Source organism: Diplotaxodon limnothrissa, linkage group LG1 (genome assembly GCF_057381915.1).
Source record: "Diplotaxodon limnothrissa isolate DT_005_m linkage group LG1, D_limnothrissa_male_GT1.1, whole genome shotgun sequence".
NCBI lineage: Eukaryota > Metazoa > Chordata > Actinopteri > Cichliformes > Cichlidae > Diplotaxodon > Diplotaxodon limnothrissa.
The window spans coordinates 41,550,167-41,660,007 of record NC_140596.1 but is presented as its reverse complement, the minus strand read 5'-3'; the positions used below and the strand labels follow the sequence as shown (position 1 = coordinate 41,660,007).

The window sequence follows — 109,841 nt, the reverse complement described above, 5'->3', positions numbered from 1 at the left end:
CAAAAGCCATATTAAACGCAGACTACTTTAGGCCCGGAAGTAGGATTCGTCACGTCATCACTGAACAACCGGATTGTTCATGTAGTGGGTTTTTTTTCTTTAAGGTCTTCTCACTAGAAGTTTGGACGTTTTTCTGCCATCTTGTAGTCCATACACGCGTTCTTGAATTCTACTGAAACATGCGGTATAAAGTCTGTTCATTTTTCCTTTTTCACAAACACCAACAAGATTTTTTTTTCTGTGATCCAGAAGAATCAGATTACGTTGCGTCTACCTAGTCTTCAGATTCTGCACTCCTACAGCCAGAGCTTGTAAACTGACACCACAGCAAAAACAAAAATGATAGCACTTTTCATCTTCGGGCTCAGGGTTCTCTGTGTTAGAATCTTGTAAGTATTTGAACTTGTGGAGTCAATCTGTTAACAAATGTGGAGAACACCTCTCGAACAGAGCAGGACAGCTGCACTGTACCTTGGACTGATTCTGTCACACGTGGGTGGAGGAGGTAGGTTTAACCACACAGCCACAAACAAATATCACTTAACTTGAAAAACATGATCAGATAAAAGGAAGGTTTGAGATTGGCCTATAATTAGCTAAGACTAATTAATAGAGATAGGCTGATCATATTTAGGATTAGTGCATTAACCCTGTAAGACCCAGCCCAATCAAACAATTCAGACTTTTTGGAGCTGTGATGTTTAATAACCGTTATAACAAAATCCACACATTTTTTTTTGCTATGTCATGTTGTGTATTATTTTAATTATATATTTGTTATATTTTTTTTGTATCACATTTGATACAAAATGCAACTTTCTGTTAACAACAATGTTAATTTTAGACAAAAAAGAGTTTTGTCCATAACATTTTGATATTATGGTAAGTATTGATCATGTTGATGAGACTGAGGTCTCAGAAACTCATGTATGATACAAAGGGCATTATAGGGGTCATAGATGTTAGGAGCAGACTTGTAGAAATCGGGTCTAAAAGACACATTGATGGTAAATGGACTGGTTAAGGTTTAACCTTAACCAGTCCATTTACCATGGTTGGCTCAACAAAGCTATGTCTTTTGGTCAGTCTGCCTACAGTGTTGAACTTATTTTCCTCAATCAGTTTTGAATAGTAAGACGTTCTAGTTTTACAGAGGGCTTTTTAATAAAGCAGCAAACTATTTTTCCAGGCTAAATGACGATTTTCTAATTTAGTGAGACGCCCTTTCCTCTCCAACTTATAAGTTATCTGCTGTAAGATGAGCATTGAGAGTTCTAATTTGAGGCTCTCTTTTTCAGAGGAGCTACAGTATCCAGTCATACACAGTGAAGATGTAAATATTCATATTAATATTATTAATTACAAGGTAATCAGCCTCTGTCAGAGTAGCATCCAAGTAGCTGCTCTGCACTGTGCTGGCACATGGCATTGAAGAAGATAACAGACTTAGTAACAGCACTTTCAGAATGACATCTACTGTGTTCAGATCTATTCACCACTGCTGTGCAATCCATTAAACCAAATCAAATCCCTTTTATTGTCACATCACATTACTGGCACACTGGTACAGCACATGTGAGTGAAATTGTTGTGTGCGAGCTTCACAAGCAACAGTGATACAAGAAGCATAAGATACAAGCCAAATATAAGAACAGGAATATCAGAATTATAAGAATAAATATATGTACAAATATAAGAATGTATCCACATTAATGAATATGTATTCCAAATATGGATATACATATATATAAAACATGCAGAGGTCAGCAGTATGAATATTGTGCAAAAGAAATGGTATATATGTGCAATATGGAGTGCATAAGTGTCAAAGTTCCAGGAAGTGAAAGTGAGGTTTCTATGAAGTGTTCAGCAGTCTGGTGGCCTGATGGAAAAAGCTGTCCCTCAGTCTGCTGGTTTGGGACCGGGTACTGCAGCCCCTCCTGTCTGATGGAAGTGGTTTGAACACGTATGGCTGGGGTGACTGGAATCTTCGATGGTCCTCCCCGCTTTCCTCAGGCACCGCTTCTTGTAGATGTCCTGGATGGAGGGAAGCTCACCTCCAATTATCCTTTCGTCACACCGCACCCCTCTGGAGAGCTTTGCGGTTGTAGGCGGTGCTGTTGCCATACCAGGTAGTGATGCTCTCAATGGCACAGTAGTAGAAGGTCCTGAGGACGCGGGGGCTCATGCCGAATTTCTTCAGTCTCCTGAGAAAGAAGAGGCGCTGCTGCGCCTTCTTCACTGTTCTGTTCATGTGAACAGACCATGTGAGATCACCCACCAGATGTAAACCTAGGAAACAGAAGCTGCTCACTCTCTCCACAGCAGCGCCGTTGATGGTAATGGAGTGTGCTTCTCTTCAACTCTGGAAGTCCATAAGTCCACCATCAACTCCTTTGTCTTTGTGACGTTGAGGGTGAGATGGTTGTCTTGGCACCAGTGTGTCAGGGCGCTGACCTCCTCCCTGTAAGGGAACATTATGTTATTGTAATGTTACAATAATTTACATTATTGCAAATGTTATTAAGAAATGATCAAATTTATTTATATAGCACATTTCCAGACAGACGATTCTGCACAAAGTGCTTAACAATATAAAAATGCCATTAAAAAGAAACAATGTGCAACAATAATAACAACATAAAACAATGATAGACAATAAAAGAATTAAAACAATAACTAAGACTATCAAATAAGACCAAAATGCTTGGGTCATAGTGTGTTAAAAGCCAGGGCATAAAAATGTCTCTTTAGTAGTGATTTAAATTGCAAATGTTTGTGCAGATCTAATATTTAGGGCAAGACTATTCCAAAGTCTGGGACAGACAAAGCTCTATCGGCACGAGATTTAAGATTAGTCCGTGGGATGGACAGCATTCATTTTGAGCTAAACCTCATAGTTTTTATTGGAGCATAAACAGAGAGGAGCTCAGACAGGTATGAAGGGGCTCGAGCGTTAAGTGACTTAGAAACAAATTTAAATTGGATCCTGTAGGAGACAGGAAGCCAGTGTAGAGAAGCTAAAACTGGGGTTATATGCTTTCTCCGTTTGGTACCAGTTAGCAGGTGAGCAGCTGCATTTTGGACCATGTGAAGATGATGAATGGAGGCCTGATCGAGACCAAAACACAATGAATTGCAGTAGTCCAACCTGCAAGTAAGGAAAAGGTGAATAACACGTTCAAAGATGTTAGGAGGTTTGGCTTTACCTTAGCTAGCTGTCTTAACTGAAAGAAGCAGGATTGGACTACTGCACTCACCTGCTTATTCAATTTAAAAGAACCATCAAGGCAGAGACCGAGGTTTTTTACATGTGTTTGACAGTAGCAGGAAAGGAGGCCCAGAGTGCTGTCGATGGGATTATTGACAAAGTTGCTGAAAATGACAGCTTCAGTTTTATTTTCATTTAGCTTTAGAAAATTTAAGGACATCCACTGTTTGATGTCATCAAGGCAGCATAATAAGAGCTGGGGATGGTCTGAGCCTGCTTTTAAAGGTAGGTCAGCTTTCTGGTTTCAACTCTGAATAGTGACGTTTTGGTGGGTTAAATAAATTTGGCCAGATTTCTAGAAATGAGAGCTGCGCCATTCAAAGTGGGATGGACGGTCTCCCAACAACACCAGTTTTTTTCCAGTTTGTTGGTGTTCTAGCTTCACATGTCTCAAAACAGAATCACCAGTTACTGGAGTTTGTTCCTTAGCAAGTGGGAAAAATTAATTGGGAGATGGATGGGTTGGTAGTGAACTGCGGCCTTCTATTTAGAGTACACGTCCTCCTCGTTGTCACCCAGCCATCCTGTTTTCCTGGCTCTGCCTGCAGAGCCAACAGAGAGTGTACTTTGGATAAAACACGTGAAGATTATACAGAACATCTTATTTCACTGAGTAAGTTTTAGTTAAACACAGATAAGCTGCACAAAAACACCACTGTGCATTGTAACAGGAAGTGATCAGGATCCGAAAATCTTTATTGTCATTGTAACAAGTACAACAAAATGTAGTCCCTGTGGTGTCACAAAGTAGAGGTAGAATATGATTACAAAAGGATACTATAAAAACAAAGGTAGTATTATAAAACCTTATTGCACATGTAACACTATTGCATAGGATGTGATCCATTGCACTGCACTTGTCAGGTTAAATTGGAGGTGATTACATGTCATTTAGCGCCCTGACAGTTACACAGTAGAAACTGCTATTCAGTCTATTTGTCTTTGTTTTGATGCGTCTCTATCTTTGCCTGATGGCGACAGTTACAGATTATGAGCGATGTCTTTTATAATATTTCCTGCTTTTCATGAGGCAGCGAGGGTGTTCAGTTCTTTGCCATCTCCGTCGTGTTCACACCCCAGTACAGGTCCTCCATGATGTGAACTCTCAGGAAGAGGAGCTCCGACACCATCTCCACCCCATCCCCATTGATGTAAAGTGGTTTAATGTGGTCTTAATCGTCTTGGCCTTAAATGTGTTCAGGATTAGGTTGTTGTCCCTGCACCACATTGTCAGCCACTCCAGTTCATCCCTTTAGGCGGACTCATGCTCCCCAGAGATGACCCACACCAAAGGGGAGTCGTCTGTAGATTTGACTATGGTGTTACTTTGGTGAGCGGGGGCACAGTCATGTGTGTATAGCGTGAAGAGCAGGGGGCTCAGCACACAGGAGAGCTAGTGCTGATGGCCGAGGAGATGTGGGGGTCCACCCTTACCCTTTGTGTTTGTCAGAAAGTCCTTAATCCAAAGCAGCTGGACTTTGGGAATCCTAGGGTTAACAGTAGGCCAGCTCTAATAGTAATTTGGTTTGGCTTCGCGGGCCAAATGTAATTAGGCTGCGGGCCAAATTTGGCCCGCGGGCCAGAGTTTGACACCTATGTACTAGAGTTTTTGTTTTTTGTGTGATTACAGATAAATTGTGTTAATGCAATTGTGTGACGCAAAAATTTCCCCGTTGTGGGATCAATAAACTCTTATCTTATCTTATCTTATCTTAATAGAGTGTGTTCAATTCAATTTTATTTATACAGCGCCAAATCACAACAACAGTCGCCGCAAGGCGCTTTATATTTACAGTAGATCGTACAATAATAGATACAGAGAAAAACCCAACAATCATATGACCCCCTATGAGCAGCACTTTGGCAACAGTGGGAAGGAAAAACTCCCTTTTAACAGGAAGAAACCAGTCATTGATAAAAAAAAAAAAAAACCAAAACACCAAATTTCAACAAAAATGGCCAATTATATCCTGGAGCCCAAAGGGTTAACCCAACAAATCATGAAAAATTTGGTTTTCAATTTTTGGTGAAAAACACATTCGTGACAGTGCAGATTTCTGACATTTTGTCTAAATGTAAGCATGTAACAATTTGATTATTTCTAATTAAAAACACGTAAGTTAGACTTGTGTTTGTAAATGAACCACCACAGTATGTGTATAAAATTAAAAAATGCTGATTTGAGCATCTTCAAAAACATTAACCCTGAGTTCTTGTGTCTCAAGGTAGCACTGGGAAACTGCTCTGCCTGCCGGGCCAGCGTGCCACTTTGCCTTGCTCATACCACTATGAGGACCAGATGCATATCTTCCAGCTATCCATACAGTGGAGGAGTCCTCTCAATGAGCTGCTGTGTCACTATATCAAACACAAAGCCTTTCAGAACTGCACGGCTGGCTACACCATCAGCTACAGCCCAGGCAACATCACGCTCACCGTCCTGCAGGCCAGACTGGAGGACTTTGGGACTCACGTTTGCTCGGTGAGCAAACGGCATGAGTTCTCTGACTACAGCATTGAGCTGGCCAGAATGTCAGGTGAGTTTGACAGGTGAGATGTGTAGCTTGTGTCACAAAGTGATTGCTCAAAGGGGTCATTTGATTGTTGAAGTTTTAACATATTATTGTAGGGTCTTTACCTCACAATATAAGGTTTATTGTAAGGTATATTGAGGGGAATAATGTTGTGATTGGTGGTTTGGTGGTTTTATAAATAAAATTGAATTGAACTGAATTGCTGCAGTAAACATGGGCAATAGAGTATCTCGCTGGTCCTATCCTTATTTCTTAAGGATATAACTTTCAGATATTGTCTATCAACTGTAGTTAGACTTTTTCGGCCTGCCAGGTCTTTTTGTTTTTGTCCTCCACTTGTCCAGGTTCCTCATTTTTTAAAGGAAACATTGCACACCATGCTGAGATATGAAACTTTGTTTTAGGATATTTTTATTAGAAAATGCTGCTCTCAGCCTGTTTTGGCATCATTGTGATGTCATAGTGCGGTCAGCTTCTTCAGCCAGTAGGCGTGAACCATGTCTGGGCCTGGTGCTGTCCAACTCTCCATACTGGAGATGCTTTCTTGGATGTCTGCCACTGTGAAGGTTATTGGATCCTGTTCAGGGAGGTTGCTGTGGTCTGCTCTTAGATCCACTAGAAACTGAGTTGCATCCTTCTCCCATATGCTCTTCCAGTATCGCTCCATCTCCAGCCTCGGTGGTTCTGTGCTCATATTGTTCCCCTGCCACTGAGAGTAAACCGTGGCTGGTTCTGTGGAGAACAGCTGGTTTATTCTCCTGCCTTCTATCTCTCTGGTGTACGTCTTCAAGCAGCTGGCCGAGGCTGTGAGTCTTTGCTTGGCTGTTTGGACGGCCTACTGTACTTTTTAGGCACCTTCTTCATTGCACCAAGCCTGCCAGCTGACACCAAACCTTTCTAGCAAGGAACATTAAATGTAACTTATTATATTACACAACCTAATGTAATAACTAATTAATTAATACATGTAAACCTCACACATCAAATTGATGGGGCCAGTGTTGCCACTGCAGTCTCTAGCATTTCAAATCACAAGCGGCAGTGGTGGTGGTACTCTAAACTGTAAGCTAAGTTTTAAAATAACCTGTTTGTGTGTCACCACCTGCACTGTTTAAATATTTTTTAGCCGAGAATGTAGTGAAGTAATTTTCAAAACAAAACGTCTGCACCAGCATGTTGATGCTGTTTGTGGAAGACTCCAACCTGCACCAGATATAATTAAATGATCAGTTTTATATGGGGAAAGTCTGCTCTTCAGGAGCGCTCACATTTAGTATACCACTTCCCAAACGTATCACTAGATGGAACTCCAACACAAGGGATGGAAATATGTATAATGAGGCAGTTAGCCAGTGGGTAACACACCTACAGTAGACTGTTCCAAGTCACATTGGAACGTAGATGTGACAAATAAAGATGAAGCAGGACCGGAAACTGATTTAATCGGGTCACCATGGTTCTCACTAACTAGCACGTGCCCCAACGGTAGCTAGAACAAATATTTTGAAAAGGTCAAAATAGAAGCATCCTAAACATGACCCACATAATCTCACATTTATGCGACAGACACCAGTCATAACAAACAAAGGACGGGTTATTGCCTTTGTTCCCAACAGCTCTTTCCTGCATCGTCAGCCCAGGAGCTGAGTCAGACCAGCTAGAACAAGGGCTAATCAATCCTGTGATGCTAGGCAAGGGGTTCTGGGTAATGTAGTCCATACCAACAGGGACATATATACAGCCACCCCTGTATTTACACTGCAAATGCACATCATAGCAAAAAATGTCTATAAGGTTTTCCCATCTTGCATCTGAGGCAGGGTAACTAGCTTGGTCGTGTGTAAGTGTGATCTTTTACTTGCCCTTCCACTGACCACACTATACCATCCACCCAAAGAAACAATTTTGAGATTTTCCCCAACTAGCCACATGGCCCTGGGCAGCTGAGAGTCCACTATCATGACGACTTCATCTACAGCAAGGTCAGGTGGCATCACACCACTTCTGTCTGAGCTGAACGCCATGGAGGCATCTCGAAATGAAATGGGTCCAGAAGTGTTCAGCGATGATCTGGCTTTGTTTCCATCTTTAACTGGCGATAAAGTTAACCTGGTCCATATGCCACCTGTGGGAACGAGGCATCCTGGTGCCCCATGACCATGAAAATGGGTACAATTGGGTCAGGATCAGCAATATCAGATGATATTTAGCCAAGAGGTTTAGCATTAAGGATCCCTTCCATTTTAGTGAGTGCTGTGAAGAAGACTTCTTCAGGCACTATTTGATTTGATCCTTTAGGATGACCTGGAGCGTGGACTTAACCGACCTTATTTCCCTCTTCCAGTCGCCTCCAAAATGTGGTGATAGAACCAACATCAACATGCTGTTTGATGAGCGCCGGCTTCTTTGCTGGATTTCAGATGTGACCTCAGACACTGAGCATCACGTGTTACATGAAAGATGAATCCCGACACTTCTGAAGTTAATTGAACGTATTATCATTAGTTTTAAAGTATTTTTTCAAGTTGTAGTTATTGTATTGCATCTTACTTAGTTGTAATGGTTAATGAGCTCATCCAGCATTATGACACTTGTCCATCTTATTAAAACCTCAAATCCCCTGTTACAGTTTGAAACAAGGACCTGAGGCACATACAGGCAGCACCCCCCAAAATACACATTCAAAGCACCACAATGGCAGCCCAATATTAGATTGCTATTAGCTGTTAGCTCTGTAGAGTGGGCAATCATAATGAAGCAGTTCATTTTAATTTGTAGATTCAAGCTGCTCTTCATAGTTTTGCCCACCAGGTGGCACCAAAAGCTATTGGGAAGCTTTGAGTGATGAACCTTTTTTAAATACAAGCTTCAGTAAGCTTCATTTGCTCGCCGCTAGTTTAGGGTCATGTTGAATGAAATGAATCATGTGTATTTTGAAAATCTGTCATATTATTTTTCTATGCTCCTCACTGACTAATTACTTGTGACTGGCACCTCATTAGCAAATGAAGAAGCAGTGTTTCACAGTCAGACCCACTCGTCATTTTTCTTGATCTCAAACAGGACTTTGTGAACATCACAGTAACTATTCTCATTTATATAATTGTGACAGTTTTTTTTTTTTGTTTGTTTGTTTGTTTGTTTTTTGGGAGGGGGGGGGGGGGTTGCCACAAGGGAGGCATTCCCTGATGTTCATTAGAAAAAATGTTGCACTGTTTATTATTTTCATTTAATTTTTACATTAAAATACATTTACTTTAAATGGCTATATAAACTACAGGGTGGGCCATTTATATGGATACACCGTAATAACATGGGAATGGTTGGTGATATTAAAGTCCTGTTTGTGGCACATTAGTATATGTGAGGGGCAAACTCCTCAAGATGGGTGGTGACCATGGTGGCCATTTAGAAGTCGGCCATCTTGGAAACAACTTTTGTTTTTTCAATAGGACGAGGGCCATGTGACACATCAAACTTATTGGTAATGTCACAAGTTTGCCCCCTCACATATACTAATGTGCCACAAACAGGACTTTAATATCACCAACCATTCCCATGTTATTACCGTGTATCCATACAAATGGCCAACCCTGTATATAATATTTTAAGTATTAAGTATTAGGGTAGGATGTATTCATTTTAATTTCCATCCTGTTTATTGTAAAGGAAAACTTGTTTATTTTTTTATTCATACCTGAGAATTAGTCATTTCTTTTTGGGATCATGGCACAAACTGAGGCCTGAAAGAAAGGGAGTCAACTGTGTTAGTGTTAACAGCTCTAATGCTAACCAGGCGCATTTGTTTTCCTCTAGACTCTGTTACTTCAGCACCAACAGGTGGAATGAATCAGTCAGGTAAGAAGCATTACATTTTCAGTGTTTTTCTGAGGCACTGTTCTCTTCTTATCACTTTGAAAGTCAGAGAAGTCTAACCAGCCTAACCATCAACAAAAGAGTGAACTGCAGCTATTTCTCTGTAAACCCCCGAGGTGATCATGTGGGAAAATTCCAGTAGATCAGCATTTTGTGAAATAATCAGACCAGCCTATATGGCACTAAAAGCCACTATCAAAATCACTTAAATTACGATCAGTTTGAACTTGAGGGTTTTTTGACATGCCTACATGTCACTGAGTTGCTGCCATGTCACTGGCTGATTAAATATTTGATTTCATGTGCAGTTGAGGAAGCTTATCTAATAAAGTGTCTGGTTAGTGAATACAAACAGTTGGACATAGCAAAGTCTCCAGATCCAACATTATATATCAGCTTTACTTTTCATTGGATATAAATAGTGTGAATAACACATTATGGTTAATGTTTCCTTGTCTTTTCAGGCCTGACCTGGAGACTAATTATTCTTCATGCTTTGGCGTGCTTATTGGTTTGCACATAGAAGAGGAAATTTATATATTTATATACATTAACAGACACAAGCCTGTAAATTTACATAGAATCTAAATCCCACCTGTCCAGCAGAGACCTAAATAAAAGCTTTGCAAAAGGATGCGTGTTTGCTCATTCTTTTTCCAGAGGATGTGAGATGTTACTGTCATTCCTTTTAATTAGGTCGATACCTTTGTAAGGTAGTGGAGACAATCACAACCAAACACAGCATATCTTTTCATACAGCAGGTAAAACTAAGTGCAAGTATTGAATACGTCACCAGTTTTCTTAGTAAATATATTTCTAAAGGCGCTATTGACATGAAATCATCACCTCATCTCAGTAACAACCCATCCAATCCACACATGCAAAGAAATCAAATCATAGATGTCGGGTTCAATTTGCTTGTTTGGGATTTTTTTGCCCCTCCGCTGATCGCTACCTTATGTTGGTTGAGGGGTTTGTGTGTCCCAGGGATCCCAGGGGCTATGTTGTGTGGGGGCATTTGCCCCCTGGTAGGGTCTCCCATGGCAAATTGGTCCTGACAAAGAGCAATTCAGAAGACCCCTATGAAAAGACCATCGGGAACAGTTTACCCTGCCCGGGTTAGGTTTACTGGGGCCCCGCCCTGGAGCCAGGCCCGGGGTGGGTGCCCGAGGGTGAGCATCTGGTGGCCGGGCCTTAGTCGGCCACAGCCCGAAAAAGGGACATGAGCCCATCTTCCTGCAGGCCCACCACCCGCAGGAGGCACCGTGGGGGTTGGGTGCAATGTGAGTCGGGCAGCAGACAGGAGCGGAGGCCCTGGCGGACCAATCCCCGGCTACCAAGACTGGCAACTGGGACATGGAATGTCACCTCTCTAGTGGGGAAGGAGCCTGAGCTAGTGCGTGAGGTTGAGAGGTACCAGCTAGATATAGTTGGGCTCACCTCAACGCTTGCCCTGGGCTCTGGAACCAGTCTCCTAGAGAGGGGCTGGACTCTGTCTCAGTCTGGAGTTGCCCCTGGTGAGAGGCGGCGGGCTGGGGTGGGTATCTTGGTACCCCCTCGGCTTGCTACTGGTATGTTGGGGTTTTTCCCAGTGGACGAGACGGTTTGTTCCCTTCGCCTTTGGGTCAGGAAACGGGTCCTGGCTGTCATCTGTGCTTATGCTCCGAGCGGCAGTTCAGAGTACCCAGCCTTCTTGGAGTCCCTGAGTGGGGCACTGGAGGGTGCTCCTCCTAGGGACTCTGTTGTCCTACTGGGAGACTTCAATGCTCATGTGGGCAATGACAGTGAGACCTGGAAGGGCGTTATTGGGAGGAACGGCCTCCCGGATCTGAACCCGAGCGGTGTTTTGTTATTGGACTTCTGTGCAAACCACAGTTTGGCCATAACGAACACCATGTTCAAACATAAGTGCACGTGGCACCAGGACACTCTAGGCCGCAGGTCGATGATCGATTTTGTAATCGTATCACCAGACCTGAGGCCATATGTTTTGGACACTCGGGCAAAGAGAGCGGCTGAGCTGTCAACTGATCACCACCTGGTGGTGAGTTGGATCAGGACCCAAATGTACAGTGAGGGTGTGCTGGGAACGTCTAGCAGAGGCCCCAGTCCGCGACATCTTCAACGCACACCTCCGGCAGAGCTTCAACAGCATTCCGAGGGAGACTGGGGACATTGAGTCCGAATGGACCACGTTCGGCAGCTCCATTGCCGAAGCTGCTGCACGGAGCCGCAAAGTGGTTGGTGCCTGTCGTGGTGGTAACCAGCCTACCGGGCTTGGTTAGCCTGTGGGACTCTGGAGGCAGCCGATAGGTACCGACAGGCCACCATCAGAGCCAGCGCCTAAACTGGATGCACAGGTTGGGGCTCCAGCATAACGTCCAGGATTTGGCACCACTGGAAAGACCTGGTACTGTGTGTGATGTTCATGATTAACATGAACAACAGAATTCTGGAGAATATGGAAATTTGTTTTTGTAAAGTTCTGCTGTAAAAAGTGACTGTAAAATGTGTTGGGTTCATTTTATGGTAAATGGCCTGTAGTTGTATAGCAATGTCAAGTAAAAAATAAAACACAAATATGTGATTCTAATTATGAGATATGAGCCTTAGAGAAATGAATCCCAACAAATGTAAAAACTGATGGGATCAGTACTATGATTTAAACAAGTTGTCTAGTCAAAGTCTGATTTAAGAATGAGGGTTGCGGACTACTCATTTCACTAAACTTCTAATTTTATCTTTTGGGAACCTGGACAGGAAAGAAAATCAGAGCGAACAATACTACAGCTCTAAATGCTTTTGTCAATACAATTCAGGTGCATGTATTTCTGACAAGAGTACGACGTGAAGAAGATCGAAGCCGATCTGACCGACGCCCTTGACCGACCCAAGTGGAGACGACTTTGCAGAAAAGCGGACCCTACAACCGAGCGGGAAAAACGCTAGGAGGAAGAAGTATTTCTGACAAGATTTGTTCCTAACACAAATACACCAACACACACATCTTACCTTGAACTGACCCCTGACCTCCTAACAGCACCTCAAAACTGTTTCTGGGTTCTGATCTTCCTCACTGTCATCATCAGTTTGCCTGCCCTCAGTGAGTGCATGGTCCTCACTGGATAATATGTGCATGTTTATATTATTAACTTTCTAATCTGACATCCCATCCTGTACTCAGCTGACCTGTCAAATGTACAAATATATTGTGGTATTTGTATAAAATATTCTTATATGTGCTTTATGTATTTAATTTTCTTTATGCAAAGTTTCATCAAGATCGGTCATGTTTGCCTACTGGTGGTGGTCAGAGGGCCCGGTGGCGCCAGTGTCCGGCAGCCTCGCCTCTGTCAGTGCGCCCCAGGGTGGCTGTGGCTACAATGTAGCTGCCATCACCAGTGTGTGGATGTGTGGATGAATGTAGTGTAAAGTGCTTTGGGGTCCTTAGGGAGTAAGTAAAACGCTATACAAATGCAGGCCATTTACCACTTACCCTTAGAAAAGTGATCCAAAGGCATAATGTTGCATGATGATATTTCAGTTTAAACATGGATAGAAAGGATATTAATCTCACAGATTTGGTTGTTGAACTAGAGACTAGCTCCGTGTATACCTGTGCTGTTAGACCAGCAGAAGATGATCTCAAGAATAAAACTAGGTCTGGTTTCAATTCAATTTCGGGGAAACCTGCAGTCAGCGGAGACCAAAGCAGTCACCTGGATGAGTGATGAAACGTTTCTCCCACTGAAAACGCTGCGTCCACATGAACACAATCAACCTTTTGGGATTTCCTTACCTGGATTATTGAGCATGCATCAAGACCTTTCTGAGTTCTAGCATATTTTTCATCATCAAAACATTTTACTATTACATAAAAATAACTCCAGTAAAAACTCTGCATTTTTAAAGTGAAGATTTCATTTTAGATTGAGTAAGTTAACCATTTGTCACGGATGTTTCGTGTAATGAATGGACTCAACTAAAAACTGCATGTTGTATTTACTAGGGACATCTATGTTCGACATTAACATTTGTTTGATCGAAATAATGAAAATATGACAAATGTGCAAAAAAATAAGGAAATGGGAAGGAGGGACTTCCCAAAGCGCCGCGTCACGAGAATCTGTTTCACCTGCTCGGGTCGTTATTTTTTTCCAGTTTATTTCTTCCTGTCACACAGTGGCATTTGTGATATTTTGTACTTCTCACATAAATTAATCCATTTATGATGAAGGGTTTTTCTTTTTACCATGGAAATAGCCAACTCCAGCAACAGAACAAATCAATTATGCAGCATTTATTGTCAGGTCTTTTATATGGTTTGGGAAACTTGGCATAGGCAATGAAAACAATAAATATGACATTTTCCCTAATGTAGCATTTTACACAATGTACAATGTGTTTCTTTCTCCACAGCTTGCTTGATAAGGTTCTATACACATTTCCAAACAAATAAACATATCTCCATTCAGAAGCCCTGAAAATGGGATGTGCACAAAAAAAGATAATAAAACACTAAATGCATTTCTCGTATGAATTTGTGTCAATAAAAACTGCTAATAAACCACAAAGAGAAATGAAAAGTTGTGCTGTTTAATCGACATAAAACAGATTAGAAAATAGCCCATCTGCTTAAGAGTTTCCTACGATGGTGCGGTTTGGATAATACTGGCTGTTCCTGCTCATTTCTGCCGAGTTTATTTGTGTGCGTGTGAAGAACTGCTTGGATCAGTAGTCAGTGTCAGAGCCCTCGGCATTGTCCACGTTTCGGGAGAGCATGTAGTTGTCCATGTCAATGGAGCGGCAGTTATTGATGGCGTAGCGCAGCCTCTCAGCCATGACAGCCTGGCTTGAGTACGGAGGCAAGCGCAGCTGGAAGAAACATGTCTGAGAGGTGGGCAAGCTGTCGTAGGGCTGTGGAGGACACACAACAAATTCCAAATTACTTAAACCTCACACAGTGTCGTTCTGTGGCAGGCCAAACGCTGCTCTCCTAAATTCAATTCAGTTGGTACCAAATCACAACAACAGTCGCCTCAAGGCACTTTATATAATAAGGTAAAGAACAAACAACAGTACACTAATGATTTAATGGAAAGTGAGTGAATGTGAGTGAAGAAGAAACATGCAAGTGGTCATGCATCATGAGAAGCCCCAGCAGGTCCGGCCTACTGCAGCATAACGAAGGAAGGGTTCACGGTCATCCCAGCTATACGCTTTATCAAAAATGAAAGTCGGATCTTAAAAATACAGACGGTCTCCGTCTGGCAAATCCACACTGGGTGGTGATGACACAGAAGACGGACGTGGAAGCTCAAGGCTCTGCCCCCCAGTCTGCGCTACTTTTAAATACCCTGGTGGAAGTGATGGTTTTTGGTGGCGCTTCTGAGGCCACTACTATAGATCTTGGTTCGCTGGCACAGTATGTTAAACCAGTCATCACTAATCTGGGAGTTAAAATAGAGGCAAATCTTAAACTTGAAAGCCAGGTCAGAGCTGTTGTCAGATCTAGCTTTGTTCATTTGAGGGAATTAGCCAAAATAAAGCCGTTCTTATTGAAACAGCATTTTGAGACAGTAATCCATGCCTTTGTTACTTCTAGGCTGGATTATTGTAACGCACTTTATTGTGGGGTTAGTGATGCAGCTCGTCTTTTAACTGGAACAAAAAAGTCTGAGCACATTACCCCAATTTTAATTTCACTCCACTGGCTACCTGTACGTTTCAGGATTGTTTTTAAAATTCTCTTATTTGCCTTTAAATCTCTTGATGGCCTGGCCCCCCCCCCCTACCTCTCCGAGCTACTACAACCATATACACCTGCCCGTTCCCTTAGGTCCGCCAATCAGCAGCTGCTTAAGGTACTGAAAACTAAGTATAAATCTAAAGGTGATCGTGCTTCTGCTGTAGCTGCTCCGAAGCTGTGGAACGATCTGCCCTTGCATGTTAGGCCTCTTCTCTCTCTGAATCTAAAAGTCTTCTTAGAACATATTCATTCGCTGAAGCCTTTGGCATTGATTAGAGGGGTTGACTCAATTTGTTTTAACATGTTTCAATTTATTTTAGGTTTTTAGTTATTTATTTTATCTTATCTCATTTTAATTTTCTTTACTTATGCTATTAGCATGTACAGCACTTTGTGAACTCTGGTTTTATGTTAAGATGTTTAATGGACAAATGAAACTTCATTACTCGAAGCTTTTCAGCACGAAACTCTGGTGGCCAAAAATATGAAGCGCAGCTTGAATCTAAAAGTTAAATGAACTGCTCTACAGAACCTGTGACGTCTTGATATTTTTTATTCATAAAAAAAGACTATATATAATAATGTGCAACACACTCTTATAATAGGCTGGGACTACGCCTGTGCTGTGAGGTCCCTGCCTCTGCCTGATTATGTATTTCACCAGTGACCAAAGCTTATATAATACCACACCAACATAAAACCAGGGTTCACAAAGTGCTGTACATATACAAAAAGCATAAACACATAAAATAAAATTGTATCTAATTTAATAAAAGCTACAGCCCCTTTGGAGCCTCCTCAAAAGCACCTCTAAATGTATACTTAGTTTTTGGTGCCTTAAGGAGCTGCTGATTGGTGGACGTAAGGTAGCAGGCAGGTGTATATGGCTGTAGTAGCCCCGAGAGGTAAGGGCCAATTAGAGATTTAAAAATAAAAGAACTAAAAGGTACAGGTAGCTGGTGGAGTGAAATTAGAATGGAGGTAATGTGCCCAGACTTTTTTGTTCCAGTTAAAAGGCGCACTGCATCACAATAAAGTGCGTTACAATAATCCAGCCTAGAAGTAACAAAGGCGTAGATTACTGTCTCAAAAAGCTGCTTTGATAAGACGGGCTTAAATTTAAAAAAGCTCTGACCAAGTTTAAGATCTGCCTTCATGTTAACTCCCAGATTAGTGATGGTTATAATTCTATCACTATATATGTACGGTGCATTTCTTATGTACAGTTTAGACCTGTGGGTAGAACTCCTTATTAAAGTGGTTTTTATTCAGGAATAGGCAGAACATCTTCTTTTTGTTGCTGACTCCATATCTCAATGTCGCACAGCAGTTCACTATGTCTCGCACAAAAGACCGCAAATCCTGCCAGTGGTTCACTTCCTTATAAACCAAAGAATCAGGTACTGAAGGAGTGATGTGCTGATGAACAAAGCCTCGGCACAGTGTTTCTGAAGCACTGTGTTGTTTTTTTGACACCTGCATCTTAATTAATTCACTAATTAAGATGCAGGCCAGGGCTACTATGAGCCCGAGCCTGAAGGCAGAGTCGGTTTGTGAGGCTGAGGACAAACCGCCCTACGTTTTAAGATGAAGATAATGGCTGGAGAGTAAAAACTGATATAATTTGAGATGGATCTTGGCTGGGTGAGAGAGCGCCCATCAGGATGCAGGTGTGAGGACCGGTTGCTATAGTGACTCTTGTCAGGTGACCCAGACTTCTGTCAGCTTCAGGTTGAAATAGACAGAAATTTGTCTCTGAAATGCTTCCTAAGAGAAAACTGTTGTATAAGGAAACTTCTTTCACCGTGAGCGCCAACAACTCCTAGTCTACAAATTCTTAAATTTTCCTATCTGTAGAGTTTAGTATGTGGATGTCGTGACAGTGTGGAAACAGCCTGCGATTCGGATTTTCACATGAAATTTAGACGGTTTTCACATTGTTCCCTGTGGAAGAGTTGGACGGAGGAGGCAGCGCTTTGGGGACATTTATGAGAGACAAATATCTATCACAATAACCGGGGATGAAAGCGGACACCCGTGGCTATTATTTTAGAGTAAAATGATGGACTTTTTGGTTTTATTTAGCCCATTTTTCAATTTTGTGCTTCTACTTTTTACACTAAAGCTGGCTGATAATTTGGTAATCTAATTAAATTAAGCTCATTCAGGAAGTTCAGCTTTGACTATTTCAAATATTTTTAAACACTTCAGGCAAAATCTTTAAATTTCCAGCATTCACACTGCCAGGAAATGCAAAAATATGTTATTGTACACTCATAACGATAGTTAATAGTGTCCTGAGTTACGCAGCGGTCCATTGAAGATGGGAGAACAAAAGAACCAAAATGCCCCCAGATAAACGTAGACTGAGGTCCTCTGTCTCTGAACTGCCTCATCCAGAGAAAAGTTATTTTCCCTGCTCAGCTCATTGCCAATAAACCATCCTAAATATCACTTAGATTCCCCAGGGATTTAAGGAAAATAATTGGGCATTTTTTCATGATGACGGGGCGATTGTGGCTCAAGAGTTGGGAGTTCGCCTTGTAATCGGAAGGTTGCCGGTTCGAGCCCCGGCTCGGACAGTCTCGGTCGTTGTGTCCTTGGGCAAGACACTTCACCCGTTGCCTACTGGTGGTGGTCAGAGGGCCCGGTGGTGCCAGTGTCCGGCAGCCTCGCCTCTGTCAGTGCGCCCCAGGGTGGCTGTGGCTACAATGTAGCTGCCATCACCAGTGTGTGAATGTGTGTGTGAATGGGTGGATGACAGGTTGTGTAAAGCGCTTTGGGGTCCTTAGGGACTAGTAAAGCACTATATAAATACAGGCCATTTACCATTTACCATGACAATGCACCGCTCTACTTACCCTGTCCACCTTCATGATCTGAAACCTCTGGGAGATATCAGCTGTGTTAGCAGGGAGCCTCGAGCGACCTGAGACAAAGCGCATGAAGAGGACACGCTCCTCGTTGGAGAACTCCTCCAGGGTCTGCCAAAACCACTGCACCAAGGAGTGCTGTTCATCCACCTCTCTGTAGCGCACCACCTTCTTGAGCACATCGCAGCAGATCTCCGGCATGCCACAAACCATCTGCTCCAGCTGCTTGGCAGTGAGCAGGGACAGTAGCGGCACCGGCACGATCCACGACATGCCCTCACGCACTGCTGCCACCTGGGAGAGATGAGCCCACAGGAGAAGACTTATGTCCGTGTTAAGGCCAAAGTCACGTTTTATCTAACGGTCAGTTCAGCTAAAGAGACGTTCTTGTTTGTTTCCAGTCCTGCACACAGCTTGCTGTTATTAGGGTTTCCATGTTGAAACAGCAGACAAACACTGTGTTCCTGTATCTGGATCATCTGTTCATTCCCCTGTGAATGCTCAGTGGCTAACAACTGGTGACTGAGAAGTCCTTAGCCAACGAAGTTTTGAAACAGTATGACCAAGACGTACAAGTTCAGTTCAATTTCATATGACCCAAATAAACTCCAAAGGAAAGTCAAGTCAAAATGCTTCCCAGACGTCTATCCGAAGTCTTTAGTTACAACCACAGCTATGGCCAATAAGTGGGTCTTTGACCCAACACAGGTTTAAAACACTTCCACACTTTTTTATGACTTTGAAGTTAATCCATGTTTTTAATAAACACATATTTATTTATTTTTTTAAAAAAAGAAAAAAAAACACACTGTGAAAAGAGTCAACATCGACGAGCTCGTCCTGATGTCTCTAAACAGGAAACTTAAAACACTGAGAATCTGACTCCATCCAATCTGAGGTAAAATAGTAACATTTTACTATTTCCATATCATTGCATGATTTGACTTACAATCGCATTTGTTGCCCAAGGCAGTGATCTGATTGGTCAGATCTGTTTATTCAGATCCAGAAAACTGGAAAAATGGAGTTTGTGCTGTTGTACTGAAGAGGTGAGTCCGAAAAATATTTTTAATACACAAAATATTCGCATGGATTTGACATGTCTGGTGTGTAAAGGCCTTTTCTGTACCTGACGGTCGATTTCATGCAGTCTGTACTCAATAGCTCTTTCCACATATTCCTTCCTGTTGGAGAAAGTGAGAGGGATGCTGTTCCCTCCTGGGATAATGGGGACCATTTTACCATCTGCACTCTGCCCGACAAAGGAATCCAGAGGAATCATCTGCAAAACAAACACAAAAACTGTGAGTACTGGCAAAGAGCTCACTGAGGTTAGAGAACTTCACTTCATAAAGAAAGGACCTGTGATGGAATTACATTAATGATTTAAAAATATACCTAAAATCTCCACATCTCTAAGTCCTAAATAATAAACCTTGGGCCCTGTGGATCAGTGACAATTAATCTTTGTCCCCAGATCTGAGTTTGATAAGACAAACTGCTGTTTTTCTATTTGAACACGTAGTTAAAAAGCAGTTATGTCCATGGCCTAAAAGAAGCAGATCAAAATGAGGCTTTGTACTAGAATATGACAATTATATTATCAAAGAGAACGCATTAGAAAGACAAGCAAAGCATAGAATACAAGTCAATAACGTCTGCAGTCATGGTAAATAAAGGCCACTGTATGGTTTTCTATAAAAGCTTTCCACTAAATCTAACAACCGTTCATTGTTCTGTTCATTTATTCATTTCATCCAACGCATGAAAGCTCATGTGGCAGAAATGAGCTCTCATCTGCAGCGTCTTTTCTTCAGTATTCCTCTCCTCACCCCCATCTGGCTCCTCCTCCCTGAGCCTGCTGGAGGTTTCTTCCTGTTAAAAGGGAGTTTTTCCTTCCCACTTTCGCCAAGTGCTTGCTCATAGGGGGTCTTTCGATTGTTGGGCTTTCTCTGTATTACTGTAGGGTCTTTACCTTTCACCCTATAAAGCCTAAAAGCGCAAATCAGTCTGTGCATAACTATATATTGCTCTGCCCATGTCGAATGTCGGTTGGAAAGATTTTAGATATTGCCCAACGTTAGACGATACCCAGCCCGCTTTGCCAATGTAGCCGCTCCCCCGGCCTAATTCCAGGTTGGACCCAGGTAAGCCTGTCTCAAGCAAAGTAACATTACACAGGTTTTCTTTCATATTTCAACTGTTCTTAAATGTAGACATCTGCTTTTTCTCTGTTGCACTAAAAATGAACCAAACATTGAATTTAATGTTCTATTAAACAACCCCAGTTAACGCTGCTCAATGGATGTGTTTGTGGCTGCTGGCTTGCTTTAGTGTGGTTTCAATATTTAAATGTCTAAGTATAATCCTCACACGAACATACAATCAAAATGCTTTTCTAACCTCATGGAAATTATCCTCCGTGATGCCGCTGTCTTCAATGTGAAGAATGCTTTTGAGTGTCTGCACATAGAGCAGGTCCACTTCCTCCAGGTCCTCCAGCAACAAGGGGATGCAGCACAACTGCTTCCAAACCAAAGAAGCCAAGTGCAGATCCAGGGGCTTCTTGGTGCGGATGGCTACCCCCATAAGAATACCTAAGAATTTAAACTGGAGCATGTGCTCATCCAGGCATGCTGACGGGTTGAGGAGGAATCTATCAAAATCAGAATCAGAATACTTTAATAATCCAGAAGGAAACTATGTGGGTTTCAGTTGCTCCAAGGCAATAACAGTAACAGACTAGACTATTACAAAGTTTACACATTTAAGAAATAGCACAATATACACGCATACAAATCGCTCACTTATACATATGAAGAATATTATAGAGGTGAAATGTATATGATTGACATTTGACTCTAACCTGTGAAACTTTGTCATTCGTTATTTTACTGTAGAGCGTGTGCAAAGGGTGTAATTGTTGCAGTGTGTACGGCGTATTAGATGGAGGAGTTCCACAGGCAGGAATGATTTCCTGTGTCTCAGTCCATGCTCCTGTGACTGGCTAGCAAGTCATGCAGTGTGTGGGAGGTGCTGTCCATCACTGTCCTTATCTTGGACAACAGCCACCTGTCAGAAACACCCTAAGAGAGTCCAGCTCCATCCCCACAACATTACTGGCCTTGCCGAGCAGTTGATTGAGTCTGTTGGCATGCTGTCCCAGAATGCAACAGCATAGAGGATGGCACTGGCCACAATGGACTCGTAAACAATCCTGAGGGAGTGGTGCAGCTCTGGATACGGCTGTAGGTGGCTGAGCATTCACTGCAGTGTCGTAAACAGCCACCAACATTACAAGGGTAAATTCCCTGATCAAATAATACGGCCCGAGTCTTTGATTGTTATGTTTGTTTGTTAACAAGAACAGCAAGCCCTCTTCCTTTCTGCTTACCGCTCGTGGCGCTGTCCCTGTCCGCCCGAACAGTGTGGAAGACACACTGTCCACTGGAATACCCCGGTGCATCCATGATTCGGTGAAACACATCAAGCTACACTCACGATATTCCCTCTGACTCCGTGTCAGCGCTGTTAGCTCGTCCATCTCGTTTGCTAGCAACCGAACGTTCCCCAATATAATAGACAGCAGACACGGTTTGAAGCCTCCGCTGAAAAATGTGGAACGCTTCACGAATTTACGTGTCATCCTTGCACAGAGACCATGCTAATCTTCCCTGTATCATATCCAGTTTAGCGCATGCCATCAAAGAAATGTCTTTCTTTTATTTCAAACAAAGGATTAGTTACTCTCTTAAAGTCCTACAACTTCCAACACATTAACTGACCTACATGTTTCATTAAGGTCTTCTCACCTGTCTCTGTTGTAGCCAACCTCTGCTGTGGCATTGGGAGATGGGATGAGCAGGTCCACAACTCCTGTCTCCAACTCCTATGGATAGATATACATGACAGTGAAGAAGTAGTAGCTCTATCAGACATCCAGTAAACAGCTGGAATAAAATTTGTTCTAACAAGTCCAGATGTTTACATACCTGACACATCTCTGTGATGGTGTCATCAAAGACCCCTCCTGCATCGTCAGCACCTTCTCCAACTAGTTTGACCTTCCAGGCTCTTGAGGGAAGTCGGAGATCTGAAGCATTCAACTTTACAACTTGCCGAGCAATCTGTACAAAGATTGGTTTACACTTCCGACCTCTGCAGAGTTCAAATGTGATGGAAAACCAAAGTGAAAAGGAAGAAGGGGATTTTAAGTTTACCTTTAAGCACAAAATTATATTTATAACATCAGTAGCTGATGAAGTAGTTATGCATCTATTTTTTTATGCAGTACAACAATTCCACCCTGGAACAGTTTAAAACAACCATTAAAACCTTCATACCAGTGGTGAGTGTATGGAAACCTCTGACTGCAGGCTAAAAACAGTTACCAGTACTGACCGTGTGGAGATGCGTTTGACAGTGATCTGGGGACCGTAGTTCTTGCCCTGCACCATGGTCTTGCCTATCGACCGCACCATAGGCAGCGTATACACTCTGGGAGCCAAAAGGGGCCTTAACTGGCCCTGGACGATTCCCCAGGTACCGGCGTTGTAATGGGAGGTACAGCTCTGCAGAATTAAAATGACATTTAGTATTTACTAATTAAGAGGAGCCCCAAATCTTTTCCCTACATTTGTGCAACGTCTAAACTATAGGGAAGAAAAAATCTTTCCAATTAAGATGTAACATAGTAGTCCCCTTTCAGTCCATACAACACATATAGTTTGGGATATCACGCCCCTGCATGTTGTGGCTTAAGGCACCTCTATTCGTGCCCTGTGATGACACATATAGACTTCTGTGATCACATTGATCCTGCAGTTCTCACACTTCACCTGAGCGTAAAAACTGAGGGGATGCCGAGTTGGGCTAGCTACTGATAGTTAGAGCTGCTGTCTGCTGGCATGAAGTCAGTTTAACTGCCTCGTTGGTGTTAGCCTCCACTGTTCAGTTGGTGTGTGGGCTTCCCACAGAGTGGAAATTTCAAGTGTCCTTGTGCAGCACTGTTGCTTTGCATTTTGGCATGAGTACCAAACCAAAGCAAGCAAAGCAGAAATCTTCTGTTTCTCCCGTCCTAATGGGTGCTGTTTGCATGACCAGCATGAGGTTGCCCTGTCTGACTGGGGACTTACCACGCCAGGAAAAGTAAGCCTGTGTATGTTGTTGCCAGCTCCAGGGCTCGACCCTGGAAAGACGGAGAAAGTGCTAGAACGGCTGTTGCATTGCAATACCCTCGCTAGGGTTCCAGCTTTTCCAAATCTGAAGATGAGGAGTATCTGGTCGATGTCTCTGCAAATATCTGGACTGACTGAGGATGAACCACGCGGGAGCACTGGCTAGCCTCAGCGGACGCTCACCAACATGATGACGTGCTGGACATCAGCTTGGGCATTCATCGACATTCTCATGGATGAACAGCAGAGCCTGTTGTCGGCTCAGTGTGCCGCCGCTGCTCCGCTTGCAGGCCAAAACAACATCTCTGTTTTTTCCACGTTTCATCACACAGTGGAGAAGCTCAGAGTGGAAAGGCCATCTACAAATCTCTGGCAGTGTGTGGAGTTTTTCCTTCCAGCGAAGCTGACAACAGAGTATAACTGCCTTCCAGTATTCCCAGACTTTGTCTCCGAGCTAACCACTTCACATGTGTCAAGCCACCGTCTTGGGTTAGGGAATCCCCAGCTATGGACAGTATTTAGAGCTGGACAGCACAAAGAAGGCTGGCTTAGCCAACCCGCCTCCTACGGAATGGCTGTAGCTGGTAAATTTACCGTTTACATTTCTGGAGGCATCCCCATTCCACATATATGGTGTAGCTGATCCCACATCTCTTCCATCCAAGCACTGTACATGCTCTGCATCTCAGCCCGACAAGATTTATAATTCTCAGGCGGGCGCTGCCCATGCCGTGAGCTCAGTCACTGTGATACAGTCGCACCAGGCGATGTACCCGGTGCAACTTGGGTCCATTGGTTTCCCCAGACAACTACTTCTACCTTAATAAGAACCAAGTAAAAATGGAATACATTCTCCGTGCCCTTTGTGGTGTGCTCCCTAACAGAGAGATGGCTTCAATAATAGTAGCACATCTGACCTCAGATAGGGACAGTGCTATCTACTTGGATGAGCCAGTATCTGTTGTCAGGTCATTTGAATCTGAACTGAGGAAGAAGCAGACGGCAGCTTTGCGTGATATCATTCCCAGACATGACACAGGCTAGCTGTTCCTCTTCCCACCGCCGAGAGCGGACCGACTGCTGCTAATGTGGGTGTACCACCAGCAAGAGCCCAGCCTCTGGGGTAACTTCCACGCCAGTCAGCCTGGAGCTAAGGTCCACCTTTGGGCCCCAACGCCCAGGAGAAAGACGTCTCAGTCCTCCTAGCTATGGGATTGAGTTAAGAACTGCAGGGAGATGCCAGTTCCCCTATCTGGTGCTGCCCAAGAGGCACTCCTTAAGTCACAAACCCCCCTGCACACAAAAATATATTTTTGCTGTTTCAGGTTGTAATTCCTAGTTCGGACTTGTCAGATGTTCAGGTGACCACAACAGGTAATCCCACGTTTCTCACCCTCATCAGAGTCTGAATTTCAGTGCAGCACAGGCTGCACACCAATCAGTGAGAGCTCCCAGCCGTGTTTCAAGCTCTCAACTTTCTTTGTCCAGTTCAACAGTGGTCTGTTACACAAACGCCCAGACAGGGGCACGTACCCCTTCACTGTTAAACCTATCTCAGTCTCTGCTTTCATGATTTAGTGTTCATTTTCTGTCTCCGAGAGCCACACATGCTGGGGCTGGACTTTCTCTCCAGGCAGGAACCCCAGAGGGGGGAATGAATATTACACCCTTTACTAGTGGCCAGTTGTGGGATCTGTTTGTCGAGGCAAAAGTAGACCTTTTTGCCTCCAGGGTGAAGACTTACTGCCCTCATTCTTCTCTGCAATTGACCACGACGCAACCATTTCCATCGGAGGACTCTGGACAAGGGGCCACCAACCTACTGAGAGGTCAATTTCACCAACTGCCTCCAGGACAGAGTGCTGACTTTTGGCTTGTGTCTGACACACAGTGTTTCTACAGTGTGCTGAGGAAGTCACAAAGCGTGACTGAGACAGGGGGTGTTCATTTAGCTGTATATTTAGGTGACTGGCTCCTTCTAGTGCAGTCAACGCAGGAAGTGACAACACAAATGTCAGATTTTAAGATGCAATCCGAGCTTCATAATAAACACCGAAAAGTGTGTACAACATGCACCTTTTCTGGGTTTATGCCTGAACTCAATCACCTTTACAGCCTTTCAGTTATGAGAGTGAAGGTGTTCAGAGCCTGGACTGTGCCTTCAGTCACTGAGGCTGGAGATGCAAACCAAAGGAAAGACAAATCTAAGTTTAGTCATTTTCTTCTTCTCATTCTGTTCACATCTATGGGAGAGTTTTCAGCTTGTTACAGTCAATGTGTTAGAGGCACTAAACTAACAGTATTTTTCCAGAAGCTGTTTCTGTAGTAGATAAAATACACAGTAAGACATAACTAACACTTAGCATCACTGCCAGGTCAAATATCAAAGGCTGCTAAAGCCTATCATTCAGAACAATATAACTGGTATCACATTACAAAAAATTCTAACAACACATTTTTTACCAAATTTCTAAACATTTTCTGTACAAGTGTCTTTTGTTTTTATTGTAGTCGTTGCCCACCTGGTTGTTAGGGCTGAGGTTGAGTAGTCTCCATGACGAGTACATGAGGTCAGAGAAGTGGTAGAGGAGCCGCAAACGGGCCCTCACTGCCTCGATGCTCACTTCTTTAAGCCCACTGTACTGAGGAGGCACTGCTGCTGGCAGGCCAAGCTGAAGAGGTACAGATGAGCCTGAGGAAGATTAGAGTGAGATATGATCACCCTGAACACTGAGAAGTGTGGGAAGAAAAGTCGACTCATTCATGACAAAAGTTACATTAAAGAGATTTTCTGCTGTCACAGTTATGCTAATTATTGTTTGTTGTGGCAGCCATCCAAAGCTCTGTCTCTAATCCCTTTGACATATTTTCTATGTGATGTGGTTTATAAGGCAGGTTTCTAAGCACAATACATAAAAATAAAACCATTACACTCTGGTATTTTGTACGTTCCAGCAGCACAGCAGGAAATCTGATATCTGGGAGAAAGTATCAAAATATCAGGAGGCATTATGTGAATTTTGTGTGTCTGTGTAACCTGGTGCTCGAGGCGGCACAGAGGGAGCCGTCCACGCTGCACTATGACAGCGTCCAGCAGAGATCTGATGGATGTTCTTGCCCTGCAGCGTTGTTACCAGTGTAGGTTCTCTAACATGGTTGGTGTGTCCCAGACCCAGCTGCACAACACAGTCATAAGTCAACATTTAAGAATAAGTGTGTATAACAGCTCAAGATCAATTCTGAAAATAAATCAAACCTGACTGCCAGGAATGCAAACAATGCAATGTTAGTATTACCCTGCTGATGATGTGTTGTTGCAGTAGCAATCCTGCACAGTATGAGAGGCACAGCAGGAATTCTGCTTAGACTCAGTGATACCGTAGCACTCTGGATCTTTTGTTAGTCTAAGACAGCTGGCTGAGCGTTTTGTGACTGCTGGACGACAGGCGCCCCTCTCCAGTTGCACACTCAGATTTGTGGAGAACCTCGTGCTAAATATCTTGCAGATGACCTGATTCTGGGTCCTGTGCGAAGCAGAGCAGCTAATCGCTGCTACAACTGAAGGGGTGGCTGTAGCTCAGGTCATCTGCTGCGTTTGATCCCTGGCCGCTGTATGCCAAATATCTGTGGGCAAGATACTAATTCCAATGCTCTCCAAGACAGAAGCACTTAGATCACTAGAAAAAGTTCAAGTTCTATAAAGCGTTATATAAGAACTAGTCCATTTACCAGCCTGGTTCTGCTGAAGGTGTCGTCCTGTTAAAAGTGAGTTTTTCCTTCCCCCTGTCACTAAAGCACTTGCTTGTAGAGTTTTGTTGAGGTTTTCTCTGTTTGGATTATTGTAGGGTCTTTACCTCACTATATAAAGCACCTTGAGGCGACTGTGTTGTGATTTGGTATATAAATAAAACTGAATTCAACTGAACTGAATCTACCAGTCAGTGCAGAGGCCAAGGATGGGCCAAAGACTTCTCTTAGGAGCTTTGAAACACTGAGAGAGTCCCTGCTCATTGGGGGCAACTCATTCTTTTTCTTAGCATTTACAGACCAATCTCAAAATGATCATTTATTGCTAAGAGTTTAGAAAAGGCTATGACTAAGCAGATTACACCAGTCTTAAACAAAGACAGTGTGCTGGAGACATTTCAATCTGGGGCTCATTCTGTTCTTTGAGTGTCCAGTGTCATTTTAATGCAAAGTGACGCTGGAGAATATTCTGATGTGAAACGCTACGTTTGATACCGTCCACCACCATACTTTCCTTGACAGGCTGAAATATTGGGGTGGTGTATCTGGTTCTGCTTTGGAGTGGCTCACATCATATCTGTCTGAATGATACTTTTCTTTGGCTGCTTCTGAGTCCTCGTCCTTTTGTCTTAGCTATTGTGTGCCACAAGGCTCTCTATGTGTGTAATATAAGATAGATGACAAGGCTACATTTTCAGTAAATCCATTTACTTCAAATAAGATAAGCAGCAAACAGTCTTATTGAGACTTTGACACTTATGTTCCCACAAGCATTGTATGCATGTTACCTGTCCCTCCGAGTTGCTGCCCCAGGTGTAAACATCTCCTGTGGAGGAGAGTACCAGAGTGTGTTCAGCTCCTACAGCGACATCCTGGATGTGGATCCCTGAGAGACCTGGTACCTGTTGGGGCCGGTTGTGGTTCCTGGCTCGACCCTCTGGCAAGCCAATTAGGCGGTCTTCAACAAAAAAAGGTAAAAATATATTTGAATAATATGGCACGGAAAAAATCTCACTTTGACTTCATGGTGAAAACTCAATTGTGTAATTGTCATAATCAGTGTTAAAACCACTAATGGCCAAATCTAAATATCACACTCATTTTAATATGTTATATAATAAACTACTGTTTTCACTAGCATTCATTAATATGATTATAGATTATTGTGTTATTAATATCCCGTATAAAATAAGAAAAATGGGACTGAGGGGTTTGTGGGTTTCAGTTTTGTCTTATGGAGTTTATAGAGCACCATAATGTCACTAACAGAGGTTTCTATCTCAGGGCGTACATTATTATTTTTGCATTAATACCATCAACGTGGTTTTTGCACAAGCACATTTAGCTTTGGGTAGTGTGCAGTCACAGCTGTTTCATCTCACTGCTGCATTTTAAATGTAGAAAAAAACACGGTCATGTTGCTCTAACCCATAGGTGTCAAACTCTGGCCTGCAGCCTAATTACATTTGGCCCACGAAGCCAAACCAAATGACTATCAGAGCTGGCCTGCTGGTATTATACAGCTAATATATATATTGTTTAGTATTAAGCTTTGCTTGTTCCATATTCAGTTTTTCAGCTAAACTTGTTTGAGTCCATAAGAAAAGATTCATTCTTAAATCTGGAGGAAGGTTTGTTTTTCAATAAATATTAACGTTAGCCCGCGACTTTGTTCCAGTTTTGAATTTTGGCCCACTGTGTATTTGAGTTTGACACCCCTGCTCTAAACAATAGAAAGACAGTACTAAGAGTACTTCTATTAAACCTGTGGGCTTCTGCAAATACTTAAATACTGTGACCAATGACAATCTTTTAAGTCACATACTGACCACCTGTTAAAGAAACTGAGGCTGAAGTTGGGGTACTTTTTCACAAACAGATGATTTCTCTCCTGCTGCCACCCTCCGGGTTTAAGGTATCGTTCATCAGCCCTCCTGCTCACTCTCAGTTTATCATGAGGCATTAAGATACCTAACTGGCTGTAAACCTTTAACACATCAACATTCTTTGGCTGATTGGTATATCTATAAATCATTTTCTGGTTTTCCATTCTATTCACTGTTCCATCAGTTCGTGCAGAGCTTGGAAAAAAGGCCTTCTCATTTCCTGCCCTGTCATCATGGACCACATTACAGCGGAGCTCTCTCAGATGGCATCGCTTGCAGAGTTTAAAAGATCTATAAACGACTTTATGAATCTGTCACTGGGAATTTTTTATGTGATTTTGTAAATCTTGGACAAGTTTCACCATTTTAGTATGCTTGTCTGAAACAGATCATGTAATGAGAAAGGGAGTCTCAAATAAAAATTAAATAAAAATAAAAGCCCAGGTATTAGCTAATATGGGCGACATGGCAGTAGGGCTGCCACGATTAGTCGACTAGTCACGATTACGTCGACGACTGATTTAATAGTCGACGCGTCGTTTGAAGCTTTGTAAGATCTCAAAAGACGCAGGAATAAGTGGCAGGATTTAAGAGTGTAATAACAGACTGAAACAGAAGATGGCAGCATTGCATGTACAAGGATGCCAGCTGCCGTTAAACCCCGAAGAAGAAGAAGAAGAAGAAGCTGTGTCCCAGAATTCATAGCGCAGCCCAGCTCAGTTTCCAACAATGGCGGCAGCTAGTTAGTTTTAATATTACTCTTATTATTCTTTCTGGGTCACAAAATAAACGTTTAACATATTTTCAGGCAAGAATGTAGCTGTGTAAACCTCAAATATCGGCTCAGTTTATCAGGACACCACATATTTTCAAAAGCGCTCCGACGTTTTCGGAGACTTCTGTTACCCACTAGCTCGATAGCGAGCCGGGGGCAAGGCTAACTAGAGCCGTGAGAACACCGGACTCCCGGCAAATCGTTTTCAAACCCACCGCTGTCTTTCGCTACTCAGGTTAAACATGATATATGAGTCACTTAGATAACTTAAAATGTTATTGTTTGGCTTTTTTCAGTGTTTTATTTGTTCCTGAGTAAATCGGTTTGGCTGAGATTAAAGTTATAGTTTTTACACAGCTGAATAAACGTCAAGCAGACAGCTGATTATCAGAAGTGTGAGATGCTCGAGAATTTACTCCGGTGTCCTGTTATATTTTAGATAGCAAGGAGTTTATTAAACTTCACCGAAACAATCTGCAAATTTCATTAAAATTTAATAAACTATCATCTTGTCTTTATTGTTAGTTAGCACAGACCTTAAACACTTAAAGCTGTAAGCTAATGATAGTTATATAAGAGCAGATGCTGCTGGTGCAATAAGCTGAACGATGATGATCTGATTAGTCGACTAATCGCAAAAATAATCGTTTGTGGCAGCTAGGTCTGTCTTTAAGACCCCAACGTGGGTGAGAGAAAGGCTGAGAACTCAAACTCCTCAGCAAAATGTTTTATGAAGTCGTTGATCAAGTGAGCTATAAGAACATTTGCCTACAGACTGGCCTTTAACAAGAATGCAGATTTAAGGCAGTTATAGATTAACTTTGTTTTTAAACCTGGAATAAGCTAAGCTTACCTTGGCCAAACGTGAAAACCTTGCCATCTTTGGTTAAAGCCACGGAAAACTGAGTTCCACAGGCTACTTTTTTTATACCAATCCCACACAGCACGTCCACTTTCTAAGGATTTCAAAACAGGTCAGGGTCACAAACAGTTTCACTGTTTGATAGGCCAACAGATTAACTTCAGTTCATTGATCAGGCATCACAATGCAGCAGGTACCTGAGGTGAGGACTTGGCTGTGGAATTCCCAAGTCCCAGTTTCCCGTAGTCTCCATCGCCAAAGGCCCAAACCATCATTCCATCAGCAGAGACAACTAAAGTGTGGTTCAAACCACAAGCCACCTGAGGAGGGAGCACACGACAACACCAACTATCAATAGCTAAGATAAGGCTGGACAACTGAAAATAATCAAAACAATTAGAACTCAAAACTGCCCCAAAGTAGTTCCAGCAACCAGAAATAATCTGCCAAAATGTCACAACACCTAGAGCACAATCATATTACTGCAAAAACCTTAAAAAATTAGCTGATGGGGTTGGAAGGTTGGTAGCTTGATCGGCTCCAGTCTGTATGCCAAATATCCTTTGGGCACAACACTGTGTGTAAACGTGTGAGTGTTAAACAGAAAGCATGTGCTCGTATGAGCTCTTTGAGTGCCCAGGCAGAGTAGAAAAGCTCTATATAAGAACCACTGAAATATTTATTTCACAGTGTTTTTTGAATGTCCACAATCAGCATATAGCACCAGTGGACACATGACGACTGATGTCTTCATATTGTTCTCCAGTATAGAAAACAGTAACAGTGTAACAGTACAGAAATCCTCTGAATGTGCCGCGTATCCAAGCATTTCACAGACACCAACTGTAACAGTAATGAACGTCTTACCTGTCCTACATGGTAGCCCTCCAGAGCAGTGACCTTCTCTGGCAGCTTCTTGTTTGAGGTGTTCCCCAGCCCTAGTCTTCCATAATCACCATTACCAAAAGTGAAAAGCTTCCCATCAGCTGTGACTACGGCCGAATGTTTGAACCCGCAAGACATCTAAAGAGTGAAGAAAGCACAGAGCATTGTAACTGAAACTGCCTATCTCTATGATGTTCTTGTTAACCCCAATAAAGGTGTGCAGAATATGGAGGAGAAGCGTGACCCAGAGAAACCTTAATAGATATATGACAGAATTCTGCAACAGCAAAGATAGTGTTGGAAGTCTAACCTTCAAGAGAAAAAACTTATTTTTGGCTCAAAGTAGGCAAACATGTTTTATTGATTCCCACAGAATTACACTGTACACCGCTCAAAAAAGATTAAAAGAACACTTCTTAAGGAGACTCTAGCCAGAGTACAACATCTGGAATACTGATCAGTTAAGTAGCACAGAGGATGTTTTTGTGTTAATAAAATCAACAACAGGGTGGCTGTGGCTCAGGTGGTAGAGCAGATCAGCTACGGAGTGGAAGGTTGGTGGTTCGTGCCAAATATCCTTGGGCAAGATACTAACCCCAAGTTGCCCTCCGATGCGTTCATCGGTGTGTGAATGTTGGTTAGTTTGCACTTGAGTTTAGAAGTGCTTCTAGGAGTGGGTGTGAATGGGGAGAATGAGGCATGTTGTATACAGCGCTTTGAGAACATCCCAGCTTCATAGGTGGAAGCCACTGACAGATGAAGAGGGGACTTTTTAGTGTGGTGGGTCCTGGTTCCTCTGGGTGCATGATGATGTCAGGTCTCATGTGCAGACAGTATGAGAGAGCAGGCTGTTCCCAGAGGATGAACTGCCATTGACTGGCCCCCACGCTCGCATAACCTAAATCCAGTATTACACCTCTGAGATATTGTGTTTTAGTCTATCTGAACCTCAGGTTGTCTCTCCAAGAGCTCAGTCATGCCCTGGTACAGATCTTGGAGGACATCCCACAGCACATGGATACACAAACTATTCAATTTAACTCCATTTTGTTGATACATTTAGATACATGTGATATATACAGTATACATATTTACTTATATTTATAAGGCAGACCTTACAAACTAGTGAGTACCAATAAAATGTATACCCGGTCACATCATTGTCTGAATTCAGCCCTCTGTACATATCCTGCATGATTTTTTTGGGTACTGTGGAATTGAATAAAATTAGTGCTGTCAGCATTAATCTTGTTAAAATGACGTTAATACCATAACCGCATTAACACTGTAAATCTCTGTTAGCGAGTTAACACAGATCGCCCCGTGCGAGGGTCTGCACGGCACTAACGCATTGATTAGCTAACTGCGCTAACGTATTAATGCCGCGCATCCCCCCCCCCCATAACCGTTAATGCAGTCATGGCTTTAATGTCATTTTAACGAGATTAACGCTGACAGCACTAAATGAAATATATTTTTAAGGAGGGTGGAGACTTACCTGGACCACCTCCTCTCCTTGCAGTGCCTCAATCTGTCGGGGTCGTCGCTGGCGGTCACTGTTTCCATGTCCAAGCTTGCCGTAGTCACCGTCTCCCCAGCTGAACACCTCGCCGCTCTCTGTCAGAGCCATGGAGTGACCATCACTGCCACAAGATGTAACCAACTGGGTCACAACAAAACCTGGTAAGAACGAAAAGCACATGACAGGGTTTATGCCACCAATCCGCTGACCAAATGTTCTTTTAGCTCTATATTTCGTGCACACCAGCTACCACAAATAATTTGCCTTTTAGCCGTTAAGCGTTCTGCTACATTCAGCTGGCTTTGTGCCTGTGTGTTTGTTACTTTTGGTTGTGTACAGGTGTTGTCATGTCACCTTGAAGAGCTGAGATGACAGTAAGGACATGCAGGTCATCTGAGTTGCCTTGTCCCAGGCGGCCATAGCTCCCCTCTCCACAGGCCAATACGGTGCCGTTGGGCTGGATCACAAAGGTGCAATTCTGCCCACACACCACCTACAAGAAACGAGAATGTGAACGAGTAATCACAGGTAGAAATAAAATACAGCTCACGCTGCTGTTTTAATTATAGAAACAAAGTTCAAAAAACAATATGTCCAGTAGTTTATGTCTCTGTACCTGCTGTGCCTGAGAGAAGGAAGGGGCAATGGTTGGAACGAGGATATTTCTTCCAGCCTCTGCTAGCTGACCGTGTCGCCCTGCACCCCACAGAAACACGTCGCATTTCCCTCCGAGGTGCCAGTCCTGATCATGAACCCAAACATGAAAAATGGAAGAAAAGAATCGGGTTGAAACTAGATGTGATATTAAATCATGAGGTAAGGATTTGGTTGTTAATTTTTGAGATCAAGAAACGTGTTTGTTGTGTGGAAATATCCACCTTCTCACCTGGCCTGACATCCCTCTTACTTGCCATCACCCTTCAGTTAAGCTCACTGTTGTTAATGTTGTGATTTTGGCTGATTGAGACACTTTTTACACCATTTTACCCAAAAATGCAGAGCAAATATTCTGTGACTGTCTTACTGTTTCACAATGACCTCTTGCTCTCTTTCTGCAGTCAGAGGTATTAGCAGCAGATGAACCTGAGGTATCAATTTCAACATCCTATGTTGCCTTGTTGTCAAGTTACCAGAATTTCAGAAAACTTGACCTCTGACCTTGATCTTGAGGTTCAAGAACTTCACTGAAATTCTAATTCATCTAAGATTTTTAGTAGACACCTATGGTTTCAGTTTCAAACTCCTACATTACTACATTACTTCCACGTTGCTTCCCTGCCTGCTCGGCAGCGTGACAGCAGTACTGCATCAGCCTTTTACGCCGAGGGCTAAAAAAACAAAGCTATGATCACTTGTACCTAAATAAATAGATATTTAGAGCAGCGGTCTCCAACCTTTTTTGCACCACGGACGGGTTTATGCCCGACAATATTTTCATGGACCGGCCTTTAAGGTGTCGCGGATAAATACAACAGAATAAAACTAGTACCAGTAAGAAAATTTATTCATAACACACGTGAACAGACCCAGGAAAACCGAGTAAACGATAAAAACGATAACAAAATAACACTGAAAACCGATAAAAACCCTGAAAACCACACATTTCACACCTGAGCCTCAACTCTCGCGGCCCGGTACCAAACGACTCACGGACCGGTACCGGTCCGAGGCCCGGGGGTTGGGGTTCGATGATTTAGAGGACTGTAGTTGGATAAAAAAAGGGAGGGCTGAACGGGTCACACCAAAAAGTGATTTCAACAATTTAAACTATTGTAAATGACTTGGTCTAAAATCTGTTAAATATCTCTTGATTGCCATCAGCTCATTTTGATCATATCCCCATCGCAAGGTAAACTCTGCAATCGGTTTTGGGCAAAGTGACTTTTATATAATCTATAGCAGCAGAAACAAACATAACAGTTCTATAAAGATACTTTAGCTGTAAACAAAACCATAAGTACTGATTATAATGCAGAAGATAGAGTAGGTGCAATACTGCAATCATAAAGATACTTGCAAAACGTGTTGTACTTTATCTCCCCCTGTAACTCCTGCTGACTCCACATTATTTATCAGTATAGGTAAAGACATAAAAACTATACAGAAACATTTGAAATCACTTTTTGGAACAACAAGGCAGAGGCAGTGTGTGACTGCGGTGCGTGACTGCGGTGTGTGACTGCGGTGCGTGACTGCGGTGCGTGACTGCGGTGTGTGACTGCGGTGTGTGACTGCGGTGTGTGACTGCGGTGCGTGACTGCGGTGTGTGACTGCGGTGCGTGACTGGGTGGACTGCTGGCTGCTCTGAGTATTGGGGGAGCTGTAGCTGAACTGAGCGGAGAGTTCAGAGTGTGGAGAACAAATCTGAGACAATAGAGAGGGAAATGAATTTGGTTCAAATCTAAGGAGCAGAGTTATCGAGGTGAAGCTCAAGAGAGGCAGAGCAGTGTAAGCACTGGATGAGAAGCCAAACACATCATCCAAAATAACTTCTCATAATGTTCTTCTTCTGTACTAATTAATCCATTTACATGTGTTAGCTTTTGTGTTATATTTGTTCATTATTGTATTCTAATATGTATTTTAACCTTCTGTAATGAAACAATTTAATCTTCCTCTTAAACATTTCTAAAAATCCTACCTAAAATCAGAAAAATCATATGAAAATAAGCAGCTAAACTTGAAATGATTTCTCTGCCATTACTACATACTGCAACAGCAGTATAAAGCGTATAAAGCAGTACCCCCGGGAGGGGGGCCATTTATTTCACCTAAACTGTCAAAGTTACCTCTGGCCTGCAGGTGGCCCATGACATGATCTGTTCATCCATACTAGCTGACCATTTACTGTTGTCCTGTAGAAATAAAAGCAAAGGCTGCTGTTATGAGCTGCACAGGTTTTGATTACATTCTAAATTACAGTTTAATCAGCTTTGCTCACCAGGAGCAGAGCCATTTCATCTTTAGGCACGGGTTCCAGGTCAGGAACGGAGAAGGACTCGGGGAAGGCTGCACCTCGAGCAAGAGCCTCTGCCGCCTTTACTGTGGTGGAGAAACAGTCCAACCATGCCCACTCGCTGGCGCTCCATACAGCGATGCCAGACTCAGGTGGGCAGTGTCGAAGGTGGGGCGGCACAGGGGGACGGCACAGAAGCTGGTCCAGATGGAGACCTACAGCCAGAGAGGCAAGGCACTGCATGTACGGGCTGTGGACAAGCTGCTCCCCGCATACAACATGGGGCTGGAAGTAGAGAGCAAAAAGAGACATTATTAGTGTCAAATACTATTAATCTGTCATGAATAGTGCAAGTTTGCTTGGATTGGCTTTTATTTTTTTCTCAGAGTTCTCCAACACAAATAGAGCTGAAGAAGAAGGTTTTTTCAGCCCAAGAAAGAAACATGGTGATATAATCATCTAGTACAAACTCTGACTTCTAGTAGGGGCTATATCATATCTCCCTTTACCTTCTCATAGGCATACTGCTCCTGCAACATGACAGGCAGTCTCTCCAGGAAAGCTCTCATGCAGGGTGCCAAGTTGAGGCCGACCACACCTTGCTTCTTCAAAGCCGTGCGGCAGGTGGCCAGCACATGGTTAGATGCCATGAACTCTTTGGAGCAGTTCACAACCAACACATCCTGGAAATCAAGCCACACAAAAGGCAAATGAAACTTAACTGAGGACAAATACAATCATACAAAATGACGGAGACAATGGAGTCAAATGAGACAACTTGCCTTTGACCTGTTGGAGCAGACGGCCACGCCCACATCTGAGACCCAGACAATGTTCTGGACAGCCCCTGACCCAGCTACCACGGTCTGGAGTACTGAGCCATCCTGTTGGAAATGGACACACACACACACACACAGTGTGCCATTCAGTGTCACTATAAACAGCAGCTTCATTCACCAGTGTAATTAAGTGTCATGTGTTCTTTCCATCTACATATTTCCAGTCATCTGTGTGTGTACTTACAGTATTTACATATGAACTATGTGCCTTCATTTCCATCTGTGTGTATATGTATGTTTCTTACCCGCAGGGACCAGATGTTCATGAGGCCTCCCACTCCTCCAGATGCCAGGGCCAGACCATCAGGACTGAAAGCCAGTGTTCTTACTGGAGTGATGTGGCCCTTTAGCTGGAACACACAAACTGCTCCATCTTCTGACCATCGGGTGGACTGCTGCACATCAATGATAGCACATTGAGGTTGAACAACACATTAACTTATTGCTCAAAAATAAAGCAAAAGAAACTCAGCTGCTACTGGATGACTTTGGCTAAAGTGCTTTTACAGTAGAAGTTAAAACACACAAATACCATTAACTTGGGTTTGGCTTCATTCTCCCACCATCCTTCTGAATCAGAGGAACAGGAGTCTGTGAAGTTTGAAATGTCTTGAGGAACAGTCCAGACAGAGACCAGACCATTCTGGCAGCATCTGAAAAGCATAATGACCCATAACAACTTTTTTTCCTCAAAATAATCATTTTGTGTGGAGAAACAACAAAAACGGCAGAAGTGAAATCACAAAACCCAAAACAGAGGGCGCATTCAAGGTCAACGTACACGGCGAACATGCTGAGGGGCTTCGGACTGCATCCAGGCAAGCTGCACCAGGCCACACCATTAACCAAGGAGGGGTGTCTAAGGCTCTGTAGGCAGTGCCAGCCAGAGCCCGTGTCAGAGCAGGAGTCTGGATTGGCCCACAGTTTCACAGTCTCCTCTTTAGCACACGTCAGCAGGATCTGACCCGTTGGACTCCACTTCATGCTGCTGATCGACTCCTGACAAAAAGATTTGGAATCACTGTCAGCTATAAATGTCCATCTAATCCATCTAGCTGACAGTAAAACAGCTCGCTCTTTTTGAAATTTAAATGAAAGAATCACAACATAAACAGAATGATAAAATTACTCCACCTTGTGCGCATCAATGACAACAATGGCTCCTTTATCCAAAGGTTCTTTGGATCCAATCAGCAGCTTTCCATCTGCGTAGCCAACGGCAAAAGGCTTGTCTTCACTGTACCAGGCAATGTGCATTATTGCCACTAAAGGAGAAAAAAACCTTCGGTTTTTCTTTCAGTTACACAAGTAAATATCAAAGATGTGGTTGAACCTGAAATAAAACTCTCATACCGTCTTTCCTGTAGCAGTGTTCCAGCTCTGTGCGGTGCATACCAGAAGAGTCCAGCACCTCGATGAGGCCCAGTGATCCATCCATTCGACCCACCAGCAGCATGTCTTTGGGCTCCCCACACCACAAGGACTCTGCTTCCTCTTCAGGCCAAGTTAGTGCAGACACCCAGTGAGGCTGCACATCCAAAAGCCCTTTACCACCTTGGAGACAATGAAAGCAGATCCATGATGACATTTTGTATAAGATATATCATACTTATATTGACAAATGCCCAAGTATACTTGGTTTTAATGTTCCTTTTAGGTATTTTATATAGTGGTTCTGATGTCTTTCAGCTGTCTGTGAAGGAACATGAGAGCTTCCTGCTTATACAGTTGGACAAACTCCAACACTGCAGTCTTGGAGTGAGCTGTCGTTTCTGTTCTTCCCTGCAGATTCACTGTGAGATGGATGATGACTTTGTTGCCACAATGTATCAACTTCTTTAATGCTGGGCTTACACTGTGCGATTTTTGGCCCATTTTGAGCCGATTTTTGAGTCGTGCGACCGTTTTGGCGATCGGCCCGATTTTGGCCTTCATCGTGCGTCGTGTAGTATACGTGGGGTAACGAGAAGCGATTAACACCTCAGGGTGTCACCGCAGCTTCTCACACTGCTCACGCGCAAACACATAAACGTCGGTGATAAAGATGGAGCAGCACGGCTGTGCAGCGTGTGATCTGGACACAAGCGATGGAGGCACAACTTGTAGAACTTTGGAAAGCTCATCTGAGCCTTTTCGATGTGGCCTCACAAAATTATCACGACCACAACAACCGTGAAAATAGTTGGATTTACACTGCTGCTCATTCACAGCTGCCTGATCATGTTTTTCATTAGCAATTTAGCAAAGTTGATGGTGGTGGTGTGTCTGTGTGAGTGAGAGACAGAGAGAGCGAGCGACAGATTTTCTGTTATAACCTTCATGTTATGGAGGCACAGGGTGAGCACTCGGGTCGCATCAGAGCATCGGGCGGTATAGTGTGAGACCTGCATCGTGACCTACCAACTTCTAACCCCTGCGAGTCAATCGTGCAGTTTGAGCAGGAGCTGAATCGCGCGACTGAAAAAAAAATCGCACAGTGTCTGCCCAGCATAAGAAAGCATGAACTGCTTCTTTTTATGCAAATGCAAAATTATGTTAAAAAAAAAACAGTCAAAAAAGACGAGGAGGTTAAAATTTCAGTGGCCCCCACCTGTAAAACCATTCCTTTTTTCGGGGGTTTGTCTCATTGTTGCCCTTCTAGTGTACCTGCTGATAATTCATTAACACCAAACCAGGTGAAAGTGATTACACCTTCTATTAACCCCAGTAACAGCTCTGGACAGATGGTTCACAAAGCCAGGTGTATGGTGAGGGGCAGAAAATGATGCCTGGAACACATCCGGTGACCATTCAGTTTTATTTTTAATAGAAGACCTCTCATTCATATGCTGCAGGCCTCCGTCACCAGTGATACGAGGTGAGCCACAGATTATAGTGAAACAAGTCCTGCAAAACTCAGTGAAGCTCATCATTAACATATTCAATAACCCCCAGAGAAGACTGGACAAAATGAACTCTTTACCATTAACTTGCCAGATGTTGACCATTTTCTCCATGGCAGAGGCGAGATACTTTCCAGTGACACTCCATGCAAGAGGTGACAGGCAAGGATCGCTGGGAGACCCCAAACCAGACATTCCCTCCTCCAAAGAGTCGTCACTAGTGAAAGATAAGATAAAAAAACAAAGTTAGAACTGTATTGAAGTATCTGACACCTTTGGGAGCACTCAAACTTATTTAAAGTCTCATCTAAAAGAACTTTATACAATGATGAAAACTATTTTTTTCTTTTGTAAGGAATGATGTGTGATTCTGTGAAAGAGGCTCATGGGACAGGAGCCTTCAGGACCTGCCTCAGCAAACTGCCAAAGGTCAGGTTGGTTCGATTCCTTGAGAAACGAACCAAAAACATTTGTCCCACAGGGATCGTTAAAAGGCATCTTAATTCTCAAACTGGTAACTGAGTTTCTGATGGAGAAAAAAGATTTATTGGGGGGAAATAAATACAAACTGGACCAATTACAGCAAGATGTCTCTGTTTAGCTGTGTGGGATCCTTAAAAAAAAACCTTACTCCTTATTGAAGACGCAGGTCTGCTGGAGGGTGTACTGGCTCTTGGTTACGTTCCATACTCTGACCGTCCCGTCATTGCCACTGGTAGCCAAAAGGCCTTTCTTACTGCACCAACCACATGTGATGACCTGAAGCAACAAGAGGAGGATTATTTTAACTACCAATCAGAAATGGTGCAAACAACCTCACTGTATAATACAGAGAAAGACCAAACTACCGACCCTGCTCTGGTGAGCCTCTAGTTTGATAAAGGAGCACTTTCGCAGGTCCCCTGCCATGTCAGCAAAAGTCTGCGGACGGTTCTGGTTGTTGTCGCGGTCGTGGGCGGCCAGAGTGCGAACTAATTGCTGAGCACCCCACTGGCGATGCTGCGAGGAAAGCCGTGAGGACAGGCAACAAGCTGCCAGAGCGTTGGCCAGCTCCAGAGGGCCTACAGCGGAAGGATTATGGGAAGGATGGGCATACAAATGCGCAATTAGACCTGCTCGACACGGAACACAAAGTGACAAGAATGCCCGGTGAGTGAAAGAAGGAGCAACGATGAAAAGACACAAAAAGCACAAAAAATGTGAATATACAGAAGAAACTGGCACAAGCAGATGAGTTATGTCACTACTACATGAATTAAACGAATACGTGTATGACTGGTATCAGCACCAGGAAGAACATTTTAGAATAAGCAGAAGAACATAAGAGCATCACAGAATCACTGTTCTTCTGAGTATAAAGTATATTTATGTGAACACAAACCACATTGAAATGACTTTTCTTTAAATATTAAGAAAAAGTAACATCATAATATACCAATATGAGATATAACTTCAAGGTAATCAAGATCAATTCCATGAAGTAAGAGAGAAACAATGACAGACGAAATGACATGGAACGGCCTTTTCCTCAGAGTCTACAAACCTCTTTTCTCCATATCAGCCTTGTCATAAGCAGGTCTCAGTCTGGCCCCTTTATCTGCCAGGAGGGCCACAAGGGCCTGAGTCACCACAAAGTTAGGCGACGTGACCAGCTTGTTCTCCTCGGCCACACCACGCAGAAAGCTGGGCAAGAACTTTCTCTGGATGGGGTCGTCCACCGTTGTCAGATTCATGCCTGTAGCCGCAGAGATCAGGTTCTGGATAAGAAAAGGGGGGAAAAGCATCACATCAATCAACATTTTTAAAGTGCAAGAAAGCTGAAAGGGGAGACGTGGATAATCTGTCTGATGAAATCTGTGCAAAAGTCACAGCTGCACCCCACACCTGCTGCTCAACCTACAAATGCATTTCCTTACTAATGTTGCACCTTTTAATGAGACATAAACAGGCTTTCCAATAGTATAAGATTTATTCATTGTCAAAAAGCATTGTTAAAATAAATAAGTAATCAACCCAACATACATTTCTTTACTTTCTGTGGACTTTATCACACCACCTCTGTATAAACTGATAATGACCAAAAATGTGGATTCATAAGACCTGTTGCTCTAGATTTTCAGACCAGTTCTCATATGAATTAGCAAACCTTAACCTTTTCTCCCAGTTTCCCTTCTTTGGCGATCAAGGATGGCTTCCTGACAGCCACCTTTGCACTGAGACCATTTCTGATGAGGCACTGGCAAACAGCAGATGGATCAACTGAACACCACACCATCTCTTTCTTTGTAGGTCTTTACTGGACTTTTCCTATTTCTTAAGGCTGTGACTTCCCGGTACAGTTCAGTTTACTCCAATTTTTGAAGGACACACTGCACACCACACCAAGACTTTAACTGAACAAACACACACATCCACACATGTGCAATAACACTAAGTGCAATAATCTTTTCTGGCATCGTTGTATTTTTACTCAGTTGTATATAGCATTCGTATTCTATTTTTATCTTATTGTATATTTTTATTCTATTTTATTCTACTGTATATAGTATATTATTTTATTCTATTCTGTACAGCTGTGTACTGTATTTATTCTTATTGTATTCTAATTTTTGCGTCATAACTTTTGCACTGTCCACTTCCTGCTGTGACAAAACAAATTTCCCACGTGTGGGACTAATAAAGGTTATCTTATCTTATCTTATATGCTATATATATATATATATATATATATATATATATATATATATATATATATATATATATATATATATATATATATGTAGCATATATATGGCATATATATATATATATATATATATATGTATATATATATATATATATATATATATATATATATATATATATATATATATATATATATATATATAAAAAAAACACCCAGCACGCCCCTGCGGGCGGTTTATCCTTCAAGCTCGGGTCCTCTACCAGAGGCCTGGGAGCTTGAGGGTCCTGCGCAGTATCTTAGCTGTTCCCAGGACTGCGCTCTTCTGGACAGAGATCTCCGATGTTTTTCCCGGGATCTGCTGGAGCCACTCGCCTAGCTTGGGAGTCACCGCACCTAGTGCTCCGATTACCACGGGGACCACCGTTACCTTCACCCTCCACATCCTCTCGAGCTCTTCTCTGAGCCCTTGGTATTTCTCCAGCTTCTCGTGTTCCTTCTTCCTGATATTGCTGTCATTGGGAACCGCTACATCGATCACTACGGCTGTCTTCTTCTGTTTGTCTACCACCACTATGTCCGGTTGGTTAGCCACCACCATTTTGTCCGTCTGTATCTGGAAGTCCCACAGGATCTTAGCTCGGTCATTCTCCACCACCCTTGGGGGCATCTCCCATTTTGACCTCGGGACTTCCAGGTTATACTCGGCACAGATGTTCCTGTACACTATGCCGGCCACTTGGTTATGGCGTTCCATGTATGCCTTGCCTGCTAGCATCTTGCACCCTGCTGTTATGTGCTGGATAGTCTCTGGGGCATCTTTACACAGCCTGCACCTGGGGTCTTGCCTGGTGTGATAGACCCCAGCCTCTATGGATCTTGTGCTCAGAGCTTGTTCTTGTGCTGCCATGATTAGTGCCTCTGTATATTATATATATATATATATATATATATATTATATATATATATATATATATATATATTATATATATATATATATATATATATATAGCATAAAAAAAAAAGACTTTTTTATCCATGTCAAACTATGTCATCTTTGGCATTTTTTGCAGACTCGTATAAAAGAAATCACATTAAATTAGGTGCTACAGGCTGCTGGTAGCAAAGTACCTAAAGATAAAAAGGGGTTCTGTTCAAGTTGTCAGTTACTGCATGTGTAGATTTCCACATACGGTATTTGAGAGAATAAAACTTCGATGTAATGGTATGTTTGACAAGGAATCTTTTCCTTTTGGACTGAACAAATTTGGGGAATCTCATCACCCAGTGACTGTGTTTTCAATATCTAAGCTGAAAATCAAATCAGTCATCAGGGAGATACTGGGGTGATGATACTTTACCTGAGTGCACAACTGAACTAGCAGCTTGGCAGCATTGGGACTGTTGGAGGCAAGACAGCCCACTGCTGTGCTGAGGTAAGCCAGGCAGGAGATGGGTTTGCTCGTCTTGGTGGCCCCACGGGGCCTTTCAGCATGGCCTGGGCCTGTGGACGAACTGGTGGAAAGACCAGCTCGGCCCGCTGCCGCCAGGCACATCAGCCTGACTAGAGTCCTAATGTCAGTCAAACCAAGGGACTCTAGACCTGCTGCGAGGCTGCAGCTTGATCCGCTGAATGTGTGGAAGGAGAGAAGAGAGAAAAACTAACTTATTGTTCTGGTTTCTGTTTACCTGTCAAACACAATTCATAAATATTTAAATTAATATTTTATCTATGAATACACAACCTCATCCAAAGGGTTGAAATAGATGTACTGTTGTTATTATGAATACTCTCACGGCATGATTATTCACATAATATCATATTTATTGACAATCCCACCCAGGAACATAATGAATTTCTGAATTCTAAAAAAAGCTTGTGTACCTTATTTAGGCTAAAAAAGTATTTCCAGCAGATACAAAAGGCTACCTGACGGATAGCAGGGACAAGGCTCTCATCACCATTGTCCTGGCCAGCAGCACCTGAGCTGCAGCGGTCACCCTCCTCAGTGCCATCACTCGGTCATGGGGGTTCTGTAGGGCTGCTGCCTGCTCACCGAGGGTCACCCTACCAGAAGAACTCTTGTCCACTGAGGTCTGACAGCCTGAACACACAAACACACACTCAGTTTACTGCCACTACAGTCACAAACACCCAACTTATAAAGATAAGGGGCCACGTTTGCTTGACTGTACCAGGGCGAAACGCTCTAATGGCATTAAAACGACTTTCATGTGAAGACTGAAATTAAAAGGTGTGGACACAGTTATTTTTGTGACCTCACATCTGATCTGATGGTGAATTCGTGTGTTTTTTTTCTTCGTATCTCAGGTTAGATCCCTGCAAAGTATTTTGTGTTTAACGGCAGACCTGTCTGTAATAAAATCCTGCACTTCACCCTAGCATCATCCACATAGTCACCACACAGTTTTTAAGGAAAGAGTTTGGCCTTATATCAGGACATGTTGGTTCTATTTTAGCTGGTTCATTGATCTGAACTGCTTTGCTGCCCAGGAGAGGAACACATCCCCTACACGGTAATTACTGATGTTTTCTAACCTATCTGTAGTAAAGTCTCCTCCATGCTGTTGGTTGCCGTCACCATGGCAATAGAGGCTCCCAACGGGTCACTATCTAGAAACTGGACAGCCTCGGGGACAATCCTGCGCTCGCTCAGACCCAAAGGGCCAGCCAAAAGCTCAAACTCCTCCTCCCCTGTCAACTTCTCATCTTCATCGACGTCCAGCATGTCCCAATCCTCTGCAAGACCGAAAGACAACAGAGTTTAAAATTGAAGGAAAATTCTAAATCTGTTGTGTCAGTTCAACGCATCACATCCACAGTCACCGTGCGTTACCTTCATAAACACTGTCTTGCTTTCCCAGAAGGTCGGGAGCCTGTCCCTTGTATCTGAAGTCACACCACAAAATAAAATCACACAAAGATTCTAATATAATATAAATAAGTGCAGAAATATTTTTTATTATCGTGCTTTTCAATAGATTTTTCCCCTAATTTAAAACATCATTTCATTGCAGAAGTGTAAAAATCTAATCAACTTCCTGTTGCTTTGTCGGCTGTCACACACAGGAGTGCACACCTTTCCACAATGGGGACTTTGGCTTTGCTTTTGATTGCCAAGTACTTCTCTCTGCAGCCGCCACACAGCAGATAGTAGGGGTTTCCACTCCCACACTCCCCACCGAACCAGCCATCCACGTAGGAGCCGTTGCTGCGGTAGCCTTGCCGGTTGGCGCTGCGCCCACAGCCCGGGTGGCTCTTCTTCATGTGCTGATTGAAATTGGCCACGTTGGCCTCACACAGCTCGCACACTACCACTTCATCTCGATCGTCTGTCTCACACACGTGCTGTGAGTTGATGTACAACAGACACGAAGATGTTTTAGAGAAACAATACACATTCATGCAATCTAATCTGAACCTCTGACAGATATGAATGAGCAGCCAGTTATCAGTACTGAGAATAAAGATCGAGTTATCCAAAACATGAATTTCATTAGTTGCATGATTTAAAGTTTCAGGGGCAAAGTCCTAATGCAGGAAGATTTCATGGGTAATGTTTAACCAAACAAATGGGTTTATTTCAACGTGCATGTAAGTTTACTCGACGCAATAAGTGATGAAGCGAAACCGCAGAACCGTGATGGCAGCTCTAAAGTCACACACCCATGTTGGCCAATCCAGTACCTCCGGGATCCACATTCCCAGAATGTCAGTGTCACTAGCGAGGTCTTGGCCAAACATGGCCTCCATGGTCTCCTCATCAAGGTCCATCTCCAGCTCTTCATCCAGGTTGAAGTCATAGAGTGCACCTGGGTCTTGTTGCTGCTGTAAGGACGAGACCTCCCGACGTGACTGGCTGTGGTGGGCCTGCACTGAGCGGTACAGTCCAGCTACAAAAGAATCAACGTTTCCCATGAGCTTCTGAGCGGAAGATAAACGTTCACTGTCTTGTAAAGAAAGGTAGGATATACACTTGTGAAATATTCTCACCAGCACGAGCCAGCAGTGTGCGTGCAGCCAGGTCAAAGCGGTGTTTCCTGCCCGCAGCAGAGCGGCCTCTGAGTGGGGCACTGCTGGATGCAGATGCATTGTCCTGCTCCAGACCTTCAGGACTAGAAGACAAAGTATACACACTTTAGAGTATTCATAGTCGCAGAGTAGCTGACATTTTGCAGAAAAAGAAACACACTCAATAAACACGTCATCTCATCTCGTGTCAGGGAAGTAGGCTGGGCACCTCTGTTCTGTGTTGGGGTGACTCTCAGTACTTTCCATTTCTCAATGGGGAGGGTTGTAAAAGCACCACAGACCTACATTCTCTAACTTCAGACACAGCAGAATTTTTTGTCGTCAGTTGAATTAAACAGTGAGTTTAAGTTTCAAACAAGAGAAAATGCATCTATGTGAGCGAGCTCTAAATACTTAGAGCAGCTTGGCCATAAATATCACGCTAAGTTTTAATGATTAAAAAAAAAACAACAACACTTGGGTGCAAAAATGTGAAATTACTTTGGATTTTCTCTCATCTACACAGGTTTAAAAGGAAACGTACTCCCTCAAATATATACATACACATTACTAATATTGGTTAGATGAGCCTTAGCAAGACCAGATGCTTTTGGTGACCATAGACAACTTTCTGACACGATTATAACTAGGGCTGCTCGATATAACGATATATATCGGATGATGATATGAAAACGTCTGTCGTGGTGTCTCAAAATAAACTGTTTACGGTAATATTTTGTCATCGTTCTGATGGACACTGTAGTGGCTGTATTCATTTCTTAAAGTTCTCTCTTTCTCTTCTATTTAATATAACCACACTACGGACGGACAAGCGCCTGTTTTTATGCGTTGTCATTAGCAACAACGACGGTAACAGCATCGCATGGCTCCGCCGTCCGTTTGATTATTTTCCGCATAAACCTTTCAAAATAAAGCTGAAGATTCTGTCGAGATTTTTCAAAATAAACTGAATTATGTGAAATAGCATGCAGAGTGTTTACGGACGAGAAGCTAAAAAGAGCCGTCAGGTGCTAAAAAATAAACCTTAGAACAGGCCGTGTATAAGTACTCACAAAGAAAATTGCGGCCGTTTCAACTTATGTAACACTCGACTCCAGCTACACGACGCCCAGCTGGAAACACTTCACGCAAGTTGAGTTGCTCGAGATTCACAGAATTTACAGAAAATGTAAAATTTTGTGATACATGTCGCTGTCGGGACATGAGACAATAAATGAGATTTTGGTCATATCGCACAGCCCTAATTATAATTGGATATTTGACGCTGTTCTTCACAGAACAGTTCATTTAATTGAATCGATTTCTCAGCCTCGCCCGTCGGGCTGTATGATAACCCGACGGGCGGGGCTGAGATAGATTTTGGTCGCCCGACCGGAGATATCACTAGCTCCGGGACATCGGGCTAGCGATTTTGCGAGCCCTGTTTTGTGTTTTTTCACTTTAAATTGGTTTAAAAGGAAAAAGCTGAAAATTTAAATAGTTAAAAGTTGAAATGTGAATAGTTGGTTTTTTTATTATATGATTTATTTATTACATTTTATGTGGCGTGAATAAATAAAAGTATAGTTACGGTGGCCCCTACAGACAAAACACGTACAAACTCCAAAACACATACAAAACACAACAGAAGTGCTCCAGGATGCTAGGGGGCAGTGTTGAGCTTTTGTTACTTAGTGGCTACACAAGCCAGCAAGTACCAACGACCGGATTTGGTGTGTGGTAGTAACAGGTAAATGAATTTTAAATTATTTGACTATATATGAATGCTTGTGTATAAATACACAAACAATACACATATGCTTTCAATTGTGTAATTTAAGTGATCTAGTAGCTCTGCTTTGGAAGTTCAGTTCATGCTAGAAATGTGTTTTGGAGTTTGTACGTGCTTTGTCTCTAGGGGTCACCACATTTATTTATATATAAACATATATAAATAAAACCACTTTCTTTTTTTACATTAGTAATTCCTTTTGTGCGTAATTTTATATTATTGTTAATAATAAATTAATTAAAGCAACAAAATAACCCGAAGAGCCGGTTGGGAGCCGAAAGAGCCGGTTCTCCAAAAAGAGCCAGAAATCCCATCAGTATTTCTTAGATCTTCACGGAGTTCCTTGGACTTTTCCATTTTTATATCGAAAGGGCGAAGCTATCAGTTGTCAATCATGATCAATAATAAGGAATGAATAGGCTACTAGTTAAAAGACTCAGTTGAATGTATGTTTGATCCTGTGTGGATTGGAGAAAATCCCAAATAAATTCAAATTTGTGGACCCAGTTTTTTTTAATTCATTAAAGACGCCTGGAATAAGAGCAGTTACTGTGACATACATGTCCATGATGAGTGTATGTAAACTTCTAACCACAACTTTTAAACATTACTTATCCTACTACTACTCTACTTAATTACTGTTGTAATTAAAATGCAACACGCTGCGAGCAATGAGCATCCTGTTGTACCTTTCGCTGAAACCTTCCTCCACTTCGGAAGTGTCTGCGCTGGCTATGACCCCGGGAGAGCACAGATATGAGTTTTTATCCAGAGACTTGGCTCCAGTGATTGCTGTGGCACCAGGACAGGACGAGTCGGGGGCTTCACCGCTGACACCGCCGCCTCTGGCGTGGGGCTCATCGTGCTCATCCTCCGTTCCTGGATGTTCGATCATCCACATGGCTAGCACGGTGATGTTCTGAGCATCTACCTCTCCTCGAGCACCTGGGATAAAAACATATAACAGGTCGACTATTTGTAGGGGAAATCTTGTTATGTCACGTCACAGACACGTAATGACGCACAGAAGCTTTGTTACACAGGATGAATTGGTAGGGAGCATTCTGAGAACATTCAAGATTTTAGGTAGAAAAAATAAGTCAACATCTTGATTATTCCTGGAATATAATCTTTTTACCCTGACTTCATGTATTTGTAAATGGACAACAATGGGCCGGTTACTGCAGATAGACTGACCAGTGGCTTCCAGAGCTTTAGTGATCTGGCGCAGGGAGAAGCCCATCTCCAACAGAGGCACAGCAATCGCAGGTGGAGGGGGAGACGTGGACAGTCTGCTGCTGGGGTCCGACAGGGCTGAAGGAAACAACAATGACATCATCATCATCGGGGTCAGGCGGCTGAATACAGTATCAAAAGATGAAAAAAGTAAAACGGAATTATATTAAAATATCTGTTTGTGTTTTCTATTTTTTCAACTTTTCCATAATGGATAAGGTCCAAGCTTTCCACAGGCCAACCAAAGAATACTCCTTGCAGTTTGGCATACTTACAGGTACCTGTTCTGTTCTGTGGTCTGGAGGGCTGGGAGTCCGGAGAGGTGAGGCTCTGTCTGCGGCCAACCTCGTCTGACGGAGAGGTCGGTAGGGATGACACTGGAGGAGTCTGGGCTCGACGTGTCGGAACAAGAGTGGTGGTGGGGTAACTGGAGAACATTTGCCTGCAGGTGGATTCAAATAATCATCTGGCTTTAATCCCACACGGAAACAAGGCTACTCGTTAGCACTAGCTAAATAACAATATGTGCCATCTGACCTCAGGAGGCTGAGAGGCATGACTCCTGGAGACTCCGAGGCAGGGACGGTCTCTGTATCAGTGACAGGTGTGGTAGCCGTGGTAGTGTCCTCCAGTGAGGAGCTCATAAAGGAGGTGGTGCTGGAAGCTGACGGACTGGTGGTGACGGGGGTTTGTGCCAACTGTTCCCCCTCTGTAACTTCCCCCTCACCTTCAGGTTCACTTCTCACACCTGTGAAAGAGATAAAAAAATGATCATTTGTAGCTTTATTCTATGTGGCTTGATTATAAACTGGACTCTGAACTGAAACTATCTGCATGTTCTCACCAGCCTTTGCTTTCCCACCACTAGGCTCCTCCAACAACCCATTTACAACCAGCTTGTAGATCATAGCCTGCGCCCTCTCCAGGTCTGCCAGTCCCAGGGCTCGCTTGATGGGGGAGCGCATTACTGCCCGCTTCACCATGTGACGCATGAGGAACTGCAGAGCTGCCCGCATCTCCACCTCGTCCTGGTATACTGGTGAGGTGGCAGCTGGGTTTCCACTGGTGCAGGTGTTCAGATCAGCGTTGTGCCCACTGGGGGTTGCTTCTGGTAACACCTGGAGGTCAGGACAGAACTGGTGGTTAGAAATCTCGTAATATTTAACTGAGATCTGTTTTTGATTTCACCAACTTCAGACAATGTATTTACATATGTACTTAACATACTTTACACATGGTGCAAACAACCAGAAACGTTCACATTTCTGTAGAAGTCAAAGATTTCCTGTAAGAATTCCTATGAACTGCACAGCACGCCAAGTGCATGGACTGCTACAGCTTAAGTAAACGTACTCGGCAGGCTTCTTTACCTTTGGTATGAGGAGCAGCTCAGCATACTTGCTGCAGCTCAGCAGCGCGCTGAGGGTCTTCATAGCTCCCAGGTAGAGGTAGGACAGCTGCACAGCATGGATCTCTGACTGAGTGGTGATGGAGGAAGGAGAGGGCTCGTGACTGCGGCAGCCATGATCATGGCCTTTCTTCCTGTTCCCATCAGCAGGAGCAGGAGCAGTGAAAAGGGTTTCATTCGCACCTACCCCGCCCCCAGCCACAGAGGAGATCTCACTCTCTGACTTTGAGTTGGGCGCCACGTGTGCTTTCACCTCATCGAGGCTGTGGGACACTCGTAGGTCAGAGGTTGTGGCAGCCGAAGGGGCTCCAACGTTATCTTTTGAGTCGTTACGGTTGTGCCCTTCGCCGTCGGTTTTCTCCTCGCCGCCGGTCGGCTCGTGCCCAGTAGAGGGTGTGTTGCGGTGCTTCTTCTCGTGGCGTCGGGCGCTGAGCTTTGTTGTAGTATCCTCGTGAATGCTGGTAAGGTAGGTGAGGTCCAACAACAAGGAGGCAGTGAGGCCACGGAAACGGGCCACATCAAAGGGCAAAGGCTCGCACGGGTCCAGGTTGTACAATGGAGTGTCACTAGGTGACCAGAAAGTTGGGAAGCTTTAATAGAAGGGAGTGGAGAGTGAAAAGAGACAAGGGAAGGAAACACAAAGTGAGGGAAAGGGTAGGAGAGAAAAGGCACAGCATGCGAGACAAATAAAAAGGTGCATTATGTGGGTATCACACGTGACCATCCCAGAAGAATGTATGGACGATGAGTCAAAAGCCGAAGTCAAGATGTGAAAGAGTAAAACGGAGCAAAGGAAAACAGAGGGTGACATGATGATTTCAAAGGAGGACACGGCAGAAAACATGAAGACACATCCAGAAATCACATCCAGCTCCATCTGTGATGTCGACACGTTCCAGTAGACACGTGTTCTTCAGCAACACGAACACGTGTCTAGAGGACAGCTCGTTTCACATGCCGTGCAAAGTGATGTTACTCTTTTTTAACCCTGAAGTCATTATTCCAGAGAAACAGAACAACGGTTGCAGTCTAAGCCTTAACCTCCTAAGACCCGAACTCTTTCATGGCATACATTCTTAACTTCTTCTGCTATTTGGGCTGTTTGGGACCTGATGAATGTAAAATCTTGCTCTCTAAGCGCCTGATATCCACATATGAGGGCATTCGTTTTGCATTTCGATAGAACGGTGGCAGTGTAACGTCCTCGTAAGTGGATATCAGGCCCTTGTAGAGCAATATTTAGTATTGTGGTCTAGACAACCCAAAATGTGATGTCCACATATGTGGACGCAGGTCCTAGGGGGTAGAAGTCACTCAGCACTTTGTCTTACGTCTTTAGTATGTCCTAAACATATATGCTTTACATTTAATAAGAATAAGCCAGTAAACAGCAGAAAACTTTTCATTCGATACCTGATAGTGACCTCGGCTTCATCCCACTGCACCTTAGCTGAGGTACTGCCTTCCTTCGTCACACCCAGCAGAGTAGCATGCCTCCCGGTCTGTTTGTGCACACATCTGCCTCCGACCCGAAGTCCTGCGTCCGCCCCCCCGATCACTGCCAGGACAGGCCACACCTCTGTGCAGAGGGTTCTCAAGTGGTGCTCCGACAGTTCCCCCAAGCCGTGCTGCCGTCCGTGGCGACCTTTCTCCTCATCTGTCCGTGTGGGCGTCTCCTGGCTTTCTCTCTGAGTGTCGTGCTCCTCGCGGCTCTGCACCGAGCGGCTCTTTTTCAGCCTCTGTCCTAGGCCGCCGCCAGAAGCGCCAGCTGACTCTCTAAAGCACAGTTTGATTTTGTGAAGTCGTTCAATCATAGTCTTGTTTATGCGAGGGGTCCAGTGGTCAGTGCGATGTAGGATGCGGATCAGCTGTATGGTGGCTTCAGCCAGCACTGTGGCCACAGGGCTGCAGACAGGATCCCCAGGTAAGAGGTCTCGCGGTGTTCCCCTCATTTGCATGTCACATATCTTAACCTAGAGACCGAAGATAAAGACAAAACATATACAGTAACTAACATATACTCAGAAACAGATTCTTTGAGGTGATTTCAGGTGTTTTAAGTGTTTAATCAACGGTTGTTAGATGAATGTAGATACAAACAAGTGTCTGAGTAGTCAAAAATCCATAATGTAAATTTGACTATTCGCAAATCAACAATTCTCTTTTTGGGTCTCTCACAAAGATCCAAAGCTGACAGACCTCATCAATAAAAGATTTCATTTCATGTCGATGACATGTGCTAATTACTTGTGATTGGTGGATAATATTAGCCTACATGCAGGCACATGAAACAGCGTCATGTGTCACATTAGTTTTGCACTGCACGATAAAAAGATCTAACGACTTTAAAACTGTTTATTTACTGTTTAATTACTTTTTATAGTGAAGATGAAAACACACATTACAACATGTGAAATGACTTCACAGATATCTTAAATGAATATTTCCATTAATTAATTCAACACTCAGCCTCAAAGAGTGAATGTTCAAAAGGACGGACTCAGTCCAGCCACCTACCTTCTCTCCTGGATTACTGCTGTAGAACATCACACAGGGATAGAGCTCCGTGGCATCCACGTCCTCAAAGGCCAACTTGGGCTCCTTTGGAATCAAACGTTGATAGTTAGAGAAAGAACTATTGATTTCTAACAGGAGTCTAACTAAAGTCTTTTCACTTGCACGAATAACTGACTGCTCTCCTTTTTCACCCCTCACCTCTCCGTTCTTGCCAAAGGAGACCGTTCTTGCTTCCATATCCAGAACGCAGGTGATGAAATCTCCCTGAGTAAAGCTGCTAAGCGTCAGCGTTTGCTCCCCGTTATGATAGAGGTTTCCGCTATACGCTCGGTACAGCCACATATCCGATGTGGTGCGATGGTTGAAGTCGTGCACGGGCCATCGTGACACACCCACGCATGTCCCCTCGTTGCCTCGATTCTCCTTCACAATGTAGAACTACGGGTGACAACAAACAAACTCTGAAACACGTAGGGAGCAAAATAAAAACAAAGGCCACCTCTCCCACCTCTGTGTTACTGATATTTAAAAACAAAACTATGCTTTATTATTATATAAGGAAATCGAGCAGAAAAATTGACTAAAAACAATATTAATCTTCTTTTTTGAGTGTTCTCCAACCAGTGTTGGGGAGTGTTGGGTCTGCGCCTCAGCAGAGGATCTAATTCCTGTGTCTCGATCTCACTGCCCATGTCACCTCTACTTGCGGCCGCATAATGACGTGAAGAAATGTTTTTAAAAATTATTGTTCAATAAATGATTAAATATGAAGGCAATAAGAGTGTGTTACAGGCATCGCCCTAAAGCATGCAGCCTGATGGGCAGTGTAGTCCGTGCTGCAGGGAGAATGGACGGCCATACCTGTGATGTGTCTGTGAGCGAGGAGGGAGAAAAAGGAAAAGTACGAGCTGTCACCGAGCAGAAACGGGAGCTGGAAGCATGTAAATATAATAATAACCACTGCAGCCTGACGAGCCCAGCTGTGAGTAAGCTGTTAAGACTCGACTGTACACTGTGTTCGTGTTTTCCTCCGAAACAATAAGCTCTGTTGCAGCAGCCTTTCAACGCCTCTCTCTGTCTCCCACTAGCAAAGTAAAGCTAGTTTTCAGCTACGAGCCCGACATGAACCCGACGTATCAGCCAGAGGTCCCTTTACTACGGTTCGGAGCCGCGGACCTGTTTTATATACGCGAGGAATAGTTTTCTATATGAGATCGCTGCAAAAAGTGCAGCCTTACCTAATGTCCACCTACTGTTACTCATTTATATTAAGATTTAAACATCTAGTTGGTGTTGGTGTGGAGAGTAGCCTTCAGTAATAGTAATAAATCACACAGCAGTAGTGCATTCATGTAGTTGTAAAAAGCATGATAATATATTAAGTAATCCAAAGTATTCAGAATACATTACTCTCATTGAGTAACGTAATGGAATACGTTACAAAATACATTTTGGGGCATGTAATCTGTAATCTGTAGTGGAATACATTTTAAAAGTAACCTTCCCAACACTGCCTCCAAGTAATAATGAGCCAATGAGAAAAATACTGTACCTTCCACTGGTAGCATCCAGAGGAGATGCCAGTCGAGGCCAGGCCGTAGCCTTTACCCCCGCTGCCGTGTGTCAGCCCCTGACTGTTTTCCACTACACAACACTGAGCCTTTTCTGGGTCAAAGGAAATTTCCTGAATGGGAAGGTTCTCATCTTCCTCCTCTGTATCTCCCTGTGAATTCAAGCAGCTGTCAGCTACATAAACAAATAAAGATAAAGATACATCCACAGCTAGGTGATCCTGCACACCTGTAGTTTAAGCTCCTGAACTTTTTCTTTAATCTGGATCGAGTGTTTGGTTTGAGCAATGGGACCTTCCCACATGCAGTCAGACAGCAGGGAGAAGAGCCGTTCAATGACCTAGAGGACAAGAAAATATTAAAGCTGGCGGACTGACGACAGTCATGTAGGGCAAACTGAGGACTTGCACAGAGAAACTATTAGCACCTGTGTCATTTGGTCATCTTCCATGCTAGCCTCGCAGGCAGGCAGGACAGCCTCCAAAACATGAAGAGCCAGGAGCCGAGTTCTCAAGTTTCCCACCAGAGGAACACCTACATTTAATAACCAGAGGAAATGTCATTTTCACTTATGTTTATATTTGAGAAAGCACCATACACGATAGTAGCTTCTCGTACCTGAGCAGCACTTCTGCGCTGCAATGTTCAGCAGCACCTCAGTCCATTTGGGGGATGCCATCTTGGACTGGATGGCCTTGGAGGACACCACCCTCCTTAGGAAGACCAAGAAGTCACCGAGGTGCAGTTCGGCTGTATGCTGTTTGCGCAGCAACGCTGAAAATCAACAAAATTGCAATAAGTATAATAACAGGTTGCACTTATACAAACACAAAAACGGACTTTCTTTGAAGCAAATACTGTTCACACCACATCATCTAAACCTCATGCAAAAGTGCATCACTCATGTGAGTGTTGCTAAGTCAATGACTTATACATCTCAAGATTTAAAGAAAATAAACAAGCTTTAACCAACACAGAGATGTAATGACAACAAACGCGAGTTTCACCTCTGAAGTCTTTCCTTTCAGAGTCGGCGCTGTCCTCATGTTTGCCATCTTCCTGCTCTTTTCCAGCATGAAGGAGACTAACTCCTGCCTGAGATAACAGGTTTTTCAGCTGACTGCAAAGCAGGTCCAGCAGTGACTGGACAACCTTGGGACTCAATTTGTCTGCATATGTTCTGCAAACACAAGGAAAGACACTGGTGTTGCACTGCTTCTGATTTACCAATTCCTCTACTGCACCTTGTTGAGCGCTTACCCCGTGCTGATGGCGAGTATTTGCAGCAGCCGTGTGGAGGCCACCTTCAGGGCAGTGCTGAGCTGAGACACGCCAGGTTTTTGCAGGAGCTGGAGGGGCTGCCCCAGCATGGTCTCCGTCCCGCAGAGCTGGGACAGCACATTGAGCAGCCCACTGGAGATGGCCAGAGACACATCCACTGGCTGGTAGCGAACGCTCAATGCAAACACAGTCACCAGCAGGAGGCGCTGCTGAGCTTCTACGGTGACAAATGAAAAGATCAAAGAAAGGGGTCAAATAGAAGCTCACAGGCTGGGCCTTGTGTTTTAGAGGTTTAGAGTAAGGCCGTTAAGTTCTCTTTTCAAAACACGATTGGAGACATAACTTCACATCTACCTGCAGGTGAAGCTATCGCCTGAAAGTTCTAATAAGCTTTCATAAATGTAAGCAGTACAGCTGTGAACACGCCTCAGTTCTATACAGCAGCACTCTGGATTACCTATGTGGTGCTTGTTTGCCTGAAGTGCTCTTTCCAGTGTGACAGACAGTTGCTGGTAAATCTTATGGACAGCCGTCTGGATTTCCATTTGGAGGCTCCTCTTTGCTGCTTTTACACCATCCTGTCAAAAACAAACGCACAGCCACACAAAGACAGAGTTCAAAACAACAAATCAGTCAGTCCTTTACACATACACTGAAGGTGAAAATACTGATGCACCTCTTCCTGTCAAACAAATACAGAGATCCTATATTGAGGATACAGCGCATCACAATGAACCGGTAAACTCCTTTTGTACTGCAGGCAGCCCACTCTGAGTTTATGTGCCAGTGTACAGAACTTAATCCCTGAAATATTTTATATAAAAAAAATAAGAACAGAAGGAAATCTCACCACTACCACTCACCCGTCAATATGTGTCTTATATGAGTGGACGAGTCAATGAATTCACTTCTATCCAATGACAGCATTACTAAAGTGAGTTTAGGATATCCTAAACCTTTCTGCTGGTAACCGCTGCTGTTTTTACCACTGTTAGCTGCTGTTAACTGATGGTATTGAAACTGAATTTGAAGGTGATTTAGCATTGTTGGACTCAAACGCTCGGTAAATAAATCCTCATACAATGTGAGAATACAATCAGACTCTTCATCAGAAACAAAATGTGACTTTTAGGCCTTGAGCCTAACGTTAGCTGGCATACTGTTAGCGTAGAGGCATGCTAATTGTCAGCTGTCCAGAGGCAAGATGGTTGCATGTCTAATCAGCAGACAAAGAGCAACTGCAACAATGTTGTGAATAAATAAGTGAGTTTATGGAGTTTCGTGTGTTAGAGCCCTGACCTCAGCTCAGCAGATGATGAAGTATCCATGTACAAATATTAAATGGTCATATATAGTTTAAAAGTATTAGTGATCTTTAAATGAAAAGTATGTGGCTGGTCTCTTGAGACAGACACCCTCTCTATTTTTGATCAAACTTGTAGGCATGGCTGGATCAGGTCACCCTAAATCAGTCCTTAGATATGGTGCTATAGAAAGGCTCAGGCTGCTATTTCTCCACGTCCTTCAGTTTATGTGTTTATGTGCCACAACTGAATGCTAGATTTTGTCTGGTCACTTTTGGAGTTGCATTGCTGTGGAGGTAATTAATATCAACTCCAGAAGAGTCAATTCTTCAATTTGGGCTTAATTAATAATATTTTAATAATTAATATATTAGTATAATATTGACTGACATACTGGTCAATATTAGGTTTTTGTCAATACATTGGTATCTGCATTTATACTGGCCAGTAAATGAAAATGTAAAAACGTAAATAAGACACACGACAGAGGCAACTTGTTATGAAGAGAAAACAAGATTAAAAAACGTCATTGTCACGTTTGTTTTAGTAAGAACTCATAAATAGCTTCATATAACAAATTTTAGTGAAATCAGTTTGTCAATGATGTCAGCTGATACATTGTGTTTTTAAAACACCAGAAATCCACACAGTGCCTGGAGGAACGCAGAGCAAACAAAGGGACAAACTCAAACCCCGAACAGATAACCCTGCAGATCAGAACCACATTCTGAGCATTAGCAGAGCGAGCGGGACTTCCTGGTGGTTCCAACACCCAAATGAACCAGTGATGTATTTTGATGATGATCGTTATTAACAATAATTACTTTTGCAAACCTGGATCTATGTTGCCATCAAGAAAGGACAGCAAAGTTGAATCATTTCATTGGCTGGCCCGCTACGTTACTACTGTGACACCTATTACGTACTTGAATTTTTTAACACGCCAAATATCCTGTAAAGACATTAAGATGCAAATCTATGAGATAACAGATAATGCCTATCATCTCACAAATTGTCCAGACACTCGCAATTCGAGGTATTCTTCATCCTGTGATGAGAGCCATACCTGGTAATGATGCAGCTGCACGTTCTCTCTCTTCAGCACTCCAGTTCCCACAGTGCCAAGGCCAAAACAGCCAGCCAGGAACTGCAACCTGACAGAGGTGAGCAGTGAAGAGGACTGGAAGACTGCGCTGGATCGATCTGCATTGTTCAGTTGGCTGCCCTTCTCTTCCATGCCTGAGATCAACACCACGATCTGGTGGAGTGCTTCCAAACGCAGCTGGACACAGAACACATCCAACACTCAAATGAATATTCTGAATACTGACTGATAAGATAGACGTAATTAGCATCAGTAACACTGGTTTGTGAAGCCCTGTTACTAGGCCTGGAGCTGTAGATGTTTTTAGCCAATAAGTATAGCCTAAATAAGTCTTTACAAGGAAGCTGTGTTTGAGTGGGTACGGCAAGCCAGGAGGTAGAGCAACTGGGAGGTCGGTGGATCAATTCCCGGCTACTCTAGAGCAGCGTTTCCCAACCACTGTGCTGCGGCACATAGGTGTGCCGTTCCACCTGATTATTACTCGAAGCGATCGGTGTGAGTAACGGCCAGAACAATTACATTGTCTTCCACTAGAGGAGAGTACAACTACCTGCTCTAATTAAATGGGTTGCCAAATGCCAGTAAAACAGGAGAAGACGAAGAAGAAATTACATAATAGTCACGTAATAGCAATAGATAAATATCTGAAGAGAAAAAGTAGTCAGCCTGATCTGGTTCCTGGAGAAAATGCTGACCCAGATGAAGGCCTTAGGATGAGCAGTGGTCAGAAGAAAGCACAAAAGGTCTACTGGGGACAAACCGAGCCAGTTTCGCTACGCATGGTGCTCAGGGGAAAATGATCAATATGCTTTTTGTGACATTGTTGTTTAATGGTGTGCCGTGTGATTTTTTTAATGTGAAATATGTGCCGTGGCTCCAAATGGTTGGGAAACACTGCTCTAGCATGTTAGGCAAGAGACTGAATCCACAATGGATCCATTGAGCACAAATGTTAAACAACGTGCTTGTTCATAGCATAGTGTTTACTGAGGTCATGGCCGAGGGCTGTTTCCTCATAGAATTCTATAAGCCCAATAAGTCCTTTCAAAACCAGGTTTTATCTACTAAAAACATGCAAACCACTCTTCAAACCTGGAAGGCACCAAACCACTACTGCACATGCTCTATATGACTTGCACAAATTCCCCCTTTCGCTACAAATAGATTCCAAATTTGTGAGAAACACAGATTTGTCCAAACAATGTCTGAAGACCAACTCCTGAGACGTGTGGTGCAGAACTATAGTTTTAATATTTCTTAAGTGCAAAAATCATGGTATTGTAGATGTCAATTTTTCAAGGTACATGGATGGAGTCTTCCTTCAAGCTGCAGTTTGACTGTTTACTGGGTAAAATGTTTTCACTGGAAGCCCGTTTCCGCCACTAAATAAAAACAAAACAGCTAGTATCCATAACTCGAAATTTCGAGTTAGCTCTGCCAATCAAAAATATACGTGAATGAGGTCGCTTTCTTGTTACCCGGAAGCTTATGGCGCAGAGGAACGCGCACTCAAAAACGGATCCCAACAAATTGGCGCTTTTGCGAGTACGTTTGCTGATAGTAACACCATGTGATTCAGCTAATAACAGGGATTTCATCATTTGTGAAGCCAGGCTGAAAACACTCAGCAATCTGTGGATTCACGACTGGATGTAATACCGGTAGCTTAGCTGTAGCATTTGTAGCTGAGGCTTCAGCTTCTGGGTAACAAGGAAATGACGTCATTCACGTAGATTACTGATTGGCAGCACTAACTCGAAATTTCAAGTTATTAACTCAAAATTTTGAGTTATGGATCTTTTTTTTTTTAGTGGCGGAAACGGGCTTCCATAATGTTTTCCTGTATCCAGTGTGTGTGCTCTGTTCTGCCCAGCTCAGTCTTTTCTTTTTGTCGGCCCGTCTCAGACCATGAAGTCACCCCTCCACTGTGATGCTGACACTGGTGTTTGACAGGTACTATTTAATGCAGCTGCCAGTTTACAACCCGTGAGGTGTCTCCGTTTTAAACGACACATTCTCAGATGTTTGTCTTCTTGCACAGTTGTGCATCGGGCCTCCCACTCCTTTTTCTGCCTATTTTAGACTCAGTGTTTGCTGCTCCCTAAAGGGATATGGATAAGAGATTTTAAGTTTCTGCACAATTACTCACAATAGCCTTCCTTTCTCAGAAGAACAACTGATGACTGGAGAACAATAAAATGACTGATGCTTCGGACACTAAACTAACCTAAATAATGCTGTGCCATGGTTTCCAGCTGTGCAACACAACTGCAAAAGGTTTTTCTACTAATTTATTAGCCTTTTAAATGTATTGATTTGGATTAGCAGCCATACCAGGAAACTGATCCAGAGGACTGACAGCTGTTGATGATAGGCCTCTAAGCAAAACTGTAGAGACATTTTTAAAATATCATCTGACTAATTTGAATTGTTTTTAAATTTGATAACGTGTTCTTCTTTAGAAAATAAAAACCCAAACTTTTGACGAAGTCTTTATATCGTCAGTAGGAATCAGTCAGTTTTAGACTGAGTGAAATGAGAGACAGGCATTACAGATTTCGGTCTTCAACTGATTTGTTGAGAAGACAAAGAAAACGTATAAAATACTGTCATCTCTGTTCTGAAAAGGTATAACCGTACAAAAAATAAAAATCCTCCACAAATGAATTAAAAACGTTTCATAGAAGAAAAGAACAAAATCAACTATGCTGACTTTGATTAACCATCATTTGGTTCGACTTCTCGCTGAGGAATCGCTCACCTCTGCTCTGCTCTGCTGCTGTTCCATAGCCAGGATAATGGCCTGTGGGCTGGTGGACATACTTTCTTCTGGCTCCTTAAAAGCTGGAGCCAAGCCCACGTCACCACTGATGAAGCTGACCATGTTGTCGATGAGAGCGTGGATGCCCAGCGATCGGCTCAAGTCCAGGTCTGACTCTTCATACGTTGAACTGTAACTCTGCTGACGGCTCAGCTTGGCCCGAAACCAGGACTCAGCCAGGGAGTCTGGTGAGCTGTGAAGGAGGCCTGAGAAGGAGAAGAAGATCCCGTTTGTTGTATTTGTGCACACAGGGGATCTATTGAGGGATGTGCCGAGTAGCTTTGAAGCACTTAAAAGGAGCGCATTACATTACTCGACCGGAGTTCATCAAATGGCCAAATGCCGAGTCTACATGCAGGCGCAAGCCTCCATTATGAGTTTGCCTGTGATGGATGCACCGAGTATCCAACACACACTGAGGAAGAATTCTGCGGCTGAGAAGTGGAATGGGAAACAGGCTAGCGCGTCCACACAACAACTCAGTCAAAGTATCAGCACTGATGACTTCTTCAAAAGTGCAACCCAGAAAGTTCCATGAAAATTCTTCAAAGTAACAGATTACACTCTTCACGAGGAATGAGCCATCATAGTGCAAAGTAACAGTGCAAGCAGAAGAATGGCCTGAATGGAGACGTTTATGTGATCCTGATTTCTTTATCTTTCTTTTATTCTTTACAAAATGAAAAGTTGAGGCTCAAAGAGGGCAGGGTGTGGGTATGGCATTACAGTCATGGAGTTATGAGTTAACAAGAGGAAGAAACATGCCATCGTTTACTTGCTTGAAGTTCCTCTTGTGTTTGGGGCTCAACTGCCCCAAAAGAAGCAAATAAACTATCCGTACAGGAATCAGAAGACAGAGAGACAAGAGTAACATATGAACGATAACAACCATTGTCCTCTCTCCAAACATTAGCGGAGCAAATTAGCGGTCGGTCGTTACCTCTCTTTTTGTGGGAGAATGCCAAGTCTAGGTCAACATTTCTTCTTCCATTCTGAAAGAAAAAACAGAACAGTTCACAGATTTGCACATTATGTTAACCTGTGATTGTAAACTGGAGATTCAGGCGGCTGAGGTGGAGGACAAACAGACTCAAGGACAAGTTATGTGTGTGGGCTTTGCAGTTGTTGTGTGAAGGAAGGCAAACATTAAAGGTGGAATTCTAATGTCAACTGCGTGATTATTGGACTAACAGATGCCAGTACTGCAGCCACAGTCTGTGAATCAATCTGCCTGTGTGTGTGTGTGTGTGTGTGTGTGTGTGTGTGTGTGTGTGTGTGTGTGTGTGTGTGTGTGGGGGGGGGGGGGGCAAAGTGTTTCTGCGCAGTGTACCAGGGGCACGAAGAAAAGTCGTCGTACGGCACGAGGAGAGTTTGTGTGTGTGTGTGTGTGTGTGTGTGTGTGTGTGTGGGGGGGGGGGGGGGGGGGGGGGGGGGGGGGGCAAAGTGTTTCTGCGCAGTGTACCAGGGGCACGAAGAAAATGTGTCGTACCATAGGCACGAGCGGTGTGTGTGTCTGTGTGTGGCAAGGTTTTTCTGTGCAGTGTACCAGGGGCACGGAGAAAAGTCGTCGTACGGCACGAGGAGAGTTTGTGTGTGTGTGTGTGTGTGTGTGTGTGTGTGTGTGTGTGTGTGTGTGTGTGTGTGTAGTGTTCCACATGTCAGAAGCAAGTGACACATTACAGTGAACATGATTTGCTTATTAACACTGGCAAAGGGTTAATGTGTTTACTGCCATCATTACTGTGACCTTGTTCTCTGTGAGATTAAAATCACATTATTTTGTCAGTGTGTGGTGGGTCAAAGGAGAGCAACTAGTTCTCTGAGTTGTTTGTCAACTGTACTGCAGATGTAACAAAGAGTGTGTGCAGGCATTTGATTTACCAAAGTGTAACCTTCTTCATCTGACTCTGGCTGGGAGAGGTCAGACTCGCTCCTGGACTTCATCAGTCTGTAACTTGGGCTGCTCTGCACTAAACGGCTCTCTGCGCTCAGGCTCTCACTTCTGTACACAAACATATCACAGCACTGTTAAATCAATGAGAACAAGACAGCTAAACAACAACAATTAAACACCATGATTTTCACCTGAATGGTGGCGCATACAGCCACATCAGTTGTCTCCCTTTTTATAAAAAGGACAAAGTACAACACGGTGCTCGAAATACAAAACATTGGAATACTTTGACATTAAAAGGGTAAAGCAGAATTATGTTCACTACGAGAGGTTCTGAGGTGCACACCGCAGGATCCAAACCACTATGGTTTGAAATGTGAGCTACAGCGTTACATTAACACAGTTTTTTTGTGTGCAGACTATTCTACTTTAATTCAGTAGGCTTAACAAACAAGAATGATAGGAATGATATTACACCATGATTAATTCAGCTGATCAGGTGCACACTCAATACGAGGCACAACAAGTGAGAAAGGCTGAACAAACAAACAAACAAAATGAATTACTGTCCAAAGACTTATGGAGTCGTGTAGACAACAAAAGTAGCCTGTGTGTTATCTTTTAGTCCTGTGCAGTCACCTTACCTCACTGATATTGGGCACTTAAGACTAGTCAGATCATGACTAACTGAAGACAGCTCTTGATGTGGAGCCTTACAGTTGTGGTCAGTACAGTTCCAGTACAACTATGTAATGTGCTCATTCCAATGCTTCACTGTAAAAGTTAACAAGAGCTTGGTGCAGGAATTCAGTGTTTTTCCACCCAAGTGACGACTCAGAAACACTTTTCAAAGCACTTTCATCAAACTACCTTTAAATAAGCAGATTTAAAGTAACTATAGAATATCAACCTAATGATAAACTGAGCTATATTAAATATAACTGAAATGTTACATTATAAAAGTATATGAAATAATTAAAATAAGTTGGGTTTTCCCTTAAGTGTATATGGGGCCAGTAAAAGAGAAATGCACAATGAATGACTAAATTTCTTAGTAATGTGACTGTGCCCAATGATAAAGGAATTCAATTTTTCAGGGATGTCAACAGTAGCATCCTATTTCTCTCCGACCTGGTCATGAAGCTGAGGCACTCCTGTGTCCCTGTAGCTAACTGGGTCTGAGCTTCTTCCTGGTTCTGCTTGGTCAGCTCGCCCAGTACTGGGCTGACTCCCAGTATCAGCAGAGCACAGCGGTGGATCACAGAGTTACAGGCTGCCGTGTAAAGGTCTTGGCCTTCTGGAAGACCCGTACTGCCCCTTCTGCCCTCTTGAGCCAGAATGGTGTCTTCCTCTCCACCTCCTCCTCCTACATTCCTGGAGCTGGAGCCCAGTCCTGTGCTGCTGCTGGCCCGCTCTCTCTCCCGACTGCGAGCCACCTCCCGCGCTGAGAGAAAACATTGAAAGATTTCTGTGTTGTGCCACAATCATACACACACACACACGCACACACAAAAAGACACACAAATAAGATGCAGTGTTAGAGGACAAAACAGCAGCCACAAAGAATTACTGGAGTCTAATATTCAATACTAAAGCCCGTGCTAAAGCAACACACTGCAAAGCCTTCGGCACATAAATGTCCATATATTACAGGACATGAATATCAAGTGAAGGTGTTCATAACAGTATGTCAGAAGTTTACAGCTTTAAAACTGCCAGATTACACATGCTCATAGGTGCTATGAAACACCTTCCTACTGAGAAAGCTAGCTGATAAACTGTTCGACTTAGAACTTCACAGCATGAGAAATATGCAGAAATCAGTTACAATGTTGCAGATTACAGCTGCACTTCCAAATACATTATACTAAGTAGTATACCTGAATATTATTAATAATAACCATTTATTAATAATATTCATACTAGAACCCTTTTACCAACACTACAGGCTACAGTGACAAGCAAAGTCAACAAAAACACAGATGAATAATACAGACAGGATTTTAAAAAGTTAACATTTATTCAGTTATGTCCTCCAATTGGCTACTGCTTTGCACACTAAACACACACACATGCAACTACAGGCACGAGTACTTACTTCCAGCTGTCATTACTTCATGCTCCCTGTCATCCTCTTCATCGTCTTGCTCTTGATGGCCTTCTTCTCTCTCACGGTCAACCCTCTCTTCAAGTTCTGCCTCCTCGTCAATGGTGCGTGTGAAAGAGTGCTCCTGGGGGTCCATGTCCAGAGAGTCCTGATTGTCGGAAAACTGGTCAAATGACAATAATGCCTGATTTTGGATACCATTGATATGACTATTAAGCTTGGTGGAAACGTGTGTATGCAGTTATGACCATAGTTTCTTGGACAAATACAGAATATATACACAATTTTGCCTCTGTACACCACCATAGTGGGTTTTAAATCAAATAATCAACATGTGCTTAAAGTACACATTTTACCTTCACAATAAATAGGTTTAGCAAAAACTTGGCATTAACTGTTTGGGAATTCCAGAGGTGGCTGTGGCTCATGTGGCGAAGCAGGCTGTCGATCAATCAGTCCCTGGCTACTACAGTCCATGTGTCCAAGTATCCTTGGGCAGGATACTGAACCCTGAGTTGCCCAAGATGCACCCATTGGAGTGCAAGTGGGTGTGTGAATAAAATGTGTGTGATTGGGTGAATGAGACCTGTAGTAGAACGCTCTTTGAGTTGTCAAAAATTGAAGAAAAGAAAAATAATGGCTCAATTACAGGGAGTGCAGAATTATTAGGCAAATGAGTATTTTGTCCACATCATCCTCTTCATGCATGTTGTCTTACTCCAAGCTGTATAGGCTCGAAAGCCTACTACCAATTAAGCATATTAGGTGATGTGTAGAAGTCTGCATCCTTCAAGAAAAACATGATTTTCATGCAGGACAATGCTCCATCACACGCGTCCAAGTACTCCACAGCGTGGCTGGCAAGAAAGGGTATAAAAGAAGAAAAACTAATGACATGGCCTCCTTGTTCACCTGATCTGAACCCCATTGAGAACCTGTGGTCCATCATCAAATGTGAGATTTACAAGGAGGGAAAACAGTACACCTCTCTGAACAGTGTCTGGGAGGCTGTGGTTGCTGCTGCACGCAATGTTGATGGTGAACAGATCAAAACACTGACAGAATCCATGGATGGCAGGCTTTTGAGTGTCCTTGCAAAGAAAGGTGGCTATATTGGTCGCTGATTTGTTTTTGTTTTGTTTTTGAATGTCAGAAATGTATATTTGTGAATGTGGAGATGTTATATTGGTGTCACTGGTAAAAATAAATAATTGAAATGGGTATATATTTGTTTTTTGTTAAGTTGCCTAATAATTATGCACAGTAATAGTCACCTGCACACACAGATATCCCCCTAAAATAGCTAAAACTACAAACAAACTAAAAACTACTTCCAAAAACATTCAGCTTTGATATTAATGAGTTTTTTGGGTTCATTGAGAACATGGTTGTTGTTCAATAATAAAATTATTCCTCAAAAATACAACTTGCCTAATAATTCTGCACTCCCTGTATATGGAGATGGTTCGGATTCAAAATGTCAGATGATCAGCAGAATAATGTGTTCTGTAGAGAATCCCTAAAAAATGTTCTGACAAAAGTTTCAAGCACTGCTAATCTTTTCCACCATTTACAACAGCGCCATAAAGTGCAGTATGAAGAGTGTGAAACTTTGCTGTATCACAGATCATAAAGCCTCCAGCACTGAAACAAACCACATTACAAAACTCCCATACCCATGCTGTGCCTTATGAGAAGTGGAGTGACAGTACTAAAGCAGCGGCCTATCATATCGCTAAAGACATGGTCCGCATCTCAACTGTGGAACAAGAGGCCTTTATACAGCTGCTAAAAACACTGACCGAACATACCAGATACCTAGTCAAAAGTACTTTGCAAGAGAAGTACGGCCAAAAGTATATGCTCACCAAAATGTCTCATTGACCAGCAGGACCTGTGAGCCATACATGAATGTGACTACAGCCCAAGACCACACCGCAGAGCATATAGCTGAAGCCCTGCAGGATGCCCTCACAAGCTGGAAGTTCAACCTGACGCTTTAACGACTGACAACGGGGCTAATACCTTGGTGGTTGAGGATGCAGTGTTTTTGTCACAGACTTCATGTGGCCATTGGTCAGTACAATACTGAATCAGCTGATTTGAAATAAGAAAAAAGATTACTAGGCATGACATTAAATAAAAATCTTATAGAATCACCGAAAGAGCTAAACATATCTACAGGGTGGGCCATTTATATGGATACACCATAATAACATGGGAATGGTTGGTGATATTAAAGTCCTGTTTGTTGCACATTAGCATATGTGAGGGGGCAAACTCCTCAAGATGGGTGGTGACCATGGTGGCCATTTAGAAGTCGGCCATCTTGGATACAACTTTTTTTTCCAATAGGAAGAGGGCCATGTGACACATCACACTTATTGGTAATGTCACAAGAAAAACAGTGGTGTGCTTGGTTTCAACGTAACTTTATTTTTTCATGAGTTATTTACAAGTTTCTCTTTGTTCACAGCCATTGATATGTCGAAGAGGTTAACACGTGAGGAGCGGATCTAAATTGTGTTGATATCTGGTGAACGCAGTAACCGGGTCATTGCAGCAGATTTCAATGCAAGACGCCCTACGAGACCACCCATCTCCCATGCTACAGTCAGCAAACTGCTTGCTAAGTTTCGTGAAACTGGTTCAGTGTTGGACTGAAGTTGAACATCCCTTGGGCGGATATTAGCTACTCACAAATGGCACTCTTACAAACTCCAGCTACTGCAGCATCTCAGCGAGGATGACCCAGATCGGCCACATAATTTGCAGAATGGGCAAAACAAAAATTGGAACAGGACCCTCAGTTCACGCAGAAGATTTTGTTCAGTGATGAGGCAAACTTTTATGTGAATGGTGAAGTTAACAAACAAAACCACCGCTATTGGTCTGACACTAACCCACATTGGATGGATCCCTCCAAGACTGTTGGAACAACAAAAGTGATGGTTTGGTGTGGTATATGGGGCACAACGATAGTGGGTCCATTCTTCATCAATGGAAACCTCAAGGCCACTGGATATTTGAAATTGCTACATGATGATGTAGATGAACAGTTTCCTGGAAAGTGGATTGGTCGTCGTGGGCCAGTTGAATGGCCCCCAAAGTCTCCCGATCTGACCCCTTAGACTTTTATCTTTGGGGTCATCTGAAGGCAATTGTCTATGGTGTGAAGATACGAGATGTGCAGCACCTGAAACTACGGATACTGGATGCCTGTGCTGGCATTTCTCCTGCGGTGTTGCTATCAGTGTGTGAAGAGTGGGAGAAGAGGGTTGCATTGACAATCCAACACAATGGGCAGCACATTGAACACATCTTATAAGTGGCCAGAAACTTGTAAATAACTCATGAAAGAATAAAGTTACGTTGAAACCAAGCACACCATTGTTTTTCTTGTGACATTACCAATAAGTTTGATATGTCACATGGCCCTCTTCCTATTGAAAAAACAAAAAATGGATCCAAGATGGCCGACTTCTAAATGGCTACCATGGTCACCACCAGTGTTGGTCAAGTTACTTGAAAAAAGTAATCAGTAACTAATTACTTCCCCAAAAAAGTAATCCTGTTACTTTACTGATTACTTATTTTCAAAAGTAATTAATTACTTAGTTACTTAGTTACTTTTTAAAAACACGATTTACAACCTGAAGAGGTGATAAAGCGATAGATCTTTCAGACCAATTCTACTTTTTCTACATAATCCATCATACAAAATGTAATCAAATGGAAAAGTCTCTTTTTAAAACTTGTTTTATCAGTTTTAATCTTTTAACTTTATGCATGAAGCAAAAATTTAATTATATGCAACATTCTCTGACTGGAAGAAATTAGTTTAACATTTAAACCTATTTTCTGCACATTCCAGCACATAAAATAAAATATTTTTTGTGTTTACACTCAGTCTTTCAAATAGATGCAAGTAAAACACAGCAGAAAATAAATAAAGTCAAAGACTCAGCGGTCCTGTTGCTCTATTTTCACCTGTAAAGCAGGAGTGGGGTAGGCGGAGGTTTACCCTGGTGCAGGTGTGCCGCGGTCAGTTGAAGAATCCGCGAGTTTCTCTGTGAGTTTCCCATTACGTCGTTGCGCACTCGTGCTTGCTCGGAAGTTTAGGGGGTTTTTTCGCTGTAAAAAGAAGTTTTCTTCCCGCGCACAATGGACACTAATGTTTTTGTCACTTTTTATGGAATCAAACTCAAAGTAAGGTCAGTACTTCCACGCTTTAAACGCTGCACGCTCATACTCTCTCCCGCACTCGATATGTGATCCATTGTTGATCTGCACACAGCTGTTGTCACTAACGGCGCACTCGCTTACGTCACTATCGTGAGACATTCTCGCAAAAAATCACGGTTTTAGTAACGCAGTAACACAGCGTTCCTACGGGAAAGTAACGGTAATCTAATTACCGTTTTTGCAATAGTAATCCCTTACTTTACTCGTTACTTGAAAAAAGTAATCAGATTACAGTAACGTACTGTGCTATAGCAGTGGGACGGAAAATAATAATAATAATAATAATAATAATAATAATAATGGATACTTTATTGATCCCCATGGGGAAATTACTTGTTTTTCTCTGCATTTGACCCATTCACTCTGTGAAGCAGTGGGCAGCCCACTAAGCAGGCGCCCGGGGAGCAGTGTGTAGGGACGGTACCTTGCTCAGGGGTACCTCAGGGTAGCCGTTAAGTGGATTCGAACCGCCGACCTTCCGATCATGGGGCGACCACTTTACCTACTAGTTGGGCATTTTAAACATTCCGCCTTAGCCTACTCCCGCCTCGAGGACATTCAGGGACAGCTCAACCAGCCAATAAAGAGACTGCAGCAGGACGTACAGATGCGCTGTAACAGCACGTATTACATGCTCCAGTCCCTCATTGAGCAAAAGCGAGTGCTGGGCATGTCCGAGCACGAACTCCCTGACTATCTCACCGCTCACCAATGGGCTCTTATGGAGACGACTGTTGCCATCCTCGCCCCCTTTGAGGAACTAACTAAAAGAGAGAGCATCTACGACGCACTAGCCTCTGATGTCATCCCAGCTGTGACTGTGCTAGTGAGACTTCTAAACAGAGAAACAGACGAGGACCACGGCGTTAAGACAATGAAAGCAACCTTACTGGCAGCTGTCAAGAAGAGCTTCAGTGATGTCGAGACCAACCCACTGTACTTCATCTCCACCATACTTGACCCAAGGTAAAGGCTGTGTGCTATAGGTATTCAATGATAAACTACAGTATTAAATGTAAGATTATTTTACATCTGAAATATTATATATTTGTAATTAAAATACACAAATACAAATGTATGCAATATACAGTGGGGCAAAAAAGTATTTAGTCAGCCACCGATTGTGCAAGTTCCCCCACTTAAAATGATGACAGAGGTCAGTAATTTGCACCAGAGGTACACTTCAACTGTGAGAGACAGAATGTGAAAGAAAAATCCATGAATCCACATGGTAGGATTTGTAAAGAATTTATTCGTAAATCAGGGTGGAAAATAAGTATTTGGTCACCTCAAACAAGGAAAATCTCTGGCTCTCACAGACCTGTAACGTCTTCTGTAAGAAGCTTTTCTGTCCCCCACTCGTTACCTGTATGAATGGCACCTGTTTGAACTCATCATCTGTATAAAAGACACCTGTCCACAGCCTCAAACAGTCAGACTCCAAACTCCGCCATGGCCAAGACCAAAGAGCTTTCGAAGGACACCAGGAAAAGTATTGTAGACCTGCACCAGACTGGGAAGAGTGAATCTACAATAGGCAAGCAGCTTGGTGTGAAAAAATCAACTGTGGGAGCAATCATCAGAAAATGGAAGACATACAAGACCACTGATAATCTCCCTCGATCTGGGGCTCCACGCAAGATCTCATCCCGTGGGGTCAAAATGATCATGAGAACGGTGAGCAAAGATCCCAGAACCACACGGGGGGACCTGGTGAATGACCTGCAGAGAGCTGGGACCAAAGTAACAAAGGTCACCATCAGTAACACACTACAACGGCAGGGAATCAAATCCCGCAGTGCCAGACGTGTTCGCTGCTGAAGCCAGTGCATGTCCAGGCCCGTCTGAAGTTTGCCAGAGAGCACATGGATGATACAGCAGAGGATTGGGAGAATGTCATGTGGTCAGATGAAACCAAAGTAGAACTTTTTGGTATAAACTCAACTCGTCGTGTTTGGAGGAAGAAGAATACTGAGTTGCATCCCAAGAACACCATACCTACTGTGAAGCATGGGGGTGGAAACATCATGCTATGGGGCTGTTTTTCTGCCAAGGGGACAGGACGACTGATCCGTGTTAAGGACAGAATGAATGGGGCCATGTATCGTGAGATTTTGAGCCAAAACCTCCTTCCATCAGTGAGAACTTTGAAGATGAAACGAGGCTGGGTCTTCCAACATGACAATGATCCAAAACACACCGCCCGGGCAACAAAGGAGTGGCTCCGTAAGAAGCATTTGAAAGTCCTGGAGTGGCCTAGCCAGTCTCCAGACCTCAACCCCATAGAAAATCTGTGGCGGGAGTTGAAAGTCCGTGTTGCAGGGCGACAGCCCCAAAACATCACTGCTCTCGAGAAGATCTGCATGGAGGAATGGGCCAAAATACCAGCTACTGTGTGTGCAAACCTGGTAAAGACCTATAGTAAACGTTTGACCTCTGTTATTGCCAACAAAGGTTATGTTACAAAGTATTGAGTTGTATTTTTGTTATTGACCAAATACTTATTTTCCACCCTGATTTACGAATAAATTCTTTACAAATCCTACCATGTGGATTCATGGATTTTTTTTCACATTCTGTCTCTCACAGTTGAAGTGTACCTCTGGTGCAAATTACTGACCTCTGTCATCATTTTAGGTGGGGGAACTTGCACAATCGGTGGCTGACTAAATACTTTTTTGCCCCACTGTGTATAATATGAAATACATTTCCCTTATTACTACCAGAAAGTCAAATGGCTGGCATTTGTCACAGTGGTTTAGGGGAAACTAAAATCAGTCCTATTTTTCCACATATTAACACATTCATAAATTTTGTGCAGGTATAAAGATCGCTTCTTCTCTAACAACACTGCTCCAGAGGCCAAGCTGCAGATGATGTCCAGAGCTGAGGCAGAGGGGAGTCGGGCAGAGCTGCAGAACCTCCTGCTAAACTGTTCCTCAAGGCCCAGGCCAGCACTAGCAGCAGTCTGGACACTGTATTTGATGAAATTGCTAAGGAGCAGCCCCAGGCAGCACAGCCGCTGGCATAAGGTGCTGCCATTGAGCTCGACACGTACCTCGGAGAGGCCCCAAGCCCTCGTGAAGACAGTCCTCTGAAGTACTGGGGTGTCAACAAAATCAGGTTCCCCACTTTGGCTAAAATGGCCCGTAAATACCTCTCAGCCCCATGTAGCAGTGTGGAAAGTGAAAGGCTTTTTAGCTCATTGTCACATATTATAGATGAAAACAGAAACAGTCTGACTGCTGATAATGTAGAAAAGCTACTTTTTTCTTACTTTTCTTAAAAAAAACCTGCCACTCACTTTTTCTAAATAGGCTCCATTAAGTGAGTCGTCTTAGACTTGATGTTAATACCTACCTCAGTTGCACTGACTGCCACAGTTCTATGTTGGTGGATGTTGTTAGTTTATTCAAATATTGTGCACTAAATAGCAAAGATGTTTATTAATGCCCTTTGTGTTGTCCAAAGCGGCAGAGTTTACAACAAACTGAAAACAATACTTGAGTTGCACTGTCACTGTTTACATTTTTTTTCATCATTATTTATTCTGTAATATGTTGCATACAACATGCTTTTCATTTTAAATAAATGTTCTTAATTCCAAACCAGTCCCTTGTTTTTTTGTTAAATTATAGGACTAAAGCTGTTACCTGTAAATTTAAATCATGTTTTTTATTAAGTACTCAGTATCGGTATCGGCAAGTACTGAAATGCAAGTACTCGTACTCGTTTTCCGAAAAAAGTGGTATCGGTGCATCCCTACTGAAGATGTTTCACTCTCATCTGAGAAGCTTCTTCAGTTCTAAGGTCAAATGGTGGAGAGTCCCAGATTTAAACCCAGTGGGAGTTTCCCTCCAAAGAGGGACAAAGGAACCCCTGATAATACTCTACCTAATCACATGAGCCAAGGTGTGAAAATGGGTGTGGGTCACAATCAGCCAAGGTTTTGGGTGAGCTCATTGTGAAACCTGTACAGCATACACTACATTGTTAAGTCTGTGTTTAGGAGTTTTGTCTTTCGGGTGAACCAGTTTCTGTCGGAGTGTGTTGCTGGGTCTGAAATGCACTGGGATGTCATGCTTGGAGAAAACTCTCCTGAGTTTCTCTGATACACCGGCTACATAGGGGATGACAATGTTGTTGCGTCTGTCCTTCTTATCCTCCCTCGCTGGTGTCTGGTCTTCTTTTCTGTGCCTCTTTGCTGACTTTAAGAACGCCCATTTAGGATAGCCGCACGTTTTGAGTGCTTCCTTTACATGTGTGTGTTCCTTCTTTTTCCCTTCAGGCTTAGAGGGAACATGTTCTGCCCGGTGGTGTAGGGTCCTGATTACTCCAAGTTTGTGTTCCAAAGGGTGATGGGAGTCAAAGAGGAGGTACTGGTCCGTGTGTGGGGGCTTCCGGTAAACTTCGATGTTGAGTTTGCCGTTCTCTTCAATGTGCACGGCGCAGTCCAGGAACGGCAGACAGTCGTCCTTTGTGTCTTCCCTGGTGAACTTGATGTTTTTATCCACAGCGTTAATGTGCGCAGTGAAGGATTCCACCCAGGTGTCGTCCACATATCTGTACCAGTGGCTGGGTACTCTTCCTTTGAAAGAGCCAAGAGCCTTCCTTTCCACTTTCTCCATGTAAAGGTTGGCTACAATAGGTGACACGGGGGAGCCCATGGCACAGCCATGTTTTTGGCTGTAGAAACCTTCGTTGTACTTGAAATATGTAGTGGTGAGGCAGAGGTCTAACAGTGTGCAGATCTGATCAGGTGTGAAGTTGGTCCTGTCCTCCAAGGAGCTGTCTTCTTGTAGTCGTTTTCTGACTGTCTCCACGGCCTCCGTGGTGGGTATGCAAGTGAAGAGAGAGACTACATCAAAGGACACCATGGTTTCATCTGGATCCAGGGTAAGTTTCTGGACCTTGTCAGTGAAGTTGTGTGGGGTGTTCCCCACAAGAGGTGCTAGGACGGTAGCAAGGTGTTTCGAGATGTTGTAAGTGGCTGAGTTTATGCTACTGACTATGGGTCTGAGTGGGACACCTTCTTTGTGGAGCTTAGGAAGTCCATAAATGCAGGGTAAAGGCGGTGATATGTAAGGCGGTCAAAGGTTTGTCCTTTTCAAGCTCTTGAAGGAAAGCGATAACTTTCTTTTTGTAGCTGCTTGTGGGGTCTCGCTTTAATGCTTTGTAGGTATTGTTGTCACTGAGGAGAGTAGTGATCTTTGTGTGGTAATCTGTAGTGTTTAGGACCACGGTGCATCTTCCCTTATCAGCTGGTAATATAGTGATGTTGTGGTCTTTGCTCTGGGAAGCGACGGCCTTCTTTTCTTGTATTGTGAGGTTGGACGGAGGGACTTTGGCAGTGGAGAGGGTGGCTGAGACTTTCATCCTGATTTGCTCTGCTTCTGTTTGTGATAATTTGTTCATCCGTACGGCGGTTTCTGTGGCTGTGATGAGGTCCACTATGGGCAACTGTTGCGAAGAAATGGCAAAATTGAGTCCTTTGGCTAATACTCTCTTTTCAGGTTCAGTGAGATTCCGGTCTGAAAAGTTCTTCACCCATTTTTCCTGACTTACTCAGGTGTGTGTTCTTCTCTGAGTTGTGTAGATTCAGACTGACGAGTGTGTGTTTTTGAAAGCAAGTTGTGGAATTTCCTGCGTTGTCTTTCTTTTTCTTTAGAGTGTTGGGACCGCTGAGCCTTGTCCACAAACTTGTAAACCTCTTCTAAGATTGGAGACGGTAGAAGGGTTTTCATTTCCTGCAGTCTAGCTAATCTTGCTCTAATCTTGCTAATCAGCTATAGTGAAATGGACCTGTCTTATCCTTTCACTTAGAAGCTGATTTTGTGCTCTCCGTAGAATCAACTCTGTATCCCCTGACAGTGGATCCAAGGCGCAAACTCTTAGGAACAACCTTGTTCTGTCTGCATCTTCGTTAAAACGAAGATGGTTCCTATAATCCACTAGTTTCCTTGATTCCTTTTCATACTCCCGCACCAAGTGAAGGGTGTTCCTCCCCAAATGTACGCCGATGGTGTGCGTCCTGCTCGGAGTCGCCATTACCATTAATGGAGGTCCTGTTTGAGCTCACATTGGCACGGACCTCGTCGGGCCATTTCAACGGAGTACACAGGGATATCACTTTGTATTAGTTTTGGTGGCTTATGCAATACGATATCCTGAAGCAGTGCCTCTGCGCACCATTTCTGCAACGAGTGTGGTGCAGGCACGAGTCTGCAGATACTGACTGACCAGGGCATCACAAGAGAGAGATGAGATAGGGCCAGAGGTACCTAATTCCCACATTCCAGCCTCCTTCCATTGTAATAACCATCTCACACAGGCGCAGAGAGTGGACGTGCTGCATTGGAACAGCGTTTTGCAGATGTGTTCTCCCACCCTCAGCCGTGCCAATCTCATAAAGCACAAAGGGAGGAAGCTGTAAAGCTGATTGTGCTAAAAAACAGCTGTTCATTTTGCAATGTTGTGTTTATGGTATCAATCACACACTTGATCTCAGTCCAACAAAAGATACTTTTCAGTTACTAAAGACAAAAGTTAGGGCAGAGAGACCCATCACCCATGTATTAAAATCAACCCTTATATTTGAAATTATGTTGGTTTGTTCCTAAACAGTTTGTGCTACACTTTTTTGACCCCTTAAATTAAAGGTGAAAGTCTGTTGTTGAATCACACATTGATTTATTTAAATAGTGGTGTGCAGAGGCAAAACTAAAAAAAAAAGAAGCTTTGTTTACTTACCCTCCTCTCACGAGAAGAAGATCGTGTCTGGATGAAGTCCATGTTCTTACAGGCTAGTAAGCGGTTTCGTACCTTAAAAACACACCGATAGACTTCTGCCAGGGACTTAGATGGTTGATACCTGATAGGAAAATATTTCCTTTAGACAGGTACTGTGGGACAGTATGGAAATGCTTCATGTATTTCATATATTAAAAGGTGTATTTTGTTTTACTACCTGCCCTCTCCACAGGCTTGGCCGAGCAGCCCTGTGTGCTTCAGTAAGGCTGCCAACACAAACCTGGACACAGTGTCTAATAGGGTCTCATTACTGAGAGATGCATTGTCCCAGTCTGCAACAAAATCCACAGTGCAGTCAGTGAATGTATATACCTGTAAAGCTAATTGCATTAAAGAAATGGTAGGATTCTGTATATACTCAAAAAAGATGCAAACCTTTGCCAATAGCGTACTCATGCATGTTGATCCAAAGGCTGTTGGCAGGTTCTTTAGAGGAACCCAGAGCCAAATCCACCAAGACACTCAAGTCAGGATGCAGTGTGCAGTCGAAGGGTTTCTGCTCCTCATTACCAGACAGTGCAGCCTCCAATAATGAGCTGATGCAGGTGTCTGAAGGACAAGCAAACAATTATCTTCACAAGTCACAGAAGAAGCGATAAATGAACTCAACTGGACAAGAGCCCTAGGATTCTGATCAGTCAGAAGTAATGTCCTGCTCTAAGTTACATTCTACTACTAATCTACTCATGTTGCTACTACTGTCCGATACCGATACCGATATCATAAATTTGGATATCTGCCGATACCGATATCATCAATTTGGATATCTGCCGATACCGATATGAATCCGATATAGTGTTTTTTAATCAATAAAACTGTTTTTTTAATATATCTTGCTGCATTTTGTATAAGTTCATACTCAAGTTTAAATAAACAACAACACTAAAGCTATTCTGTTATACCTGTATGTAAAAAATACAACAAAATATTTCATAGTTCAGCAATACTGATCAATCTAATAAACTTAGACCTGCACCATCCTCCCTATTCTGGTATTTTAAAGAGTACTTAGCATAAATATTAAGCAACCTAACTAATAGGGTTCCAACTCCCAGCAACAACAAAAATAAATAAATAAAAAATAGGGAACCACCCCTCACGCTCCACCTCATGATGCTTAATCAACGTAATCAACTTTAATTTGATGCAGTGTGAAAAAAAATGCACAGAAATCAATTATTTTTCAAGAAATATTAAATAGATTCAACATCTTTCTTCCACAGAACTGCAGACTGCACAGATGGTACCTTCCCAAAGGAAAAAGTACTATAGCTTACTAGGGTATATTAGACTTAACAGTTACTATATACAGTAATTGACTTCTATTCATTTTACACAAGATTAAAACTTTGGGTGTAAGACTCAGATAATTATTTATTAAAAGCGAGACATTTTAAATGAGAATAAGAAAGAAAAGTATGTCTTTGTGCCCCCTTTTCCCTGTTCATGCCCTATCGGCCCCCCTGGCTAAACTTTGCTAGCTCCGCCCCTGCACAGTTACCAGCCGTCAGCTACGTAGAAAAAGATCCTCGAGTAGAAAGTAATATTAAATAAATTCTAACAACAGCTGATTAAGCTTAAACGTGCTGCTGTTGTTCAGCCGCTGGTTTCCTCTTTCTGATGCAAAGTGGGCCAAAAACAAAGAAGAGAAAAGCCGATCAGCTGATGATTGATCAGTTTCATGATTGAAGTAGCAGCAGGAGAGAGAGAGAGAGAGGCCGTCGCTCCATATATCGGTTGTTAAGCTTATCGTGTTAACTAGTTGCTACTGGTTGTGTATGTGGGCGTCCGTCCTGTACCTAGCTGGGGGATGTCCATCTCCAAGCCATTGCTAAATAGCGGTGTTTTGAGCCAGTAAACAGTATCTTGTTCCTCCAGTGAGGTGGGAGCTCCCTGCAGCATCCCACCAAGGCAGCGCCCAACTAGCAGGGCGACTGTCCTCTCCAGGTCCACAAGCCACACCCAAGAAAGTGCGGGCTGCGGCAGGGTCATTCCTGAGGCTGGCTCAGCAAAGTCTGAGGTACCTGGAAAAAGACAAATACGTTCTCCAATTTAGTACTCCACCAGACGTCAAGATGGCCCCAACTGCAGGGTGTTGAAACATATCACCTTTCATTATAAATAACACGATATGATTTTCATTTTCTCATATCAGACATCAGTGTTACATATTAATGTTAAGGCCAAAAATGAGTCTTGCGAAGTCGCATCTATTCAGCATCTCACACGAACATCTAGCCTAGAGGTCGGCGACCTGCAGCTTGCAAGCCAGGGGTTAGGATTAAGGTTACCCCGAACCCTATTATACTATATGTACCTCTGTCCCCGTCACCTGCATGTGCTGCTCTTCTTCTCCCACTGCTTGGTAGGAGCAGCTATGACTCTTGATGTTGAAAGTTGCCGACACCTGAACCGGCAAATTAATCCTCCAATTCTAGTGTATGTTTATGCCAAATTAAAAAAAAATCATCAAGCTCTTAAAGAGAAAAAACTTAACGACAGAATATGTGTACACGTAATGCCTGCACACATGGCTTTTTGTAATTACACTGCTGGCTTAGCTGACAAGGGCTCATAATTTAACATCTCCAGCAGAAATGATCACATCATGTGTCTGTACATGCATTTACCTCATCCCAGGATATTTTGTAACTTTTTTTTTCAAATTTTGACCAAGTTAACCTTGCTCTGAGCTCACCCTGAAGAGGCCACTGCAGCTCCTGGTCCTCCAGAGGAGAGGCAGCAGGCAACAGTCTGTTCAAACAATCCAGAGGAGGCAGCAGTTCCAGCAGTTGGCTCAACAGCGGCCTTGCCACCGACACCGGAAGCAGCAGTAAGGCGTTGATTATCTGACACAGCATGCTGCCTGCTGCTGACACGTAGATCACATCTGCAGATTACATGGTCATAGTTTTATGACAATGATATAAAACAAAAGAAAGTATCTTCAATGCTAAATGAAAAGAACTTGAACTATCGGAGCAGAATGAGATAACAAGGAAGTGAAAACAGGCCTTTATAGCCAGATTACAACACAGGTCACTTGATTTCATTCACCTTGTAGCTTCTCCCGTATGCTGCCATTCCAGGAGCTCTCCTTTATCAGCGCTGCAGAGCGGGAGTAGATATCTGTGGCATGTGGCAAGAGCAGCTGCAGATGTTTGTGGAGCAATGACACACTGCTGGAGTTCTGCAAATAAACAGGGTGACAAAAAGTTTTTATATACTATGGTCATTTTCTTTTATTTGGTTTCTTTTATTCACTAAAAAAGTGACAGACAGACAGATTTTTACCAACATCACAGGGCTGAAATAAATGGCCTGTATTTGTATAGCGCTTTACTAGTCCCTAAGGACCCCAAAGCGCTTTACACAACCAGTCATCCACCCATTCACACACTGGTGATGGCAGCTACATTGTAGCCACAGCCACCCTGGGGCGCACTGACAGAGGCGATCTATCTACAACATAGCACACCACATTATTAAGACACCACTGAAAAGAAGCATCAGTGAAATTATTCATCAGTAAATAAAACAGACATTTAGCTTTAACTCTATATTTAACCAGCAAAATGAAAGTTGTATCAACCCACTGCCACTGGAGACCAAGCCACTCCACAGTTTTCAAAGACACAATAAACAGCGTTTCAAGGCAGTTAAATTCAAGAAACATATGAAAACTAGTTTTTATTTCTTGACAAAAGGGACATAATTCACTTGCATCTTTTTTAACCTTGGACACAAAACTACTGACAGCAATGGCACCGTGCAAAACCCTCCCCTGTAGGTCACCTGACCTCTTATTGAGTGGGGGTTAATAAAAGACTCTCCATATAGGTTTCTGACATTCCTCAACTTTTAACTTGTCTCTCCAGACAGCATCGGTCCTTCCACTGAAGTGCCTTTTATTTAACCCTTGAACTGACATTTTATATAACAGTTTTCCACTCAGCATGTGAAAAGTCACGAGTCTTTCCGATTCATAAGCGAGGGTCCCGTCAAGAATGTAAAATCAATACTCAATTCCATTCCTCAAAAAGGATCTCTTTCATCGGAAATCTCTAATCCACGACTAGAATCTAACAGCATCTCCTTTTCAACTAAAGTTAAACATTTAAGCCAAAAGTCTAGAATACTCCTCATAATGTGGCTTGACTTGAACCAATGAAAGTTGTTGCTGTTTCTGTGTTCTGAAGGTCTGGTCCATAATTTGTCTCAGTTTGAGAGCCTTTGTCTCAAGCAGTCTTTTCAAAAAAGCAAGTCCAGTTCCATCACATGCATCCGGCCAAGCCCCCAAAAACAACGGTTCCTCTAGAAGCCAAAACAATGAGGAAGCTGGTTCCAGTCTTTTCCAACAGAAAAGGGTCCAAGCTTTAAAAAGGCCTTTATAAAACATAGGAATTTCATAACAAAATATTAAATTACAGTTTAGTAAAAACACGGAAGCATCCATTCCTAACTCTCCTTTTCCTCTTAAAATAACGCTAGTTACTGGTTCCCAGAAAACATCTTCCCTTCCCATCAAGTGTTTCTGAATAAACTGCAGTCTGAAAGCTGCAGCTCTGCTCTCTAGGTGAGCTCGTCCCTGTCCACCTTCTTCTTTGGGCAAAAAGCACAGCCCGGTGTATCCAATGTCGATTATGCAAAAAAAACTTGATCATCAAGGATTAAAGTTTACGCGCACGGGTGCAGCGGCTCTTAGCTCTCCAGTTTGGTGCTCGTTTTTACTTTTAATGTGGATATTTTTGAATGTTTGCAACGCCGCCATCTCTTACAGTCGCCAGAACCTAATTGACCTAGGTTTTAAATATAGTTTGTCTGTTTCTGGCGACTATCAGCGAACACACAACATCCTGGAGGAGATAGCGAGACCGCCAGGGTCACCGTGGATGGTCTGCCCGCCCAGCAAGCGTAGAAGGCGACGGAGGGAAAGAAAGCGGAAGAGGGGATGCCGGTCGGGCTCAGACGCTAGGCTACGCAAACATCCACACCGGCCAGCACTTCCGAGCCTATCGGGCAGGGCTGCGTATAGGGCGGCCAGGGCAGACCTGAGTAGAGGCATCAGGAAAGCTAAGGCTGCCTATAGGAGGAGGATTGAAGATCACTTTGCTGACAACGACCCCAGAAAAATGTGGCAGGGGATCAATCACATTACCAACTACAGAAGCAATAACCAGGCGACATCTAGGACTGATGCCTCACTGGCTGAGGATCTAAACCGTTTCTTCGCCCGCTTTGAGACGACCAGGCCCTCAGCTGCCACACCACTTCCACCCGCCCCCAGCACTGGCACACTAACACTCAGGGAGCACCAAGTGAGGTGTGTTCTAAGGTCAGTGAATCCCAGGAAGGCAGCAGGTCCTGATGGAATACATGGAAAGGTTCTCAGAGCATGTGCTGACGAACTGACCGGAGTCTTCACTAAAATCTTCAACCTTTCCTTGTCATCAAACACCGTCCCGCCCTGCCTCAAAACCTCCACCATCATCCCCATCGCCAAGAAGACAGCTGTGGCCAGCCCAAATGACTACAGGCCTGTTGCACTTACGCCTGTAGTGATGAAGTGCTTTGAGAAACTGGTCTGTCAGCACATCAGGGCCGGTCTGCCTCCCACTCTGGACCCCCACCAATTTGCCTACAGGACAAATCGATCCACCGAGGACGCTATCACCATAGCGCTCCACACTGCGCTGAGTCACCTGGAGCACCGAGGAAGCTATGTGAGAATGCTCTTCCTGGACTTCAGCTCAGCATTCAATCATATCATCCCGGAGATCCTGGTCCAGAAACTGTCTCACCTGGGACTCTCCACCCCCATCTGCCTCTGGATCAAGAACTTCCTGACAAATAGACCACAGTCTGTCAGACTCGGCCCCCACCGGTCCAGCACCATCACACTCAGCACCGGGTCTCCACAAGGATGTGTTTTGAGTCCCCTCTTATCAACAATAGACCTGTCTGGCACGCAGTATGTTTGTGTTTGGTGGACAACCAGGGCCCTATTTCAGGAAGCCGGTTTAGTGCAAACTCTGAGTAAGTATACCCTGAGTTAACGAAAACTCTGGGTTTTCGGTTTCACAAAGCGAGTTTAGATTAATTCTGAGTGAGTTACTATGACGACACACTCCGTGAAGCTAACCTGCCCCCTAGCAGGTTTACTTCAACTAACCCCGACTTTCTCCGCCTCTTTGTCGGAAACCTGACTGTAGGAAGTGTCAGACATGGCGTGCTCCTTCCTTGAAGAGCCAGTAGATGTTGAAGCCCAAATTCTCCGCAGAGCTCTCCGCCGGGAAAGTGATTAGAGCGCGTTTGGACATTTTATAATTTCCTGATGATTTCCTGTGTGAACGTTACAGTTTTTCAGCACAATCTATAATTTATTTGAATAACATCCTCAGGCCTAATATTGCTCATGTGACACATCGTGGACATCCTCTCAGTTCTGTACATATTATTTGTATCGCACTTCGGTTTTTTGCAAACGGGAGCTTTCTGTATAATATTGGTGACGCTGAGCACGTTTCCAAGGCTACCGTCTGTCGGGCAGTCAGGAATGTTACAGTTGCACTGAAACGTCTCCTGTACTCGTTTGTGGTGTTCCCCGGTCATAGACCCACAAGATTTATCAAAGAGGGATTCCACAAAATTGCAAGTATCAGCATGAACGAAACTTAATTCATGATGTGGTGATACTTGAACTACTACTTAAATTTTACATTTATTTTCACGGTTCCCAGGCGTGATTGGCTGTATAGATGGCACTCACATTCCAATCATTGCTCCTTCAGTAAATGAAGGAGACTATGTGAACAGGAAGTCTTTCCACAGCATTAATGTACAGGTACATAGTTCCCTGTAGCATTTCAAACTAACAAATTATTTCATTATAGTAATGGATGCTAATTTGTGTTCTCTGCACTGTGAAGATCATATGTGATGCTGCCAACATTATCACAAATGTGGAAGCCAACTGCTCAGCCTCTGTGAGTGGTGGTGGTGGAGGACCCCACCTGTTTTTCAGGCCTCCGCTTTTTTTCTGTTGGCTATAACGGGTCACATTTGAGCATACAGAGTAAGCAAATATGTACTTGTAATGTGCTCAGATAATTTCAATAAGTGCTTACAGAAAGAAAATTAATGTAGCCTCTAACTGCAATTGATTTACATAGGACAAACAGACCAAGCACTATGGCTCATAATACAATTACACCTTACCTGTTTGGACTATATTTTTATATTTCATTTTTACTTGCTGCCAGGAACGTTTGGGGCCTGTTGGGTTGCACCTGCGCTCACATCACATCACAAAATAAAATGTATGAAATAAAAAATAAAATAAAATATGATAAAATAACGTGTTAAATGGGTGGAAATCCCTAGATCAATGTTTAAATTAACACTCACGCATTGACTCTGTCGGCTTTGTTTTGCCATGCATGCTCCCTTTCTTTTGCAGCTGAGGCTGTGTTACTTTTTTTCCGCAAAATTTGCACGTTATCGGCATATGCTGCCATCAGAATTTCGGCCTCAAGCGCTGTAAAATACATTGACCGCGCCTTCTTTCCCTCCGTCTCCATGGTGACTCGCTTAATCTGTGCTCCACTAATCAGGGCTTTATGTATCCTCTTGCGCGCGCTTAACTTGGGGTTAAAGCAACTCCGCGTTGACTGCACTAATTGTTATCAGCCTTTATGAAACCGAATATTCCGAGTTGGACAGTTCGGGGTTACTCAACCCTGAGTATCGTTTTTCACGCTGAGTTTTCTAAACCGGCTTCCTGAAATAGGGCCCAGATCCATCACCTTCTTCAGTCTGTTTGCCAGGCCGCCCCTTCTTAATATCCTGGAAATCACCTTTCTTTGGTAACAGCATTAGAACTGCTCTCCTGCAGCTCTGAGGTCTCTGAGCCTTCAGTGAAGCTCTCCTCAAAAACCTCCATGACATCGTCACAAAGGTCAGACCTTGCTCTGTCCTTTCTTTTTTCCAGAGAAAAGAAAACCTTCGTAGGAGCACTACGAAACACTACGAATATGCAAAAGCATTTGCTCAAAAAACACGCGATTGCTTTCAACGAATGTCGTGTTTTTGATCCGCTCTGGACTAGCGAAGCTCAACCCAGCAGCAGCGGTAGCGTTTCCACGTCCTCTCCCGTTAATACTGCAGGTAACTAATCAGTTAGCATTGCATATTATGTTAGCGCGATTTACCTTATTACAAAACCTGCTATTACTGTGCGTTGCATTTAGATAACCATGATGAGAGAGACAGAGTCTGGCTGGCTCAGATGCTGGCAGTTCTCGCTGCAGTCTACCGGTAGCGTCTCCTTTCAGGCCAGGATAGACGAATGTCACCGAGCAGTGTCTAAGTTTGTGGTCAAAGGCTTGCACCCATTTGCCACAGCAGATGCCCCCGATTTCACTTTGGTAAGTGAATGTGTTTAATTGTAGGCAGGACATTACTGGATATTCTTGTGTAATTGCTACAGAATAATTTATGTTAAACTTTGTTATTGCTACAGGAGAATATTTATTTTATTATTTTACATATACATTTTTTTTCCTGGGGACCCTGTGACACCCCATTGAAGAGCCGTAGGCTGTGGCTCTCTTAAGATCTCACTGTTGGGTTTGTAAGGCCATGTTACTCCTAAATTTCTATCTTGTTCAAAGAGAAGATATAAAACACAGTTCTAAGCTAATCGACCTTAGTGTTCTCCTTTTTAAAAAAAAAAAAAGAATCGATAAGAGAATCGATAAGAGAATCGATAAGGAATCGAATCGTTAAACAGAATCGAAAATGGAATCGGAATCGTTAAAATCTTATCAATACCCATCCCTACCGATGAGACAATGACAGTACACTGCTGACAAAATTCGTTGATTTCAGTTTTGCCAAGAACCCACCAGTGACTTAAAGACATAAAATCATCTTTCCGATTTATTTGCTTTATTTGCGTTCTCCACACTGTCAACAAAGATGACCACAGCGCTGAGTTCACCCACTGCCAGACTACACTCCTCTACTGAGCAAGGACAACTAGGTATGATCTTAAAACCATGTTGTCTCATGAGTTTAGAGAAGTCCATTTTGGCGATTTTGCACACTCAAAAAAAGTCAGTAATGCTTAATTTAATCAATTCAGAAAAGTAAAGTTAGAAACAAGTCCTCGATCTCTCAGTCAGACTCATCACACGCTCCACCGCCACACTCCCAGCATGCAATGCAGAAGGAACGAAAGAAAGATGCGGGGTACCAAGCACATTTTACACCTCTCCTGTTCACTGATAGAGAATTCAGTTTGCTCTCAGACAAACAAAACCAACGTGCCTGAGAGTTTAAAGCCATTTTAATCCTCATTACAACAACCATGTATGATCTGAAATTAAAGTGCAATCGGAAATAAAAAACGTCTTCAAATAAAACACTGTGAGGCTATGAAATTGTGTTGTAATCCCCCATCCCGTCATCCTGCCATGTTTTGGTAGTGTGAAAACTATTTTCTAAGTCATTAAGCATCAAGAATCAAAACAAATGTGTTTACACACTCTAATTATTCTAAAAAAGAGGAGCGCAGCCGTACCTCAGTAAGAGAGTTGATGTGGCAATATGCTAGAAGTTGCTTCTGCAGCGAGCAGAGAAGTTGGTGCAGGTGAGCCGGCTGGCTGCTGTCAGAGGAGGATGTGCCCTGCTGCAGCTTATCACTGTTCTTCTCCAGCTCACCGAAAGCCTGATCCTGTACAGCACAAACATACAAACACAAACATCTGTGGGTTCAGTTCCATTTATTTAACACTAGTCTACAACTGTCAAAGTCAGCTTTATTTTCAAAACCATGTACATGTACAGATCATACACAGGAGTCTGATATCGCAGTGCTCCCACGCTCTGATAGAAATCTCATATACACAACAGTCTCAAGCCGACTGTTGTTGTGATTTGGTGCTGTATAAATAAAAATGAATTGAATTGAAAAAAAGTTATTTCATCCAAGTAGTTTCTAGTTTTGTTTTGTTCGTCTGGATGTCAGAGTTCCATTTGTGGCTTTGCGAGAGCAGAAAACAGAATGATGTGGATAATTGAGTCAGAAGACTCAAGAGGAAAAGTACAGCCAGAGGCAGTCTAACTAGCATTCAGTGTGCAGTGTGTTCATTTCTCGGTATTAACTTACAGTATAAAAGCCAAGGTTCCTGAGCAGCGTCTTCATGAGAATCTCGGCCAGGTGAGTGTCGGGGTGGCCTGTGGTGGTGCCGTAGGCAGGCTCTGGGAGAGCTGTAAAGGCAGGGCCAGATGAAAGTACCTCTGGGCCATCAGCAGGAGAGCTGTAACCCAGGAGTGAGGCCACGTGGGTGTGGTCCTGGAGGCTGGTCAGGATTATGTCGAGCTGCATCCTCTGTGACACAAAATACAAACATTCCTGAGCAATGCAGGCAACAGAGACATGAACCAATCAGCAAATTCATCTTTCACACCTGAGTAAGTGAGAATATATGAGGGCAATGTAAATCGATGCCATTGCTGCCCACCACTAATTTCCCTTTTGGTCTTCTGTGACTCCCCTCTGAAATTATTACGCTATTTAACATAAAAGACAACATTACTAAGATAAGTTACCCATGTTTCAGAGTTTAGTGTGTGATTTCTTTCTGAATCCTGTCCACAGCTACGTCTATTCCTCAGCCTGCATGCTTGTATCTACATGGCACTGATGGATTTGTTCCTGATAATCATTAGATTTTATTTAAAAAAAAACAGGTTCTGTTCCTCTTCTTTACAGGCTGTTTAAAGCATCAAGCAACGAATCCTGCGCAGCTCCATCTACACAGTATGTAGCATCGGGTACCTGTCCTTTGGAGAGACTCTCCCATCTGTCCGGACCCTGAGGTAGCAGAGAGTGAAGAAGCTCCATCCTCTCCCTCAGTGGTGGCAGCAACATGGTTGCCCCCACAGACAGAGTCTCAATCACTGCCTGAAGGAAGAAAGTATTTTAAAGTCAGTTTTAGGTTTCATTCTGATCACCTCCCATAATCCTTCATGACTTATTTCTGTTATGAGTTCAGTCTGAATATTACTCTGTTGATAACAATTATCCGAAAAGCATCTTTTACCTCCTGAATCTCGTCTGGCACAGAGGAGTCCATCAGTCTGAAAAGGAGGTTCCTCAGTGGCCTGGCCTGCCGGCCCAAAATACTCGTTGCTACGCCCCCCGCCAGGGCCAGCGCCAGATGATTGGACAGAAGCCGAAGGCACAGCTTGAGGAAGTTGTGATGCTCCCTTCAAATAAATTTAAAAACATTTTTAATCCAGAACTTGGCAAGGTCTCCTCCTTGAATCGCTACCTTATCGTGGTGGAGGGGTTTGTGTGTCCCAGGGATCCCAGGGGCTATGTTGTCTGGGGGCTTTTGCCCCCTGGTAGGGTCTCCCATGGCAAATTGGTCCTGGGTGAGGGACCAGACAAAGAGCGATTCAGAAGACCCTTATGAAAAGAATATCGAGGGAACAGTTTACCCTGCCCGGGATAGGGTTACCGGGGCCCCGCCCTGGAGCCAGGCCCAGGGAGGGTGCCCGAGGGCGAGCGTCTGGTGGCCGGGCCTTAGTCCATGGGGCCCAGCCGGGCACAGCCTGAAGAGGAGACATGGGCCCATCCTCCCGCAGGCCCATAGGGGTCGGGTGCATTGTGTGCCGGGTGGCGGCCAGGAGCGGAGGCCCTGGCGAACTGACCCCCGGCTGCCAAGACTGGCAATAGGGACATGGAATGTCACTTCTCTGGTGGGGAAGGAACCTGAGTTAGTGCGTGAGGTTGAGAGGTACCGGCTAGATATAGTCGGGCTCGCCTCTACGCATGGCTTGGGCTCTGGAACCAGTCTCCTGGAGAGGGGCTGGACTCTGTCTCAGTCTGGAGTTGCCCCTGGTGAGAGGCGGCGGGCTGGGGTGGGTATCCTAATATCCCCTCGGCTTGCTGCCGGTACGTTGGGGTTTTTCCCGGTGGACGAGAGGGTTTGTTCCCTGCGCCTTAGGGTCGGGGAACGGGTCCTGACTGTCATCTGCGCTTATGCGCCGAGTGGCAGTTCGGAGTACCCAGCCTTCTTAGAGTCCCTGGGGGGGGTGCTGGAAGGTGCTCCACCTGGAGACTCTGTTGTCCTGCTGGGAGACTTCAATGCTCATGTGGGTAACGACAGCGAGACCTGGAGGGGCGTGATTGGGAGGAACGGCCTCCCTGATCTGAACCCGAGCGGTGCTTTGTTATTGGACTTCTGTGCTAATCACAGTTTGGCCATAACGAACACCCTGTTCGAACATAAGAGTGTCCATAAGTGCACGTGGCACCAAGACGCTCTAGGCCGTAGGTCGATGATCGATTTTGTAATCGTATCACCAGACCTGCGACCATATGTTCTGGACACTCGGGTAAAGAGAGGGGCTGAGCTGTCAACTGATCACCACCTGGTGGTTAGTTGGATCAGGTGGTGGGGGAGGACGCTGGACAGACCTGGTGCACCTAAACGCGTAGTGAGGGTGTGCTGGGAACGTCTAGCAGAGGCCCCAGTCCGGAGAGATCTTCAACACACACCTCCGGCAGAGCTTCAACAGCATTCCGAGGGAGACTGGGGACATTGAGTCCGAATGGACCATGTTCAGCGTCTCCATTGCCGAAGCTGCTGCATTGAGCTGCGGCCGCAAGGTGGTTGGTGCCTGCCGTGGTGGTAATCCCCGAACCAAATGGTGGACACCACAGGTGAAGGGAGCCACCAGGCTGAAGAAGGAGTCCTATCGGGCTTGGTTAGCCTGTGGGACTCCGGAGGCAGCCGACAGGTATCGACAGGCCAAGCGGAATGCGGCTCGGGCAGTGGCTGAAGCAAAAACTCGGGTGTGGGAGGAATTCGGAGAGGCCATGGAAAAAGACTTTCGGACTGCCTCAAAGAGATTCTGACGTTGTAGGGCTGTCCTGGTTGACACGCCTCTGCAATGTTGCGTGGAGATCAGGGGCAGTACCTGTGGACTGGCAGACCGAGGTGGTGGTCCCCATCTTTAAGAAGGGGGACCGGAGGGTGTGTTCCAACTACAGGGGGATCACACTCCTCAGCCTCCCTGGGAAAGTCTATGCCAGGGTGCTGGAAAGGAGAGTTCGTCCGCTAGTCGAACCTCGGATACAGGAGGAACAATGCAGTTTTCGTCCTGGTCGCGGAACACTGGACCAGCTCTTTATCCTCTCGAGGATACTTGAGGGTGCATAGGAGTTTGCCCAACCAGTCTACATGTGTTTTGTGGACTTGGAGAAGGCATTCGACCGTGTCCCTCGGGGTGTCCTGTGGGAGGTGTTGCGGGAGTATGGGGTGTCTGGCCCATTGCTACGGGCCATTCGATCCCTATACGACCGTTGCAAGAGCTTGGTTCGCATTGCCGGCAATAAGTCGGACTCGTTCCCGGTGGGTGATGGGCTCCGCCAGGGCTGCCCTTTGTCTTCGGTTCTGTTCATAATTTTTATGGACAGGATTTCTAGGCGCAGCCAAGTGGCGGAGGGCTTTCGCTTTGGTGGCCTCAGAATCTCATCTCTGATTTTTGCGGATGATGTGGTTCTGTTGGCTTCATCGGGTGAGGGCCTCCAGCTCGCACTGGAACGGTTCGCAGCCGAGTGTGAAGCAGCGGGAATGAGGATCAGCACCTCCAAATCTGAGGCCATGGTTCTCAGCCGGAAAAGGGTGGAGTGCCCACTCCGGGTCGGGGATGAGTTCCTGCCCCAAGTGGAGGAGTTCAAGTATCTCGGGGTCTTGTTCGCGAGTGATGGGAGAAGGGAGCCGGAGATCGACAGACGGATTGGGGCTGCAGCTGCAGTAATGCGGACGCTGCACCGGTCCGTCGTGGTGAAGAGGGAGCTGAGTGTAAAAGCGAAGCTCTCAATTTACCGGTCGATCTACGTCCCTACCCTCACCTATGGCCACGAGCTGTGGTTAGTGACCGAAAGAACGAGATCGCGTATACAAGCGGCAGAAATGAGCTTCCTCCAAAGGGTGGCTGGCCTCTCCCTTAGAGATAGGGTGAGAAGTTCGGCCATCCGGGAGGGGCTCAGAGTAGAGCCGCTGCTGCTCCACATCGAAAGGAGCCAGCTGAGGTGGTTCGGGCATCTGACAAGGATGCCCCCTGGGCGCCTCCTGAGGTGTTCCAGGCATGTCCCACCGGGAGGAGGCCCCGGGGCAGACCCAGGACACGCTGGAGAGATTATATCTCTTGGCTGGTGTGGGAACGCCTTGGTATTCCCCCGGATAAGCTGGAGGAGGTGGCTGGGGAGAGAGAGGTCTGGGCCTCTTTGCTTAGGCTGCTGCCCCCGCGACCCGGCCTCGGATAAAGCGGATGAAGATGGATGGATGGATGGATGGATGGATGGATGGATGGAACTTGGCAAGGTTACATTCTGATTGGTCACATATGATTTCACTAAGTGCAAGAAAGACTATACAGCAAGCCCAGGAGGGTTTATAACACCAGTGAAGGCTGGTGGCTAACAGGCTCACCTGGATGAGGGGAAGGGAAGAGGAGGGACCTCGCTGTTGATGCCTTCACAGTATCGTTCAAGGAAGGAGCGCAAATGAGAGAATGTGCTTTCTTCTAGGTCAACGCAGTAGGGCCGGTGCCAAGCTACTACTTGCCTAGAAAGAAGTAATAAGTAAATATTAGTAAAGTATGTAAGGTACAGTAAATTACTTTGATCTACAGTAAAGTGTTGTGTCGATGTCATAAACATAAAGGCCTGTGAAACCAAAATCCAAACAATAACTGTGATAACCACATTTGTATGTATCTCACATGTATGCTTTTAATCAATCAACACCTAAATGTGTTTGTTAAACAGCAGTTCTCTCACGCCGTCACCCTCGTTGACGCCTGTTGGCCTTTTTCAGCTGTTCCTGGAAGTGCATATCCTTAAAGACCTTGAATTACATATTTAACAAAAAGGCTGAATCACAGTGCTTCTCTTCTAAACTCATCTCCCAGGCTGAGAGGTAGGATGCTCACAGTATCAGGGTATTTGTTTTGATTTGTGTTTTTCGGTGCATTTTTGGAGACTGATTGCTGAGTGACTGCAATAAAACCCACCACTGTAACCTTTACTCTGAATCACAAGATCAGTGTCTTGGTTTTGCAGTTTCAGTACTTTTCACGTGTAGTTACTGCCCTTTGACTTGTGCTTCCTAGTAGCTGAAAAACAAATTCTGGTGGTCTTGCAACATCAGCTCTTGCCTGCAGTCCCACGTGAATATTTCCAGAGAGAAAATCATCATGATGGGATCAGTTCGTGGTAACTGTTGCGGTAGCTGACCTGTCTCTGGGCAGGGCAGTCCAGGCCAGGCTGTGAGAGGTGCCAGCTGAGATCTGCTGAATGGCGACTCCATCCAGGCCGATGACCTTCTTGGGTTTGGTGATTGGCCCTGTGGAGTTCCCCTGCCCACACTGACCCATAGAGTTGTTGCCCCATGCATATACTTCATTGTCTGCATCGGGATTAAGCACAACACGATCGAAACAGATATGTCATATCTCAAGCTGGAAGTTACATATTACCCTAAATTGACAAGGTCTGCAGATTTGCTATTACATCAGGCTGCTTGCAACAGCCCTCAACAAACACAAAAATTTTCTGTGTCAGCAAAAAAACTGACTGACAGAGACAGTTTGAGTATTTTAACTCTGATCCCAGACAGCAAGCGCACAAAAAGAGAAAAGTAGTACCATGTGACAGGGCCAGGCAGTGGCTGTCCCCTATGGAGATGTCCACTACTCTGGTGGTAGCCAGCTCCTCAATAAGTTTAGGTCTGAGTGCGGTGGCCTCAGAGGAACCACAGCCTAGACAAGCACCGCAGCCCCAAGCGTACACCTGAAAACAAGAGCGGGATCAGCATCAGCACAGCTTTCTGTCCTGGGCAGTGAAGCGGCACCTCAGAGACAAATAACTGGAAGAACAATATTATGTAACAAATCTCGACCTTAAATATTGAACTGTGTCCAACCAGCTGTCTGTTCAGTAGGAATACATAAACAGCTGCACGAAATTCCCTCTTTGGGATAAATGTCCATAAGTTTCAAGGATCTAAGCAGCTTGAAACAAGTTAATTTCAAGATGTTTTAAGATCCTTTTGAATACATTTTAGGGCATCTTTTAAAAATGGCAACAATATTTTCAGCGTGTTTAATTTGATTAAACACGTTGAAAATAGGCAGAATGCCTAAATGCTGTCACCAAGTGGAAAACAGTGATACACCTCCAGCTGTCAGGCCTGCAGACCTGTGATGTGCACCTCTGTCCTGTGGTACACACGAACTCGCAGGTTAAATACCTGCAAGCTTTTTGATGAATATTAGTGCAGCGTTAGCCACGCAGGGCTTTGTTGCTATAAACACCAAAAATATAGCGCCATGGCAAGTGTACAAGCTGCAAAGGAACAACGATTTTTAAAACGTTATGTCGGGGAAACTTTTGAAGCATTAGGAAAAATTCAGATTCAACAACTTGAACATGAAGGTGTAATGAAATGAAAATGATTTGATGCTTCAAGAATAACTGTCCAAATAAGGACCAGGAGTGGCACTTTCCAGACATTTTCTATTTCCATTGATAGCAGTTTGAACTTCTTCTGACCTCTGAACTTTGTTCGTTTCTCGTGTAGACAAGTTGAATTAGTCATTCAACAAAACGGTGCACTCTCTTCTAAACTCATCTTACAGGTTGAGCCACAGGACCCACCCAGTATGAGTGTATTTGTAGGGCTGCACGATTTTGCATAAAATGAGAATCATGATTTTTAAGTGTGCCTATGCCAAAAGGCACACTTATTACTGTTTCTCGGATTTATTATTATTCTTATTCTTATTATTATTTTCCTTTTTCATTTTGTGCGGCTGGAGCTGGAATGGTGTGCTATGACTTTTGGTGTTTATTAGTTCTATAGTTTTTTTAAATATGAATATTTTAATGCAAGTTTTTGCCCATTGAAATGAATGGGAAGGAAAGTGAAACTTAACTTCAAACGAAAGTGAAACTTAATTTGTGGTGTGTTGGCTCACTCACTTAATTTGTGGTGTGTTGGCTCACTCTAGTGGTATGCCAGCAGTAGTACGGCCTGTCTACCCTTATTTGGATTTTTTTTTTGTAGCCGTATGAATGGCAAACTACACTCATTGGCAGCGGCATAGGCACACTTAAAATTTCTTCTGAAATTTTCGCTTTCTAGTTTGGTTTAGAATTGAGATCACGATTCTCTCACGATTTTCTTTTCCAGTATAAATATTTATTGCACTTATTAACTGCACATCAACTTCGTAACAGTTGCGACTGAACATAAAAACAATAAATAAACATAAAAACAACAAATGTCTCACGTTTTGTTGTTCCCGCAAAATGTTGTACTGCTTGTAATTCCGTCTCCACCGTTGCTCGACGCTGCGTGTATAGAGCAGGTAGTGCAACAATAGAAAAATAGTTGCGGGACGGCACTGTGTAGCGTTTGTCTAGGTCAGGGGTGTCAAACTCAAACACACAGTGGGCCAAAATTCAAAACTGGAACAAAGTCGTGGGCTAACATTAATATTTATTGAAAAAAAAATCTTCCTCCAGATATAAGAATGAATCTTTTCTTATGGACTCAAATAAGTTTTGCTGGAAAACTGAATATGGAACAAGCAAAGCTTAATACTAAACAATATATATATTAGCTGTATAATACCAGTAGGCCAGCTCTAATAGTAATTTGGTTTGGCTTCGTGGGCCAAATGTAATTAGGCTGCGGGCCAAATTTATTACTTAGGTGATAAGTGATAGCCTCCGTAATGTCTTTGTGCCTGCGGGAGGTCGACGGGTATAGAGAAGCGCTGTATAAGGTTCCCGTTATTGATGTTTGGGTGGTTGACCGGGACGGATTTTCTCCTGTCACTTTCTCGTCATCCCTGACGTGCTCTCCGTTGTTTTTTCCTGCTAATTTTAGCATCACACGGCACAGCTTCTGTATCACGTGGTATAAGGCTCCGCCCTCGTCATTTGTTGAGCAGGAAGAGTGAGTGCTTGTTTTCATGCAGATTACGTCCCGGATCAAAATACGGTACAATCGTCTTCGTCTTTTTTTTTTTCTTTTTTTTTTTTTAAATCGTTGTCATTTGGAAATGAGATCGCACATAAGTATGAATCGAGATCGCGATTTTCTAACGATTAATCGTGCAGCCCTATGTATTTGCTTTGTGGTTTGTGGCAAAACTGCATATATTACACGAGTGAGTTCTGATTTCATATTGGTTAAGGCCTTGAGAAGTAGAAATTTCCCCCTCTGAGAGGGGGCGGGGATCATGTTTAAGCACTTCTATAATGATTGACTTTATAATTTTAAGATCGATCAAAATAATTTTACAGATATTTTAATGCTTAAAACTAAGATTACTGTATTGCAGACTTTTTATAACTCTTGGTTAGCGGAAACACAAATCATGTCCTACCTGTCCTGTAGAAGTTAATGCAAGAGATGACTGGCTTCCTGCACACACTTTTCTGATGAACATGCCCTGCAGGGCCTCCACTACTTTTGGTTTGTAGACTCGATTAGTATCGCCATGACCCAGTTTCCCTGCAAGACACAGAATGAACATTCTTAAATGAACTTATTTGCAGTTTACACATACTGGCCACTTCATTAGTTACAGCAAACATCATGGATTTACTGCAGATTTGTCAGCAAAACATCCTTAATGCGAATTTTCTGTTCCACAACATCCCAAAGTTGCTCTACTGGTTTAAGATCTGAGATCAGTGAAGTCACTGTTGTGTTTGAGAAACCAGGGTGAGATGACCTGTGCTTTGCGATGTAGTACATCATCCTTCATGTAGCAGTCATGAGAAAAATGGGTAAACTGTGGTAATAAAGAAATGGACACCTAACAGTAGCATTCTCAGTTGGTACTGTAGGGCCCAAAGTGTGCCAAAAAATATCCCCCACATAATTAAACCACCACCTTCAGCTTAAATGACTGGTACAAGGCAGGATCACTCTGTACGTTTGTGTTATTCTGAACCTATCTTTGTCCAGTTGCTGTAGACAATCTGACTCAATGTTTAGCAAGTTGTGCAGTCAAGCTCTTCTGCAGACCCTGGTTGTACTGACTGGTTATTTGAATGAATATTGCATTCCTATCAGCCCAAAGCATCCATTCAACTGGCCATTCTCTGACCTTTGGCATTATTTGTCCCACAGAAGTGCCAATGCAGATGTCCACATTTATACCCTTAGTTCTGAAGTCTATTTGACAAATGAAGGTACACACCATTGTCCCCTCCCCCAAATGACCAGACAGTGCGTCCATCCTTTGACAGAGCAATAGTGTGGGAGCTTCCGCATGACACCTCTCCAACATTGCTGATGTCTTTGACCAGGGTAGGAATGTTGCGGCTGTTGCTGTCACCGTGACCTGCATTCACACATAATAAAAAGGGTCAGGCTATTTACAAATGGAAATTCTGCAACACAAATGAAAAGCAGCAGATAACCCTGCACTCCCGTGACGCCCATCGTCTGTCATTTAGAAAATATACCAACTGGAACAGAGAGTAATCATCTGCATGGATATTTTGATGCTCAGAAAACTGGATGGATCTGCACATTACTTCACAGAAAAGGTGGAAATGAATGGACTGTAGCTCGACAACATACCTAATCTTCCAAAGTCTCCTTCTCCCCATGTGTACAGCTCTCCATCTTCACTGACTGCAGCACTGTGTCTGTAGCCAGCAGACACACACACCACCACCTGACAAAGCATACAAACGCATTGTAATGTTTGCCGATGCCAGGAAACACTCAAAAGACTGTGTGTTTTCTATGTGGTACAGGAGAACACCAACAAGATAATTCACCACGAGAACTGTTAAATCGTCATCTACTAGCACAGGACTCTGTATGAATTTTACAGTTTCTAGAAGTGGAGAAAATAGACACATCATATTTGGACCGTCTAGATTTCACTGCTGCTTTATTGTACTACATGAGTGAAAGTGTATACATCCTACCTTCCCCTGCAGCGGCCCCTGGATAAGTTTTGGGTACTTCTGTGTTGAGCTGTTCCCATGGCCCAGTTTGCCATAATCACCGTCTCCCCAGCTGAACACCTCACCCTCTGTGGTGAAGGCCAGTGTGTGGCCGTCTGATCCCTTGGATGATGACACCTTTTTGATGGCACGGTGGGGTTCAAAGGTCAACTTTTTGAGGGTCGACTGGTTGTTGGAGTCTCCGAGGCCTAGACGGCCATAACTGCCCTTCCCGCAGGCCCGCACAGACCCATCCGAGGAGATCACAAAGGTGCAGTACTGGCCTGCCTCAATCTGAAGAGAATAGCGAAGAAGTTTTGCCTCTGTGGTGAAAGGCTGCAGGCTTACTCAACACCATTCTGCAACTGTTACTGAGCGAGTTAGTGAGTGCTACGGTTTGATGCTGGAAAATATGACAAGGCACTACCCATCAGCCATGCTTCAGTTTAAGCCAACCTTCTCTAAACAGACAGTAACAGTTTCAATCTGCCATCGCTCCATCGCAAACAGCATCTCGTGCCAAAAGTGACACCACATTTTCGATTTTTGTTACTTGGCACATGCAGTGCGGAACAGCTGACTGGTCTTTACCACCGTTCTTGTGATATACCACTGCAGGATCTCAGAGATTCTTAGATTAGAGAGACGGGGAAACTGCAACAAACTGTTGTTTCGTGTTTGAACTTGCTCTGCTCCTGCTCTGCTGCATCAGAGCTGCGTGGCCGTTGAACTCACAGTGGAGTCTAACATAGCCTGCTGCTAAAAGCTGCAGTCCAAGATGTTGGCACTGGAGTCTCTGTGAGACTGGAGACAGCTGAGTCACACTGAGGACCAGAACTACCAGGCTAACAGCAACTGAACTTCCAAAACGAGAGATTGTACACTCATAGATTGTGTTTTTCTCTCAGTCAGATGAAAATAAATTATAATTTAAATGTCATGTAACTGGGCAGCCTGCCCAGTTAAGTCTTGTTGGGAAATATTACAATATGAAATAAATTATAATATTAAACTCAGTAAAACTATAATCAGAATAAAAAAAATTAGAACACAAACAAAAAGAAACCGGGTCTCAGAGTTCTACAAGCTTCTCATGTTTCAGTCATTTGTTTCCCAAAACATAAACAAGCCAAGTTGGAAGTAAAATCAGAATCATGTTCACTCCATCATCTCTAAAGTACCGTCCCTGTCTCAATAACAAATACAGTTTTAATCTCTGTGAGAAAACCAGTGAAATCTTACATCGAACCATTTTTGTGATCAGTAAAAGTAATGCCTCTTTAAAAGACAACATCCAGTTTGCCATTTGAAGCTGATGATAGGTTTCTTAACTTTCTACAAAGAACAGAGTTGAAGAATTATGAAGTTTTACAGTAGAAAGGTTTGCTCTTACTGTTTGTGCATCTGCGAAACTCGAAGCCAGCTTGGGCTGCAGTATCTTCTCTTGTGTTCCCTCCACTAGCTGGTGGCTGCTGTTGCTGCCCCACACATACACTTCACAGGTTTCCGACACCACAGGTGTCTCGCCAGTCTGTATGCTGTCCGGGCTAACACAAGTGCGAGAGTAGTCCGATGCCATTCGACATACCTGGGAGAAAACAAAAAGAGGAGCCATGATACTTATTTCCAGCTGCATAGCTTTATGCTGAAACTCTTCTAGAGTAAGCTTTACTTTTATCATTATTATTATTGTTATTTAGATGATTCACAGCTAACAATAATAGTCCTTTCTTCTCATGGGCTCTCCCTTTCAAACGTTGAGAGCAAAGCCTGAGCTTTACGCTCACAGGAATTCCTCGTACGTACATCAACTTCATAACTTGTGCCACTTCCCCTTTCAGTTGATTCTGTCGGTAAAACATATGTAGTACGGGATACTGTCCCCCCACGCCCCCTGGCTTTAAGGCAGATGATCTGTAATGACATATTTGAGGTCCGTCTTGCAACCCAAGTTCATATGCTGTTCACTTCAATAAGAACACCTCTGCTGAGTTGAGCTAGCTACTACCAGTTAGCGCTTTTGTCCACTGATTTTAAGCTAGCTCAACTGCTTCTAACAGTCTGGCATAAAGCCCAGACACACAAAAATGTACTTTTGCTGCCTCAGGGTGTAACTCCCAGTTGTACATGGTATAATTGGTCTCTGAACCACTTCAGCTTTTGCTGGTCCATCAGCCAGCCGTGGAGAAGAGCGAAGTTATAACATACAAAGACCTGAGTGTTAAAAACAATAAACCCTGTCCTCTGCAACCACTGTCTGTGCTTTTTATACTTGTTTTGATCTTTGAATTTTTCTCCTGTTCCCTCCTGCTTTGCTTCTATTGGTCAGTTGAAGGTACGTCCACAAGTAACCCATGCTTTGCTTGGCTGCAGCACGGCTTTCAGTCACAGTGACATCACCATTAGCAGTTCTTATAAAGCAATTTTCTACTCTATCTGAACACTCAAACCGCTTTACGGAGCTTCACCGATTCACACAAGCACTGTTTTCTATGCAAGTGCTTTCTATCCAACTTTCACGAAGAACGGAAAACAACTCATGTTAGTATGTTGCCTAAAGATATTTGCCATGAAGGCCAGAGCACCTAGGGATTGAACCACAGATGATCTGCTCTACTCTCGAGCTACAGCCACACAGTTTTGTTCCCTGTTTTCCAGTGAGTTATCTGTTCTTTCGCTTATTCGCTAACATAAACTAATGCAAGTCAATTATCTGCAACTAACCAACCTGGTGATGGTGGTTACTGGTCTGCTGTTGACATCTCTGCACCAAAAGGAAGAAATGAAAGGCAGTTTTGAACTAACTTGCAAACACAGAAATGTGTTAAGCTTAAGTTTAACGTTTCCAGTTGTATTGCCAGATCACTTTTAATTTAAAAATAGCATAGCATCTTTATTTATAACGCACTTTACATCCAACAATGTTGACCAAAGTGCTACAAATATAAAACAGAGAGGAAACAGTTTAAATTACATGTAAAATATCTTAAAATTAAAAATAATATAATTAATAAGAAACATATTAAGAGACATCAACAAGTCCTGCTGTGCTGAAAGCCAAGGTAAATAAATATGTTTTAAGACGTGATTTAAAAACAGATAAGGAAGGTGCCTGTCTAACATGTAAAGGCAACTCATTCCACAATTTTGGTGCTGCCACAGCAAATGCCCGATCCCCTCTGAGCTCACGATTAGTCCTGGGCACGCTCAGGAGGAGCTGGTCTGCCGACCTGAGGGACCGTGAAGGTATGTATGGATGAAGAAGCTCAGAGAGGTACAGAGGGCAGCATCCGGTCCCGTACCAGCAGACTGAGAGACAGCTTTTTCCATCAGGCCATCAGACTGCTGAACACGTCATAGACACCTCAGCTTCACTACTGGAACTTCAACATTTGCACTCCACACTGTATATAAATGCCACTTGTTTTGCACATATTCAACTCTGTATATTTTATATATTTTATTTTATTTTATTTTATTTATTTATTTTTTTTACTATTTAATTTGTAAAAATGTGTATACACACACACACACACACACACACACACACGTAGGAAAATATTTAGTATACACATCCAGAAATGCATACACTATTATATATTGTACATATATTTATTAGTTTCAGGTTGGCCATTCTTGTATTTTGCTCGTTTGTGTTGTTGTGTTTGCACATCTCTGTTGCTTGTGGGGCTCGCACACAAGAATTTCACTCGCATGTGCTGTGCCAGTGTGCCTGCACATGTGATGTGACAATAAAAGTGATTTGATTTGATTTGAGGGGCAGCATTGGACAAACATTTAAAAACAAATAAAAGCAGCCTAAAATGCACGGGCAGCCAATGAAGTGAATATAAAACTGGGGTGATATGCTCGTATCTACGAGTGCCAGTTAAAAGGCGTGCAGCAGCATTCTGGACTAACTGCAGTCGAAAAACAGAAGATCGACTCACCCCAAAATAAAGAGAATCACAGTAATCCAGCCGAACGGTTACAAAATACCCAAACTGTATTAAATAGTCAGCTTTTGTTGCTTAATGGTATAGTAGAAAATATGGCAACAATGCTTTTAAGTACCAGATTTTTCTCCTTAAATAAGGGTCCATCAGAGATTTCGTTTTCCTGGTAGTTCATCAGAGCTCTGTGTCACTTGACCTCTTGGCATTGTGTTTCTATCAAGAGCATGACTCATTTCTTTCGCTAAGTAAACTTTCACAATTAGTCGTGTTAGAATTTGGTTAAATCAAAACAATACAGTGATAAAAATATTGTTGTGCATTCTGTTTTACAGTTAATACTCTCAGTTACAAATCCAATGCACCAGCAGCCTGCTTTCAGTCACAGTGACGTCACCATCAGCACTTCAGTAATTGGTATGTTAAGTGCTTTGGAGCTACAAGTTACCATCTTTGATAAAGTGGAGTGCTAGCTGCTGTAGTGGAAGATGCAGCCATAAACACAGACATACAGCTGCTAGTTTAGGGCTGTGCGATAAGACGAAATATATCTGATGATGATATATCGAATAAGCAGCAAAAAAGAGCCGTCAGCTTCTCAAAATAAACCACAGAGTCAAACATTAGAAGAGGTTTTGGTCCATGGTATGCCATTTAATAAAGGATCATTTCTTCATGAGAGACTGAACCCTCTGCAATCGATGTACAGGCTTTTTTTTAATATATATATTGCTATCGGGACAAGAAACCACTTATATCGGGATATAAGATTTTGGTAATATGGCACAGCTCTGTGCTAGTTAACTGTAAGAAATTCACTTAATCAACAGTACATGAATTTCAGTCCCCAAAACTAAGTCAGCAAGAAGCATTTTAATTCCATTAAAAATACTCCAAAAGGCACCAGCGCTACAAAACAACTACAGCTTCCTGTGGCAGCACTCCGGTATCCAGATTCATGAATTAATAAACAGAGTATGTTGTTGGTAGTTGTTATGAAGAAGGGTGACAGAGACCAAAGCTGTTTTATTTCACCAGGCTATAAACATGTTTATTTCTGCTGTACAATAAAAAGACTCCCATGTTGTGTTCACTGTATGATATTGACTACAATAAATCCACAAAATCATTAGCAGTACTTTCGGCTGCTTGAGGGGCACCACATCAGATCTGGCACAGATTTTAGGCTCTCCCTGGAACAACCCTCCCACTAACCCAGGAGTGGGAGTGGCATCAGGAGTGCACCAGCTGACACTACCCTGTGGCTGGGTTTGTGTCTCCTCTCGGTCTAGAAACTTCTCATATCATGTGAAGCAGTTAACACGACACTATGGAAGCCCTGCTTTCAAAGTCATCCTATCATGTGACCCGTTGAGTAGGAATGGGAACTGAATTTATAGATTCTGATTGCATTATTAATATCACTTCACATTAGATTCACATTAGGTTCTCATTGGCCCCACTGAGAGTCACCAACATCTCTAAGCAACATTTTAAAGATATTACATTTGTTCAAAGTAAATGCGTGCTGTATGGTTAAATGTTTGTGCATATTTTGAGATATTTCCCCTCTTTGCTGTGATCACCATTCGAGTCGTTACTCAAAAACAAAACAAAAAAACAAAACAATGAATTATACATTACTCATTACTTTTCTCAAAAGTAATACAGTACATTACTTAATTACCGACCAGAGAAAGTAATTCATAAACCTACAGGCTACAGTTCCACACACCAACAAAAATCCTCATTCTAATGAAGACACACATGTGATCTTTCTCTCGGTATGAACACAAATAAAGATGAAAACAGCTCAAAGCGACTGCCACAGTGATTCTACTGCAGAAAAATAAGCAGACAGAAACTGAGGATCTGAGCCTGGCTGATAATTACTTCTTTTGTTACCTGTTGAAGTTCAGGGTCTGACTGCTGGGCGGGTGTTGACATTTACTCAGCTTGAACACCACTCTGGGTTCCTGGCGAGCTTAGCATTAGCATTAGCATTCTGTCTGTGCGGATGCTTGCAAAGAGCCGAAGTTGTGCTATGCAGTCGCCTCTGTCCTGGGTGCAGTATCCACTATACTTTCGTGCTCTCGTCCTTTTTTGCAATTAAAATTAAAGTAATGTCCATATCCAGCTATAGACTGCGCCACTATTTTCTTCCTCTGACACACGAATTGAAATCAGTTGATTGTAGCACAAGTGCAAGTAGGACCAAAAAGCACAATCAATGGGAAAACGAACAATTCCAAGGAACTGAACTGCTGCGGTTCTTGATTTCCATGCCTACTTGAGGTCACCTGACACAAGATGTGAGTGAAGGTTGAGGAGCCTGAAGTCCAGTTGCTTTCTTTTCACTCAGGATTTCAGTATTAAATATGAATATTTTTGCCAGAGTGGAACAGAACTACCCAACTCAACACCAAAAGTAAACAATTTAGTTACTGCCATTATAAGGTGCTATTTTTGGCGCAATAATACAATTTCTTAAAAGAAAAAAATGTGCTTGCTTACTTCTTCAAAAAGACAGAGTGCCGCCTCATATAATGAACACAAGCCATCAGAGGTCCGTGTGGGTTCTCGCCACTGGCTACGATCTGCTGAGGAACCCTGGAAGAAGACAATTCAATGATGAGAACACTCAAAGCTTCAAAGCATGGACACTGCACTTAATAACACTCAAACTGTTGCAGAATACCATTTCTTGTAGAGATGAGGAATGACATGCATATATTACCAGTTCTGACTGGATTTATAATACTAAAAATTAATAGGTACATTGTTAACATTTACTTACCAAAGAGCGCCTCATCTGCATGAGGATGTTCATGAAACAATCATAGCTAATGAGGCCTTCTTGGTTCTGTAGCAACTTATTCTGCTCCATCGTACTGACCACAGCTGACGCAGCCAAAGCCATCTCAATCCACTCCAGCAAGTAGCGCAGAGAACCCCTCTGTGAAGCCAACCCCAGTAGTAGTTCTGAGGCCAGCCGCCGCCCTAAAATATCTGCCCCAGAATTTGGCATTGTCACTCCCTTCAGAAAGGTGGTAACCTGGGACAGGCAGTCCAGTCCCATTGGTGGGATCTTGCTCTCATTGGCAAGAGAGAGTGCTGGCAGGGAGCTAACAACATCAATGGCTGTGTGAATGACATCATTACACAAGTTTATGTTGCTCCCAGGATTTCCACCTGGGTTCGGTGCAGTAGGCATCATCCAGCTCTGGCGCAGCAGAGCAAAGAGAAGGCTCAGGCCAGTGCGAACACCCATCTCAATGAGGGCGTCAGTGCTGGACCGTGGCCGCTCACTGACAGAGTGCAGATCTGCCGAACCCGAGTTGTTCTCCAGTGAGTGCTGGTGCTGCTTAACCTTGCCCTTGTCATGATACTTGTTGGAAAGCGCGTAGAAGACGCGTTGAAGCACCAGCACACGTTTCCGCAGAGCGGCAGCAAACGGGGAATCGGAGCACACCATCTTGGCCAACGCCAATTGGCTGCTGAGCAGAGCATCCAGGTAGTGCTCCTGCTCATCACTAGAGAGGGACTCGCGCTCAAAGTCTGGGAGCTGGGGGCCCTTCAGACACAGCACCTGCTGGGGCAGCAGTACAACCTCTTTGTTGGCCAGCAGCTTTGAGTAGAGCACAGAAACTCCCTCCCGTGTGGCTATGGACTCGCTGTCCTCGGTAATCCATGAGCTGTTCAGGTGCTCCAGCCATTTCAGTTTCACAGGGGGGATCATTAAAGCCATGGCATGTTACTCTGGAGCCATCAGTCCTGAAAACACGGAGTGGGCAAAACGTTAACATTAAATCTGTTTCGATTAAATTTATATATGTACCCTCTTATAGAACAGCTATCAGAGAACAGTCGTGTTGATATGACCCATTGTAAAATAATAAATTGGACATTGATTGCATTCATCACTACTGCTGTTTGTGAAGTTTAGTTGTACATTTGAGAATAAAGTCAGCCTGACATGTTTGAAACACTATCTCCCATTTATTTATTTATAAAGCACATTTAATAACAACAGAGAGTTGACCAAAGTGCTGTACAAAGTAATAATTAAATAGTGACATTAACATCAACAACGGGTAAGAACATTAAAAGAAAATTAGGATAAAAAGAATTGGTAACTCTCATGCAGTATCAAAAGCCAAAGAGAAAAAATATGTTTTAAGATGAAATTTATAAAGAGTGATAGTTGGGGCCTTTCTAATGCGGAGAGGTCGATCGTTCCACATTTTCGGCGCCACAACCACAAACGCCTGATCCCCTCTATGAACCATTCTAGACTTGCATAAATGATCACTTGATCGAAGGCTTCTAGAGGGCGTATAAAGCTGCAAAAGGTCAGACAAATAGACTATAAAGGTGTTCTGTTATAATTAGGGCTGCAGTTATTCTGAAATCGAGAATTAAATAGCAATACAAACATCTACTATACTGCATCATGGTTCCATCTTACTGTAGCTGGGTCGTGTTTTGCGGCTTGGTCTTTTGGACTGAGCAGCCTAGTGCATCCTATACTGCTTTAGAACAGATGGGGATCTGAGGAATTTAAAGAAAGCTTTTGGTTATTATGTTCCTCAAGCCCATCGTGGGCAGTTTTGTGTTGTCTGCAGGGGGGGGGGGCACTGATGTCAGGGAGTGGCCTGGTTCATGTCAGCATAACATCCACAATGGCTAGGATCCAGTGTTTCCCAGCAATGTGGCAAGATAGTCAATATTTGCTTCAGATCTCTGTGGTTTAAAGGCTGCAGCTGATCTGTGTTGAAACATGAATCAGAAACTAAATAAGCTACAATTCTGGAATGTCGTCACGGTATATTTCATTGCAGTATGGCATTTTTTCATTATATTTGATTTACATGGTCATTTCTTTACATTTTTAAGATTAGAAAGCTTCGAAATGTATGCTAACTAAGACACACGTGAAGGGTTACGTGAATTTTATAAAGTTTTCTGCTGTAGTGTAGATAACCAGTGTCAGGTCATGTAATCGTGGTGAACATGCAGACAGCACTTAGATGTTCAGATACCGTTAACATAGAGCAACGGCCGTGTTAACGCTGCTTTATTGTAGCTTCTAAGGTTAACAAACAGCTACCCGCCGGATGATACTTAGGTGTGACACCGCTGGCTTGAATGACGAGCGGTTTAGTAACTTGTTTCTTGTGTCAGATTGGAAAGGCTGTTTTTCTGCAATGATAATCACCAGCAGCTAATAGTTTCACAAAGTGACAGCACTGCAGAGGGCTGTCAAAGTAACAGAAATGGCAGTAAGCTTAGCAGCACTGCTAGCGCTTGCGTCAAACCACAAGCTACATGTTAGTGGTTAGTTTTGAGACGAGGCAAAACAAAACAAAACAGAAACAACTATCGACCGCTGCTACTGTCGGCGATTGTAGCTAACTTTCTTGACGACCCTCAGTTAGCCAAAGGTTAAAATACCTAAACGTGACATCTTCATGCGCGGGTGTAACGGGGGGTAACAACCTAGTTATGAGCATCCATAGCTGTACATAAAGCACAGGTTTGTGAGAGGTGAGCTATTTCGGCCAGTATCAGCCTGGCTTATCTGCTGTATCATCAGCGCCGAGTGTGTTAGCTTGCTAGCTACAGCTGACTAACGCTAGCTAGGGAAAAAAAGCTCGCTCACCAGTATAGCGAAAGGCCTCCTTTTCTCTGTGCGGTTACACAACAATCCAACTGAGCTTCATTTCAAGCAAAAGCAGTATGGTCAATGCCGTGGCGGTAACGTTAACGTGAAAAGAGACAGTGGCATGCAACGATTTCCATGCCTCCGCCCGCCTCGTCCTGCAGCGAGTGAATCCTGCAAGCGGCAGTGTGTTCACTGTCAACCCCGTACAGAGCCCCAGCCCCGGGCTATGACGCTGAGACCTGTCTATCTCTCTATCTGCCTGTCTGCTTCTCTAGTTGTCTGATTTTCGTTTGTCTGGTCAGTATGTTCCGTGTGTTTTCTCCGAGTGCCCATGTGCTCAAAACCATCAGCAGTAACGCACAGTAGCTCACGGCCACAGAGACAAAGGGCTTCATGACAGTCTTCGTGGTCAGCTGATTTCGATGCCATGTCACTTTTAATTATCATTTATGGTACAGGCCTCACCCTGACAGCGTCATTCTGTTCTGTACCATTACAGGTCAAAGCTGCTATCACAAAAATACTCTTAAAACTCAACCTTACTGTGAGTGTTTGAATAACTTAAAACTCAAACCCAAGTAAATGAAGACGCACATTTTTAATATGTTTAGCTCTTGTCTTTCAACATTTCAAGTATAATTGTTATCTATATTTATTTATTTATTTATTTACTTATTGTTGTTGTTTCTGATCGGATTACCTATATACTGTATATTGTAAACTGGTCAAGCAAATTAAAGGAATACTTTAAGTGAGGGAAAAAAATCATTCCTATGTAGATATTGGGTGATGTGTTGAGAATAAAAGGATGTCGTATCATTTGATGAAAATGTTCAACCTACAAAGGGCTGCATTCAAAGACATGCCAAAAATGAAAGTGAAACAAAAAAAATATGTTCCAGGCTAAATCATTCTGCAGAAATTTCAGTACAACTCTATGGCTTCCACACACTTGTATTCGTGCCTTCCAATGTCTGGTCATGCTCTTAATGAGACAATGGATGATATCCTCAGGGATTCCTCCCAGATTTCGAGCAGGGCATCACTGACTTCCTGGATAGTCTAAAGTGCAATCTGGCGCCATCAGATGGACCAAAAGCATAATATTCCAGAGGAAGCAGGAAGTCAATGGTATCGATTCCTTCATTCTCCAGGAAATATCTGCATAGTCTTGCCACATGAGGCTGGAAATTGTCATGCAGCAGGAGGACCCACTGTGGCAATATAGGAACATTAAATCTGCTTAGCCAGAGGTTGTTTGGTTTGGTTTGGTTTCCCCAATGTATAAATCCTGGCAATCCTTCTGGCACTTCATACACTATATTACTCTGTTTGTGTCGGGGGACCCGATCCTTGGGGTGGATCAATTTTTGGTGCAGCGTGTTTTGGGGTTTAAAAGCCACAGATGTGCTGTGTTTAGAAAAAATGCACCTCAACTGTGCCGATACTCCAGACACTATGGGATCACTAAGGGTTTTCAATTAGTAGTTGTCCTTCTCTCCTGGATCAGCTGGAGCTTTCTTTAGGTTCCTTCCCAGATATTTATACATCGGGGAAACCAAAAAACCTCTGGGGAAGCGAATGGCACAACACAGAAAAGCTAACTCTAGCCAGGACTCTGCAATCTGTTTACACCTACAGGCCAGTGGACACTCTTTCAGTGATGAGGATGTACACATCCTGGACAGGGACGAATGTTGGTTTGAGCGCGGAGTAAAGGAGGCCATTTACATGAAAAGGGAAATCTCTGAATCAAGGAGTGGAGCTAAGGGTACGTCTTTCAGCATCTTACAATGCTGTGATTGCAGCCATTGCAGCGTCTCTACCACCTCAGACGCTTGAGAGACTTCCAACTGCCCTCCAAGGTGCTCAGGAACTTTTACTCGTGCACCATAGAGAGCATCCTGGCGGGAAACATCTTAACCTGGTTCGGAAACAGCACCATGCAGGACAGACGAGCTCTACAGAGGGTTGTGCGGTCAGCTGAGCGCACCATCCGCTCCGAGCTCCCTGACCTGCACTCAATCTACAGCAGGCGGTGCTGGACCAAGGCCAGGAAGATCGTGAAGGACCTCAGCCATCCCAACAACAGACTGTTCTCTCTGCTGAGGTCAGGAAAGCGATTCCGCTCCCTGAAGACCAACACAGAGAGACTGAGGAGGAGCTTCTTCCCGCAGGCGATACGGTCTCTCAATCACACCACCACACAGTACTGACCCACACATACAGTTCTTACACACACACTGGACTTTCTGGACTTTGTTTTCACTTCATCACTTAAATCACTTTAAGCATATTTGCACTGCACAAGACATAATGTGGATTGCACAACACTGGACATTATATTCTTCATTTCCAGTTAATACTTGTACAGCTGCTGTTATTGTGTATATATTTATTTATATTTCTTCATACATTCTTATATAGTTCTATATTGTGTATTTTGTTGTACAGTTATTTTATTTTCAACTTTAATTTATATATTTTATCTTATTCTTTCCCAGTTAAATTTACCCTTCATTCTAATTTGTGTTGTACAGTTATTTCATTTTTAACCTTAATTTATATTTTATTCCTTCCTAGTTAAATTTACCCTTTTTAATTTTTCATATTTATTTCCTATCTTATTCATAGCCTTTTCCTTTTTTGTTTTCTTTAGGTCACGAGCAGTTGTCCAAGCATTTCACTACATATCGTACTGTGTATGACTGTGTACGTGACAAATAAAATTTGAATTTGAATTTGAATTCCCCAACTCTCTGTGAATGGTACTCATGGCCATTGATCAATGGTCATGACAATTTGCATATTAATGATCAAGGAACTGACCTCACAGCCCACTGTTCATTCAGTGGGCTGGTTTCAGTTATTGTGCTAATGTACTGTGTATAAGTTTGCGTCATGGTGCTGGGTCGTTGACCCAGCGTTTTGTGTTTTATGATTATTTTCCTCTGTTCTAGTTATTCTGATTTTGGTATTCTGTGTCCTCCCCCCTTGTGTCCGGTTCGTGTTCTAGATTTCCTGTTTTATTCTGAAGGTCTCTGTCTGTTGTCATTGTGTTCAGCTTGTGTCCTCCAGTCATCATGTGTATTAGGATCAGCTGTTCTTCCCTCCTGTGTGTGATTACCCAATTACCTTGTGTGTGTATATTTAGTGGGTGTCGGTCTGTGTTCGTTGTTGGCTCGTCTGCATTTCTCTGTGTTCCATGGTGTTTCGTTCCTGTGGCTCTCTGCCCCGCACCCCTTTTGTATGCTCTTAGGTTTGTTATGTAGTTCTCCCAGTTTAGGTTTCTTCAGTTATTTGTCATGCCTCACTGCTTGCTTGCCACTATCCCACCTTGTAAATAAACGTCACACTCTTCATCAGTCAGCTGCCTGCATTTTGGGTCCTTTTCATTTCACTACACGACTGCTGCCCCAGCCGCGACAGTACGAGCCGACCAAACATGGACCCAGCAGCATCCGCACCTTCCCAGGAGTTTTGGGAGGAATTAATTGACTCTGTTTCAAGGTTGGTTAACCT

The 109,841-nt window shown here is 43.4% G+C and overlaps 1 protein-coding gene, 1 non-coding gene and 1 pseudogene across 9 annotated transcripts; 1 reads left to right on the top strand and 2 right to left on the bottom strand.

Annotated features, from left to right (window-relative positions):
- Nucleotides 1-13,979: 13,979 nt before the first annotated feature.
- herc1 (HECT and RLD domain containing E3 ubiquitin protein ligase family member 1) lies at nucleotides 13,980-106,707 on the bottom strand. Of its 8 annotated transcripts, none has more exons than XM_085350481.1 (79): nucleotides 106,317-106,707; nucleotides 103,452-104,428; nucleotides 103,169-103,264; nucleotides 98,095-98,289; nucleotides 96,684-96,995; nucleotides 96,328-96,424; nucleotides 95,942-96,085; nucleotides 95,120-95,247; nucleotides 92,369-92,513; nucleotides 91,959-92,130; nucleotides 91,153-91,287; nucleotides 87,751-87,916; nucleotides 87,486-87,611; nucleotides 86,814-87,035; nucleotides 86,226-86,378; nucleotides 79,700-79,832; nucleotides 79,341-79,532; nucleotides 78,442-78,666; nucleotides 77,018-77,191; nucleotides 76,800-76,914; nucleotides 76,583-76,703; nucleotides 65,579-65,750; nucleotides 64,612-64,948; nucleotides 63,468-63,588; nucleotides 62,527-62,578; nucleotides 61,527-61,792; nucleotides 58,727-58,942; nucleotides 56,814-56,934; nucleotides 56,336-56,573; nucleotides 56,083-56,255; nucleotides 55,694-55,849; nucleotides 55,503-55,609; nucleotides 55,305-55,415; nucleotides 55,057-55,227; nucleotides 53,703-53,942; nucleotides 53,505-53,588; nucleotides 52,401-52,960; nucleotides 50,950-51,577; nucleotides 50,424-50,697; nucleotides 50,117-50,327; nucleotides 49,855-50,021; nucleotides 49,541-49,657; nucleotides 49,033-49,288; nucleotides 46,534-46,655; nucleotides 46,207-46,433; nucleotides 45,620-45,888; nucleotides 45,377-45,429; nucleotides 45,079-45,279; nucleotides 44,449-44,623; nucleotides 43,880-44,147; nucleotides 41,379-41,592; nucleotides 40,688-40,947; nucleotides 40,467-40,594; nucleotides 39,916-40,052; nucleotides 38,307-38,507; nucleotides 38,088-38,218; nucleotides 37,735-37,952; nucleotides 37,486-37,606; nucleotides 37,199-37,348; nucleotides 36,897-36,998; nucleotides 36,624-36,797; nucleotides 36,100-36,399; nucleotides 35,948-36,013; nucleotides 33,775-33,900; nucleotides 33,513-33,651; nucleotides 33,135-33,316; nucleotides 31,619-31,774; nucleotides 30,949-31,071; nucleotides 30,743-30,845; nucleotides 28,017-28,186; nucleotides 26,519-26,657; nucleotides 26,004-26,173; nucleotides 22,706-22,875; nucleotides 22,297-22,462; nucleotides 22,117-22,193; nucleotides 20,708-20,960; nucleotides 19,434-19,586; nucleotides 18,293-18,598; nucleotides 13,980-14,599 (listed from the first exon to the last, which is right to left on the bottom strand). In XM_085350481.1, the coding sequence occupies exons 2-79, from the start codon at nucleotides 104,400-104,402 to the stop codon at nucleotides 14,414-14,416; spliced, it is 14,916 nt and encodes a 4,971-aa protein (XP_085206607.1). In that variant the 5' UTR covers nucleotides 104,403-104,428; nucleotides 106,317-106,707; the 3' UTR covers nucleotides 13,980-14,413. The 8 variants fall into 8 exon arrangements, with proteins under 8 accessions (XP_085206607.1, XP_085206651.1, XP_085206628.1 ...); XM_085350525.1 differs by having other exon boundaries at nucleotides 40,688-40,896; XM_085350502.1 differs by having other exon boundaries at nucleotides 46,228-46,433.
- On the bottom strand, nucleotides 21,916-22,020 carry LOC146640234 (U6 spliceosomal RNA). The gene has a single exon (XR_014906389.1). It is a non-coding gene; the product is annotated as a U6 spliceosomal RNA (small nuclear RNA).
- Nucleotides 70,707-73,145, top strand: LOC146640233 (zinc finger BED domain-containing protein 4-like; annotated as a pseudogene).
- Nucleotides 106,708-109,841: the final 3,134 nt, after the last annotated feature.

What these genes read in the sequence shown, in the direction of transcription:
- herc1 (XM_085350481.1), bottom strand. Translation starts at nt 104,402, where the DNA reads ATGGCTTTAATGATCCCCCCTGTGAAACTGAAATGGCTGGAGCACCTG. An exon ending in AAAGTCCCCATTGTGGAAAG is followed by an intron (nt 45,430 to 45,619) that starts GTGTGCACTCCT and finishes GTGTGACTTCAG; the next exon opens with ATACAAGGGACAGGCTCCCG. An exon ending in GGGCCACCTGCAGGCCAGAG is followed by an intron (nt 33,901 to 35,947) that starts GTAACTTTGACA and finishes GTTCATGATCAG; the next exon opens with GACTGGCACCTCGGAGGGAA.